This window comes from Scardinius erythrophthalmus (assembly GCF_964197995.2).
Source record: "Scardinius erythrophthalmus genome assembly, chromosome: 16".
NCBI lineage: Eukaryota > Metazoa > Chordata > Actinopteri > Cypriniformes > Leuciscidae > Scardinius > Scardinius erythrophthalmus.
In genome coordinates, this window is record NC_138236.1 from 24,591,076 (window position 1) to 24,703,421 (window position 112,346).

General features: G+C 38.3%; 4 protein-coding genes across 6 annotated transcripts; 3 read left to right on the forward strand and 1 right to left on the reverse strand.

The window, feature by feature from the left end:
• Positions 1-8,224: 8,224 nt before the first annotated feature.
• ahr1a (aryl hydrocarbon receptor 1a) lies at positions 8,225-24,672 on the reverse strand. 2 transcript variants are annotated; one of them, XM_081388167.1, is made up of 11 exons: positions 24,168-24,672; positions 23,065-23,252; positions 16,820-16,908; positions 16,607-16,696; positions 14,865-14,988; positions 13,882-14,012; positions 13,016-13,218; positions 12,670-12,779; positions 12,054-12,195; positions 9,917-11,183; positions 8,225-8,882 (listed from the first exon to the last, which is right to left on the reverse strand). In XM_081388167.1, the coding sequence occupies exons 1-11, from the start codon at positions 24,221-24,223 to the stop codon at positions 8,808-8,810; spliced, it is 2,475 nt and encodes an 824-aa protein (XP_081244293.1). In that variant the 5' UTR covers positions 24,224-24,672; the 3' UTR covers positions 8,225-8,807. The 2 variants fall into 2 exon arrangements, with proteins under 2 accessions (XP_081244293.1, XP_081244292.1); XM_081388166.1 differs by having other exon boundaries at positions 9,872-11,183.
• Positions 24,673-27,503: 2,831 nt separating this feature from the next.
• ankrd28b (ankyrin repeat domain 28b) lies at positions 27,504-50,542 on the forward strand. Its single transcript, XM_081389175.1, has 28 exons — positions 27,504-27,749; positions 35,380-35,463; positions 35,853-35,931; positions 36,094-36,164; positions 37,099-37,299; positions 37,490-37,577; positions 37,679-37,821; positions 39,420-39,632; positions 39,744-39,822; positions 39,906-40,020; positions 40,220-40,302; positions 40,401-40,464; positions 41,496-41,564; positions 41,680-41,820; positions 41,932-42,043; positions 42,122-42,148; positions 42,248-42,322; positions 42,431-42,632; positions 43,864-43,951; positions 44,043-44,160; positions 44,266-44,485; positions 45,845-45,932; positions 46,012-46,095; positions 46,312-46,457; positions 46,546-46,628; positions 46,784-46,866; positions 48,077-48,168; positions 48,968-50,542. Exons 1-28 carry the CDS (start codon positions 27,723-27,725, stop codon positions 49,249-49,251), a joined length of 3,159 nt encoding a protein of 1,052 aa, XP_081245301.1. The 5' UTR covers positions 27,504-27,722; the 3' UTR covers positions 49,252-50,542.
• Positions 50,543-65,355: 14,813 nt separating this feature from the next.
• Positions 65,356-77,386, forward strand: hacl1 (2-hydroxyacyl-CoA lyase 1). Of its 2 annotated transcripts, none has more exons than XM_081388379.1 (17): positions 65,356-65,489; positions 66,578-66,682; positions 66,787-66,827; positions 66,910-66,990; positions 67,089-67,161; positions 67,651-67,728; positions 67,981-68,075; positions 68,224-68,336; positions 68,415-68,550; positions 68,629-68,734; positions 70,029-70,112; positions 70,672-70,773; positions 70,863-71,017; positions 72,002-72,160; positions 72,307-72,414; positions 72,925-73,111; positions 75,679-77,386. In XM_081388379.1, the coding sequence occupies exons 1-17, from the start codon at positions 65,439-65,441 to the stop codon at positions 75,709-75,711; spliced, it is 1,707 nt and encodes a 568-aa protein (XP_081244505.1). In that variant the 5' UTR covers positions 65,356-65,438; the 3' UTR covers positions 75,712-77,386. The 2 variants fall into 2 exon arrangements, with proteins under 2 accessions (XP_081244505.1, XP_081244506.1); XM_081388380.1 differs by having other exon boundaries at positions 66,578-66,654; positions 75,679-77,378.
• A 6,958-nt stretch (positions 77,387-84,344) lies between these two features.
• colq (collagen-like tail subunit (single strand of homotrimer) of asymmetric acetylcholinesterase) lies at positions 84,345-99,794 on the forward strand. Its single transcript, XM_081388518.1, has 17 exons — positions 84,345-84,518; positions 85,853-85,962; positions 86,240-86,359; positions 88,352-88,396; positions 91,228-91,254; positions 93,350-93,421; positions 94,284-94,346; positions 94,452-94,478; positions 94,615-94,659; positions 94,742-94,777; positions 95,272-95,352; positions 95,442-95,538; positions 96,324-96,460; positions 96,628-96,747; positions 96,988-97,114; positions 98,230-98,332; positions 98,999-99,794. The coding sequence occupies exons 1-17, from the start codon at positions 84,428-84,430 to the stop codon at positions 99,066-99,068; spliced, it is 1,371 nt and encodes a 456-aa protein (XP_081244644.1). The 5' UTR covers positions 84,345-84,427; the 3' UTR covers positions 99,069-99,794.
• Positions 99,795-112,346: the final 12,552 nt, after the last annotated feature.

Genomic DNA, 112,346 nt, shown 5'->3' on the forward strand with positions numbered 1-112,346 from the left:
TTTCCTTCTCTCTAGGCCTCGAGTGAGTTCACGTAGTGTTTTTGCATAGCGCGTCTGTGTTGTACGTCACACGCATCACACATGACCAGCGTCGGCCAATAGTGAGCCTATGTGTGACGTACAACATCCATTGACTTTCAATGGAGGAACAGAAAGCTCTCGGACTAAATCTAAAATATCTTAAACTGTGTTCCGAAGATGAACGGAGGTCTTACGGGCTTGGAACGACATGAGGGTGAGTCATTAATGACATAATTTTCATTTTTGGGTGAACTAACCCTTTAAACCCGTTTTTACCTGAAAAAATGCAATCAGACAGAAAATGTAGGCGTCACGTCATTGATGTGAATGAGAGAGAGCTGTTTACGTGAGCGTTTGATTGTTCTATCAGCTTAAAAATTAAAGTCAGCATGAAAGAGAAGTCGCAATAGTATTTTTCCCCTATTGTGATGTAGATCCGAGTGAAATGGCTTCTCAAACAAGAAAAAATGTGACTTGGATTTGTCCATCAGCAATTGATTGGATCGCAGTCATTTGCTATTGCTGATGTCATGTGACTGACAGGTTGTCCCGCCCCCGCGCCAGGAAACACGTCATTAGAGAAGTGAAGGGATGTTGTTGAAAGATGGGAAGATATTTTGATTAAAGATTACAAGGGGATAAATTATTTAGAATAAACACGGCAATGTACCATTAAAAAAAATAATTGTTAAATTTTGAATTGTTTTGTTACTGAAAAAAACGTAAAAACAGCTAAACTGGTGTCACGCTACTAAAAATGGCGTTAAATTAGAAGAGTCACTCTATGTAGTCACTCTCCAACACTGATGATTTAAATACATAACAGATGCATGCTCTGATCATCACTGTGTCCAGGGTTTATTGCATGCAATGACCTCAAAATAACAGCTTATGGTTGAGTTATTTTCATACAGGAGCATCTTGTAAAATTATAGAGCAGTTTTTTTAGCTTGCTTCTCCATTTGCACTCTTCTCTGTTCTTCTTCAAAAACATGTTTAATGTTCTTATGGCCTTGTTTGACTGAATTAGTGCATCTACAGGTGTCGAATTAATACCTGAGTTAAATTTATTCTGGTGTGTAACCACAAGCGTTGGTCTCCAGCCAGGAGCACTGCGCTCATTCGCATGTCAACATGACTACATATTATCAATAAGCTGAGAGTTTCTCCCCTGCTACCACAGTAAATACATCATCACGTTTGTTTGCAGGTCTTGCGCATCAACAAAAATCCCTCAGGATTCATCTACACATTTCCCAATCTTCTCTCCCTACTTTTGTGTGATGATGAAGAGGTGCAGTGAGGAGTTCCTCTGTGATGGATGACGTAGTTTATTGTGCAGCAGACGAGTGTTTGCGGTATGAGGGAGAAAGCGCCGGTTTGTGCAGGTGTCCAGCTGCCATAGTAGTGTTTATCCTGGCTCGGTATTGTGTCTGGAAACAGGGGCTCTGACGGAGGTTAAACGTCCCCTGCGGCCTCAAAAACACTCTAGAACATCAGGCAAAGGAGGAGTCCAAGAACAGAGAAGCTTAGCTGTGGTCGTCTTTTAGTGTTTTCTGAGAATATGTGCAGGTCTTTTTTTTTTTTAAGGAACTCTGCTTTTAAAAATGTTTTATATCAGGTATATGCTTGTCTTTTTGAGATGAGATCGTTCTACTACGATGAAGGTGAAGTGTTACTTAGTCTTGAAAATAAAGTTCTTTATTGCCATTGATGGGTCCATGAAGAACATTTCACATCCATGGAACCTTTCCATTGCACAAAAGTTGTTCTGTTCACTGAAAGGTTCTTTTTTAGGGAATCCAGGATGGTTCTTCTATGGCATCGCTGCTAAACCACCTTTTGAAACCTTTATATTTGGAACCACTTATATTACATTGATTCAAGGCATACATTTTTATAATTAAAACCCATGATCCTGCTGTTTCTACTGCCACGCAGCTACAGGAATATTTGATTCTGATGTACATGTATAGTCAAACAGTGTGCATTTACTAAAAAAATTTATGAGTTTAGCATGTACAAGTTAATGATCATGTCAGTTAACAGGAAATGTTCTCCCCAGACAGCAACATAGTGTCGGCCCAGATCCGGGCCACATCTGGTACATGTGGATTCAACGCGTACCAGATGTGGGCCGGATCTGGGCCGACACTATGTTGCTGACTGGGTCAGAACTTATGAACAAACGTTCTTCCAGTAACGTTAACAGAATGTTTGTTCAAAGTTGTCTGGTCTTTAAAAACGTTCTCAAGACGTTAGCACGAAAACATTACTTATGCATCGTTCATGGAACGTTTTTCTTTTTCTTTTTTTCAAATCATGCATTCCCTGGGAATCAAACCCATTACATTGGCGTTGTTAGCACCATGTTCTTCTGTTTGAGCAACATGATTGCTCATGCTGCATTTCTGAATCATTTTAGTTAGTTTCGTCATTGTTACTACTTACTAGTTTAGATGTTTCGGAGAACAAATGGAACATTCCATTAATGTTCACTTCACATAACCAAAAAAGAAAAAACACATAAAAAACCTGGACGGTTTGAACGTTCAGAGAACATTCAGAAACAACGTTTTGACGTCAACAACTTGATGGGAATGTTAGTAAAACGTTCTTGGAAAACATTTTTGTTAGCTGGGATCCAATTTATTGTTAATGGAAATTACTGGAATCTTTTATTACAGTAGTTGTTCTTGCACAAAATTATGAAAATGGGCCATCTTGCCCCACTACTGAGGTATGATGACCCCCAACAAGAAACCGCCTGATGTAAACTTAGACCAACACTCATCTGAAATATTACAGAATATCTAAATTACATCTGAGATTAATTTAATTTAATTTATTTTCTCAAAGAAAGGTGTTATTAATGTAAAATGCTAAATAGAATTCTGTGTAAATATATGTTGACAAATAATACATTTGAATAATTAAATGATGACAGTTCAATAAAATAACAGAATCCCACTCAAGGAGATGTGAATAAGTGTAATTCTATGAATTATGCACAGTCCTATATTTTTAACTGAAGTGATATAAAAAATAACAGCTCAATGAATTATAATAATTATTAATAAGATAAATAATATAACAAGCCTAACTACAGGCCTTCTGTCCAAATTCTGAGGGAGGAAAGTCTAAGCATAATTTTTCACTTTTCACTGAATGAATGAATGAATAGTTATTGGGTAATCTATATGAATTTCTTTCAGATTAATTCCATGGCTTGATATTTTTGAAGTCCACAGTAGTCGATTATCGAGTTCGGGCGCATGATCGTACATACTAAACCTATGCGCGTGAACTCGACAATCGACTACAGTGGACTTCAACCGAAAACAGGATGTAAATACAGGTATGTGCGCTGGCTGAAATAACATCATTTTTATTCATATCTTTCACATCTACTGCAGTCAGATTCACCGCGTGTTGACTCTAAAGGAATCACTCACATTAGCTGTGCACTTGTAATGACACATCAAGGATGTTAAGAGGCTAAAAGCAGGTTTAAAACTTGCCCCATTGAAGTCAACAGGGTGCAAATTTTAAAAAGAGGATAACACGGAGTAGGCAACACCGATTTTTGTCATTATTCTCTGTACTGACAGCACTCCAAATTTACAAAAAAATGAGCTCAATGTTAAAATTGACCGGAGTTCTCCTTTAAGTGTGGCTTGGAAGTTCAAATAATTTTGGAGCCCCTGAATGTTGTCTGAATTGCATTGCTGTTAAGTCTGAGTTAGTGGGAAATTCATTCAGAAGTATTTATGCACCTGCTGCATTTCTCTACAATTTAAGGAAGAGGAAGACTGCCACCTACTGTTCAAATGACAATAACTGAAAAATATCCTGTACAAAAAAAAAAAAAAAAAAAACTTTTGTACGAGTCTGCAGCCATCCAGCCTGACATTAAAGACATGAATGATCAGTTATGCCTCATAACACGAAGGTCTTTCCCACTCCTACCGTGTGTCACTGATGACTGTTGGGAACGCAGTAGGACAGGGACTCTTTCATCCCCCCTGAGGGGCTGGTGGAGGATGCGATTAGCACCGATTATGTACAGATTTGTCATCGTCATAAATCCACAGCTGTCGGAGGCTTCACATTTTTACATGTCACTTCAAACGCATTCCTGTCTGTCTCCTCCTGCTTTACAGCTTCTGTCCAACTCTACTGACGGCAGCCGAAGAGGGTCACTCTTCTCCAGCACTTCTGCACCGAGATGTCACGTTTCACGTCATGCTGCCTGAATGCTTGTTAGGAGCAAATCGGAAGCCCAGTAGTCATCCGTACAAGGTGTTGTCTGACTCTGAACCCTGGATCATTTTTCATCCTGACTTTCCTTCCTCTGCTTAGTCTTCATATCCTTTCTTCTCCTCTCACCTCCTTTCTTCTATGTCAAGCATCTGGATGTGTGAGAGTGTTCATGTGTGTGTGTGTGTGTGTGTGTGTGTGTGTGTGTGTGTGTGAGAGAGAGAGAGAGAGAGAGAGAGAGAGAGAGAGAGAGAGAGAGAGAGAGAGAGAGAGAGAGAGAGAGAGAGAGAGAGAGAACCTACTTAACTATATTTTGGGGACAAATTTGTACCCAGAAGTGACCAAAATCTATAAAAAACTTTCTTTAGGGACGTCCTAATTTGTAAACTGTTATAAAAAAATACAGTAATTACAGTTTTTTGTTATTTAAAAATGCAGAAAGTTTTGTGTGATGGGTAGATTTAGAGGTATAGGGTTAGTGTAAGGAGATATACAGTTTGTACAGTATAAAAACCATTACGTCTATGGAATGTCCCCATTTAGATAGCTAAACGTGTGTGTGTGTGTGTGTGTGTGTGTGTGTGTGTGTGTGTGTGTGTGTGTGTGTGTGTGTGTGTGTGTGTGTGTGTGTGTGTGTGTGTGTGTGTGTTGCCAGCTGTTTGCTATTCCTCATGCTGACTGCCTGGGAGTCTCCCTTGACCCAATGTCCCCATCCTTTCACAGATCTGCCTTGAGCTGCACTGAGACCATATTAATTGCTTCACAGTAGATACATTTACAGGTGTTTTTATTGTGCATATATTGATTGTAAAAATGATTGTAATTTTACATTTAAAAGACTAAAAAATGCTTCAGTAAAAATCTTTAAATTGGTTAAGTTCCCTTAGCCTAAAGTAAAATATTGTTTAATAGTGAAGAAGTAAAAAACAAAACAAATCTACAATGTAAAAATGTAAACGGATATTCCCAGAATTCCCTGTGTGACACTTCACATTTGAAGGTTTTTCATGTTTCGTTATCGGGTACATTAGGGTTTTATGTTACAACCTGTAGTTAAATTAATGTTTATTGTGTTATTCTGTCATGTGCGTTATATTTTGTATGTGTGTGTTACAGGTTGTTCTGTAAATATGTTTACATTTGTTGTCACTGTATTGTTACAGTATTATTTTGGCAACCACAGCTACCAGGTTTTTTTTTTCTGTAAAAACAACAGGATTCTTTTTTTTCCACATTGCTCCATTCGGGCACACCTATTCATTATTTATTACTATTTTCCACATTTAAAGCGATAGTAAAGTTCTAAAATGAAAAAAATAAAAAAATAAAAATAACACAAGTATTAGAATTATGTACTGTATGCATGGGAATTATGTATTGGTCAATATTTTTTTTTTTTTTTTTTTTGAGCTTCTTCACCCTTTGACTATTGTCACAGCCATAAAAAAGTACATGATGCAAAATACCTGCCTGTTGTACATAGTCTAAGTGAGACCCTTTTGTTTTAGACAAAGAAATACGGTGATGATGATCACATATGTTCATTGCCACAATAAACCTCACGGGAAGTGTAAAGTTCAAAGGTCAGCAGGTCTCAGACAGGACTGGAATACAGTGGCAGAGTGGGCTTGACCTGCCCTGTGCACTCCCTTCACCCTCCCTTTGCTGACCGTCTACTAATTCAATTTGTGGGAACATTCAGCCATGGTGAAGGCAAATTCCTACTGGTGTTAGTGGGGTTTCATGGGGCTTATGGAGCCCAATCCGTTGGGATTATCCTGCTATGAGTGGGTTTGCCCCAAACGCTATGACACTATTAGCTGTAAAACTAAACATCACCCCATCTGACAAAATATATAGCCTACTCACCGGCCACTTTATTAGGTACACTTTGCTAGTACCGGGTTTGGACCCCCTTTTGCCTTAATTCTTTGTGCTGCAAACATTCCTCAGATATATAAGCATTTTATGTATAATAAGCATTTCTATGGAATATTCTGTCATATATACACACATTATATTATTACATGATATTAAACTTTATATTTACACTACAAATATACTTTAGATTTTCATTTAATATAAATATGTATCTAATGTAATACAGAAAGGCATTATAAGCATTATTATGTATAATAAGTATTTCTATGGAATATATATTCTATTATGTCAATATAAATATAATTGGTTTTAAAGGGGAAAAAAAGGTAAAACGTTTTTATTAGCATTTTAATTTTCATTAATCACCAACCAAATCACAAAGTTGCCAATACTGTTTCAAACAACAGAGGGCGGTATTACACAATTAAAGAAGAGAAAAACAACTGGAGAGGTACTCAAATACAGGAAATGTCTCAAACAGACCCAGTAATTAAATCTTAAAAATGATTAAATAATCATAATTCATGTATGGCAAAATCCCACCAGGATGCCATATTCATACTCATTCTAGTTGGTCAGATAAGCTGAAGTGATCCGATCAGCTACACACAAGCTTTGTAAAAGCTTTATTGAACTGTTCATTAGAGAAGGCCGATGAACTTTTAGTGTTCTTTCAGAACGTGTTACCCGTGTTGCTCTAAATGAGTTGAAGAAATCCATTCATTTACAAGTTCTGAGTTCAAGCTGTTATTTAATTTGATTTTGGTCCAGTGAAAAGTGGTGAGTATCTCCAGTAAATATATTTTTATATCCATTTACACTAATGAGCTAAAACATTGTGACCAGTCACAGGTAAAGGCAATATCACTGATCATCTCCTAACAAGGCCAGATATTAAGAGATGAGATGGTAAGCAAACAATCAGCTCTTGTAATTCTTGTAACGTGTTGGATGCAGGAAAAAAATGGGCAGGTATAAATATCTGAGTGACTTTGACAAAGGCCAAATTGTAATTGCAAACAAACTGTCAGAGGATCTCTGCAACGGGTTACTCCCGGTCCATTCAGCAGTGGTGAGTATTTTATCAACAGCAGTCCGAGGAGGGACACACCACAAACTGGTGACTGCGTATGGGTCTGCATAGCCTCAGACCAATCAGAGTGCCTATGATGACCCCTGTCCACTGTCTAAAGCGGACCCTTTAATGGGCACGCGAGAGTCAGAACTGGACCTTAAAGCAGAGGAAGGATGCCTGGTCCGATGAGTCCCGTCTTCTTTTGCATCACGTGGACCGCCATGTGCATGTTGGCCATTTACCTGTGGAAGTAATGGCACCAGGATGCACTGTGGGACGATGACAAGCCATTGGAGGGAGTTTAATGCTATGGCCAATGTTCTGCTGGGTTACCCTGTGTCCAGCCGTTCATCTGGGCGTAAATTTGACACGTGTCACCCTACCTAAACATTACTGCAGACCAGGTACACCCCTTCATGACAATGATGATCCCATGGTGGAAGTGGCCTCTTTCAACAGGATAATGCACCCTGCCACACTGCACACATTGATCAGGAATGGTTTGAGGAACATGATGAAGAGCTCAAGGTGTTGCCCTGGCTTCCAAATTTCCCAGATCTCAATCCAGTTGAGCATCTGTGGGATATGCTGGACCAACAAATTCGATCAGTGTTGGTGCCAGATACCACAGGACACCTTCAGGGTCCTATAGAGTCCATGCCTCGGCGGGTCGGCGATGTTTTGGCAGCACACAGAGGACCAACAGCATTTTAGGCGGGTGGACATGTTTTGGCTCAACGGTATAGATGCAAGTTGAACAAACTTAAAGGATTGCAGGACTCAACAACTTGAAAAAACTCAAAAACAGATCCACAGATATCTAACTTTACCATCACAGGAATGTTACATTTTAAAATATATTGAAAAAACAAACAGCTCTTTTAATCAATTGTAATCATATTTTACAATACTACTGTTTTATTGTATTTTTTATCAAATAAATGCAGCCTTGGTGAGCACAAGAAATCCATCTCAACCCAATTTTTTCAGAAGCACTTTAATCTAAAGAGGAAACAAGTAGCGAGCATGTAAAGAACTACAAATTAGATAGATATGTTGTCCTACTTAATGAACGTTATTACATATTTGAAAAACCAAGGCTTGTTTGGTCCACACTGTATATATATATATTTCTTTAGGGTACATTTTTCACAGGCCAATAGATTTGCAACATCTCATGAGAGACATTTAAAGAGACATTTATCAAAGCACAGTGACAGCACTGTTCATTTAACAGGGAAGCCACAGATTCTTATATCTAGCTGATCCAAACGGGCTGGTTCTTCATTCATCTTAAACTTCATGTTGAGCCACAAGACAGTTGTGCCTTTCTTTGTCCATTTTCAGCCTTTCTTTCACCCCAATTTCTGCTTCGTTCTCCTCATCCTACATTCTACTGGTGATCTTTTCTGGCTCAGGCATTATGGGTTCGTATGACCACAGCTGCCATCTCTAGACAGCCAATGATCATCACAGCTCAGAGCATGGTGACTCAGGTAGTTTTTTTTTTTTTTTTCATGATTGTAAGCTGCAAGTATCCTCCAAAAGACAGGTTTGGACGTGGTCTGTTCTAGTTCTGCCGCTGGCCGAGATGTTGTGTGAGATGTGCCGTGTTACTATAGTTTGTGTGGCCTCCATTCTGAAACTGATTAGAGAGATGATTTTAGTATGATTAATTATCTAAATGTCAATTCTAAAATCCCAAAGTTAATCTTTTCCAGTACCGATTTTACAAGCCCACAGCAAAAGAATTTCCAGTTTGAATCGAATGGGCTGCAAACAATAACATACAGCATGACCAATGTAGTCTAATTTATGAACAAATGCCTATGTTCTTTTTTAGTGAATGATGATATATATATATATATATATATTTGAGCAAAATTATACTTTTGAGCCAGTCTTTAGGTCATCTGATGGAGTTTTTTGGTTCCTTGCCACTGTTGCCTTTGGCTTGCTCAGTTGGGGATATTTGGGGAGATTTAATTTAATTAATAAATCAACAATACTATTGATCAGCATTACCAAACGTGGACGTTTTCCACTAGAAACAAACATTGATGTATTATTTTAATTTAATACTGTGAAGCTGCTTTGATACAATCTGTATTGTGAAAAGCGCTATATAAATAAACTTGACTTGACTTGACTTTATAATGAACCATTCAAAAAGACTCACAATCAGTCTAATGAAACCCTCACTAAATCTGCCAGATTGGTGACTGAATCATCAGTTATCACTATTTACGGTGATGGAATATTTTACATTTACAGTAAAGTATAATTCAGTAAAGTACGGTACTATGAACTTCAGATATGGTAATGTCCGTTTTGTTTCTGAACACACATTGTGAGTGGTAGACCAATCACAACAGACTAGGCCATCTGACGCTCTCGGAAAGGAAGGGTTACAGAGACCAAATCCTTCATCAAACCGTTTCAGACATTGTGAGAAAAAAAGGTGATGCTGCAATGTACTATGCAAAAATTAAAGTCCATTATAAAGAACCTTTTGTGCAATTGAAAGGATCCATTGATGTAAAAGTTTCCTCATGGAACAATAGATGCCAATTAAGAACCATCATTTTTAAGAGTTAAGATAGGTAAACCACACATGAGTGGTTTGGTTCTAACCTGGCCTATGTAAGCTTGTTGATCCAGGCTTGGTCGGAAACCTACTTTTTCATCCTGTCCTGAGTACCTCTTCCTCTCCATATCACCATCCAGGCCATTGAGCAGCTCCTCGATGTCCTGAGCCGTGAACTCGCTCAAGCCTGCGTCACCAGCAGTGATATAAGGTGAAGAGAGCTGCTGGGAGTAGCTGATGGACACAGTGCTTAGATGGTTTCTGTAAGGGTGTTTCAGATCCACATGAGGTGTCTCCAGGTAAACGCATCCAGGCTGCTGGAGCTCTGGCTGGAGGAGGGGAGGAACCTGCTGTGTGTCACTGGCTAGAACTTCAGTGAGGTTCCCACAAACCTGAGCATTTTTGAGTGTTTTGCACACCTGCTGATCCAGAGGTGGAAGGTGTGAGCACTGTGACTGTTGGCTCGTCATCTGAACCTGGTGTTTTTGGATTGTAATGTGTGAAAGTTTGCATTGTGAGATTCCAGTCTCTTTGTATGGTTGATACATTGAGTGTTGATGTCCTTGAGGATTGTTTTGGAAATCTGCAGCAGCCGTGTGAGGTTGTATCCGTGTGAAGTGTTGTGTCTTTGGTTCAGGATGTGCTATAGTAAAAGTCATCTGTTGTTCCTGAGGTACTAATGTGAGAGGATCACATGAATCCTCTGGGATTAACACTGGAGCTTGCTGTGAAGGTGTGAAGGTCTGAGTAGGCTTCCCAACGAGACACTTCTCCTTCACATTGTCCTGGACATCACCTACACTGTCCGTCTTCGTCCCGAGAGACTGCTGCACATAAGACAAGATGCCATCTGTGAGGTCTGCCATGTCATTTCGACCATCAAGGTCAATCCTGAGGAACAGTTCGTCTTGTTGTAGGGACTTCAGATCTTCTGGGCTGATACCTAAACTCCGCATGAAGCTCAGTATCTCACAGTTGCCATCTCCTCCAGAGCCAATGACTGGTTCTTGTTTGAACACAGGGCTTTCAGAGAGTGACATAACACTTTCTTGGCAGTTACTGGAAAAGATCTCACCAAGATCCTCATTCGCTAATGCCTGTACTGACACTGAGCGCTTATCTGCAGAACACACATATATTGACTCGTCCTGCTTCAGCATGGAGCCCAGCAGGGAGTCAGGGTCTACAGTTCCAGTGGTTCTGAGTTGGTTATTGTTGTCTTGAGCAGTGGGATCAGAAGCTGTGGTGTTACCCAGAGATCTGGGCAGGTTCATGTCATAGAGTACAGCCTCTCCTGTAGTAAAGCTGAAGGGAAGCATCATAGCACGCTTTCTTAGGTTCTCCTCACCCTCCTCGTCCCTACAGAAGACAGAATGACTCATTCTCAAGCAAGACACCTACAGAAACAATATTAAATGCTATTACCAAATAACAATATTAATACTAGATCTGAAAGAAATAAAAGTGCTTGCAACACAGCAAAAGTAAGCATAGGGTTTAAGTTTCTGTTTTGCCACTTTGCTGACTATAGATACACATCCCCCAATACAAAAGAAAAGATCTGTTGCTACTTCCATTTCATCACGACTAAAAATTAAGGGTCAAAAAAATGCATGGATGAATCGTACATAATAAGATCAATAACTAAATAATAAATAGGGTGAATTTTAATTTCATGCTGACTTTAAAGTCCCCCTGTGGTGAAATGTTGTTTATATGTTTTATTGGTGTTTTTAATATGCTTTAAGACAAAACATGTGAAGAGTCATAAGTCAGCATAAAATGCCATTGCTGAGTATTTTCTCCTAAAACTGCAGTGAACCAAAGATCGCCAAAAATCGCTGGTGTTTCTGATGTCACAAACTAACTTGTAACCAATAATGTCAATGTGTGATCATCAACGAGTGGATCTCTGAGCTGGTGTGAGTGAGTGGAGGCAGGGATAATTTGCATATTCAAAGAACCTCGTATACTAAATGAAGCTCGGGTGTAGAGCTACATTCAAGCTATTTTAAGGCATGGAGATTTTTTTCTAGGGATACAATTATTGACTACAAGGGGACTTTAAGGTATACAGTTTAATCTATAATTATTGCAACTAAGATTAAATTATCTGCGGTTACCTTTTGCCATGAATACTGCTTCATAATAAAACAACATAGGAAAACATATACAAGATATTCAATATCAAAAAGATACAACTTCACAAAGACACAAATAAAGGCATACGTGATGACTCTCTGAGAGGCAATGATGTAATCTGGTTGCCCGTTTTTGTAGACAAGTCTAGCGTTGGACTGTACCCAAATCCAGAGGTTCTGTTTAGTCAGCAGTCTGAAAACAGTCAACCCGCTTTCACCAGTCCTTATCGCTGCAGGGGAGAGAAATGATTAAATTAATTTAAATAATCAGCAACTATGTTGCTACCATTAATAATAAAAAAAGTATATGCTTTTAGCAGTCCCCTTTTAAAAGATTAATTTCAGATTTATGTATATGGTATATATAGATTTGTCATTGGTTCTTGCACGTCAAACAAACACATTTGAGCTTCTGTTTGCAATATTTGCTGTGCTCTATCTACGTATGTGCACTGATCGATGCTTATATGTGAATAAAAGCCTAAATTAAATCTGTTCATCATATAAAGTGATCGTGTCTCTTCAGAAGACTTGGATTAAACTGCTCGATTCATGAGGATTATGATGTATTTTTGTACTTTTAGGAGCAATACAATTATTTCAACAACAGTTAAATCTCCACCCTCTGACACATCAATGTTGAAACCCAGCGTGAGTGAGGTGAGTGTGTTTTCTTTATCCATTTGTGATAAAAGAAGTCTTACCCCGCATGTGGTTCTCGGCGCAATACAGCATGTCTGCTGCATGGATGAACTGATAGCCTGAGCCGCGGTAAAACAGTTCTGCCTCTGTGTAGCCCAGAACAATCTTTCCTCTGTGGAGGAGGGAAAAAAAACATGCATGGCTTTGAGAGTGAGAGATAAGAGCACCAAATTATGGGCCAATTATTGTTTACAACAAAAATAAATATTTTTTTTTTAAGTGGCACTGTGTGTAATTTTTAAAACATTCACAAATCTAAGAAGATAAAGATGCCACTACAAGTCAAATGAAACAGATAACAAAACCACAAGCTTTTTCACACTTGATAGGAGCTAATTTGGGTCTTACTTTGGGTCACATGCGGTGGGCGTGAAATCCAGTTTATGCTTGGTTTCAAACATGAAGCTCTTGGTGTGGATCTCCAGTATGTAAGGTGGCTGCAGAGGGCTGACCAGGGCAAACAGGGCGAGCTGAGGAGGGGTGGGTTTGCCATCTGCTGTCCTCTCATTCTGCCCATGCAGGAACTTCAAACGCCCCTGAAAGTTCATGGCCTATAAAAGTACAAGCCATCTATTTAACACATTCGACCATATGTAAATACATTCCACAGCATTCAGCTAATTTTCCCCAACCTCTCTTTGAAACCAATATGAAGAGATGATGCATTTTTTGAATTGTCATTTGATGCAATGGAAATAGCGACAGATCTTTTCTTCCATATTGTGATGTACATCCGGATTATCACCTTGTGAGTCTTGAAGCTGACTTCTGCTAATGAAACTGCAAACTATCTTCAGTAAAACTTTTCTTTCATTTATTATAATTCTGACTCTTGTCTTAATGAATCATTTCTGGTTCTGGGTCTTTGACTGTAAATCCCCTTACAGTACAATATGGTCTTTAAGTGATTTTAACTGCTATGTACTCAAATTTTAATTAATCATTTGATAGAATGCACTTATTGTATACATGTTTTTACATGTGCATACATGACCCTTCCTTTACACCTCAAACCTACCCAAACTACTAAACCTTTCTCCAACCTTACTCGTATACCACCTCAATAGCAGCAAAAAATACAACATGAACACAATAAGTACATAGTACCTAACAATTATTTTTTTTTAATGTAAATGCATAGTAGTTAAAGACACCTAATATAAAGTGTGACCAAAAAGCTTTTTAGTTTTTCATTTATTATCATTTCAACTTACTAGAAAGCCAGATGACTTGTCCAAGAGACATCTTAGCCGGCAAACAAAACTTCGCTCCAGAAAGGTGGAGTTCTCTGGTGGTAACTGCTCTGGCCTGTAGTACGTCTGAGGCAGTGGTGAATCATGGGAAGCTTGACAAAAGCAAAGCAAGTGCATTTAAACTTGAATAATAGAGAAAAGCATAATTAAATACAAAACTCTCTAAGATTATATAACATAGAAAATGATAATAATGCATTGGTGGCAGTGTAAGTGTTTATATAACTCGTAGGTAGTGTCATTGCTGACAGCTGGATGTGCTGTGTGTGTGTGTGTGTGTGTGTGTGTGTGCGTGCGTGCGTGCGTGCGTGCGTGCGTGCGTGCGTGCGTGCGTGCGTGTGTGTGTGTGCTGTCTGACACAGCTGTCATGTGTAGAACAATGACAGGCCTTCCAAATTGCCAGCGTTAGATCTGATGAAAATCGATCCAGCTTGGCTGAGAATAAAAAGCCCAATTTGTATCCAGAGCAAACTGGCACAGCCTTTGAACACCAGCTATAAGAGGCGGTTACACATATGAACCTGAATCCTAAGAGCATATATAACAAAAAAAGCATCATGGGAAATATTCAGATTGTCTGAAATCAAGTAAGCTGTTGGTTAAAAACATGGTCCATTACAAACTTCTTTGTTATTCTAAGAAAAAACATTTGGATACCTTGACAAATTGTTAGCCATTAATGACAATGTTTCAGACCCATTGTGAAGAAGTTAATTGAAATGTATTGCTTTTGTTGTTTTAAAATCATGTTTATTTCATGAAGATTGTAAACTAGGATGTCTGTCACAATGGAACTTTGTCAAACTTTGCAGACAAATGCAATCCCATCTTCATTGACTCTTTGTGTTGATGGAATGGGGACAGAATGTTTCAGTTGTCCAGGCACAATGCTCAGGTCTGCTCATGGTCTGTTTGGAGAGATGTTTAGTTAACTTATTTTCTACCTTGCACTAGCTGTCCGGCATCTAAAGTGCAGCTGGGGTTGAGCGCCCAGTGGAGCTGCTTCTGAAACCTAACCCGGTCTTCAGTGTGAATGAGCTCGTACACACTCTGATGGATGAGATCCGACTGCAAACAAAACACATCGGTTTTACTGCAAGTAGTTTCACAGCTGCTCATTACAGCTGGTACCAAATTTATGAAGAAATCTGAATCTAAATGCTGAAGAAAAAAAACAAATGGTAAATGTCTAAGCAATCTCAACCTCTAATGAACCTGTTTTTATCTAAATTTGTTCACAGCCTGCTTTGTCTGGCAAAACAATTCAATTCAAGTTGGTATTTGTTTACAGGTTGATTTCTGATTGCGGTGAGGAAGTGCTTTTAGAATCACATTTGTGGGAAGAAGCTGGAATTTCACACACAAAAAAATTAGAAAGCTGCTATGAGAGATTTAAAAAGACTGGCCAATTAAGAAATCTTTCCAGTAACGTCACAACAACTGAATAACTGGCTTATTTGGATAATATCAGGTCCATAATGCTTAATGTAATGAACCTTGAAATGTTTTCGAGTGAGTAGATTCACTAAATTGATGAGGGATGTGTGCAGTGGATCAAACAAAAACTTGGGTAGGTGAAATTTGAACAAACTGGACTGACAAACAAATTGACAAAATTTTTGTTTGTTCTTTTTTAGGGATGGGCATTGACACAAATTTCAAAATTCGGTTCTATTTTGATTCACAATCTTGCGATTCGATTAAATGCAATTCAATGTTATTCAATTCGAACGTGTTCTTGTTTCCTAGTTCCTTAGTTATTGTAAAATATACGTAAAACTGCTGCATTTAGATCCTTTACTCATCTCTATTTTCAACCCAACTGTGACAGATACCGATTAATTTCAAGTACACTACATGTCAATTTATCTAAAGGAAAAAAATACACTTGTTAAAATCAACAACTGATTTGAATACAAATATGGCCGTTTTTATAACTCAGTTTTCTCCAGTTTCTACTCCAATTCGGGTTTTTTTTATATAAAAATTTAAATGGTGGCTTTCCTAAACTTGTTTTTATGCAAATGTATTCATACATTGAAGAACTACAAGTTAAGTAAAAAAAGAAATATATACTGTATATAGTGCATATACTTAGCAAAATGCTCAATGTTAATTTTTTCTACCTAACTATCAAGCAAATGTCATTGAATGGCTTTTCTGAGGTAAATATATTGTTACGTGACATTGATTGCAAGCTTTTATTGACGTCTATATTCATGTTTGTGTCATTTTGTGTTTATTTCATGTTTATGCTATAACTAGTATTAAAGAGGAAGAGATGATCGGTTCACATGCCGTTTGAACTGAGGCGGCTACAGCGACCTGTCACACCACATTAAAGACCATCAAAACGGTATTAATTGTTTGAACTTTATTATAACTGACAGAATTTCATGAAAGTCAGTTATATGAAAGAAATGTCATGCTTCAGAAAGTCTGATAACTGAAGACAGCATAGAATAAAAGAATGATTTCTGGGATTTAAGGATTAATATTGGTTGATCAAAATGAGAATTGATTAAAATCGAGAAACTGATATTTTTAACCCAGCCCAATTCTTTTTTAAAGAGAAGGTGCTATAATGTAAATCCAGATAATTTCGGTCCAATTTAGCCCCTACAAATAAACCCTTTAGGCTGCAGTTTCTTCTACCCCCACAATACATATGCAAACCAATACGAACCTGATGGAACCCCAAGTAGTCCTTAATGGTGGAGGAAGCATAGAAGATCGTGCCACTGGAGGTGACCACCAACACAAAGCCATTTATAAGCTGTAAAAAACGTAGGTAGATAAAGTTATGCTGCTAATAGAATTCTAAATCAATTTTATTGTGTTTTTGTCTAGATCTATGTGCTTGAATTAAAATACTAATGTTTCCCAGCAGTGAGTTCACCTGTAGTAAACATTCTCCCTCTGAAAGCTCCTGAATTTGTGGTTTAGTGTTATTTGCTAGTTGGCTGGAGTTCTTTGAGTTCAGGGTCACTACAACAGCAAACAAGCATTAAAGCAAGAAGTTCTGCACAATAGATAAAACAGATAATACCAATTCTTCAACAAAGACATGATGAGAAAATTATGAGTAACCTTTCACAATATTTAATGTCATGTGAGGGCACTTAATCAGGCATAATCAAACAACTTCCTGCATTAGAAAGCAGTAATAATGATAGTGAGAGAGAAACATGAATAAATGTATAACAATGGCAACTTATATCACAGTTGGCATCTGAACAACCAAAAAGTGAAAGCAAATCATAATGCCCAGTGGTTTAACAATACACAGTTATGGTTGAAAAATACTAATAGTCATGAAAGGTTTGCTCACAGAGTGGTTTATGACATGCAATGGCAATGAGAGGTATCTTAACAAACAGACATTGGGTCAATAACAAACAAGAGAGCCCATGTTAAAGAAAAGAAAAAATCTAGTTTAAAAAGCATGTGCCAAGTTCTAAATTGTTCTCTACTCGTATTGGTTTCATATGATTTTGAAAAACTTTTTCAAATAAATAATAACTTTTTTTAACTTATGTTATGTACAGTATACAATCTTGAAGAATTGATGTTCCCAACAGATACATTTTCACAACAATGAATTAGTTAATTACATGACTGGGTCAGTGACACAATGCATTTTTATTGATTTATTTTAATTTGTTCAAAAAATATATTTAAAATGCAATTTATTCATACAGTGGCTTCAATACAGCTATTCTAAGATGAGCATGGTTTCCATTTCAATTAATTTAGATATTATGTATGTATGTATATAATATATACATTTTAATTGAAATTGAAACCATGCTCATCATAGAATAGCTGTTTTGAAGCCACTGTAGGAATCAATTGCATTTTAAATATATTTTTGAACAAATTAAAATAAATCAATAAAAATGCGTTGTGTCACTGACCCAGTCATGTAATTAACTAATTCATTGTTTTAAAAATGTATCTGTGGGGAACATCAATTCTTCAAGATGTTATAATGTACATAACTCCACAATACCAAAACACTGGCAAGAAGACACAACAATGTACTCTTGACTCTGCCAGGCAAACTCTTTTCTATTGAGAACAATGATCTATCTACAGTCTTCACGTACTAGATGCCATTACTTAGTCACTGTGTCAACAAACCCCTGAATTTCGGAAGTGTGTGCCAGCACTCTTCTCATGCAATGTCTGACCCTAAAGATCCCCACACACTGGTTCAAATGATCAAAACTTGGCAGGGTCTTTGATGCTACACAGCAACTCCGGTCAAAGTTTGCTGCTAGAGCCAATGACTATCAAACATTTCGTAACTCTTTTCACCTAAGTCAAAATGTCAGAACGAGTCGATTTCAGTTACTCACGCAAACCCAGACCCTCCCCTGCAATGGCCTCCAGAAAGTCTGAGTAATTACATGCAACAATCAGTGCACCTGTTTAGCTTGTTTCTCATGGAATCCCTTCAATGCTGACCACCTGACCACGCCTCTGAACTGGTCAGGATAATTGGAAGAATATAAGCTGGGAACTGAAAAACGGTATTTTTTTACATGACAGGTTCTTGCTTAACAAAACTTGGACTGTTGTCTTTATAAATCTCAAAAAAGATGTCCAACTGCATCCTTGAGAGCATAATTGTGAAAGGCTCGTCTGAAACACATGTATACACTATATGAACTGTGATATTAAAGGGGCACTATGCAGTTTCGGTTTTTGTCAAACAGTGACCCCTAGAGTCGCTGTGGAGTACTTTAACGTTACTGTCGTAAATAGTTTCTCGTTTTCTTTTCCTTGACTCTTCCGACTGTGCTTTCTTCGTTTTCTTTGTCGACTCTGCCATGATTCACGTCTGAAATGCGTGCTAGTGTCTTCCATAGTGGCTGCTTCATATGTTGTTGATGTATGTGACGTTGTGCCGTAAAGCAAGTCGGGATTCTCTCGAGATTTGGCGGGGCGCCACCTCTCAAACCTGCATTGCTGGTTTTGTCAGGGGCGTACCTCCTCCTCCATCGAAATTACTTAGAAGCAGTTATATTAAGGTACAAATCTTGCATAGTGTGCCTTTAAACTCTCTAAAAGTCTATTCTCTAGGTCAGTGTTCTTCAACCCTGCTCCTGAAGGACCCCCAACACTGCACGTTTTGTTTGTCTCCCTAATCAAACACACCTGATTCAACTCATCAGCTCATTAACCCGTGTGATAATGAGCTGATGAATTGAATCAGGTGTGTTTGATTAGGGAGACAAAGAAAACGTGCAGTGTTGTTGGGGTCCTTCAAGAGCAGGGTTGAAGAACACTGACCTAGGTGACTTTAAACAGGCTAATTATTAACACTTGAAATATATGTTTGATCAGGGCAGTAGTTCAGATATGTGTACTTTCCCTGCCAACATTTTCAATGCTAAATGTTTTCTATTTGTCAAATAATATTTAAATGTATATACTTTAAAAGTTTGGGGTCGGTAAGCTTTTTATTATTATTATTGATGAAATTAATACTTTTTAGTCCAGTCATTTTATGAAAAAAGGTTGAACAAATTGCAACAGAAGCAAACTCAACTGATTTTGTATCCTCAATATGTCCTGAGTAAGGGAAAAAAAGTCCAGAAGAATGCCATTAGGGGAAAGTTTTGACAAAGACCCAAATCTAGCCTATTCATATACGCCTATTCATTCTTTTTCTTACTTGAATAGGGTACAAATTTTAACCTTTAGATATCACCATGAAAATTAGTGAGTTGATTACTTACATCAAGACAAACAAAAAATATATTATAAGTTTTTTTAAATTGTTTGTTAACATGGACAAAAGGTGCATAATCTAATTACGTATGTGCTTATTTGCATAAATACCACAACAGATCTAAACATTGGGTATAGCCAGGTGAAAATGTCTTGTTGAATCTTGTTGACACATAACAGTAAAATACTTAACGTTAAGGTCTGAATAGAACCCATTTAGGCTACCCATGAGCATTAATACATAGAGGCGGGAGGAAGTACTTTAGAAACCCCCCTTTATTATTTTTTAAGAGATGGGGTTTGGGGCTGGGTCCGTGGGACTGTTTCTAGGGGACGAGTCTGAGGAAAGAACAGGAGAAAATGGTAAGGAGAATGCAGAAGACAAAGGGTAGGCAAACTAAAAAGTGAATCCCCAGAAACAGTCCCACAGACCCAGCCCAAATCCCCATCTCTGCAATAATAATTAATAAAGGCTGGTTTCTAAAGTACTTCTTCCTGCCTCTATACATGTATTAATGCTCATGGGTAGCCGTAATGGGTTCCATTCAGACCTTAACATTAAGTATTTTACTGTTATGTGTCAACAAGATTCAACAAGACATTTTCACCTGGCTATACCCAATGTTTAGATCTGTTGTGGTATTTATGCAAATGAGCACATACGTAATTAGATTATGCACCGTTTGTCCATGTTAACAAACAATTTCAAAAAACTTGTAATACATTTTTTGTTTGTCTTGATGTAAGTGATCAACTCACTAATTTTCATGGTGATATCTAAAGGGTAAAATTTTTACCCTGTTCACGTAAGAAAAAGAATGACTAGGCGTATGAATAGGCTATTGATACTTTGCAGTCACGTGATATCTGGCGGGCAACAAAAGCGGTTAGTGCATCCAATCGCACAACAACTATCTTGAACAAATTGCAACTATCTTGAACAAACCTCAAAACACCAACTTTTGTATATTAAAACTGGCAACGTCCTGGCAAGATCCTTGATTAGTTTAATGCTTTTTGTTGCTAAAGAATGATGTTCTTGCCCGCCAGCCAGTACAACTGACGTCACGTGCAAAGTATCAATATTTGGGTCTTTTTCAAAACTTTCCCCTAATGGGATTCTTCAGGACTTTTTTTTTTCCTTACTCAGAACATACTGAGGATTCAAAATCAGTTGAGTTTGCTTCTGTTGCAATTTGTTCAAGGTTGACCCCTATTTTGGCTTAAAATGACTGGACTATTTATTGAGCAAGGGTGCTTTATTGAACAAAAGTGACAGTATATGATATGATACTATATATAATGCAATAATTATACTATATATTATTACTAAATATTTTTTATTTTAAATAAAAATATTTTTTACATTTCTATTAATCAAAGTATCATGAAAAATGTATCATGCATGGTTTTCAGAAATTAAATAGAAAATAAATTACATTAAATAGAAAATGTTTATTTTAAATTGGAACAATATTTTACAATATTACTATTTAATTTATCATATAAATGCTGTAAGCTATAAACATTTCTTTCAAATACATTAAAACATTATCTTAGCAAGCTCAAACTTTTGAAATTAATATATATATATTCATTTAACATTTACTTTGTAAAAACAAAGTATTGTTAATAATACTATATTTAGACTTTTTACTATATTAAGACTTTGATTTGCAGTGATAGCTGGAAATTTGACAAATATAATGTAACTAAAATCTATGAATTCATATACACACTTCATTCACACAATGGCATGATCTGTTTAAAGCTTTCAAACCCATCGCAAGCTATTTTTACAATTTCAACAAAATTTTCTTATCTATGTTAATTGGCTAGATTAAATCAACAGAATTCAACAGCAATGTTCAGGGCTGTTCCCGAGCCATTGGTTCATACTTACAGTTGAGCATGCATTACATACTGCAACTATATCGCGCAATATGATCTATTTTCAAGAGCCAACATGTCACAATCTGTGCCTTGAATTTTGTGAATTCATACACACGTAAAACTTTTGGACAGCGGCAAGAAAAAAGTATCTGTCCCAATAGAAGAAAGATCCTCCAGACATTATTATAATATTTTAAAGCATAGCCTATTTCTTTTGCATATTCCTTATGCTACCCAAATATGGGTCATCCTGAGATAAAACTGCTGAGAGACCGGGATGTCCTGTGATAAGCACTCAATCAATCTGTCACAAACAAAAGGAGGAACTCCATGCACTGCTCTGTCCAACTTCCAAATCTTAATGCTGAGGGAAAAAGCCTCTTGCGTTCATCTTGCGTTCATCTTACGTCATCACAAATGGGTACAGCACATGATAGAAAACAGAACGTGGGTGAATATATTGTGGTTTAAGGATTTTAATTAATATGGTGCTGTTATGCACAGAGCACCAAGTGAACAAAAGTGAACGACACTTGCGTTTACTGTATGTGCTTCGCATGAAGGCTTGCAAATGGACTCTTTTGAGGAGAAAGCTGATTGCCAGTCATTCATTTGCCACTCTGAGCAATTACACTACACACACCCTCGCTCGTATCCAGTGTGAATCATCAAATTGTCATCTCCTAAGTGTGTTTGGTTGATGACGTTGTTATCGGACAAAACACATGCGCAGGTTACTTTACTTCCTGAACAAGTGTGTCCGAGGCAGCATCCTAAACCGCATACTCTCTCGAGTAGGTACTTATTTTAAATAAGTAGCCTAATTACTTTACGACTGCTAAAAAAAGTACATTCTATAGTATGAGTGTGTGTGTAGTATGAATGAAAATCTGGATGTACTACATTCACTACATGTAGTCCTTATCATGTGATCCACCAGCGTCAGTTACGTCGCTTCACTGTCATTCATAAATCCTCTCCCGTGGCCTCATGGGATAGTAAAGTGTCTATCGTATACACACTTTAGAATCTCGCCGGAAGAAGTAGGTCATCCGGGTACTTTTTCGAACTAAACTGCCAGTGTAAAAACGTCCTTATGCATTTTAATCATTAAGGAAGAAAAAGTGTTGCCTTTGGATGCAGTCCACAAGATACTAAACTATGACAAAATTTTATAGAAAATACATCAAAATAATAAACAAATAATCTTTCAAATTTGCATAAACTGGATGGGACTATTGCAGGGGTGTCCAGTCCTTCTCCTGGAGAATTTGGCTCTAATCCCAATTAAACACACATGAAACAAGGTAATCAAGGTCTTCAAGATTACTTGAATCTTCCAGCCAGGCATGTATTTTTGGAGAATTTGGAGCTAAACTCTGCAGGACATTGGTCCTCTGGGATCAGGATTGGACCCCCTGGGACTATTGCATCCATAAATTTAAATACAGTCAGCAATTGTACAACTAGTATACACATGTTACAACTGCAGCTTCGGTTTACATGTATTACCATTGAAGTGACTTTTGGCCCGCAGGTAGCTCACACTTAGCCTCAGTATGGTGAGTTTGTCCATCTTGGATATGACCTCTTGTGGGAAGGGGAGCTGGCTGGCCAACCTGTCTAACTCTCCATTCAGCCGGTCCCGATGTCGTTTGGATGGATTCGATTTGACGCATTCAGGAGGAGACTGCTTTTCACTACAAAAAAGAGAAAACATTCGGCTTTACTGTAACTTTCAGATTAGTATGAGAGGATAGCCAGACAATCATAATTTCATATTTTGTAAAGTTTACTCTATTAGACATAATCAATCACAACATTTTAGAGTGTATTCAGACATGGCCCACATTTTGGTAAGAAAATAGAGAAACCTGGTGAAATATGAATAGAAAATTAAGTTAAACACCTCAATGGCCATTTGTTGAAAAGAATATTTGTCGTTAATGCTTAATTCCACAACCTGGAATAGTTTCAGTTGTTTATGGGCTTTATCCCATATTTAAACATTTCCCACATTTTAACAGAACTGAAGAAAAAAAATGTGTGTGTGTGTAAATATGTGCCCTTTTTTACTGACTTGAACTTTTGGTTCAGCACAATGAACAAATCTTTTTTTCTTTTTCTTTTTTCAATAGTCAAAATAACCGAACACGTTCATATGCGCAATGTTTTTGATAATTTCTTTTAATATTCCGATTTAGGAACTCATTATAACGCAGCCAAATATAAATTGTGGAAAGCACAAATTATCACCTGATCCTGGATCGCTTATTTGCCAGGTGACACGCAATGAACGAATCGTTCATGAAATCGCTCAAGCACAAAACACGGTCGAACGCATAGCCTAAACGACGTCCAAAGTTTCGCAAACAGTCTGGATAGATTTTGGACAGAGTGAATCGATAACATCACTCAAAGTTGAGTCAAATTGAATAAATATGCAGACACCTACATAAAGAAATAGCCTACTGTAACAAAAACTATACGTAACATGAACAACTATGCAACGATAGTAAGTGTCCGCTTTAGGTGCAGATATTAAACAGGCTGACCGTGCTGTAAGCTGAGTATAGGTATAACTAAGCAACCTTAGTAAAACAATGATTTATTACCTTTTCTGGGCAGGTTTCCTCCGTTTGCGACTTGCATAAACATTACAGGAGCTCATAATTCCCACAAAAACAGATTCGTGGTTAGTCGGGTGGTGCTAGCAGGCTAAACTTAATCTGCTGTTAGCTTTCTGCCAAAATAAACAAACCTTACAAACTAACAATTACCCGGTAGTGCTCTTTAAATCTGAAGCTTTCACCTGTGTTAGTAAACAGTTAAAGCCCATGGTTGACACGAGGGTAGAATAAACACATCCCTGTCATTGCTAAGCTAAAATGACAAGCTGTCTGTCAATCTAACTAACATTAGCTAAGTTTTGTCTAACTTTCTAAAACTCAACGACTCAAACGCACCTTTTGCTCTCCAAAAATGTTTATATTCAGCTATTATATACTAACTAACATAATAGTCCAGGGCTGGCTAACTTGTAGTTAGTTTGACAGTTCTGCTGCGACCAATATTTGGTTTTGACAGTCAGATCAGCAGGGCTTCTCCCTCACACTAACCACCTGCTAACCACTTCCTATTTCTTTTCAGTCATGGACTGAACCAGTACTTTGTCCAAGTACCCCAAACCCCACAAAACTGTAGGCAACAAAATATCAGTTATTGTTAATAAATGTAATACTGTGAACTGTAAAACCATAATCAATTGATATCTTTAAGCCATGTCAAAAGCTCAGAAGCATTCTGCTATTTATTTATGTTTAGTAGTGACTGATACTAAGTTACCACACAGTTTTAGCATGGTAACAAAAACCAAATGTTTAAGCAAAATTAAAGCTGTTCAACATAGCATGCAGCCATGAGTTAATTGCACTTTTTTGACCACTTTGAATTACTTTACTGGTGAAGAAAGTTGAGATGAAACTCTGAATACTAATAAAATTGACTAGAATATGATAGAAATTATGACTAATTACATGGATGTAACAAAGGTATAACAATGTGCCTTCTTAGCAGAATTTTATATTTAAAATAAATGTTTATAGACATCACATTTTGTCTGTATTATAATTGTTTTTGATTATTGTCATTGACTATTACAATTATATAATTTGCCAAAGTTCATCTGAGGATGTAGAAAATTAAATTGCTGGCCTACGCTGAGCCTTTAAGTAGTTAATGTTTTTATTATTTTTATTATTTCTTTGTAACAAGACACACTGACTGGAATGTTTATGTTTCATCTGATGACTTATATTTGTACAAATGGTCAAATGTCACTGCATCAAATATTTGCACATCCTTTCATGTTGCTTTAACAACAGTGACTTGTTCACTAAAATGCATTAATTAGGCCTGCAGCACAGCCATGTTTTTTTTTTTTTTTTTTTTTTTTTACATTCCTCACCATTTTAATTGTGAAGAAGACAGAGAATTCCAAAGAATTCCAAGATGCTTGGTTGTTATCTAAAGGTAGCCAATAGTTCACCCAAGAATGAAAATTCTGTCATTATTTACTCAAGTTGTTCCAAACCATGAATTTCTTTCTTCTGCTGAACACAAGAGAAGATATTTTGAAGAATGTCAGTAATCAAACAGTTGATGGACCCTATTGACTTCCATAGTATGTTTTTCCTCCATACGAATGCCCATATTCTTCAAAATATCTTTTTTTGTGTTCAGCAGCAGAAAGAAATTCATGTTTGAAACAACTTGAGGGTGAGTACATGATGACGGAATTGAATTTTTTGGGTGAATTATCCCTTTAAATTCAGTGAATCTTCAATGTGAATACTTACTAATGGAAGTATAAGGGCCTAATATTCTTTGCTATGATGTAAAAAGTGGTGAAAATGTTAATGTAATATGCAAGTTATTATTATATGACTTTTTTCTTCTTTTCTTTTTTTACATAGGCTATATATTCCAAATTATTTGCTGATGCCTCTATCTACCTGACAAATATCACTGTAATGTGCATTATATAAAATATATCTTCGAATAGGCTGACTTTAACTTCTGGGCTATGACACCAAATTAGCAAATGTATCACTTAATAACACATTGGCTGATGCATTATCATTTCATATGCTACACTTATATAAAATAACGTAAGTGGCCGAAGTAAATTATGCGCATGTTCGTGTGTGACATCTTCTCCCATTTTACCTATAGACGAAAGCTGGATTCAGCCTCTTTTATGCATAATAACCCGCAGATATGGCGATAATGATGAGCATATCCGATGACTGCTGTGGATTAGACTGCTATTTTACAGAGACTAAGCAGCGAATTTTTTAACCAAGATTTGTTTCAATTTATATTTAGTTAAATTGTTTTTTAACTTGTTTATATAGCATAAAATGGTAAATCGTGTCAGTTTCTGTGACTGGTTGCAGTGCGTTGCCACTGATAGGCCTATTTTGTAAAGTACGCTAAACACCATAGCGTCATCTGGTGCACAACATTATAATAGACTGTTTGTTCTGCGTTTATTTAACGCTCATTGTCTTAAAGCCTCGTTTAATCCAAATGAATGTTTTTATTCTCATAGTTTTATAGGCCTATTTTATCGAGACAAACTGTCAGTATGATTTATGTTATTCATTTATGTATTCATCTGTCTTTATATTTGTAATCTAGCACAACTTTAGCAACTATGGTCTGATGAGCTGCTCCTTTAAGGAACAATACAAGGAACTGGTTTCATTGTTTTCTGTATATGAAAACATGTATTTCCTCTAACACAAAGTGAAGACCCAGTGGAGAAGATGGGTAGGATTTTCCAAGTTTGCTGTAATTTTATCATTGATACATATTGCATTTCGTTACATATAATATAATAATATGTGTATCCCCCCCCCCCAACACACACTTGAGTAGCTACAATTTGACAGTTTTATATTGAAATGTAGGCTACCACTTTTAAACCTACAACAGGTCCGTCCCTATACTTAAATAGTGACATTTAGTTGATCATTGGGATGAATAATGTTAGACCGAGCCTATCCTTATTGATATTGGCATAATATTATTATAACACTAATAATGGTCCATAATGTTCATGGTCATTTGGTAACTTTAAGTATTCATTTATTTACTTAAATAACTTTTATATAAAAAAGTAACCGTTATAGCCTAGGCTATATGATATGTGCAATAGCCTTATCCACCTAATACAGTCCTAATCCACCTTCTTTGTTTCTATTCATTTTTGTTCAAACGTGAATTGGAAGTCACTTTGCGATGGAGAAACACGCACTTCTCCATACCCTTTACTTCTCTGAAATACACTGTAGCAGCACAGACACATACACACACACACACACACACACGCACGCACAAGCAGCTCCCCATCTTGCTTTTAACCAATCATTGTTCTTCTTACTCTCGCTCAAGCCACTGTCTAGCCAATCGCCGTCTTCGTTCTTTGTGAGGCAGCAGTGGCGGTAATGTTATGGAGTTTTCTTCCCTGCTCATCAGTGGCACATAGGAAACCCCAGGCCTACTGGAAGCGCTAAATTTACCGACAATAAAACATCAGCATTCAAGTGGTGGTGGTAACTAATATCCGTTTAGTCCTGCATGAGAGCCAAAGAGAGCATCGAAACATGGTGGTTCTCAAAATTAGAGACCAGGTGAGTGATGTGTGAAACAGCTAGCCGAGTTAGGCTAATAAGTGCTAACACGCTAGTGAACTACTCAGAAACCTTACAGACGATTAGACTGTACAAAGTCATTTAACTAAAACCGAGAATGGGAATGAAGACGTGATACACAGTGCTATAAGCGAATAAGCAGGAAACGTAGTATTTAGGTATTTGTCATCCCGTACAGTAGGAATGTGGCTAATAGTTGCTAAGCTAAATGTCCGCGAGCCACGATATTAGTGTATCGGATCATGACTGATGAAGTGTACACTTTGTGTCTTCAATAATCTACTAAATGTAATTCATAAATCGCTCTTCGGTTTAATAGTTATCTTAAGGCTCAGTCAACAGTTGGTCTCATGAGGGTAGAGGGTTGACATCTCGTTGTACTACTGCTGGCTATGAAAATGCACAGCTATCAGAGATTATATATTGGTTTGACTATGTAGCTTTATTTATAGGGTTGATAATAAATTGAAGGTAATTTAAAGATTGATAACTTTAACGTCATTCTGCGTTGGCTTACAACTTTACAGGGTGCACGACAGGTGTATGGTCCCCTATCAATGATGTACTAATCCAGTCATGCCAAAAATAATTCAAATGTGGGGATTTAGGTTTTGCAGTTGATGTTTTACACTTAATATGTTACGTGAACTTTATTGGCTTTTTAATATGAGAGGTGACTAGCATAAGCACATTCAAGATGTTGAATATTTTGGCCGTTTTGACCTTTGTACTGATGAGACTGCCAAAGAGGCTTTATTTAATTACTGACGTCATAGATTTCACCTGTCACATTACTTTGTCATGCAGGATATCTATCTATTTTTACATTATTACGTTACACTTTTGTTGTTTTGACCATTTAGTGATTTCACATTAATGTAATTCCTGGTTTTCTTTGGAATAGGCTAACGCAATCATTATGTACTCGATGGATGCTTAGCAGTGCTCGACATTAAAGATTTTTACTACCGGCCCAATGGTTTTGATTTTCAGTTGTCGTGTCACAAAAGATTGTTACAACACCAGCATGTTGATTCCAGGGAAATTTCACAATTTTGATACCACAGCAAAAACTACTAGCCTTACGTAATGTTATAAAGTTCAAACATTAGGTACAGCAGATTCGATTTCTTTCTCCACTGTTTATGTTCACTTATAACATAGCCAACTGTTTACAAAGATACTCGCCAAGACTTGCATTTTGAATATTTTATGTGTATTTGTCTGTTCAAGACACAAAAGAGAACCCATTTTGTGTACCAAATTGAGTTCTCCTTAGCACCTGAATGGATTGAAATCGATTGAACGTTTAAATTGGCGAGACCAATTTGCACATTAGGGCTGCAACAAACGATTATTTTGATAATCGATTAATCTAACGATTATTAGAACGATTAATCGACTAATCATCGATTATTTCACCGACTAATCAGTAAGTTTGGAACGATTATTCAGCCTTTTCAATTAGTTAAAACACTGAGTTATACATATTCTAACTATAATATAAAAAAAGAAAATCACTTCAGCTTTTGAAATGGTTGTTTTAATGAACTTTGAGCCAACTAAACAGGTCATTCTCTTTAAGTTTTCAGATTTCTGTCCAACTCAAATCACACACAAATGCAAAAAGCATTGGTTAAATATTCGGTTCTCTTTCAATAGAAAAAAATTAACAGCAGCATTACAGACAAACTTAAACTGCAAACAATTATTATAAGAACACAATTTAAAAAAAATTGACAGCTGAGCTGACAGAGACATTCTCATTCACCTTTTAATTTACAGTATAAAAAAAATAACTGACATGATATTCTTCATAACATCTCTTTTTGTAAGTCTTCATGAATATGGAACAAAATACAGGCAAGTGATAAGACTGTAATAACTAACTTAATAGTTACAATAACGTTAATAAAAACAGCCCTGACACCTAAGCTCGATCAAGCTTTATTCTATGCAAAAATAATCATCACATTACTGTAATTATATTATTATTATTGTTAATATTATTGCTATTATTAGTAGTATTGCATTCTCTAAAAAGAGATTTACTGCTAGTTATTTACGTCAGCTCCAGCTGGGGAACATTCACCTCTCGCCGGGTTTTTCCTCTTTAAGTGTTTTAACATGCATGTTGTGCTCCCGTGAAAAGCAAGTTTCGCCTTGCATGTATTGCACACGACAGCATTCTTGATTTGAAGTTTTGTGAAACTTTCACACACCTTGCTAGTTCGGATTCGTTTGCACTCCGTCATAACTCGCGCTGTTTTCTTCTACCGCAATAGCATTGTAACGGCTGCATTACACTCTAGCGCTACAGCACCGTAGCGGTCAAATCGCGATATTGCAGGCCCTTACATTAGGTCACGTGGGATCAAACGACTACTCGACAACAAAGATATTTGTCGACAATTTTTTATTGTCGACGTTGTCGACAATGTCGACTAATCGTTTCAACCCTATTGCACATGAATATAATAAACTTCCAATTCCCTCGGCTGGCCATCAGACGTTTCTTATTGTTGAGCCCTGCTTCTGCACTTACAGTGTATTCCAGGTGTTCTCTGGGAGTCGAACCAATGACCTCGGCATTACTAGTTCCATGTTCTCCCTGTCGAGCTCCAGGAACAGGAGATTTCAGTATTGGGTTGTTAGTGTTTGTACATGTGCATATGTGTTTCTCTGGTTAGAGAGAGGATGTGGAGATAGCGAAGAGCTCATCTCCATGGTGATGGCATTAACTAGAGGAGCTTGTTAAAGGAGACAGAACACGATCGCAGTGCTTGAATAGAAGTTTAAAACCCTGTATGCATCCAGTAGAGCACAGGCCACATGTGACAAATAGAGCCTTGTCTCAGCTTAGAGCCACTAAAGGAGGCTTTTCAAACGAAGCTTTCTTCAAGCACAAGTGCTTTCTTGTTATGTTCTCACGACTCTCAGTGTGAGCCTGTCCTTCCACTGACAACCTGAACTGAGACTGACTAGATGAGCCAGTGAAGATCTGGGTGAACTCTACATATTGTGTTGATTTTTGTGCTACATATTGTCTTGATTGAGACGTAAATGTGTCAAACAAAGAGATCTTTCGTATATTATCTAATATGACCTCAGATTTACGAAACTTCTCAACCTGTATGTTGCTCATAAAAAGAACATGTTAATGTTCATTTAAATGCTTTTGCTGATGTTGTTATCCTCAAAAGTAGTGCATGATGTGAAACCTGATGCAAATTAACACTGATTTTTCTGCGTCTCATTTCACAACTCTCAAGAATGTGTGACTGAACACTTCCTGTAACTCTGGCATAGTGCACATACTTCCCATGAGTCACACTGCGTGCTCTGCAGGAGATGCGGAAGACACGTGCATTGTTCTAAACCCCTCTTTTTCTTTTTTTTTTGAAAGTGATGATAGAGATAAAGTATGGAATACTTATGGCCACGTACACACTGCAGCTAAATTCAGTGCTGCGGTGGGCAAGTAATGTAATCAGTTTGCGGCTTAACACCGGTAACACAGTATCGCAGGAAGCCTAATGTGCATCAGAGATGTTTCTCTCTTAATGTGCTGTGAAAGTGGTGTCTCATTCGTGTTGCCAGATCTTACTTAGAAAACAGAGAACAAGAAGAAGCCCATAAAAAAACGAAATAAACCGAAATGCTTTATGCTGAAAATAATACCAAATTAAAGCTGCAAGCAGCATTTATCAGGGTTCAAGCAGTTAAGGCATTTAAGGCCCTAAAGCACAAAAGCATCGAAAGTTATTAAGTTTTATTTAGCAAGCATGTAACCACTGACATAATAGATGGAAAAGACCATTTACAGCCAATACAGGCAATGTACCATAGGAAATACATGGTTTTAAAGCTGTTTAACATTTATAGCGCCACCTATGGTCCGATCTCCATAAAATTTTGCATGCTTGTTAATGATGTTATGTTACATATGCTCACCAATTTTTGTGAAGTTCTAAGTTTTCATTTAGGATTTATAGGCTTTTTAGTGTATTTTGTCACGCCCCTTTTCTAAATGACCCTGTTACAGCCACCCAAATGCCAAAGTTCAACTTTTTTTGATAATTATTGATCTAGAGAGTCCAGAGAATTGTCCTAGACTGGTTTGGTTCCGATCGGGCGAAAAACCAGGGACTAGTTTGCAAAAGTAGGTTTTGGACAAAATTCGACATAGCAGAAAATTTTCCCTGACTACATCCAAATCGGAGATAGCCATTTTGTCCGGCTTGAGCCACGGATTCAACGATATAAGACACTTGATCCTGGAACAAACGGTCTAAGAGTTATGAGCAATTTTGAACTTTTGGTTGCTGTAGCGCCACCTATGGGCCATTCGGGGTCATACTCTGATAGGTTGTCCCCAAATTGAGGCCTACCATCTGGCCAGGTTTCAAGTTTCTAGGCCTTACGGTTTGGCCTGCACGATCAGGGTTCTAAATTAACTTTTTTGATCACCAGACAATGTGGCTGGTAACTTTCTAAAGTTACCAGCCAATCAGAATATCCACTAGCCAAATTTTTTTTTCGGTGAAAATAAGAGAAATTATGAGTATATAATGCCACTGAATGCATTTGATTATTTTATTAGAATTGCTGGCATAAAAAACACAAAGTACAATACAACAAAAAATATACACAGAAAGTGCAAACATTTAATTTCAAGTTTGGGATCTATCTATTTATCATTTGAATCGCATGTCTTCAGAGCTCTTCTTCTTCAATACGACCTGTCTTGGCAGTTTTAATCCTTAGGCTCCCCTGATGACTTCGGGAACTCTCATGGTCCTTTACTGCCTCTACTTTAAAATTATTAGATCCTACTACGAAATTGTTTTTTTTTTTTTTTTTTTTTTTTTGCGTACATGCGGCAATTCTGACAATACATGACAACATTATTGTGATCAAACACTAGCCATTCACGACCCGTCAGCCATTTGGCATTAAATTTTCTTTTCTTAGAAAATTTCTTTTCTTTTCTTTGGCATTAAATTTTCTTTTCTCTGTCGATACCCTCCTCATCCCCTGCCTCGTTCCTCTTCTCGCCCCCAGAAGTCTGTCCCAACCACCGCCGCATTTCGTTTAATATTAACCTACTTTACTAGCCAACTCCGTTCGTCTTATTTCTTGTGTTTTCTGTGTCCGTTCGTTTCCATGGTTTCTCGCGCTGGATTCACTGCAAACTGCGCGTAGCCAATGGGCGTATGAAACTTCATCACGTAGGGCACAGTGTTCATGGGAAATGTAGGAAGTACTGCCAGGGGGATAAATGACCGAGAACAGAGCGGAACAGAGCCTTATGTATCATGCATGTAATGCCTCATGCATCACCGGCCAAACTGGCTAGTAAGTTTTTATTAACACCCGCCAAAATGAATTTTAACCTGCATTTGGCGGGTTGGCGGGTGTTAATTTAGAACCCTGTGCACGATGCGTTTTACAAATCCTTACAATTACAATAGGGTTTCAGCATTTCATGCTTGAACCCCTAAATATCATGACACACACCTGCTCACTTTAAGAACTCCATAAACTTGATCGCTCTATGAGCCAAGCATAAACAACAAGCCCAAAAACGCGTATAGCCTAATAAGTGGACATGGCTAAGTCAACGCTGCGAGAGCGTTCTCTGTGAAGCAGCCTTCACAAACACTACGCCTCCATCGACTGTGCTAGTGTGCTTTAGTGAAAATTGTTAAACGTACGTTTTTTGTCACTGTAATATTACTTTGGTCAGAATAGCAGATGCTAAACAGGTGAGGCGCTAAATACGGTGTCAATCATCGCAGTTTCATGAGCGAGTCGCGTTCCATACGTACTCAGAACGATAATTTAGGGGTCTCACTCCCGCAGTTAACGGTCCCGAAACTTTATGTTGCATATGTGGCAAAGCTGGAGCTGGAGATGGAAATGAGTCTCTGCAGAGGAGAACTGGTGTCAGCACTCAAGTTTCACTGTGTATTTTGCTCCTCCTATCACTGCCAATTTTTGGGGATTTGTTTGTTTGTTAAAGCTGGCTAAATATTTATTGATAAACACAAAATTAGCCATCGTTGTGCTTGATAAACCAGTAGCACAAGCTTCGCTGCTGGGAGGAACAGTGGTGTCCAACATCAACAGTCATGCTGATTTGGAGCAGATTTGCCTTGTCTGCACCATCTGCTCTCTCCAGTCTAGTGGAGAACCATCATATTTTGCATCCATCTTTCAATTAATGAACATTTTTGAATTATCATTTTGAGGTTTCTCGCTGGTTGGGATTCACTGCCGGTGTTTAATCCCATTTAACTAATATTATAGTCGTCCGCCACTTCCACCCAATAGGTGGATGTTTGACTGCTTAATCTTGAAAAATTAAAAATTAAGATTCTTCAAACTGTTTCATCCTTGTTAAAATGTACCACATTTCTTGGAATAAGGATCTGATCGTGGTTTTGATTAACCTTCAAGTTGATTTTGGTTCAGTTTGTGGAGGTGTGGATTTTAAATATTGTATGTGTGATGGCAGTTTTTGAAGTTATTAATGTAATTATAATTTTTAGATGCTGACTGTTTGTTATTGACACCTAATACAGCAGAGCTACTCTCAAGTCATGATTAAAAAGTAGTACAATTAATTACATTTCTTGTTTTCAATGTGTCGCTCTGGTGGTTCTGGCAGAGATGTGTCGCTGATTTTTGTCAACCAAATTTACATTTATTATTAGAGATGCAGCGATATGAAAGTTTTGCCCGATACCAATAGTTCTGTATATTTGAAAGCTGATGACTGATAAATTGGCCGATAAATCTAAATCCAAATCCAAATTTTTATATAATTTTGAGATCCTGATTACAAAAACAAAAGCGACTCATAAAATAACAACACTAATCGTAATATACAATGCCAGGTTTATTAGGCAACGAGATTAGGAGGGATTGAGGCAAGCTAGAGAAGAGGAGAAATGCAGAGGTAACGACAACATTGTTGGGTACTGCAATTCTTTGTTATAATGAAATTACAAAGTATCTACAAATTCTTCTTTCCAAACTACTTAAAATCATATTCAATCAAATAGTATACAATTTAAAAATATATATTTTAGATATTTATTATAGTGGCATAGTTAAGTCTGCATGGGGACAAGCTCCAAATTGTGAAATTCTATGAGGAAATATTAATTAGAGACAACGTTTAACGCTATTATAATCTATCCTTTAAAGCTTGAATGTTTGTCAACTAGAATGAAAGCATGTTTTCTTTAAAATCATTGTAAGGGAAAGAAAATTGACTGATTGAAGAATCAACCATTAGTGTCAATTTGCACTGCAGCTCAAAAAGACGAGGCGAGGAGGCAGAGGCTGGTTTTATTTAGAATCATTCTGGCCCTTGAGGATGCACTTACATAAGCAATACACATGCAGTCTCATGACAACATTGCTTTCGGAAGTCTTTGGGGGAGAGATGCAACCATGTTTATTCAGTTTTTGCAAACACAAACCCAGACTCTGCATTTAAGTTCACCCCTCAGGACATAAGCAAAATGTCACGATTCAGACTTGGCCATGTTTCTCACTGTCAGTTGTCTAACTTGATGCTTCTCTGTCTGTCTTTCAGCCTGCCCTGCTAAAAGCTATTTTCAATGTTGATCCAGATGAAGTACGCTCTCTCATTTTCAAAAAAGAGGATGTGAATGTACAAGTAAGATTTTAACCTGTTAAAAAATAAAAATGCATGACCAGATCAGCCCGATCTCATCCCAAGGCGTCATATACTGCCGCTCTTGACATTTCGTCTACATCGAACGCACATGGCACCCTTTAGCGTCAATATGAGACGCAGATAGATATGGGCCAGAAGGTCTAACCCTAACCTTACCCCAGACCTAAACCTACCCACAACCGAACAAAGCTCTGTGCGTGTCATATTGACGCTAAAGGGTGCCATGTGCGTTCGATGTAGACGAAATGTCAAAAGCGTCAGTATATGACGCCCTAGGATGAGAATGCGTTTACCAGATTGCTTAATTGAACCACCACGTTTTTTGAATTGACTCAACTGTGATTAAGAACTCTCTTTATTTCTTTCAGGACAATGAGAAAAGGACACCACTGCACGCAGCTGCTTACCTAGGAGATGCTGAAATTATAGAGCTCTTAATTTTATCAGGTAAATGCACCTGAAATATTCATCATGATGAAATACATTTCCTGAAGCTTCTAGTATCTTCTCCCTTTGATTCCAGGCGTCTTCAGATCAGATGTGGCTTTGATGTATTGTTATACTGTTATTCATGAATCTCTTGATGTTTCAATGTTTTTTGTGATGTAGGGGCGAGGGTGAATGCCAAAGACAACAAATGGCTGACTCCTCTTCACCGCGCAGTGGCATCCTGCAGTGAGGTACTGCAAGCACAGAGCCGTTCGACAACCTACACATGTAGACTCGTGCTTGGAGCCTGTAGAATTTGCCTAAACTCTACTTCCTGAAGAGTAGGATTGTCACAATACCAAAATATCAGTAGTGCATACCAGGGTTATTATAGTTAACTGAAACTAAAACTGTATTGAAAAACATTTTTGTTGTTTAAATAAAATAAACGCTAAGAGAAATGAAAATATTACAAAACTTATGTTATTTCAGCTTTTTTCATTTTGTTTAACTTGATGTACTGAAATAATTAAAGGTGAAGTTGAAAAAAGAAAATTATAGACATAAAAAAAAAAACGCAACAAAATTACTAAACCTTTAAAATTAAAACAGAAAATAAATATAAAAAATTTCAAAATATTAATAAAAACTATAATGGTATACTAAAATAACACTGGTTAATACCAAAATTCTGATATAAATTTTGGCATCACAGCAAAAACTGATTTTGAAACTATTCTAAACTATTTTGAAACTAACAAAAAAAAAAGTTAAATTAAAAACAATAAAAAATAGACTACATTTGATTAATTAAATAATTGAATCTAGTAATTATCAAAGTAAATGGTTATAAAATGAGAGAAATTACAATTATAAATAAATAAATAAAAACAATAGAACAAAGATATGTCCTAAACACTGCTGTAAGATATCTGAAACTACAAGCACTAAATTTTGAAGAATATACAAAACAATTAATTTTGACACACGTCCAGTCTTCGTTTTTTGCCTATAAAGCCCATTCTTTATTTTTGCTCTCGACATTTTGCAGTACAAAAATACCAGTATTTTTGACTTGAGCTCATGCGAGTAAATTGACTAATTGTTACTTGACAAAATAAGGCAAAAACAAAAAGAAAAGTAATGTTTCAGATTATTGATCTTCCTCTTCATGTAACCTTGCAGGAGGCAGTGCAGGTTTTGTTGAAGCACTCTGCTGATGTAAACGCTCGAGATAAGAACTGGCAGACCCCTCTACATGTGGCCGCTGCTAACAAAGCGGTTCGCTGCGCTGAGGCGTTGGTGCCGCTGCTTAGCAATGTTAATGTATCCGATCGGGCTGGACGAACCGCTCTGCACCACGCTGCCTTCAGTGGCCACCTGGAGGTCAGTGAAGAAGCATTTATATATGTGTGGGTTTGCTGAAATTATGGTTCAGAATTCATTAAGAGCTTGAGGTACAATTGAGAAATGAATATTTTAACAGTATATAAATTGAGGGTTTTTTTTGCACTGCAGATGTATTGTTTAATTAATGTCCTCCCTGTGTAAAGTATGCATGTTTTTCTTTTTTCAGATGGTGCGGTTACTGCTATCCAGGGGAGCTAATATAAATGCGTTTGATAAGAAGGACAGAAGGGCGATCCACTGGGCAGCATACATGGGTGAGACAGAGCTATGTTTGTTTTCCAGTCCTTTTCACAACCATATCTATAAATTCAAAACCCATTCAAATCCTCAACTATTCATTTTTTCTGTATCTCAGGTCACATGGAGGTGGTGAAACTGCTGGTGTCGCACGGCGCTGAGGTGACGTGTAAGGATAAGAAAGCTTACACACCCCTTCACGCTGCGGCGTCCAGCGGGATGATCAGTGTAGTGAAATATCTGCTGGATTTGGGAGTGGATGTGAGTGCTAACCTTTCACAAAAATCATATTGTCTTAAAATAAATGTTTACTATGGATAATATTGAATATACAGAAAATTTCAACTATTTAGTTTAATTATAGAAAAATTAAACATGCTGCAATTAAATGTAATATTTTAAAATGTATAATTTTACATATTCACTTAATTTAAATAAATATAAATAAAAAATAAACTATAAAGAATAAATCTGTCAAATAAAAGTATTTATACTTTAAATATCAGCTTTTTGATTCTGTGATCCTAGTATTTTTCACAAATAAAGAAATTATAAAAAAAAGGAAGTAAAAGGTAGTAAATACTAGAGATGTACCAATTGCAATTTTCTTCAATTTTTCTTTTGCTGATTGCAATTTTTCATTGACAGTATATGCAAACAAAAATCTACGTTTCTTCAATGCAAAATGTAATTTTTTTAAATAAAGTAAAATAAAAACAATAAGAACAAATAAACAAATTCCATATGTAAAATACATTTGCATATTCCTGCCTCCAGAGCAAGATATCAAAGAATACATCATCACACTACTGCCATTCAGTCAGTGACTTAAATTAATTTCTGCAAATCAGTTCTTTTTCAGTGTCTTTTTTTTATTATTTTGAAAGTGCGCAATTTTATTTTACATTGGTCCAGTCAAAAGTGGCAGGTAGTTTGATTGACAAGAACATAATAAAATGCACAATGGGATTTGCCAAAATGCATGAAAATGCACAGGCATTTGTAGTCTTGGGACAGGGTGATTTGGTCCAAGTATGTTTCAGGGGGCATTATGCAAATGTTTTCATGCAGAGACCCACTTTAAAAGAAAGTAGCCTACTGTGCATTTGAAAAAAAGCATGTATAGCTAATTGGGTTACACCACAATGCTTAAATTGGTTGCACACCTGTGTTCAGGTTCATTCAGTAGCACATTCTATTAGACACGTTTGTAATTAAATTCTTCTGAAAGCCTGCGCAATTTCAAGTAGGGCTGTTAAGAGGCATCTGCGTAATCGTTGCAATGATTTGTCAATGCGTCTCACTTTGTTAAAAACAAGACTCCTTTACTCACAGAGACAGAGAAATGATTTGCACCCACGGCAGCTTCAGTGGATCTTCAGATGCAGCTCAAGCATACTCTACACTTGGTTACGAAACATTTCGAATATATAGTCATTTCAAAATAGCTGATAGATGAACTCATGCCTTGATTGGTGTTATGGACTTGGGCATCTTTAGTTAGGATACAGTTTTGACTTCATCTATTCATTCATACAGATACGTATTCAAGAAGCTACTTTAATCTGCTGAATGAACAAAATATTTCAAGTATTACAAACAGTGACTGAATGCAGCCATCATAGACAGTCATCGTCATTTGTATTACTGATAGATGTCTTCATTCTTGGCACTTTCTTATGAGAATTTTTGAATAAAACATTGAAAATTGAATGTCAGTTTACAAGTTACGGTTATTATTTTAATCGATTAATCAGAATTTTTTTTATGTATTTATTAACAGTAAAAATAATCGACAGATCACAGCCCTAGTGTGAATGTTGTGTACCTGATCATTTAAACTGTGGACATGCTTGCAGATGAATGAGCCAAACGCATATGGGAACACTCCGCTGCATGTGGCATGCTACAACGGTCAGGATGTGGTGGTGAACGAGCTGATCGAGTGTGGCGCGAATGTGAACCAGGTTAATGAGAAGGGCTTCGCACCACTGCACTTCACCGCAGCCTCGCGGCACGGAGCGCTCTGCCTTGAGCTGCTTGTTGGCAATGGAGCCGATGTCAATATCAAGGTAGAGCCTCTATTAGGGCTTCACATGTATGACAAAAAATTGATTAGATTAATAGAGCTGCAGAAAAAGCAGGTTTGACTGGTTATTTATCATTGTTTTCTCTTTGTATAGAGTAAGGACGGTAAGACCCCTCTACATATGACCGCAATCCACGGGAGGTTCTCAAGATCTCAGGCGATTATTCAGAATGGTGAGTCTTCATTTTTCTGTTTTCCATTATTGAAACCTGCAGTATCTGACTGCGTCCAATTTGTCTGTTTCGTTTATGTGTAGGTGCTGAGATAGACTGTGAAGATAAGAACGGGAACACTCCTCTGCACATCGCAGCTCGATACGGACACGAGCTTCTCATCAACACACTGATCACTAATGGAGCTGATACAGCCAAGTATGAATTCCCCATGCACTTGTTAATTACTGAACATAACAGCTTTGTTACATTTGTGCACTAACTGTTGACATAGATGTAGGCAGAAATTCATTATATCTTCTTTGGAAATCCCAAGAATGTTGTAATTGATCCCACATGCATACACAGTGAGATGCTCCTGGCTTTCTGATTGTAACATTGGCTCTTTTTGGTTTAGGAGGGGAGTTCATGGCATGTTTCCACTGCATTTGGCTGCTCTCAGCGGCTTCTCTGACTGCTGCCGTAAGCTGCTGTCATCTGGTAAGACGCTTTCTGTGCATGGATTACAATATTTGTTGTTTTTTAATAGTCTGCTCTTTTCAATATAAAGATGAACTGAATGGGTCTCTGTCTTCCAGGCTTTGATATAGACACCCCCGATGACTTTGGAAGGACCTGTTTACATGCTGCTGCTGCTGGCGGGTGAGTTTCTTTTTGATTTTATGGCCAACTACATTATGCAGTGTTTTTCTTGGTCCAAATCTTTTTATTTAGAATTTATTCAGAAAAAGTAAAAAATGTATATATATTTATTGATTTCTGAATTAAATGTAGTAATTTTTTTAAGGTAAGGGTGATCCGATCAGGGGTTTTGGGGCCGATTACCAAAATAAATAATACTACATGATAAATAAAATGCTTCAAATAAACCCACTGGTGTAGTTAGCTATTGTTAACAAGAATGTATTTCAGTATATAAAAAAATTATGACATGAGAAAGTATCATTAATTGAACCCTAACCCACCGATCAAATTATATAAAGCTTTTATCGGCCGATAACGATCTGCCCGATCAACCCAAGCATCCTTATTTTCTTAAGGCGTAAATATCAGGGGTATACAAATATCCTGATATCATAAGTAAAATAAACTAAAACACTTTAAAAGAATTCAAATTTTGAAAAGAAACTTAGTTTGGCATAATTTTTTTTATTAGTTACTTAGAAAAAAATATTTATAATACAAAGTAAGTTTAACAAAATTGCTTCGTAGTTTATTAATATTTTAAAAACTTTGTCATGTGGTGCAACCAACATGGAGAAAAACTTAAATCATAAAATTATATCATAAAGAGACTGTGTGCCAAGGTCAATAAGTTTCCTAAAATACCAGATAATTCGACCTTTTTATGGTAAAGCAAGGTTAGTTCAGGTTGTAAAATGCCATGTGGTGTGACTACCCCAAAAAAGTAATGGTATTTATAAAGTATATTAATAAATAAAACATTTTAAAAATATAAATAAAATACATGAATGATGGCTACACCACACATCATTACATTTAAAGTCATTAAATTGAAACTTTCTTGACATTTTAAACTGGACTAAATATTTCTTATTGTGATCACTTTTTGTTGTTGTGATTTAACCAACCTAGTGTAACCCATTTAATGTTTCATTCACGCAGTTTGAGCATGTATTACAGTATTTAATGAAACATGTTTTCCACTGCAGGAACCTTGAGTGTCTGAATCTTCTCCTCAACACGGGGGCAGATTTCAATAGGAAGGACAGTTTTGGAAGGTGTGTTTGCCTGTACACTACCAGTGTCATCCATTATGCTAATGGGTTTTTTTTTATATATATATATATATATATTTTTTGATTATGGGGCTTGAGAAAATATTCTCTTCTTTAGGACACCTTTGCACTACGCAGCTGCAAACTGCAACTACCAGTGCCTGTTTGCTTTGGTGGGTTCAGGAGCCAATGTCAATGAGCTGGACAAGAGGGGCTGCACCCCCCTCCACTACGCCGCTGCTTCTGATGCAGATGGAAAGTGAGTTACCATATGCACTGTGGTTGAGTTGGATGGGTAATTTCAAAGCTAATGAATTTACCAGTGCCTCTCATTCAATAGAATTGATCTCTCATTCACCTCTCATTCTAGGTGCCTGGAATATTTGCTGAGGAATGATGCTAACCCAGGGATCCGAGACAATCAGGGCTACAATGCAGTGCATTACGCCTCTGCTTATGGACACCGCCTGTGTCTGGAGCTGGTGAGACGACTTAAAATCACATGATAGGTCTATGCTTTTAATATTTTCAGCTTACTGTATTTCTGTCCTCTTTATTAGATTGCTAGTGAAACTCCTTTGGATGTGGTAAGTACTATGACACTCAACATTTAAGATCAACACCTTTAAGATCATCACTGCTCTTGAGTGATCAGACCTAATTAAATCTGTTGTCTTGTCTTGAAGTTAATGGAAACCTCAGGGACAGACATCCTAAATGACTCTGATGTACGTGCTCCTGTGAGCCCACTCCACCTGGCTGTGAGTACAACCTCCATCTGTTTGTTCAACAAATGTTGGGAAACATTTAAATTTTCTTGCCTCCTTGGCTGGGGTTCGTCTCAGATTATATGTAATGGTTGTCCTCAGGCATATCATGGACATCACCAGGCTCTTGAGGTATTGGTTCAGTCTCTGCTGGACCTGGATGTGAGAACAGCACAAGGGCACACGCCGCTGGACCTGGCTGCCTTCAAAGGCCATGTTGAATGTGTGGATGTGCTCATCAACCAGGGGGCTTCCATCCTGGTGAAAGACTACACGCTCAAACGCACCCCCATCCACGCCGCTGGTATGTTGTACAAAGACTAATTAGCATGATGTTCATTTATCCCCATAATTTGTGACTGTTTCAGAGTCCTGCACGGGTTCGGGTACCCGACAGGTGACGCAAATTTTGCTGAAACGGGTGAAAAATATTCAACTGTGTCGGATACGGGTGCGGGTCGGACAAGGGGGAAACACGGGTCTAAACACGGGTTTAAAACAGTCACGTGCAAACATAAAAATAAATGCATATGTTTAGGAACACATCTACAAAAAAATGCCTGTATTTCAAGTTGATAAAATAATTTAAAATCCATATCAGTTTATTTGTGCTTGTGCCCTCCCAGGAGTCTCTAGGCCTACTTTCACTTTTTTTTTTTTTTAAATCACAACCGCGCGTGCGATCTGCCTGCAGTTTTCGAGATGGATCCTGAGGAGTTGAAGAAAAGAATAGCTAGTGGTGTTTAAGTTGTTGACAATGCATCATCAAAAATCAAGTCCAGTGTGTGGGAGAAATTTGGAGTTATCTCAGATGAAAACAATATTGTGAAAGGCTTTGCTGCATGCAAAACCTGCCTTAAAGTTTTTGTGTTGGATAGCCGCAAATGTGGAACTTCATTGCTGAGGAAGCACGCAGATAACTGTGGTAACAAGCCAAGCAGTTCTATCGAACAGGATTTTTCAAAGGGGACAGAACTGAAGGTGCCTTGTAGAGAAGGAAACTATAACCAGGCTGTCTGTGAACTTTGTATGCAATGATATTAGACCCTTTGAGGCAGTACACAGTGAGGGATTTTTTGCATTAGCACAAGGGTTGATAGATGTTGGTGCTCGGGCTGGTCGTGTGGATGCTAAACAACTACTGCCTGACCCTACGATGGTTTCTCGTGGAGTTAACAAATATGCAGAGGAGATTTGCCAAAAACTAATCCCAGAACTTAAAATGATTACATATATGCTGAAATAATTTCAATTGTATTTTATTGCTTTTATATATTTTTTTACTATAAAATTACATTTACTCAATCACTAAAAATATTTGGAAAAAGAAAATGTTCAAATCCATTGACAAAGCTGTTTATAGATTCTTGACACAAGGCAGAGCTAACACTTGTTGTTAATCAGACACAAGGTCGATGTTGTCTGCAGATTTATCGATCTATCACTAACCTCAGAGGGATTTAAACTGTTGCTGTATATGTATGGACATAAACACTCATGACACGTGTATTTGTGCCTATTCTCTTGCCTTGCAGCCACAAATGGTCACTCTGAATGTCTCCGTTTGCTCATCGGAAATGCCGACCTGCAGAGTGCAGTGGACATCCAGGATGGGATTGGCCAGTAAGTACATGACACAAAAAACACTAATTTTCATGTTCTTCTTGTAGAAGTCAATGGAAATGACAGATATATTCATATACGTGATTCTCAGGACTCCTCTGATGCTGTCAGTTCTGGGCGGACACACAGACTGTGTTTACTCCCTTATTAATAAAGGAGCCAATGTTGATGCCAAAGACAAGTGGGGCCGCACTGCTCTGCACAGAGGGGTAAATCGCAACTCATTGCACTAGAAGTATTTCTACTGGCACTGGCTCTCACCTCTGCTAGTGCTTCCTGTCGTGGCTCATGGATGTGTGTGTTGTTCCAACCAGGCGGTGACGGGCCATGAGGAGTGTGTGGAGGCTCTGCTGCAGCACAGTGCCAGTTTCATGGTACGGGACTGTAGGGGGCGCTCTCCAGTGCACCTTGCGGCCGCCTGTGGCCATGTTGGGGTTCTGGGGGGCCTTCTGCATGCTGCCCAGTCAGTAGAGACCATTCCTGTCATCACTGACCACCAGGGCTACACGCCCCTTCACTGGGCCTGTTACAACGGTGAATAAACGCACTTGCCAGTCACAGATGGATACACCATACCTGTCTAAAGGCCTGCTCACACCAAGTCTGATGAAACTTAATGCAGGGTTCCCACAGTCAAGGAAATATCAGGGAATTTAAAAATGGGAATTTCCATCTGTTTGGAGGCTCAGGAAGCTGAATCCTCTTTTGAGCTACATTCAGATTTCAGGTTGTTAGCTATTTTTAGAGACTTTCATACATGGATAAGCATAATTATTGAAATCTCATTTTAAGGAAAACAACCTGGCATACAAAGGAAATCCTCTTTAGCAATCTCTATATATAATAATAATAATAATAAGTTCTAAAATATTATGTAGTAATCATAATCTTATAGGACAGGTCATGGAAAACCATTGGTCTAAATGTGTGGGAACCCTGTAAATGGCACTATGGCATCTATTTCTGTTTCTTTTTCTGCAAAATGTTTAAATCTGAATGAAAGCATGAAATGGTCTGAAACATACAGATTTCACTTGCATTAATCTGAAACAACCCATATTTTATATAGGGGAGTGAAGACAAATCTCAATAGTCTGATTTGTTGTGACTAGACCCCTAAAAGTTCTGTCTGTCATTATTCCTATTTGGACGGGACTAGATTTCTAAATGACATTTGAGTTACAATTCTTATCCCTCGACGCTTGTGATTTCCTTTACCGATTCGGACGGGACTGACATCTCCATGTTTATTACAGCGGTGGGAGTGTGTGTTTTCTAGATGGGGGTGTTACAGAAGGTCATGTGATGTGCGTGCATCACGTATGACACGTCTTTTAATTTATTATTTGTTCATATAATTTTAATTTATTATAAAAACCCTATTTAAGTCAACTTCGAGTTTTTAGCAGCGGCTGTTTATAACAAACTTGCTTAAGTGAGCAGAGAAATCTAGACAAGTATCTTACTCTTACCTGACACTGATATTAAAATGGGCAGTCTTCGCAGTTTCCACGATTTGGCTCTATTTATTGATAGTATGTGTTATTTTTTTCCTTCTGATACCATCCATATTTGAAATAAAAGCATGCCAAAGATTGGTGCAGAAATGGTAGCTCAGCAATCACAGACATTCACATTCCGACAGGATTAGATTTCTCAGAGGACCGTTGAGTTTGAGTAGGTAATTTTCCCTGGAATTGTGTGAGGAAAAACAATGACTTGGCAGATTGGGACGGGATTAAAATCACAAAGTACGTCTGTGAAACATGAATTTTTCTAACGTCCTCCTGGAAAACTTGTCCTGTCCAAATAGGGCTATTGAGGGATTTTTTTGATCAGGAGTCAGGAAGCTTGTTAGATAAACTGTTGTTACATCAGATTCTCTCTCTGCAGGTCATGACACTTGTGTTGAAGTGTTGCTGGAGCAGGAGTTATTTCATAAGACTGAAGGGAACACTTTTAGCCCCCTTCACTGCGCTGTGTAAGTGGATTTGGGTTGGTTTGGTGTGTGTGTGTAAGAAGGGCAAGAGTATTGAAGCTCTTTTTTTTATGACCTTCAGTATAAATGACAATGAAGGAGCAGCTGAGATGTTGATAGACACACTTAGTCCTGCCATCGTCAATTCAACTGATTCCAAAAACAGGTACCACTCATACTTCTCTTTATTCATTCTTAAATCAGATAAATATGGCCTATGCCATATAATTTTGTTAATTTGAATGAAGCTGAAATAAAATGGAAATATTAGATTACAATTTTTTTTATGGTAAATGATGATAAATAATGTAAATTTCTCATTATTTACCATCTTTTGTTGTGGTTGAGGTCCGGGCTGTAATTGTTGTTGTCTCTGTAACAGGACTCCTCTTCACGCTGCAGCATTCACAGATCACGTGGAGTGTCTGCAGCTCCTGCTGGGCCATAACGCACAGGTGAACTGTGTGGATGCTGGAGGCAAAACCCCACTCATGATGGCTGCTGAGAACGGCCAGACCAATGCAGTCGGTAGGAGTTTGACACTCGAATCTCATGTTTTTTTGTTTACAGTTAACTGAGTTTGTGTTTGGTTTTGATGTCTGTCTGTGTTTGGCAGAGGTGTTAGTGAGCAGTGCAAAAGCAGATCTCACGCTACAGGATGCCAACAAAAACACTGCTCTCCATCTGGCCTGCAGTAAGGTAAGAAACTCTCTGTTCTGTTATGTCTTCATTTCTGTAGGAGTTGTTTTTTGCATTCTGCATTGAGCTCAAGCAATGGGACATTGCATCTAGTATAGATTTGGTGATTCTCTCCTATCTGTTACTCACTATTGATTTTCATTTGCTCTCTATAGGGTCATGAAACCAGTGCCTTGTTGATCTTGGAGAAGATCACTGACAGAAACCTCATCAACTCCACCAACGCAGCTTTACAAACGTATGGTTAACACGTAGAAATGATGCACCGATGCACCGAAATATATTAACAGGGGATGGGTTTTTTCCGTATTTATAAATACCTTAAAAGTATGACCCACGTGAATTGCTTAAATCCAAGAAAAAGTTGTTGGTGTAGGAGGGGGTGGGGAGGTGGCTGGTTACTGTATGATGCCTGAAATCGCGAAATGGCCTTAAACGATTACTAAAACTGCTAAATGTTACTTTTTCTAATAATTTTATTTCATGCATGGATTTCTTCTCACAGCGCTGCACGAGCTTGTGGCGCCATCTGTGGGACACTATTAGCATGTTAAGCCAGGGTTCAAACTGCCAAATGCGAGTAAAAATTGCGTTAAAGTTGAAAAATTGATGCATCTCTTGATGTGCATACATTTTTGGTTCAAGATCTTGAATAGCCTTTATGCCAAGCTGCACTACTTCCTGAACTTCAGCCAGCTCATTTGTTTCCTGTCTGCCATTATTGGACAAACTGATTAATCCAGGTGTGCCTGACCTCAGTAACAATAATCAGACACACCTGGATTAATCAGTTTGTCCAATAATGGCAGACAGGAAACAAAGGAGCTGGCTGAAGTTCAGGAAGTAGTGCAGCTGGGCATAAGGCCTATTGACAATGCAAGAGTCCAGCACTCTGTAAAGTCTCCTCCAGCACATCCCAAAGACTCTCAGTGAATTAGAGGTCTGGACTGCCTATTCATGTGTGAAAAGGTTTCTTCATGCTCCCGCCCAATCATTCTTTCACAATTTGAGACATTGTCATTCTGGAATATGGCCATGATGTGTCTTCCTATATGGTTGTTTAAGAAATGAAAAGCTACACACTCCATCAATTAGGGTTAGAGGAATCATATATGCCAAACATATAACATGCTAGAAACATGATAATCACACCAATAATGATTAAGTATTTGCCTATTTAAATCCATTATTATTAATTATTATTATTATTATTATTTTTTCTTTTTTGGCTGGGGATTGTATATTGTATTATAATGTAATTTATTATTATTATGATTATCATAAATACTGAATTTGTTTTATTCAGTACAATACAGTACAATTGTATGTATTATTGCGATACTAAGATGATTCTTTAATAATTAAAAAAAATTCAGAATAGTAATTGCCGTTAGCTGATCACATGCCTGATTAAAGAATAAGCCTAATATTAAGTTCTCATTTTCCAGGCCCCTGCATGTTGCTGCCAGGAATGGCTTGACTGTGGTTGTCCAAGAACTACTAGCTAAGGGTGCTAGTGTGCTAGCTGTGGATGAAAATGGTAATTTATAACCTTATCCTAATCATGACTAGAGTTGTTAATGTGTGTTTAAAATAAATATTATGTTTAGAGTGCAAATGTTGGTGATCCTTTTACGTATATACATTGGAATCAGTACGTTTTTATTTATTTTAATACTTTTATTCAGAAAGGATGCATTAAATTGATCAGAAGTGACAAATATTTTGCATCAGATCAGCATATTAGAATGAGTTGTGAATATCATGTGACGCTGAAGACTGAAGTAATGATGCTGAAAATTCATGTGCTTTGCCATCACAGGAATAAATTATATTTTAAAACATTAAAACGTTTATTGTAAATTGTAATATTTGGCAGTATTACTGTTTTTATAGCATTTTTGTAAAAGCAGCCTTGTTGATCATAAGAAAATTTTCAAAAACATAAAATAATCTTACTGACCCTAAACGCGGTACTGTGTGTATATGTTTTTATATATTTCTTTGTATATGTACATTTCATAACCTTTTTTCCCCCCTTTTGTTAGTAAACAATAGAATTTTGGAAATCATGGAAATTAAAAAATCAAGAAATTATGGAATTTTGGTTGCAGGGTTTACAGATAAATAAAAAACATTGATCTCCTAATATTATTTTTATAATATAATATTTTTAGCATTTCATTCTTTATCTGTATGTTATATTGGAAAATAATTGTTTTATCATTAGTATCAGTCCAAATTTCTCCATTTTCGCATCCCTAATTTTCACATGGCAGTTTTGTTTACCATAATAGCATAATACCATTCTGAAGGCTCTTCTCTCATTTCTCTGAAAGGTTACACTCCCGCCCTGGCTTGTGCTCCTAACAAAGACGTGGCAGATTGCCTGGCGCTAATCCTGGCCACCATGATGCCAGTGTCTCCCGGCGGAGGTGCGGTGCCCAGCCTCACGTTCAGTGCCATCAATCACTACACCAGCCCCACTAAAAGCGTCACGTTCGACAGTCTGCCCATGCTCCGCTCCGAACACAGCTCCTATTGCAGTTTCAACAGCATCGGCCGCCACGACGGCTTCTACAAGGACGACGAGCTAAACGACTCTGACTCAGAGACTTACTGAGGTTGAGGAAAGGAGAGGCTCACATCTTGTCTTAATTTACCCAGCGGCCGGCCACTCCGCAGAGCCTTAACTCTCTACACACACACACACACACACACACACACACACACACACACACACACACACACAAGTACACGTGTATATGAGGCGCAGCAGGCTGGCGCTCCCAGCCCCTTTATCCATCAGCTCAACCTCTGCCAGCACATCTTGCCCTACACAAAAGTAATGGATAAGTGGGCGGACCTCCCGACATGGCAATAACGAGACAAGAATCAGCGGCCTGGGACCAATATTTGCACGGGCAGTTTGACACTGTCATAGTGCATCTGGGATTCGAGATTCGGCTCTTTTCAGATCGTGAGGGAAGATTTGAATCAATCCCTTACAAAAGACTGGAATATTTGTGATGCTTTCAACAGTTTCAAGTCAGTGTGCACTTCTGAATCGATCATTTACAACTTGGGTAAAGAAATGATTTATTTTTTAAAATACGATTTTAATACGTGTCAATTTCTCTGTCCCTCTGAGGGGAAAAAAATAATAATCGCAGAGTTTCAATAGTTTCAAAACCGCAAGGGCAAAATCAAGGACATCGACAGCATTGTAATGCTTCTGGCCACAAGCATGAGTGATGTTAAAAAGCTAGCTGTCTCCATCTTCAGTTTTAGGATAAATTATTCTTTTTATCTATGGTATTTATTTTTACTTTCCATATTTCATCATCATTTTGTGCCTTCATAAATTACTGTATGGAGGGAAGGGGCAGCTTGTGAGAACAAATCTACGATGCACAAGAAGTTCAACACTACGTCTGTGAAAAGCACTGAAAATGAAGAGGCAAACGGCTCCCAGCATGCTTTGCTCCAGGATGAGGAACACTGTGTAAACCAATGGTAGAACAGCATTTGATCTCTTTGTATGTTGATATATGAATATAAATATATATATTATATTTTTTCTGGCTCTTATTAACATGATGTTTTGGGCATGTATGCTCGCTTTGATTTAGCAAATGAAACCACTCGATCCTTCTTTGATGGCCTGTCAGAAAACCTGTGTTTGTCTCTTTTCAAGCTTTGATTTTGGAATGATTGAAACTGGAAATCTGTTTAAAACAGCTTCCCGGCTGAGAGGGGGCCAGCAGGTATCTGTTAGCTTTCCTGTCCTTTTTTTTTGTGGAAAAAGGAGAGTGATTGGTGCAGTCGATGGCCACCGCTGTCCCTCTACTCAGAACAAGAGATTCCTGTATATTTTATGGTTGTTTAAATAAATAAATGAGTTCAGTAATTTGAATATTTTTTCTTGTCAAACATTTAAAGAGGACCTATTATGTTTTTTTTACGTTATCAGTTATTGTGTAATGTTGTGTGACCATGAAAAAGGACTGCAAAGTTAGATGTCCACTCCAAAGTGTTATTCTTTGTTGTTCTCTATTACCCCTTTTCCACCAAGGCAGTGCTGGTGCTGGTTCGGAGCCGGTGCCTACCCGCGAACCAGTTCTTTGTGTTTCGACAGCCAAAGAACCGGTTCTCGGCCAGGAAAATTGTTTCCAAAGCGGCACCAACTCTTTGCTGGACTAGAACCGTTTTTTTACCACATCATGCTTACGTCGGGGGCTGGGAGCGGGGATATTGTCGAACTTCTTCTCGAACGTAACCTCCGTCTATAGTAAACCAGACGAGCAGCACAAATGTGTCCTAAACGTCGTCTTCTGACCCCAATATAGGATCGCAAAGCCAGGAGAAACATTTGCAGAAAGACGATGTAATTGTTATGCTTGAAGTTGGTGCAAGCGTTTCTGGGAAAGCTAAGACGTATGGCAACGTACACAGTGACGTAATGACATCGTTTGCTGGGCTCTCTAGTCAGTGGAAAAACAAACAAGTTCGCAAGTTGAACCAACTTTGAACCAGCACCAGTTCCGAACCAGTTCTTTTTTGGTGGAAAAGGGGTATATATCAGTCCGGCTCAGCACTGTTTCTCATCTCCCTGAAACGCCTCAATTGTAGTCTTGAGTTTCCTTCTGGGAATATTCGCATCACAATATTTCTTGTTTAAGCAAAAAAGGGGTGGAGGCCTGGTTAAAACTTGCATTAATAGTGTGTTGTTGTAGCCATGTGAAACTCACGGTTATGGTAAGGATGTGACATTTCCGAAACGCGCTCAAAGAGGCTGACCAATCGGATTACATTGCGCTTTTCATGAGGGACTTCATAGAGACAGGATCGAAAAATGGTTACAGACTGGTAGAAGTTGATAAAATAATGTATTTTTTGAACATTCATGCATGAAAACCTATTCTAGTAGACCCCAAAAACAAAACTGTAAAAGGACATAATATGGCCTCTAAGAAAACCATGTACAGGTCATAGAGAATTATTTGAATTAGAGGGAATTGTTTGAATTATGACAATTTTTTTACAAAATTACCTTTCAATGTGTTATTCAATTATCTGTCATTTCAAAGGGTTCATGAAGGGTCAACACGTGCTGCTTTTGACTTTCCTGTCTGGACAAGGTGCAGTAGAGTTCAGACAGTTTATCTCAATCAATCAGCCACAAGTTCCCACAACATTATAACCACTGACAAGTGAAGCAAATAATATTGATTCTATCGTTACAAAGGCACCTGTCAAGGGGTGGGATATTTTAGGCTCCCTGAAGAGAAGCAGCTTGGAGGCTTCTGCTGCAGCAGCACCCGTCTCAGAGGCTATGGGGTCTTTAGCTTTTGCCTCTTAAGCCGGGGACAAACTTAACGACTGTACATGCCCAATCGCGCCGAATCGTGCATTCTGTCTGTGTTCTTTAGATCATCGTTCATCATAAATTCCAAAATCAATATGCGTATGTCAACCATGCCCACCAGTTTTCCTGAGAATGGAGGGGAGTCCTTATCTCCTGAACTCTCAGATGACCTCACCGTCGCCCTCGCTGCAGGGCGGTGGTGGGCAGTAATGGAGGTTTCACGCCCCATCTCTTAAGGAGCCTGAGTATGGGGACCTCACCTCAGGGTTGTGGTGGGAAACAGTGGAGGCAGAGGAACTTCATGCCTGACATCCCTGGTCTTCAGTGATGCATCTGAGAAGGCTCAGTCCCTGCACTCAGGCTTCTCAGATGCAACACTGAAGACCACAAAGCAGTGGAGGCAGAAGAAGAAACAGGGAGCACCCATGTCTTCTGGGTCTACACAGGGAGCACCTTTGCATACCAGTTCTAAGAAGGGGAACCTCACCTCATCCTTCATCTTGAGTGATGCATCTTAGAAGGCCCTGTATTCAGACGCAACACTGAAGACTATGGAGCAGTGGAGGCAGAAAAAAGGTCACCACAGGGAGCATCTGTGCCCAAGTTTCTACAGAGAGCACCTATGTTTTCTAGGTCCTTTGAAATCCTTTTATACTGTATTTCAAAACGACAGAAAGACATGTCTTTTGATTTAGTCTAAGAAGCACTTAGACCAACATGATTATGTTTGTTTCTTCAACAGGTCAATGTAGGTGCCACATGTATGTTCTGTTTTAATTTGGTTTTCATTGTGTTTTGTTTCTAGTTAGCTTTACAGTTTGTTCTATTAGTTCAGCCACCATAGCCACTGATTAGGTTCCTCAGTTCAGGTGTGCCTTGTTAGTTAGCTCCTTAGTTTGTGTATGGAAGAAGCAGTCGAACAACAGGAGAGAACATCAGTCTGTGAGTGTTTACCTTTCCCAGTAGATTTTAGCGCGGTTCTTTGTTGCTAGGAAACTTTGTTTTATTTACTGTGTTTTACTCTGGTAAAACGCGTTCCCGCGTGGCATTTGTTTGTGTGTCGTGACTTTTGAGTTTCGCTTGGCTAAACAGTAGGGCGTGGCCAAAGCCAGTTAAAGTATTTATTCTACCCATCTGCTAGTACTTGTTAGAAGAAGCAGTCGAACAACAGGAGAGAACATCAGTCTGTGAGTGTTTACGTTACTTTTTCCCAGTAGATTTTCGCGCGGTTCTTTGTTGCTAGGAAACTGTTTGATTTACTGTGTTTTACTCTGGTAAAAAATGGTTACTCTGGACTCACATTGCACATCTGCGCACGCATGTAGGCTACTTTCTTTCTCGCGCGTGCCGGTCACCACAACACAGAAAGCAGGCAAAGCACACGGCGGCACGCAAACTATATATAGCCTATTTATTTTTTCTTACAAACCCGAACCCGACCCGAACCCGAGGCTGTTCATAAAACATTAACCCGAACCCGACCCGAAACCCGCACATTTTTCGGGACCCGTCGGGCTCGGGTCGGGTAGCAGACCTCTAAATTATTACTAACATACGTAAATCAAATATCACACGTCGGAGGCAGTTCAATCTGTAGAACAGTGAAAGCAACGCAACCCACTCATCACTAACAGTCCGTCATCATATGTCATTACAATGTGTGCAGCTGAATAACTAGCTGCTGTTGTCACTGACAACTTCAACACCTCGCTGCCCCAGTCTGCTGTTTCCAGGAAAGATAAAAGCTCCATTGCTTAGGGAGAATGAGGACACTGACAACATCAACCACAGCTGCTGCTATAATTTGGACAGTGCCATCATTCAAGACACCAATTATTACCTAGACTACAATCTGTTCTCACCTCTATGGTCTACATAGCCCAAAGCTCCAAAGCCCGTTCACACCAAGAACGATAACTCTAAGGATAACTATATTAGTGTCCACACCAAATTGTTCTGTAAGTGATTCCAGTGATATCGTTTCTCTGTGTTGTTATCGTTATAGATTCAGGTTGTAGCTAGGGGCTGGTTGTGGACACCATTGACCTAAGCTTGGCCACCCCGCTCACAATCGCTGTTTCTATTTTTTTCTTGACAAGAATTGAGTTTATTTAAACATAGAACCGTCTGTTTATGAGTACAACAAATGAGAGACTTTTTAGACACACACTCTAACTTCGCCTCAGTGCCAGGCGCGAGTCAAACGACCGCGGAAATGGTTCAGGTGCCGAGGGAGCTTGAGTAGATCAACAGTGAACGGCGAAAAGTAGATATACAAGATTGTGAAAGAGTTATTACAACATGATTAAATAAGTTAAACATTAAATTTTTTAGTTGCAAGTTTTTGAAACAGACCTGAAAGTCTAACTCAATGAAGAGTTTATTGATTATATAAAATTAAATGAAGGTTGACTAATGAAGGTTGATGGCTTTTTATATTTTTCTAAAAACAGTTTACTCAAGTGCCTTGAATTGTTGACTAATCTTTGAACTATGTAGTCATCTGGATGTCTCATCCATGAGGATGCAATAATGGAGAGCAAGCTATTGGGAGTTTTGAGAACCAGAACCATCTGGCTGAGCAAGTTGAACTTTAGCTATAGTGTAAACTTCTTTTCTAATAATATGCCTGGAGATGAGGAATAACACAAAAACTGTCTCAATTACAATTAGGTTGTAGGCACTAAAACATTCAGTTCTTTATAGTCAAACTCATTTTGATATAGAAATAATGAAGTTCTTTAAAGTCAAACTCATTTTGATATAGAAATAATGAGGTTTCTGTGCCACCCAAGACTGATTGTATATTTTTAGAACTATCTTTATTGTTATAGTTATCGTTCTATTGTGCTATCGTTCTTGGTGTAATTATCTGGTGTAATAATATGCCTGTAGATGAGGAATAACACAAAAACTGTCTCAATTACAATTAAGTTGTAGGCACTAAAACATTCAGTTCTTTAAAGTCAAACTCATTTTGATATAGAAATAATGAAGATTTCTGTGCCACCCAAGACTGATTGTATATTTTTAGAACTATCTTTATTGTTATAGTTATCGTTCTTGGTGTAATTATCTGGTGTTATCTGTCCTGTAACATGTATTTGGAACTGTCAATCTGATAATAACATATATTTATTCTGCTAATTACATTTACAATCAACACTTGTTTTATTGCATCATCATGTAAGTACAGTATGATCATCATGTATGAGAGAACATCAGTCTGTGAGTGTTTACTTTTCCCAGTAGATTTTAGCGCGGTTCTTTGTTGCTAGGAAACTTTTTTTTCTTTACTGTGTTTTACTCTGGTAAAATGCGCGCCCACGTGGCATTTGTTTGTGTCCGCTTGGCTAAATAGTAGGGCGTGGCTAAAGCCAGTTAAAGTATTTATTCTACCCATCTGCTAGTAATTGTTAGAAGAAGCAGTCGAACAACAGGAGAGAACATCAGTCTGCGAATGTCTTTACTGTGTTTTACTCTGGTAAAACACGTGCCCACGTGGCATTTGTTTGTGTGTTGTGACTTTTGAGTTTCCCATGGCTAAATAGTAGGGCGTGGCCTGCTGTATTCAATAACGAGGTATTAGGCGCGTATAAAATAGGTTAGTGCACCGCAGCAGCCCTTGTGTGAAGACCAAAGAGTGTAAAGACCAATGACTCTACCTGTGTGACTCCACCGAGCAAGGACACTGACAAAGCACTTGAGTATCAATTTCTTGTTGTTTATTTAAGGGTGTACTCACACTAGCCAGTTTGAACCGTGCCCGAGTGCGTTTGACCACCAAAGCGCGGTTCGTTTGACTAGTGTGAGTGCTCCGAACCGTGCCCGGGCGCGGCTCGATTAGCCGGCCCTGGCCCGCTTGGAAGAGGTGGGCCAGAGCACGGTTCAGTTGGACTCGGGCACGGTTCGCATGCAGTGTGAGCGCTAACCGTGCTGGAGCACGGAACAGGACGCGTGACGTCGGGAACTGTAGTCCGTAATCAAAGCTGCAAAGTCCTTGCTGCACTTCAGCTGGTACCTTGCAAACCTCCTCATACGAGCAGCACGATTACGTGAAAATTTTCGTGCCACAAAGGCGATAGATCTGTTTAACAACAGGCTGTGAGAGGGCTGTGGACCAAACGACTCAAAATTATCCACAAAATAAACAGAGCAATGGACTCCATTGTGTTCAGTGAGAGCGCCGCTCTTCCTGTTAATCCTAAAACCGTTGCACCATAATGACGTAAGCGTGCTCCGGCACGAATGCTGAAACCCCTATGTGAGTGCAGGCCAGAGGGGGAGTGGGGAGGGGGGACAATCGTACTCGGGCCCGGTTCATGGCAACCGTGCCTAGTGTGAGTACACCCTAATTCTCTTGTTGTTTCCTTTCTCTTCTACACAACTTTTCATATGATCTTTCTGTTTGAGAGCTCTCTTACACTGTGTTTTCAAATCCCTATTATTACTAACATAAGTAAATCAAATATCACACGTCGGAGGCAGTACAATCCTAACAACCTGCGTACCTTTCCGGTGTCTTATAGTACTATAGTCTCTTTTCCTATTGGTCTCTGGAATTGCCAGTCCCCTGTAAACAAAGCTGATTTCATTACATCTATTTCTAGTCATTCGGGTCTCAGCCTACTGGCCCTGACTGTGACCTGGATCAGACCAGAGGACACTGCCACACCGGCTGCCCTCTCCACTAGCTTCACTTTCTCACCCCCCCCCCCCCCCCCCCCCCGCCCGACTGAGGTGGAGGTACTGGTCTGCTCATCTCAAACGATTGGAAATTTGATCATTTACCACCTCTGTGTGACAACAGCTCATTTGAATCACATTCAATTACCATCACTAGCCCTATTAAAATCCATTTTGTAGTTGTATATCATCCCCCAGGTAAGCTTGGCAGCTTCTTGGAGGAGCTTGATGTGCTACTCTCATCCTTCCCTGAGGATGGTACTCCTCTTATAGTTCTTAGAGACTTCAACAACCACCTAGAAAAACCTCAGGCTGCTGATTTCCACACTCTGCTTGCCTCATTCGACCTCAAACGAGTATCTACGGCTACTCACAAATCAGGTAACAAATTGGATCTTATTTACACGCGCTACTGCTCCACTGACCATACACTGGTCACTCCACTGCACACCTGAGATCACTTCCTCCTCACTCTCAACCTCAACCTGCCCCAGAACACAACACGCACTCCTCCACAAGTCACCTTTTGGTGAAACCTCTGCCCCCGGTTATCTGATGCTCTCCGTGAACATCGTTCTAAACTCAGGGGTGCAGAGAGGAAGTGGCGCAAATCGAAAGATCCTACTGACCTTGGTCTTTATCAATCCCTCCTCTCTTCCTTCTCTGCTAATATCTCTACTGCTAAAATGACTTACTATCACAACAAAATTAACAATTCCTCTGACTCTTGCATGCTTTTCAAAACCTTCTCCTCTTCTCAACCTTCCTCCTCCTTCATCAACCCTCCTCCTCCTTCATCAACCCTAACAGCTGACGATTTTGCCACATTCTTCATAAATAAAACAACCATCAGCGGACAATTTACCAATCCACAAACTGACACACACATTTTACCAGCTAACACACACATTCTACCCTCCTTCTCTCTACTTTCAGAGGCAGAAGTCTCCAAACTCCTCCTTTCCAATCGCCCTACCACCTGTCTGCTTGATCCTATTCCCACTAACCTACTTCAAGCCATTTCATCCTCAGTTGTACCCACTCGCACATCATAAACACCTCTCTTCACACTGGTACCTTTCCCACAGCATTTAAGCAGGCTCAGGTAACCCCACTGCTTAAGAAACCCACTCTAAATCCAGCACATATGGAAAATTACAGACCGATATCTCTTCCATTCGTCGTGAAAACACTTGAACAAGTTGTTTTCAACCAGATCTCTTCCTTCCTTACACAGAACAACCTCTTGGAAAACAATCAGTCTGGTTTCAAAAGCGGACACTCAACTGAGACTGCCCTGCTCTCAGTAATTGAAGCTCTGAGACTGGCAAGAGCAGCTTCCAAATCCTCAGTTCTCATCCTGCTGGATCTGTCGGCTGCCTTTGACACAGTTAACCACCAGATCCTCCTGTCAATCCTAAAGATGAAGGGCATCTCGGGAACAGCACTCCAATGGTTCAAGTCTTATCTCTCAGGTAGGTCCTATAGGGTGTCGTGAAGGGGTTTGGTGTCTAAGACCCAATATCTAGCTACTGGAATGCCTCAGAGCTCAATGCTTGGACTACTTCTCTTCTCCATCTACATGACATCACTAGGATCTGTGATTCAGAAACATGTTTTTTTCCTATCACTGCTACACTGATGACACACCACTCTACCTCTCATTCCAGCCTGACGATCCGACAGTATCTGATCGTATCTCAGCCTGCCTGACAGACATTTCTGGCTGAAGGACCACCACCTTCAACCTTATGAAGACAGAGCTACTTGTGGTCCCGTCCAACCCAACACTTCATCACAACTTCACCATTCAGCTAGGCTCGTCATCCATAACTCCATCAAGGTCAGCCAGGAACCTTGGAGTTGTAATTGATGATCAATTGAACTTCAGAGACCACATTGCTAGAACTGCCCAGTCATGTAGATTTGCCTTGTACAACATTAGGAGGATCAGGCCCTTCCTATCAGAGCATGCTACACAACTCCTTGTCCAAGCGCTCGTTCTATCCAGACTGGACTATTGTAATGCTCTCCTGGCTGGTCTTCCAGCTTGCACTGTCAAATCTCTGCAACTGATCCAGAATGCTGCAGCCAGAGTGGTCTTTAACGAGCCGAAGAGAGCACATGTCACTCCTCTCCTCACAAAATTGCACTGGTTGCCAGTTGCCGCTCACATCAAATTCAAGTCACTGACGTTTGCCTACAGAACAACCACTGGCTCTGCTCCCTTTTACTTATTAAGTGAAGTAAACTCATTACTTCAGAATTGTGTACCATCCAGAAACTTGCGCTCTGCAAGCGAACAACATCTTGTGGTCCCATCTCAAAGAGGCACAAAATGTCTTTCTCGGACCTTTACCATGACTGTTCCCTGCTGGTGGAATGATCTGCCTAACTCAACCAGAGCTGCTGAGTCCGTAGCCACTTTCATGAAACGGCTGAAGACGCATCTTTTTCGACAGCACTTGATCCAGTTATGCTAACACTTTCTCTTCTCTTCTATTCTATTTTTTTAAAATGTAAAAAATTAACATGTACTGCATTAGATTAAACTGAGAAGGGTCATAGCACTTCCATTTTGTTGTCCTACGGTTAGTTTAACTGCTTCTATTGTTTTCATTTGTAAGTCGCTTTGGATAAAAGCGTCTGCTAAATGAATAAATGTGAATGTAAATGTGTATAAGCCCTCAGTTTGAGTTAGTCAGTTTGAGTTTTTGTCCTGTATTGTCTTTATTTAGTAGAGTGTGTTTTAATTCTTCTGTTATCTCCTGCAATTTGATTAAAGCCTTTGTATCAGCACTTCCTTGTGTGTAGTGTGACTAGAACACACCACAACTTAAGTTTCAGCAAAGTGATTGAATTGGACATTTTACAACTATTTTACATGGATTCTTCCTCAGTAAATTCTGTTGTCACAAAACAAGGATTTTTTTTAATCTTTTTTTTTTATTTGAAATAAACCTTTAATGTTAATAAAAACTAAGTTGGTTGTGTGGCACTTATGAACACTTTAGTGTAATAACAGTAATATCAGAGTTATTACATGGTCTGGACTGAAATGACAAGGTACTGGGGCCGCTTGCACCACCTGTGCGTATGTTACAACTTATAGTTCTGATGTAAATGGAAAGTTACAACTTACACACTATATACTAAATATTTTTGCATTCGACAATTAAACTTATATGAAACATTACTTTACGTAAACTAAATATTTACAGAAGCCTCCGATCAGGAGTAACAGTTGGAATAAAATAGTAGACTGAATGAACTGTATCAATAATTTACCTGACAGACCCTTCACTAAGCCACGCCCGAAAACCGCCAAAGGGCAAATCGTGGCTTAGCAACCGTAACTAGGTGCGTGAGGTCTGCCAAGCTTCGAGCGAGGGAAACATGCCGAAGCGTTGTGCAATACCCGGTATCCTAAAAGTTTGGACGGGTGGGTGGAATTTTTTCCCTTCCCGAAACCTAAAACCCAAGGGGAGAAATGCAGGGCGTGGATCTAGCAGCGTGGGAGACCCCATTCACAACTAAATGTCGACAGGATTAACAAAAACACCTACGTTTGCTCCACGACGTGTGAGCAGTGGCCTGGCGCGCTAAAAATATAAGCGGACATATTATGGACATCTAAACATATTATGCAACTATGCATTACTTTACGGAGAGCTTATGACCTACTAGCTACGTTCTGCCTTAAACAGACAGTATGGGATTTTTCGCCACTAGGGGTCGCTAACCTATTTACAATAACAAAGGCGTAGATTGATGACGCAACATTTGCTAAGAATTATGGATCTTGTCGTCAACGTCAAGCCGACCGATCTAATAATGTTTATGGATGACAGAATACATTGATGCTTTTATCATGACTGATATGAAGCAGTTCGGGATTGCTAAGAGACAGCTATCAGCTCCACACGCGACGCGAGTCCCGCGGATATAAAAGGAATATGCACATTTCATTCCTAACTAGCCTACACGCAGAATTACTACTCACAGGTCAGTTTATTAGACAAATTAAACTTGTGAGGTAACGCAGCGCTGTTTCACTTGGTCTAACATTACACTAGCACACTAAACTGCATTTGAGTGTGTTGAAATGTATGTGTTAGTTTGTCTGTATGAGACTAGCAATAAGCTAGATCAACATTAGAATAACATACAGATCATATTCTGACATTTTATCATTGTTGAACTATAAAACATTGATTAGTTTTATGTAAATGTGCTCACCTGTTTAATAAAGTACATGTAGAGCGGTCGAAGTCTCGGACGTGGAGCTCTCGTTTATATACTGTCTATGGGAGCTCTTGGCATCTCAAAAACACCGCGCTGATATTGATTCTCCTTTTTTATCCAAAGTCTGCTTGCCATGGTCCATAATGTTTGAACGAAACAACAACAACAGCGTGCAAATAGACATTGCGAACTACACATTTGTCCACGTCTGTCGCTTTGGTTACTATCAGACTGCTCTGGTTGCTATGGCAGCACGAGGAAACCAGGGACAACGCGGATATGACGCCATTGACGGCGACAAAACGGAATTAAAGAAACGGGACGTGTCTTCGAATTAATGTTGGAAACAGTCGGGATAATGTAAGTACTCAACTAAAAAAAATATATAATATAGATATAGTGATTTTTGCTATTTTTAAAGCAAAAAAGTTACATATTGTGCCTTTAAGAACAAATGGTAGCGTTACAGTCGAATAGTTTGTTACAAACTAGCGAATAGTTAGTTTTTATTTGCAATGCTGTTGTGGGCGCCACTATATATGATTAATTACAAAACGGATAGTTCCAGTCTTTGATTCTGATTGGTTGAGCCGCGTTCTCAACAAACATACACCGTGACTGACCGCATTACATTAGTATTACTGCGCAACTGCCGTTTGTGATTCTTTGTTGCTGCATGTGTTGCTTAGTAACCTCTTTGGAACTACATTGCTTGGCGGAGGAACAAATGTGTTATTACGTTATATTTTTTGTTGCTGGTGTTAATTTTATTAATAAAATAAATATTAAAATGAATATTTTTATGGAGTAACTGTTTTATAAAAGCAAAAAAAAAAAAAAGCCCTTGAAGCCGTTGTTTTACAGTGGATTTAGAACAGCTAAGGGGTTTTTAGCAACGCCCCTAACAACGCCCCTTAGCTGTTCTAAATCCACTGTAAAACAACGGCTTTGCAGGGCTTATTGCTGAATTTTACTATAGAATATTTTATAATATATTATATGAGAAAACATTTTAATGAAACAACCCAACACCACAAGTGACCAAGTGTCCTTTGAGTTAATGCTCCTACTGCTTCAAAGGGTTCTTGAAAGGTCAATACAATCACTAACATGTCAGCTAACTCTAATTAGAGTATTAGCAGACTGTAGACTGTCAGGTTCGGGTTCGGGTTAGTAGAATAAATTGACATGTAGTTGCAAAGGTACTTATAGTAAGTAGAATGTCTAAAGTGGACCACTGAAATAAAGTGTTACCAAAGGTCTTTTGTACAGACCTTGACCAAGATTGAAACTCCCCCAACAATAATGAAAAAAAAAATGAGCTCTAGAAATATTTGGACAAAACTTACACCACTACAAGTGACAATCTTGTGTAATTTTAATATCAGAAAAAGTGATAAATATTGTCCAGGAAAGATAAAGACCCATAGAGAAGCAGAATAGCACATATCGTTTATCCAGGAAACAGCAGCAGAATTTTAGTTTTATTTTTTGTAAAAGAACTAGACGTTACTCAGGCGCTGTTTTATAATCATTCTCAGTGGAATATAAAACTCAAAAATTGCTTCCAGAAGTGAAGTCTTCCTTTGAGCCTTCACACTACTGGTTGTTAGCGTAAAATAATAATTGGTTGTCAACATTCGTCCTCAACCATATTCATTAAAATATTTCCCATTCGATTTCATTCATATGTCCGGTAGTCTTTTACATTCGTCATGCCCCTTTAAAGGTTAAACCCATAAATACCATAATTATAAGAGGCTATTCTGAGTTGTATGTCTCTAAGGGAGCCATGATGACGCTATAAGGTAAGTTAATTATATCAATTATGGCACTCAAGGTCCATCCAGATATTCTTTGAGTAAAAAAGAAATGCCAATTTGCCAGAAGGTGCGAATTGTTCATGTATGGCTGTGTATAAAAGCAAGGTCAGTGCGCTTTTGAGCAACAGAGGCAAGCTAACAGCAAACTGCATTCACGGGCACTGCAAACATGTGAGTCCTTTTGGTTAGATGTTGAAGATGTGGTTTCATGCTGGGATTGAATGTCTCTGTCTGTTGTGTTTTGCGTCTAGGTTGAAAGTGTTGGCTCTGATGACACTGCTGATGATCTCTGTGGAGTCGGACCTCTCACATGAAGAGTGGAAGTCTCTGAGCAACCCACAGACCAGGACCCTGGTGAGTCAAACTGCTCTGTTCTTCACTCAAAGACTCTTGCTGCAAATGTGGGAGTTATATGTGAATTTTTTATATAGGAATATTTTTCATGTGCTTAAAAGGTGGTTGAAGTCTTAGAAACGTTTTGTGATAAAAATTCAAACTTGGCACAAAAGTTAAAAATGACGTTTTTCAACCAGAATTCATGCTACACTCCGGTTGCGTTTACTCAAAACAATTTTGATTTTATTTGTATTTTTATTGCAAAGGGATACAGTGCTATGCATAAGTTTAGACACCCATACTAAAGTTGACTAAAAAGAGGGGGAAAAAAAATCATCTTTTGGAAACTGAACTCAATGCCTTAATTTAATTTTCAACCTTTAAGGACAACAATTTTCTTTGTGAATGAATAATGTATCGTAAATAAATAAATGTTCTTCCTTAAAATACAGGGTGCATAAGTTTGGACACCCCTATGTTAAATTCCCATAGAGGCAGGCAGAATTTTTTTTTAGGATACTATGCATCCTGATAAAGTTCCCTTGGCCTTTGGAATTAAAATAGCCCCACATCATCACATAGCCTTCACCATACCTAGAGATTGGCATGAGGTACTTTCCATAAGATCATCTCTCAATGCAAATCAAACTAGCTATTAGGCTAACTGAAATAAAACCATGCCAATCTCTAGGTATGGTGAAGGCTATGTGATGATGTGGGGCTATTTTAATTCCAAAGGCCAAGGGAACTTTATCAGGATGCATAGTATCCTTAAAAAAAAAAAAAAAAAATCTGCCTGTCTCTATGGGAATTTAACACAGGGGTGTCCAAACTTATGCACCCTGTATTTTAAAGAAGGACATTTATTTATTTACGATACATTATTCATTCACAAAGAAAATTGTTGTCCTTAAAGGTTGGATTTTTTCCTAATTTTTTAATTAAGGCATTAAGTTCAGTTTCCAAAAGATGATTTTTTATTCCTCTTTTTAGTCAACTTTAGTATGGGTGTCTAAACTTATGCATAGCACTGTACAATTCACATCTGTTCACATTTGTCACTTTTACAGCTTTACCGGTTTACAAAAATTGACTAAATTTTAAAGAACCCTTTATGCCATAGGAGAAATGTCTTAAATTATTAAATAATACTTTCATGTTTAAACGGATATAACTCTTTAAGGTTATATACATACAACCTTTTTTCTAAGAGTGTCCTTATGGACATATCTGTATAATATGTGTAGGCCTATTATTATTTATTTGTATTATTATTACAGTCAGACCTCTCTTTTTTTAGCTTAATTTATTCTTGTAAAAATATTTAAATGACATTTACTGCATTTTAAATTCATGTTCTCGTAATATGTTGTCAGTTTTTCCGGATCCTGCAGTCGTATCTTGAAGGCAGAGAGAGCGAAGCTCAAGCGATGGGCAGGAAAACGGATGTGAAGGTCAACAAAAACAGCAATACGGAAAAAACTGGTTACGACAAGTACAGCCTCTTTCTTCACAATGACATTTATGATGTTTAGCCTGAAGATTTCATTTTTAGTTTCTCAATGTCTATCATGCAAATCATTTGGTCTAATAGTTAGAGAATTGTTCAAGTCATGATGTTTTGTACAGTAAAATTTGAACTCTTGCTTAACCAATCTTCGCTACGTTTCATTTCTCATACATAAATGATCAATTAAATATTTTTCATGTTATAAATGTTTTAAAAAGTTACAAACTAGTTGATAAAAGCAAAGCATGTCATATATTGTGTTTATAATAAAGACTTCATGATCATTCCTCTGTAAGTTTAAATCGTCCTGGTTTATTTTATTTGGTTACAAAATTAGTATGAGAATGGAAACAGTGGAATGAAAATAGCAACTGTGGAATATGAGATTTTCAACATAATTATATCATTTTATAAATTAATTTGAATAAATATTGAGGATTACTGTGAATATTGAAAGATGTGAGTTTTAATTACATGTAATGAACACAATCTAGAAGGTTTCTAATACTCTCAGGAATGATTTTCAGTTGAAATTTCATATTGATGTGTAAAATTTGAAAGAAGGCTAAATGAGTTACCATTTAACCAAATTTAACTATGTTGTTGCTTCTTAAAACACACACACACACACACACACACACACACACACACACACACAAGGAGACCAGCCTTTGTCACAAATGTGAGAGTGACACGTCCGGGTTATCCAGTAGGTGGAGACATGCACTTTCATTTTATTGCAACTACACAGCACAAACCACAGAAGAAGAGCAGCAGGACAGAAGAGCAGTTTGATATCTGTAACGTTATATGAGTGAAATGAGTCTGTTGTGAAGTTGATTATGGATGAAGTTACTGGAGCTCAGCTGATCGCTGAGGCGCTCAAATCTCAGGTCTGTGTTGTGTTGCCGGGTGTGTTTTCTCTAAGTTTCTCCTGTATATTTAAATGAAATAATCTAAGTAGGCTATCTAATCAAAACCTTTGTCAAAACCTAGTCATTAACGTGTATTTTACTTGCAGAGTTGTTGTTTTTCCATTGCAACATTCGTGCAAAGAATCGCCTGCTGTACTATTGAACTTGGACAGTGTGTCAAAGGTTCCGCGCATGCGCAATAGAGCTGTCAATAAACGTGTGATCAAAACACTAAATAGGGCATGGAGATGAAATTGTGTGTATTTCACATTATGGTCAAAAAAATTATTAGATAAAAAAAGAAAGAAAGAACAATAAAGAAATCTCTAACAACTTGACTAAATATGTCGCCTGAATCAGGGGCTTCAAACTTTTAGATGTCACAGACCCAAAATAAGATTATCTAAAAAAATAAAAGGCAGATATATATTTTCATGTATAGAACGCCCCATTAATACTGTGAAAAATTAATTAAATATTAAAACAATTGAATAAAAAAATATAATGAGATGTGTTAGATGTATCATTTATTCTTTTAAATCCGTTTTATTTATTTACTTATTTAGTTAAATAATTTCATTTTAATCAGATTTATTACTATTTTTTCTTTAATTTTAATCAATTACTTTTGTTAATTATTTTTATTAATTATTTCTATATATATTAATCAAATGTATATGCTTATTATGTATTTATTTAAATCAAATTTTATTTATTTTAATATTTGATATTTTAATCAAGGTAGGTTAGTTAGTTGTTTGTTTGTTCATAATATTTTAATCAAGGTAGGTTAGTTAGTTGTTTGTTTGTTCATAATATTTTAATCAAGGTAGGTTAGTTGTTTGTTTGTTCATATAATCTTATTTTTATTATTTATTTTTTATTTTATTTTAAAATGTACACTGTTGTTCTCTAAACTTTTCCACAGTGAAAACCTCTGGCCTAAATGTACTGCTTCTTTTATTGTGGCTTGGATTACTAGAAATACTTTTAATATTACAACGAGTATTTAACATATTAGTATGTCTATTAGGTATGTCTTTTCTTATATTTAACTCCATCTGCAGAATGTGGAGTACATGTTTGGCATCGTTGGCGTGCCCATCATCGAGGTGGCCATGGCCGCCCAAACAGCGGGCATCAAGTACGTGGGCATGCGCAATGAACAAGCAGTAAGACAGTCTCTCTTTCCACTGTCATTTCAAATGTGTCCTGCTTTCATTACAATGAAGACCATCTGGGTGTGTGTTTCCATGTATCTTCTCTCACCTAACAGGCCTGCTATGCTGCGTCTGCTATCGGGTATTTGACAGGATGGTATGAATATGTCAGGTCTTTTTTTTTTTTTTACTTGTTTTTTCTCATGCTGTTTTGCTGAAATATCATTTCCTTTCCTTAGGCCAGCTGTGTGCCTGGTGGTGTCTGGACCTGGGCTGATTCATGCTCTCGGAGGAATGGCCAATGCTAACACGAACTGCTGGTAGCGAACTCCCACACTGCTGAATTCACTTAAAATGAAAGGGAATTGACCTCAAATGGGCCATTTTTTTACTTTTCTTCTCTTGTTTGAAATCACAGGCCTGTCATTGTCATCGGCGGCTCATCTGATAGGAACCAAGAAACCACAGGAGCATTTCAGGAGTTCCCTCAAGTAGGGTCGATAGGAAATGTTTGGCTTTAGTACAAAATAGCCTCTGTATCTCTGGTATCAGTTTTACTGATTTGATACATTAAGCAACAAATAAACAGCATTTGGTGACTGATAAATGAAACGTTCAATCAGTAGATTCAAATATTTAGTGATTCATCTCATATATATATATATATGAAGAGTTCAGATGCAAAAGCCTCTAAGTGCCATCTGAAATTTTCTTCTAGAATGATCATTTTTATCAAGCTCATATATTTAAGTTCAGTAATTTCACTTAAATGACAATTAATAGGTCATTTTCATTGCCATTTAAGTGAAATTACTGAACTTAAATATACAAGCTTGATAAAAATGATCATTCTAGAAGAAAATTTCAGATGGCACTTAGAGGCTTTTGCATCTGAACTCTTCATGTGCTTAACATATCATTTGTATTTATTTTCTTGTGTCTCTTTAACCTGTGATATTCTTTTTCTTGTTTCTCATCAGGTTGAAGCTTGTCGTCTGTATAGCAAGTTTTCTGCTCGACCAAGCAGCCTTGAGATGATACCAGCTGTAGTTGAAAAAGTAAATTGTGTTTTAAGACCCCATGAAATCAAAAATTCAAGTTTTGTTGCTTGTTGTCCATGCCTGTCAGCTTTGAGGCCATCTATATGATATAACAAAAAAGTTTATATACATTTTAGCAGATATACATTTTTGAAATTTGCGTTTTTAGCACTGCCCTATGTTTGTCAAACATTTAATTGGTTCCTGAAATTAAATGCTCCTAATGTAGGCGAAATATACAATTTACAATGTTCTGTTTGTGTTGTTTAGGCTGTAAGGAGCAGCATTTATGGCCGCCCAGGAGCTTGTTACATAGACATAGCTGGAGACATGGTGAACGCCAAAATAGACCGGACCAGTGTCAGGTGAGCTTTATGCAGACTTGAAGATTAATCATAGCAATGGGGACTAACTAGTTTATGATGTGATGATCACTTATTGATGTTTTTTCTTTTGCATCTTGAAATATGCACAATTGCATTGCTTGTATGCACGTTCTTCATTTTTCCTTAGGTTTGTTTCCTGTTGTCCTGCTCCTCCTGTGAGTCAGGCTGACAGCAGGGAGATCACACAGGCTGTCAGGCTCCTCAAAGCGGCTCAGAGGCCTCTGATCATCGTGGGCAAAGGTGAACAGAATAGAACTGAATGACCCAGGTGTTTGAGCATCTTCAAGGCATGCAGTGTTGAGCTGTGATCTGGCGCAGGTGCGGCGTATGCCAGGGCGGAGAAGGAGATCAGGGAGCTGGTGGAGGTCACTGGAATCCCCTTCCTTCCCACACCTATGGGGAAAGGAGTACTGCCGGATGACCACTCCAACTGTGTTGCTGCAGCCAGATCCAGGTATGTGTGTGAATGATCTTTACAAAATCTCTTTTTAATGGAACCGACTGATGTGATGCCCATCTCTCTCTGTTCTAGAGCTCTATTGCAGGCTGATGTTGTAGTGTTGCTGGGTGCCAGACTCAACTGGATCCTGCACTTTGGTTTTCCACCAAGATTCAGTCCTCATGTGAAGATCATTCAGGTTAGTTGCAGCCTGGAGACTCAGTAAGTTGCTGCAACATCGGCGTAAAGACTTTAAAGTCCACCTGCAGTGCAGTCAATAATTGTATCCCTTAAAACTTGCCTTTGATAATCAAAATGACATATTTAAATGTTTTTTTTTTCCTGTGAAAATAATTTTGTCATGCCTTAAAGGGTTAGTTCACCCAAAAATGAAAATTATGTCATTAATCACTCACCCTCATGTCGTTCTAAACCCGTAAGACATTCGTTTATCTTGACAATCTACGTAACTACCACTTTCAAGCCCTCAGAAAGGTGGTAAAGACATTATTAAATTAATCCATGTGACTCCAGTGGTTTAACCTCAGTTTTATGAAGCGATGCGAGTACTGTTTACTAAAAAAATACATAATTTACCACTTTTATTAATACCACCAATATTAATCTAAAACAACATGCATACGTTGTGGTGCTCTCGTTTGTTGGAGATTCATATTTTGTGAATAAAGTGGTAAATTATGGGTTTTTTTTAGCAAACAGTACTCGCATCGCTTCATGAAATTGAGCCTAAACCACTGGAGTCACATGGATTACTTTAATGATGTCTTTACTACCTTTCTGGGGCTTGGAAGTGGTAGTTGTGTAGGCTGTCAATGGAGGGACAGAAAGCTGTCAGATTTTATTAAAAAGATCTTAATATGTGTTCCGAAGATGAACGAATGTCTCACAGGTTTGGAACGACTTGATGGTGAGTAATTAATGACAGAATTTAAATTTTTGGCTGAACAATCCCTTTAAAATAGCTTGAATGTAACTCTACAGCCTTGCTTCATTGTATATAAGCGGAACTCCCTGATCCATTCTGCCAACTGTAGTAAACGCTACACAATAGCAAGTGGAAATATTGGTTTAATTCAGCCATGTTTGAACCAGAAACTGATTCATGAGAACAAATTATACAGGGTCGTCTACAAGGCGATGTATCAGAATGGTAATGAATTTTATGTACCGCTCTCTACAACGTCGGACACATAACGGTAATTTATATGATTAGCCTTTGGCTTGACTACATTATAAAACAGCTAATAATGTGTTGCTAATGTTACACAAACCACGTTCCCGTTCGCTATTTAGAGTCAGGCAGTTGCCATCTGCATTTTTAGAAACCAGCATCTTTAGAAACGCTTCGAACATCTTAAAGCATATTAAAAACACCACATATAAATATATAAACAACATTAAAAACTTAATTTGCACAACAGGGAGTCTTTAAAATGACTAAATGATCTTCAGTTTATTGTGAATTTGTTTAGGTGGATCTATGTGCGGAGGAGTTGAGTAATAATGTGAGAGCTGCATCTGCTCTGCTTGGAGACATACGGGCTGTGGTCAGCCAGGTAAACCACAGTATCACCTGAGTTATCTTACATAAATGCAATGCTTTTTGGTTTTGCACCCTTATCTGCATCATGACAATCTACACTCTCAGAAAAAAAGGTACAAAAGCTGTCACTGAGGTGGTACCCTTTCAAAAGGTACTCCTTTGTACCATATTAGTATCTCAAAGATATATATTAGAACCTTTTTTAAATGGCTATTTTTTTTCTAAAAGTATATGTTCTATAGATTCCCAATATCCCTATGAAATACAGTATGTTTTGTAGCATTTATTTCCTTTTAGTTCGACTTATAATGTTACACAAATGTTTTTAGCAAAAATGCATCATTTAATTTATTTTCTCAATTAAAATGGCAGTTTTTCTATACCTGTTTTTATTGGCTTACGTCTTTGCCTGTGAAATGAGGAATCAGAATTTGGAATCAGTGTTGATAGGTATAAATGGATGGCTACATGTTAATTTGCTCATTTTGCAGTTTAATAGGGTGGAAAACTTATGGAAAATCATGTTAACCATGAAATGGCCCCTTAAATCTTGTTTTCTACTTGGTTTAAAGCTGTTGGAGACTGTAAGGTCAGAGTCCTGGAGATTTCCTTCTGATTCACAATGGTGGGCAACACTGAGGGACAAAATGACTGCCAATGCTCAGATATCAAAGGTGAGCTTGTGTGAGCTTGCTTTCTGTAAACATGTCAACTGTGAATTTAGCATTTTTAGAATTAGATGAACCATTGTTGTGTCCCACAGACCCTTGCTCTCCAGTCCACTCTGCCCATGAACTACTACACAGCGTTCCACCACATTTCTGAGCTCCTGCCCAAAGACTGCATCATAGTGAGCGAGGGAGCGAACACGATGGACATCGGCCGTACCATGCTGCTCAATTACCTCCCGCGACACAGGTGACAAAAGATCATATTCTCCCTTTTTTATCCCTAGATCAGTATTCACTGTTTAGCTGTCCAGATCCAGACCTGGAATTGGTTCAGCTTGAACCGTGAATCATTCTTTATGAATTAAAATGTCAACATTCTTAAACAGGGGACAGAAAAAATGATGTGCTCTGATTGTCATGACCATGGCAAATTTTAAGCTAGCTCTGATGTGACATTTCAAATAGGAAATGGTTTGTGTGTGATGAGAGAAATAGAGGACGACATTCAGATTTTTTTCTGCTGTGAGAAAGTTGAGATCACAAGAAAGCTACCTTTTATGTTGAGGTTAAAAGAAAACCACTTTTGTTATTTTTTTAGATTACTTATTACGTGAAAACTTGTGTTATGTGTACATCATGAGAAAATAACTTTTGTTATGTTTAGATCACAAAAAAACAACATTTGTTATGTTTACGTTAAGACATTTTTTTTTTTAGATAATGAGAACATTTGTTGATTAGATCACAAAAACAACTAAAGTTTAGATAACTAACATAAGAAAACAACTTTTGTTATTTTAGATCACAAAAACAGAATTTGTTATGTTTAGATCATGAGAACCGGATTTGTTTGCATCATAACAAACAACTTTTGTTGTTTAAATCATGAGAAAAACACTGCTTTGATCCCACACACACATAAAACGTTTGCTATATTTAGATAATGAGAAAATTTGTTGTTTATATAAAAAAAGATATATTTTGATCGTAAAAAACATCTTTTATTATGTTTTGATCATGAGACAACAACTTTTGTGATGTTTAGATCACAGGAATAACAAAATTTTCATTTCAGCTGTATGACATATTGACTCCTATAAGTTAGGCTTATTTGCTTTGGCCTTTTACTGGGAAGGAAATTTAAAGAATGTACCGTAGTGTTGGTAGCTCTATTAAATGTTGAGTTCTACTGTAATGTTGTCCAGAGCAGTAATCTAAATGTCTTGTACAGGTTAGATGCAGGCACGTTTGGCACTATGGGGGTGGGTCCAGGCTTTGCCATTGCCGCAGCAGTTTTGGAGCAGACGCAGAAGAGCGCTCAGAGAGTGGTGTGTGTAGAGGGAGACAGCGCTTTCGGTTTCTCTGGCATGGAGGTGGAGACCATGTGCAGGTGAATTACACATCATGATGCATCAGTCTAATCATTATTTATCTTAGACATAGAGCTCCACCTTCAGGACGTTTGTGCGGTGTGCATACTTTTTATAATGGTTCTATTTGCTCTGCCTCATTATAACTACTTTTAATTCTGAATAGGTATAAGCTACCCATCATCATCATAGTAATAAACAACAATGGCATCTACAGTGGAGTGGATCCAGAAACATGGAAAGAGATGGAAAAGATGGGAGACATGACCACCATGTGAGTATTGAGCCTAAGGGAAGTTCTGGGTTCTAAAGCAGAGGTGCCTGAAACTGAAATCCATGGACCGAAAGTAAATATTTTATTATATCATATAAATTTACAGTATCTACACTTTAGCGCAGTGCAAAAGAAAAAAATTGTTAAAACAAACTACAAATTAGAAATGAAGATAATGCTTCAATGGCTTGTTTTGTTTCTCATTTTTGACAATAGACGGTAATGTAAGTTTTGCGACTTTACTGTATATCTTGCCAATTCAGACTTTATGACTCTATATTTGACAATTCTGAGAAAAAAGGCAGAACTGTGAGATATAAACTCACAATTGCTAGAAAAAAAGTCTGAATTGTAAGATGCCTGTAAATTGTACAAATAAATATAGTCAATAAGTTAATTGTTAAAAAGGAATTTAATTTAGTGTAACAGATAGGCGTCAGTAGGCTTAATTTCTATTGAAGTCAGCTGGTATCAAACGCTGACTATAATACTGACCTGTGTGTGTCTTAGTGCTCCTCCAGTGACCCTGCTACCAGAGGCACGGTACGAGCAGGTGATGACTGCGTTTAGGGGTCGGGGGTATCTGGTTCGAACGGTGGAAGAACTCCGCAGTGCACTACAGGAGAGTCTGAAAAACACAGAGATGCCCAGCCTCATCAACGTACTTATAGACCCGGCCTCAGACCGCAAACAACAGGTACTGCACACACACACACACACACACACACACACACACACACACACACACACACACACACACGCAGTCTTACATTTTAGTTAAATCAGTTGGAATATCATTAAGAAAAGAGGAACCTCTGCTGCAACCTGTATTAATGGCTGTGCCCATAGTACGGGATTGTTGTGATTTGTGTCAAATTCAGAACAGATACTTCTAAAGACACCCTCCTCAGTTTACAATCATTAATTGAGTATTGTGAAACAAATAAAAAAGGAGTCAAATATTTCCTGATTGAAAGGGGAGCGTGCAAGCCGCACTGAATGTGAATGTGCAATTCTTCAGAGTCTGATCACCTTATTTTATTACAGAACTGCAAGAATACAATACAAACATGTCACATTACAGAGCATTAGAATTAGACAAAGCTTCAAATATTAATTACGACTAAAGTCTATTTTGGGAGGATTGAAGGTTTGGGGAAAATTTGTATTAAACGATATACAAGGCAATTATCAATAATTAGATCAATTTGATGTTGTTTAAGAGAGAGCGAGATTAAGCATAAATTACCCGAGTCTGTGCGTGTCTCAACAGTGTTCGGCAGTAGCATCTCTACTATTAGAGAAACTAAGTTTATCTGCTTCAAAAACAGCGCCGTTATTACCTTGCTACTGAGAAATGTCATGTAGCTTTTAAGTTGCTATCTACTTTAGCCGTGCGTTTCCCTGAAAATAATTGCACAGCTTAGAACATTTGTCAACCAATCAGTTTCAAGCATTTAACAGCCCCATAGTATAACAATAAAACACAACTCAGTTGTATATTCTTACACAGGAAAAACACAGAATCTTAGTTATTGGCAATTGAGTAGCGTGGTGTTGTTGGACCTTTGAAGTACAGCATGCCAGTTAAGCATGCCATGACAAGGCCTGTGTAACCTTAAATTTCAACACTAAGGCCCCGATCACACCTAACGTTACGCGTTTTTTGCAGTGAGAGGCGCTTTTTTTCAATTGTTTTCCTATGGCAGGGAGTGTTCTGTGCGCTGTATGCGCCCCAGGCGCCTCGCAATTTACGCATAGACAGTATAAGAAATGGACACAGAGACCCCATTGGATTCAACGGGGAAAAGTGAAGTCAATTAGAAGCACTCACTTCCTGATGGCTGAGCGTACTCCGCAGACTCAAACTGAGCTTGACGACGTAGATGTAACGTGAGCAACCCGTCTGTCTTCTAGTAGCTGTGCCAAGAGAAATCTGAATCATTCCCTTCCGAAACTTGCAGAGACGGAGAGCGTGAGTATGAGCTGTCCATGAGCTAGGAAGTATTCTGATTAATTACTTTGTCATTTTGCCTCCACGTCCCCCCGATTGCCCGCGAGCTTCTCCTCCTGTCTATACGGTAATTTCTCTACTGTGCGACAGAGAGTCGCGTAGTTATGACGCAATCGTTTGCCTAGTTTTACAAAAACTGCTTCTACGGGGCCATAACGTAAGATACAAGGTAATGGAGCCTTTTATACATTTTCGTGTTTCTTTAGAAATAAATAATGGACAAATGGCGTCTTTAAACGCCTCAGACGTGAAGTTATTCGCCGTCAAAGTGACGCCAAAATGAATGGGAGTCAATGGATTGCTAACAGCAGGTGATGGTCTGCTAATCAATGGCGGCCACCAGGGAAGCTTTAGTTTTTTCTGAAAGATTACCCCCTTGCATTTACCGCCTGCTGCGCCTCGCGTGCGTTTTTGCAGTTGAAAAAAAAAGCAACTCCGAGCGGAAAAAGCGCCCAATGTCATCGCGTTTTTTTTCCACTGTCCAATCGAATGAATGGAGAGGCGGGCCTTCCCCGCTGTAAAGCTACAGTAGCTTTGAACGTCCGGAGAGAGTGCGAAGGTGGAGGGTAAACTTGTGGTACTCTCGCGGGTTACCAGGACCTTAACGACTTCACGAACCAACTACCACAATGTTAACGGAAAGTAAATAAAGTTAGTAAAAGCCTGCTTTGACATTTACATGACTGACAGGACAGCTGTTTCGGTGGTTGCCTCATAAAAAACGCAGCGCACTGCTCTTGCTGTGTGATCGGGGAAGTGCTGTGTGCCTCGCGTTTTCAAACCTGAAGGTGTGATCGGGGCCTTACACACTCCATATATATATATATATATATATATATATATATATACATATATATATATATATATATATATATATATATATATATATATATATATATATATATATATATATATACCTCTCCCTCTCTCATATACACACACCGTAAACATATCTGACCTTGAAAGTTATGAGGCCCCATTATTGAAAGTTGTGACCCTCTTTGTTGTGCTGGTTGTATCCTGGCAACCACACGCAGACGTATTGAAGGATTGAGTGTCATAGCGAGCTGGAACACTGAAACTCTTTCACACCAACACTCAAAAGGGCTTCCCCAACGATGAATGGAAACTTTCTAGTGTTACAGAAGCATTTAGAAGTAAACAGGGTCGACTTCAATGGAGTTTATTCATGTGTAAACCTTTGTTGTCTTTAATGTTTATATCATAATGAGACTGTGTTTACCTCCTAGGAGTTTCCCTGGCTGACACGGTCAAATCTTTAAAAGCTGACAGAGGTATCGGATGTCGGATCACACTGCATCTTACACTACATTTTGGTCAATTTATTGATTTACTGTAGGTGGCACCGTTTCCTATAAAAAGAAGCAAATGTATAATTTTAAATAATCTTAGTCTCTTCTGACTGAAATGAATTTCCATAGAATCCAGTGCTTTCTTTAAATACTTAAAAGACATAGTTCACACAAAAATGAAAAATTCTGTAATAATTTACCTCATGTCGTTCCAAATCTGATTGATTTTATGTTTCTTGTAGAACCCTAAATTAGATTTTTGAAGATTTTCCAGCAGCTCTTTCTATACAACCCAAGAAATGAGTTCCATCGTTCTGAAGTAGTTTTTAAATGTCTGAAATAAGGTCTGTGGTTAAAACAAGCTCAAGATATTTTCACATTATATTCTACAACATATACCTCACTCGTGCTCTCACTCTATACTCATGCTCTTGTAAACTATATTTTAACTCTACAACTTTCCACCTTGTAGATTTTAAATAGCTTTGTGTTTGGTGATGGTGAAGTTGAAGTCATGTGGCTGTGGTGTAGTCCATTTAAAACCTAAATTTAGCTTTTTATTGCTGCTGATTGTATTTAGTCTTCAAAATGTTGATGTGCGAAACGTAAGAATCATAAACTTTTGTTGTTCACAAAGCATATTGTCTGCAATAATCCAAAAGCCAATGAAAAAATCCTATTGACTTATTGTTGAGGGATGCTACATTCCAGGTTGGCATACAAAAAATACGTCATCCCTTCAGCACTTTATAGTGACCGTGTCTGTGAAACTCGTATGTGATTCATATGATTTGTGTAAGTCTTCTAAAGTTATTCTACAGCTTTATGTGAGGAATAAGCTGACTTTTAAGTCATTATTCACATATAATATTCATGTCTTGCATCTAGCCCGCATTGTTTTATTCCTTTTCATAGCTATAAAAGAGCAGTGGGAAGATTCTTCAAAATATATATATTTTTTGTTCCACAGAGGAAAGAAAGTCTTACAAATTTGCAATGACATGAGGGTGAGTAAATGATGACAGAATTTTTAGGTGAACTTTTAATTTTGAAGAAAAAAGGCTAAATAACAATGTCAAAGAACAAATTAAGGGACATTTTGCTAGTTAATACTATCTGTTTGATAATGTTATTTGACTTTTTCAGTTAATTATTTTAATTCCCACTGTATATTTTGAGTATTTTAACCTCTGATCTCAGGTCAGTGTTGTGTGCACTGCTCCTGAGGGCTTCCGTTCAAGCTCATCTCAGTATCTGTGTAATTGAGGTCTTCCTGTCCTCGTCTTGTGCTCTTTCATAAGGTATCATTAATGTGGTGCTTTATCACAGAGTGAGAGAGCTTCTCTTCCTTGGCCTTGGCAGATCACGCCATTTTCACAATTCCACATTGTGGAAATGTTCCCAACAGTTTTACAGCAACAATTTTCACAGCCAAATGTGTAAAGGTGAGAATGCTCACATTATAAAAGCCTTATAATTGTGTTAATTATTGTGCATTAACAAAAATGGCCTTATGTACATTGTTATTGTATAAAAAATATAGTGATTTAAAAATATTTTTCTAATAAGAAACAGTGAATGTACTGTAATTTGATGTTCTTTGAAAGATTTTGTTGTAAAATTAAAATGCGATTCATAAGAAGCCATCTCTGCCTGTCTTTCTCTCCATCTCCCTGCCTGTCTGTCTCCTTGGTTCTGCACTTTGTCTGATTGCAGGCGTTTACAGACTGCATGTCCCATCAGGCTTTTAAACGGCCCTCTTCATAATTGCTCTGTCATTAATTCTGAGGGAAAGTAAAGGCGCCAATAAATTGTGAGCAGTGGTGGTCGATAAGTCCTGAAGAGAGAGAGAAAAAAAAAAAAAAGGACACCGAGAGGGAGGGCGAGGTAAACGAGGGGGTCTGGAAAACATCTGTGATATTCCACTACACACTGTAAAAAAAAACTGTAAATTTACAGGAAACGGTCTGTATTTTTTAACAGAATTTTGTCGTTTTGTCATTATACAGTGAATACCTGTTATTTTACAGATATTTGTTGTAATTTAAAGGTCCACTATTAAATTTACAGGTAATTGCTTTTATTTTGGTTTTACATTAATTTTACGTTTTTTAAAGGAAATTCTCTGTAATTTAATAGGGTTATGTGTAATTTTACATAAAAAATTAAGTAATATTTTACAGATTATTTCTGTGGAATTAGAAAACAAAGAAAATAAGGTATAACTGCAGAAATCAGCAGTCACTAAACATGTTTTCCTTAAAGATTATTAAGCATGTGGGGGTTAAAGTGAGTTTTAAGATTTGTACACACATTAGGCAAGCCTATTTAATTATTTATAGTCTTTTAATTTTGTCTTGCAAATAGATGTTCATTTTGATCATCATTTGTAGGCTATTTGCCCGAAAATTTCATTTAGGCTTATATTTTATGTCTTTTATGAATCGTTTTTCCAAATCTGCGTGGCTTTGTGTGCGTTTGTATGTGTGTGTGTGTGTGTGTGCCCGCGCGCGCGCGCGCAGATTCAAATTATCCGCCATTACGGTTCGTTGCTGCTAGTCCCGCCCACAACAGTTAGCTACAGATCTGTCTCTGTCGTCGATCTGTGTCAAGGGCAAGCGGGAGATTTGAAGTTTCAGTCTACGCTCGTGAGTGAAGTACCGGTGGATTGTGATCACAGTGGTTCAAAGCTATAATCGTATTCGACAGAAGCAGCCAGCCGTGAGCAGGAGCGCTGAACACATATTAGTTGTTTGTAGTCTGTCAGTCAGTCCAGAAATAATGCGCCCTTTTTCAGTGAGCCTGGTTCGTCGTCACAGCGGACCTCATCCCGACCGATCAACGGCTGAGGTAAGAGTCCCATACTACATGTGTGTACGATGTTTTATATTACATTTGTGTTAAGTGGTTAGACAATTTCCATGCTAACGTTAGCATTCTTAAATGATGTTCAGTTATAACTGGGTCAGGGCAAAACACTGAAAATGCAGCATGCGTTTTTTAATTATCGATCTGTGTTAAGAAAGATCAGTTGAACCCAACCCACATCTCTACTTGTTAACTTAAAGACCTAAAACAATCTTTAGTTGAATTGTTATTCATATTAAAGTCCATAATTGTGTATAAAATCTTCGTTGATAGTCAGTAACATTAAACCAATAAATGGCGGGATATTTTGAAACACTGTCTGGAAGCTGAAAACTTTTCTCTTAAAAAACATACTTTATTTTATTATAATAAAATTGTAGTAAACACGTTTTTAGCTTATTTTTTTACCATTCTAATAGCCACACACAGCAAAAACTCCAGTGTTAAATTAACACTCCTGGGAGTGTATGAGTCCACACTCAAAAGTGTAAAGTGTTAAAATATGAGTGTTAAATTAACACTCAAGAGTGTTAAAGTTAATGAGATAATTAAGTGATTAATTTAGTGATGATTGAGCATTATTGAAGACACCTGATGTTAACAAGCAGAATCACTGAAGGAGGAAATCACTAATTGTAAGTTACCATTAAGGTGATGGGTGTTTGCTTTAGTTGGGCTCTTGACACTTATATGTTTACTTTAAATTTTGCTTGTCTGCTGTTATTGATTTATAACAGTCAGATGAACAAAGAGACAATGTGATCTGATGGTGTTGGTTATGTTTTGACATAATCATGTTGTGATCTGTAAAACAAAACTTATTGAGATGGCTTAACTTGTTAGTTACAGCAGCTCTGTGATTCTACAGCACATGATTTTCAGTATTTTTCATATAATCCAAAAATATTTCATAACCATTGTTCTGATCAAAAGACTTTCAAATGAATTTATTTAGAAACACAGACATCAATAATCAGCCTGTGAATCTCAACAATGGTGACAATAATAAAGCATGTTGCAGTCGCTGCCACCAATCACAACTCATTAATGGCTCCCATCATGCATTGCGGTATGAATAAATTATGATCTGAATTGTCTGTGTAATTTACTTTTCCTAATTGAATATTCTGCTCGTCACCATTGTTGAGATGCATAGACTGAATCTTGACGTCTGTGTGTACCTAAAAGAAAGATTTTTTATTTTTTATTTTAAAACAACTTTTAAGAAATCCTTTGTATTATATCTAAAATTCTGGATATTTATGCAGATTCACAGTTATGCTGTAATCAACAACATAAATCTAAGTCAGAAATAAGGATCTTAATGAGTTCAGTGATCAAGTTCAAATGATGATTGTCATAATATAACCAACACCATCAGATCACTTTTTCTCTTTGTTCATCGGGCAGTTATAAAATACAACAGCCAAACAAAATCTAAAGTAAATGTATAAGGGTCAAGAGCCCGACTAAAGCAAACACCCATCACCATAACGGTGGCTTACAATTTGTGATTTTCTCCTTCAGTGATTCTGCTTGTTAACATCAGGTGTCTTCAATAATGATCAATCATTACTAAATTAATCACTTAATTAGCTCATTAACTTTAACACTCTTGAGTGTTAATTTAACACTCATATTTTAACACTTTACACTCTTGAGTGTGGACTCATATACACTCCCAGGAGTGTTAATTTAACACTGGAGTTTTTGCTGTGCAGTTTTACTAAAAATAGGCCTACCGTGTTTCTTTTGTTTATTTCGTAATAGTTAACATGACTAACTTTATTAAGACCGTTAAGAAATCGAAATACTGTAACTTAACGTACTTGTTGATGATACAGGAATACTAGAATATGAATACAACATGATGAACCCCTAGGACCTAGGTGTGCAGCTTGGTCACAGTAAATCATATTCATTTAACATTACTTTCTATAAATGTAACTTAGCTAAAATCACATGGCAGCTCAAAATATTACTGTTAGCCTTTCCAGCTCAGCTTCAAGATCATAGTCATTTGAGTTTTTGCATTGTCCCAATGGAACATATTCTGACATGTGTAAATCTAATACTGAGTTTTAAAATAACTTGTGTGTGTGTGTGTGTGTGTGTGTGTGTGTGTGTGTGTGTGTGTGTGTGTGTGTGTGTGTGTGTGTGTGTGATTTCAGGTCACGTGGAAAGCAGATGATCATGGCAAACAAGGTATGGGAAGAATTCATTAAAACATAAAAATCATAACGGTTCTGATTCCATATGTTCATAACAGTCTTCTGATTCCATATGATTGCACTAAAAGTATGCACAAGGTTTGGATTTGCTACAGCAAGATTACGATTGTGTTAGATTCCACCCATCTTTCTTTCTTTTTTTAAATTTTTTAACTACCCACTAAGCAAAATGATGTCCGAAAGACTTCTTTTCAATGTCTTTGTTACAAAAATCAGACGTTGAAATGCCGTCCACTGAGGAGCCAGAATGAAAGTTATGACGTCTTTTTTTGACGTGTTCTGCACGTCCTATATAGACGTTCATCGAACCTTCGTACAAGGTTAAAACTAGTTCAGATGTGGCCATTGTGGACATATTTCAACATCATTTATGGTCTCATTTAGACATAATTACTTTGACTATTGCTGTCTTATGATCTTACTGAGAATTAACAGAGGTTTAGATGTTGATATTCGTTTAATTTGAAGTGTCACCATTGTGGCGATCCGTGTTTGCTTTAGTTGGGCTCTTGGTCCCCGTTCCTTTTATTTGAGCTTTTCTTTGGCTGCTGTAACAGTGTGTTTGTGTAACACAATTGTTGTGGCAGAGAAAGCCTAGAAAAAGTATGAGGTGTTATCAGTTCAATGTTGATGATGACATAATTATCACAAAATGGGCCTTTAATATTGTGTTTAAAGTTTTGTGTTTATATTTGCCATTAATAACCAACAACCTTTTGGAACTGCATTATTGGTGAAGGTGTATTTATTTGAAGGTGTATAAAAAGCATGTGCACATTATGTTTTGAGCAAGAGTATCATACAGTCACACACAGACATCAAGACTTTGGATATGAATCACAACAACGGTGACAACCAAAAAAAGCTTGGGAATTAAGGATGAGTTTTGTACTATGAAAGCTACCCATCATGCATTGCAGCATGAAGCTTTTTTTTAAATTGTCACCATTGTTGGAAATCATATGCACAATCTTGATGTCTGTGTGTGACTGTATGATACTCTTGCTCAAAACATCATGTGCACATGCTTTTTATACACCTTCAAATAAGTGATCATTTTAATGTTTTTGGCACCAATAATGCAGTTCCACAAGGTTGTTGGTTATTAATGGCAAATATAAACACAAAACTTTAAACACAATATTAAAGGCCCATTTTTGTGATAATTATGTCATCATCAACATTGAACTGATAACACCTCAAACTTTTTCTAGGCTTTCTCTGCCACAACAATTGCGTTACACAAACACACTGTTACAGCAGCCAAAGAAAAGTTAAAGTAAAAGGAACGGGGACCAAGAGCCCAACTAAAGCAAACACGGATCGCCACAATGGTGACACTTCAAATTAAACGAATATCAACATCTAAACCTCTGTTAATTCTCACTAAGATCATCTGACAGCAATAATCAAAGTAATTATGTCTAAATGAGACCATAAATGATGTTGAAATATGTCCACAATGGCCACATTTTAACTAGTTTTAACCTTGTACGAAGGTTCGATGAACGTCTATATCGGACGTGCAGAACACGTCAAAAAAAGACGTCATAACTTTCATTCTGGCTCCTCAGTGGACGGCATTTCAACGTCTGATTTTTGTAACAAAGACATTGAAAGGAAGTCTTTCGGACATCATTTTGCTTAGTGGGGCTCTGTCATTTAGAAACATGACTTTTCCTATCACTACTATCTTAATGACACATATCTTTTAATCCAGCTAGATGATCTGACGGTTGCTGCTCGCATCTCAGCCTACCTGATGGAAAATTCTTGCTGGATGAATGACCTTCACCTTTAAATCAGCCTTGCCAAGACAGAACTGCTTATGGTTCAGCTTTCAGCCAAAACATACTTGCTGTGATCCTGCTGATTTGCCTTATCATTAGGAGGATCAGACCCTTCCTATCGGAGCTACACAACTCTCTTGTTATATCCAGACTGGGCTATTGTAATGCTCTCCTGGCAGCTCTTCCAGTGTCAGTCAAACCTCTGCAACTGATCCAGATGCTGCAGCAAGAGTTGTCTTTAAAGGTAGCCCTATGCCTAAACTCACTGCTTCAGATCTACGTGTCCTCCAGAAGCTTCACAGTGCTCTGCAAGTGAACGGCGCCTTGTGCCATCATCCCAAAGAGACACAAAATCACTTTCACTGACATTTACCTGGACTGTTTCCTGGTGGTGGAATGACCGGCGCAACTCAACACATTTTCAAGAAACTGCTAAAGATCCATCTTTTTCATAAACACTTCACCCAATAATACTAAATCTTTGTAAAAAAAAAAAAAAAAAAACACCTTTCTATGTGTACTGTGCTAGACTAACTGGGACTTGTCACTGCACTTGTTGCTTTTTATTATCTTTAATTATTATCTTAATTGGTTAGTCACTTTGGATAAAATGTAATTGTAAATGTTAAAATAAGTTATACTGTAAAGGTATACGGTAATTGCTTTTTATTGTGGATATTTTTACATGTTCTAAATTATATACTAAGCTTCTATTTCCAATCAATCACTTATCTTGATGTTTAGTGTTTGTTCAATTACTAATACTGTAAATATGCAGGTAATTTGTACTCATACATTTAGTTAATTTAAAAGAAATTGACTGTACATTTGCTATTATTAAGAACTTAATTAGAGATGTGAAATTGGATCTGTACAAATAAAAAATAAAACTGTAAATTTACAAACATTTGTATTTGAATATATGTACTTGTGTGCATTTTTTATACATAATTTCATTGTTATTTTACACATAAAAACTATATTAAAAGAAAATTACTGTAGATAGACAGCATTATTATATAAAATAATTTTATAAAACCTTAAATTTACAGTATTTAATTGTTTTAAAGGTGTATATGACTTTCTAAAACATTAAAAATCCCAATAATTACATAAGATTTAATGTAATATTAAAGATATAATCTGTTATTTAATTATGGAAAATTACTGTATTTTAACGAGATTGTTTTTTGCCGTTATTTTACGGTAATTTTCTGGCGCCCCAGCTGCCGGAATAATACCGTTTTTTTACAGATTTTTTTTTTACAGTGCAGAGCATGCAGGCTAATTCTGTCATTTTATGCATGTGTGTGTATCACATGCCAGTGGCAGCCCGTCTCAGATTTAAGTTCTCATTTCGAACATTATAGATGCTCAAGCCTCAAACCAAACCCAGCAGGTTTGACTTTCTATCGTTCTATAAAAACTGAGATCATCTATAAATGAATGCCGGTAGTTAAACTTTACCACTTGCATGACACCTTGTCACTTCAATGTCATTTCTATCCATACTGTTTTGTTTTCTCTGTCCATTTGAGGCAGGGGAAACAAAGGCAGTGCTGGCAGTAGTAACAGGCTAATATTGGCTACAGAGGGCAGCTGACCGGCTGCCTCCTGTATATTTAGCTCAGGGCCAATACATGGGAGAGGTGTAACAGACATTGGCTGGCATTCACTTCTCCTAAAGGCGTGGATCTAGAGTGTGTGAGAGAGAGAGTGGCAGGGAGAGAGAGGAGTAGTGCGGGACTGCCTCAGATCACTCCTCGGTGCTATTGGAGGTAGACGGCAGCCGACAGCATGATTCTGCTCTCGCTTGGACTATATTTTCAACTCTTCTGCTATGTGTCGTCATTCTCTTACGTGGAGAACATATTCCCTCTCCCTACAGGTAAGACATCACTCTCTTTTGCACATGTTTGGTAGGTGCTGATATTAGGGGTTTTCTCTTACAGAGGGAAGTTTGTTTGCACAATATGCAGCATAAGCTTGTTTGACTAACTTGGTATTTTCATGAATCATGCAAATTGAATAAATGCATTTGCAGAATATTCATAACTTGACTTGGGTTGCACTGCAAGTTATGAGATGTTGCCCTGATTTTGCAATCAATTTCCCCACAGGCATCAATGAATTATCTCTGGTTATTATCTCTAATGGCAAAATGGCAGTGTTTCAGTTTTGTCGGCCAATACTGCAGTGAAAAGTTTAATTAGGCAAGTGCTTGTTTTTTTTTGCAAAGTTAACAGATTTTTTTGTACTTTATATTTTAATGTACTGTGATACATGTATATATGGTCACTTTTTTTTGTCCTGCACAACAATAACATATATATAAATATTAATATTTATATATATATATATATATATATATATATATATATATATATATATATATATATATATATATATATATATATATATATATATATATATATATATAAAGTATTTCGACACTAAAGTCACACTTAATGTATGAATATCATTGCATTTTATACAACATATCAAAGCAAGTACCATTTATTTTAAATAAAGACAGATTATACATAACCCCAAATATTCAAAACACAAATTAGGTTGATAAAACAATACATATACTGTTCAATATGACAAGAAAAAGTAATTTTCAGATGTAAGTAGATTCTAGTAAATGCAGTGAACTGCATTTATTTAGTACACATCTTTTTCGTCAGCACCTGACCAATTAATACTAGCACTTACCTTTTCTATTCTATACTATTATATTTGTTTTGTTTAAAAAAATAATAATAATTATAATAACCTTGCTATGTGTACTGTGCTAGACTAACTGAGATTTGTTACAGCACTTGTATACTGTTTCCCTCTTGTTGGTCTGATTGCTTCTATTGTTCTCCTCATTTGTAAGTTGCTTTGGATAAAATTGTCTGCTAATTGATTAAATGTAACTGTGTGAACTTGAGGTGAACTGACTTTGTCAAATCACCTTGACGCCAGTTGAAGAAGTCATCATAAATGCCTTATTTCTTAGAAAATCTCTAGCGTCATGTGTTTGCAGATAAATCTTTAAATATCCAGTAGTTTCAGGAATGAATGGCCTTTCGTTACTCTCTTATCCACATGATAACTATCATAGCTGTCACGTGTGTCAGTCTCTTTTTTCCAAAACAGTGGTGTGAAACACTGTTCCCCTGGCCCACGTGTCTGTTGACATGTTCCTCATGAACCTCATTTCCCCGCATCTAGATCTCCAGTTGCTGGAAACCAGAAAGAAATTCAACCCCTGCTGTTTACTGAGTCCACCTCCGCCCCCTCTCTTCCCTCCACCCCCTTCACTGTGGCGGCCGGGGTCTCTGGTGAGTCCTGACACATGACTGCTGATCCAGCACCTGAATTTGATGTAGGTTCCCAGTCAAGGGTTACATCAAGGGTTCAGAGTGTGAATAAATACATTAAGTTTGTCCCCATGACAACAACAGCTGTGTCTACATCACTTTGATAAATAAATGCAAATAAAAGTCAAAAGAGGTTTGTGATTACCACTGAGGCTGCAAAGAGTGTAACTATTTTTTTTAACATTTTCTCATTTCCATCATATTTCTCAGATGTTATTTTACGTGACTTGTCTTATAGACGGAGACTGGTGTTACACCAAAAAAGGGGAACTCAGAAGAGAAGCACAGTCCCACAACCCACACATGTTCCCCAGGGCCTCCAGGACCTCCAGGACCAGCAGGATCTCCTGGCCCTCAGGTATGTGCTTCAAATGTGATATAATGTTGAGGACGAAACCATAGGCCTAAACTACACAGATAACTATGAAATAAGCCATTTTAAGACACATTCAAATACAGTACATTTTCTGTCACAAAAACTGGCAAGTTTTTAAAATAAAACGTGACTGTAATCAACTCAAATCAGCAAAAATCTGTTGTTGTTTGAAGGCTAGTTTGATTTTTACACTGTTTGAATGGCAAACACTGTGTACAAGAGCTAGAGGGTATATGAGGGTATACAAAAGGAAAAATCTTGTTTAGATTCCTAAAATGCTCTTTGTTTTGGTTCTCTTTATTCTCTTTTATCAATCAGTAACCATGACAACAAATATTGAATGAGAACTTCAAACTTACTGTGCGTTCACACCGGACGCGAATAGCGTGTCAAATTCGCGCATGCCGCGTCTAGTTATACGCTTGACCACTTTGTGTTAATTCGTAAATGGTAAAAACAAAAGTTTGAAGCGAATTATTTACACACTGTTTTTAACTAAAAATGAAAAAAGTTTATGCATTTTGGCTGTTCATTTACACGTCAATGTCAGACTTTTGAAAAGGGGTTTCAAAACGATACCGTTATCATCTCTGTGTAAAGTACAAAAAAAAAAATGTCTAAAGCACATGTGTATTACGTGTTCAGTCTATGCATGCGCATTTGGTGCGAGTGTCCTGTAAAAGAATGTATATGTGCGCAGGCGCGTAGTCTAGGCTTTGTCTTTTTAAATAGGCATAGTCTATTTAAAAAGTGACAAAGTGACATTGCCAACTACTGGCCTGGCAGCATAATACAGCGTTTTGAGTCGTTTTTACGGACCCGTTTGAACGGGAATTGTTGTAACAATGTCGTCATTTGTACCAAAAAAAAAACTTTCCGTTTTTAGTACATTGTTGTCGTGTAAACATACCCTAAAACACACTGAAACTAAATAAAACCCTTACAGATACTCAGGACAGTTGTATCAGCGTGACATTTGTTTCTTTATGAATTTTTATTCAAAAATGTAAAACTTGCTCATCATAGAAAAATTGTATTCGAGTCAATGTATTTTTTATGTATTTCTGAATAAATTAATAGATCTGAATAAAACAAGTAATAAAAACTCAGTGAGTGTTTTAGCGCAATTTTCTGACGTCATGGGATCACAACACTAAGAGATAGTAAATCTTTTTTTTTTTTTGTGCGTTCCCGAGATTAGACCTTCCTTAACATAATGCCGAAAACCCGAAGTCTCTAGGTGGTCTGGTTGAGGAGGAGATAGAAGTGCAAGATTGGTGCGCACAGACAGAACAGAAATCATGAGTTAACAATCGCAATTTTGTCCGTTGGAAAATTGCGCTAAAAATTAGCATCATGTCATTGACACATACGCTATGTTTACCAGTACAGACTCTGTCAAACTCAAATGTTAAGTATTTATTCATAAGTAATAACAGCAGTCACAGGCAAGTTTGTTGAGGGTTGCGTAGTTGGTGTAGGTGCTTCAAGGAAGCTGAGTATTGGGTTGTCACAATGGTCAGTTCCAGCTCTGTAATTAGCCTTCATAACCCTCTCAGCAAGTGAGACCCGTGTGAGTTCCCCAGACGTCTTTCTGTAGTGACACGGATGTGACCAGTTTGGCCCCCCACGACACAGCAGGCCATTAACGCTCCACATTTAGAGCAGATGGAAATAGACCTTTTTCCATTGCCAGTCTCTGCTCCATCGTGCCATTCTTAGAAACAACCCCAAGAGAGACACACAGACACTCGAAGCCCCAAGAGAGAGTTCACCCCTTCCCTGCAAGTTCACTCTGAAAACAGTTTGATCCCTGTCATAGGTTTTCAATTATGTGGTTAATATTATTGTGATTGTCAGCCAGGAAGACTTGGTCAAAATAACTGTTATAGATACTTTGGCTTTAGACTATGATATTACCTGAAATTGCACAAGGTTTTCTATAAGGTTTTGCAATGTCTTTGTTATGATCAGGGTCCTGCTGGACTGCCAGGACCAAAGGGACCAAAGGGAGATAAGGTACGCCTCATACTTATGCAAATATACATACCTAAGTGATCCAGTGATCAGCATATGCATATTATGAATTTATTATAGTAATTATAATAACTGGCCAATAACTAGGTACTGACCCTGAACCTACCCCAAAACCTAACCTATATTACTTATATTACCTGATGTTACTTATATTACACATACTGTAATTTCTTCTTTTTCTTTTTCTTTTTTTTCTTCTTCTTCCACTTTAAAAAATATGTTCTGGGTTCTAACAAAGTCCTTTTAGGCAAGTCGTGCCACTCGGCCGCCATCTTGGCAACGCCTCCGGGCAGCTATTTCGGACTAACAAGACCAGGCTCCTATCTAAATGAATGGGCAGAGAGTCAGAACTGCACTTTCACTGGTCACCGGGACATAAAAACTGCATGTATAGAAACAGCAGTAAAATATGATAAAAATCGCTGAAAAAGTTTAATGACTTTGCCCCAAAATAAGGTTTAAAACGCCTTTTCCCCCACAGGTTATACTTTTACTACGCATGCGCAAGGATTCACGTTCACGACACCAACTTCATTCACGTCTCCAACTTCATTCACGTCTCTATCCAGAATGCCGGTGTTGTGCCAAGCAATTAAACAATTATATGTATTTAAATGTCTGAAACCTAAAATAAACATTATGTGGTTAAACACACTGAACAGTTGTGATATAGCCTATGACAAGCGCTGAGCGCGTCCGTCTTTGGCTCAGCGCCAGCCACAGCGCGAAAGCACAGGTTGAATATGGCAGTTATGTCACGTCACTGTACATTCGCTCCTTAGTGGTCAGCTGCTGACTGTTAAAAGCAGATGATTGGCTTTCCAGCGGGAGGGGCGGGACATGTGCATACAACCGCCATCTTTGCCGTTACGGGTTTTCCTTATATATTTGTATTGAGGATTGAGGAAGTGGCATGTCTCATATAAATTGTCTCTGGTTCTAATCACAGCATCTGTGACATTCTGTTAATTACTATGAACAATAATTTATCTTAGTTTCTAAAAACTAACAAAAATCACACATATAGGATTAGATGCATGACTAGAGTTTAAAAACTGGATAACTTTGCACAGACAATGTTTGTAAGCAAATTCTCTCACAGTATTTGTATGTGTCTTTTATACCATTAACATTATGCCTTGCCCCATAGACTTCTATTGTAAGTACATTACTATGAACACAATTTTTGCTTGTTTTTCAAACTGAGGGATGGGTTAGAATAATTGGTAACAATTTATTTTACAATGTCCTTGTTACACATGTTACATGTAGTTCTTATAGTAATTAATATAAATTGTGAATAACATGCAACCAATCAAAACCACATCCTAATTCTAACCCTAAAGTAAGTACATGTAGCTAATTATTATTACTCAATACTTAAATGTATAATTAAACTGTAACACAGACATCTTAAAATAAAGTGTAACTGAATAATTTTCTGTGGTAATTATCATCATGCCAAAGATGCTGTAAATGGCAACCTTGTGGATTCCTTTAATTCACATGGCAATCCCTGCCATGTGTTTAAAAGGATAGTTAATTCTTATGTAACTCATTCTCATGTTACTCCAAACCTTAAACCAAACCTATTACCTTCTTCTGTGGAACACTTTAGAAGATATTTTGAAAAATGTCTCAGTGTTTTCTGTACATGAATGTTAATGTAGTCCAGTGTTGTTTTGGACCCCAATGACTTGCATTGTATGGGCAAAAACAGATTCTTTACCCTAATAATTCACCCAAAAATAAAAATTCTGTCATTAATTACTCACTCTCATGTCATTCCAAACATTACGAAACCTCGTTCATCTTCAGAACACAAATGAAGATCTTTTTAATGAAATCTGAGAGCTTTCTGTCCCTCCATTGACAGCTACGCAACTACCACTTTGACACTTCAAAAAGTTCATAAAGAGATCGTAAAACTAATCCATGTGAATCGAGCTTTATATGATGAACAGATTGAATTTAGGCTTTTATTCACATTTAAACATTCATCAACCCGCACATCAGTTATGGTAAATGGAAGCTTGAGCATGTTCGCTTGTAGCGAGAGAACCAATGAGGTTCATTCTCGTGTTACGCAGCGCGTTTGAGCTTCCTCACGAACCAATGAGGTTCATTCTTTTGTTACGCAGCACGTTTGAGATTCCTCACGAACCAATGAGGTTCATTCTTTTGTTACGCAGCACGTTTGAGATTCCTCACGAACCAATGAGGTTCGTTCTCGTGTTACGCAGCACATTTGAGCTTCCTCACGAACCAATGAGGTTCATTCTCGAGTTATGCAGCACGTTTGAGATTCCTCACGAACCAATGAGGTTAATTCGCGTGTTACGCAGCACGTTTGAGCTTCCTCACGAACCAATGAGGTTCATTCTCGTGTTATGCAGCACATTTGAACTTCTGCGGGAACCAATGAGGTTCATTCACGTGTTATGCAGCACATTTGAGCTTCTGCGGGAACCAATGAGGTTCATTTGCTTGTTACGCAGCTTATTTAAGCTTTTGTAAGAGGTTTGTTCTTGCTCTGTCAACGGAGGGACAGAAAGTTCTCAGATTTCAAAAATATCTTTATTTGTTAAACGAAGATGAATGAAAGTGAACCATCCCTTTTAAATATCTACTTTTGTGTTCCACAGAAGATATATAGGTTTACAGTTGCTGAATAAATGATGACAAATTTTCATTTTTGGATGAACTATTCCTTTAAGTCAATGACACTATCAGGACAAGACTGTATATATTGTGCAAAACACTGATGGACTGACTCTGTTCTTATTTCCTCCTCCCTTCCTCTGTGTTGCCAGGGTGAAATTGGAAGACCTGGACAAAAGGTGAGACTTAATGTCCTCTACTTTCCAATAAGTGGATTTGCCAAAAGAACAATGAATGAGAGATGCACACACATACACTTTCACAACTGCAGCTGGGTGGAATTCAAAGCAAGCGCAACCTTGACACAGATACGCAGGTCACATGTTTCCACATGATCTTCTGTATGTATAAGCAGCGGAGTGCTTAAAACATCAGGGGACGCTTATGGTCACCCTCATTAGGTTCAATCCACAATGGAACATCCCCATGGCTCCTATCCCACAATGTGATTTGTGGCTTGTGTGGTTTCCTGGAAGGCATTTGGGACCAGAGTCAGTAATACCTACTGCGGTTAAACCGAGAAGCCACTAAACCACTGCGCAGGGATCTGGGTGTGCTGGTGCATTGTTTTACTCCAGGCAGGCACTGAGAGTAGAGTGCTACTGCTGTAGGAAGCTTTGCAGCATTGCATAGTAATTTCGCTTAGTGCTGGGGCAGCCCAATAAATCATTCGCTCTCCCACAATCCCAGGCTCCTGCCCTTAGCACATAATTTAATTAAAGCCAGGAGACTGATGGGGATTGGTTTAGTTTGCTCTCTCTCTCTCTCTCTCTCTCTCTCTCTCTCTCTCTCTCTCTCTCTCTCTCTCTCTCTCTCTCTCTCTCTCTCTCTCTCTCTCTCTCTCTCTCTCTCTCTCTCTCTCTCTCTCTCTCTCTCTCTCTCTCTCTCTCTCTCTCTCTCCTGATGGCTGTTTTGTCCCTCAGAGCACACTCAGAACACACGTTGTCCTCACCTTGTCCTTATTGCTCTGTGTTTGAGGAGACAATCATCTTTAGGTGTTAAAAGGAACATAAGTCATAACACCTAGATAATACTCAATAGAATCGTAAATATTCCACTACATTTGTGTTCTTTGCATTTGGACATATGCCTGCCTCAATTACATTTCTGATTTACTGTATCAGTGCTGTTATCGTTAACGACTGTTTTTGTCGAAGACCAGCTGTTACATCCAGATCGGATTCAGAATGGTGATCAAAACATAGATGGAGTAGATCGAGTCCATCAACTCTCCTAATGCTTTGCACAGTCCTATAGCTCGTTCTGGTTTCGACATTTCATTCAGTAACATTTATCAGTTTTGATTTATATGCTGTTTATTATTGATGATCGCGTTATTTTACGTATGCATCTGCTTACATATGATATCGCTTGTTTCTGCTTCCTCTTCACATGTCTTTTGATCAGAAGATGTGTAATAGCGCCCCCTACCGTATAACAGTGAAAATACGTGAAGATGTTGGGGAAAGAGTTAATAAAGTCTATTTAAACTCAAATTTGTATACCTTACACATGGCATGAAATGGAATTTGTGCTAGTCTTTTCTTCCCTATTGGAATGTATATCCGAGTGAAACAGTTTCATAAACAAGAAATGTAGGGCGGGACTTGATTTTGTCCATCAGGAATTGATTGGATGGTTGTGGTTTGCTGTTACTGTGATGTCATGTGAGTGACAGCTTGTCCCACCCTCGTGCTGAGAGAAACAAGAAAGAGGGAGGGGAGGTTACTTTGATTAAAGTTTACAAGGGCACAGGGCACATAAAATAATGATGGGCACGGATAAATCATTTATAATAAATACTGCAATGTTCCATATAAAAACAAGAACTGTCAGTTTTGACATCATGTTGCTTTACAAAACAAAAAGCTCTCATCCTGCTTTCTGATTGGTCAATACAGCATTTCATCAGTGCTAAAATCCACAATATAAGTTCTGTTGTATCAGGACCATGTTATCAAGCAGAAAGATGCTACTTAATGAATTTACTTAATAAAATTAAGTTTTAATGAAAATCTGTCCTAATCAATTTTGTTATGCGGTAACTGTGCCGAGGCACTGAATTAGATGGCCTCCCATCCAAAACCTGTGAACTAAAGATATGTCAGCCAAAACAATGTCAGCAAACCTGATCATGCAAAATTATTGAAGTAGGGAGAGCGTTTTTTAAGCCAAGACAACTTTCCCAGGACATCCATTTCAGTGAAATCTGAATGTCGCTGAAGTTAAATGTTTAACTTTGTGTGCTAGATTCATAGCTTGTATGTGTTACAGGGGCGCACTGGCCCTCCTGGTCTCCCAGGGCGACAGGGACCAAGCGGATGGCAAGGACCAACTGGGCCTAAAGTGAGTAATTCATTCCATCCTCATGTGAACACGATTCCTGATGATTCTCTTTACAGAAGGCAGGAACTAACTTGAAGTAGATACACATTTGTCAGGATGAAAAAGCAAATATTCTGTATCTCAAAATATTGTAGAATCTAAAACATGTATATTTACCTACATACTGTAAATCTGCAATATTTTTTTTTTTCATAAAACTGTTTTATGTTTAACATAGCCTACTGTAAATTAACATTCAAAGATTTGGGGTCAGTAACATTCTTTTATGTAAAAAAAAAAAAAAAAAGTATCTTATGCTCACCAAGGCTGCATTTATTTGATCATAAATACAGTTAAAAACAGTAATATTGTGAAATATTATTACAATTTAAAATAACAAATTTTTTAAATATATTTTAAAATGTAATTTTAAATTGTAATAATATTTCACAATATTACTGTTTTTAACTTTATTTATGATCAAATAAATGCAGCCTTGGTGAGCATAAGATACTTTTTTTAAAAACATAAAAGAATGTTACTGAACTCAAATCTTTGAATGTTAATTTACAGAAGGCTTCCTGTTTCCTGTTTCTAGCTTTGTAGTTCTTTTGGTTCCCCTTGTTTCTCTATCATAATTTGCACCTGTGTCTTGTTATATAGTTCGCCTGTCTGTGTTTTTAAACCCCAGTGTTTCTTGTATTGTATTTGTCGATGATGTCCTCAGTTCTACTCCTGTGATTCCTGGTTTCTGCTCCTTGTGCTTGGATTATTGTTTAACTAAATGTGTTTAGAATCCTACTGTTCGAGTTTTGCCAGTGTGACCGAACGCTTGAGGCACATTTGCAGTGAATGCTACAGTGACTCCTATGTGTTTTAACAGGGGGAGAAAGGTGACCCTGGGCTGATGGGCATGCCAGGGGCAAAAGGACCAATTGGACCCAAGGTCTGGACACAACGTCCCGAATTATTATTGCTATAGTCATAATGCCTTGTCATATGGACACAGAATAATGTGCTCTGTGTGTTAATGTTAATTTCTTTCATGCAGGGCTTCCCTGGACATAAGGGAGAAAAAGTGAGTTACGTCTCTGAACCCACTATAATTCATCATTCAATTAATTCTTTAACTTTTTTCCCTGTTGTTCATCAAATGGCCCTTTTTATCTTGTGAATGATTTAATGTCACTGGGGTTTTGATGTTGTCCTGCTAGGGTTCACATGGTTTCAGAGGTGAAATTGGCTTAAAGGGTGACAAGGTAAGTTACCAGAGATACAAGTTTGAATCAGTCTAAACCATAATTCATTTTTGTACAAAGACTGCATCTTTCTCTGTTTCAGGGATCAATTGGTCTTCCTGGAATGCTTGGGCAAAAGGTGCTGAAAATATTACTACATTTTTAGCCTTTCATAATATTACAGGATTATGCTAGATGAGGTTATACTGGTTAACTGTATATGCTGTATTATATAATATATTTTATAAGTTATGGTACAGTTAGTACTATTTATAATAATGCAGTGGTCTATTTTTATTGGTAACAATAGGTTCCATTAGTTAACATTAGTTAATGCATTAACTAACATTAACAACAACGAGCAATTCAGTTGTTACAGTATTTATTTATCTTTGTTAACGTTAATTAATAAAAATACAATTTATTACTTTTAATAAGTATCATTACTTTAGTAAATGTTGAAATTAAGATTAACTAAAATTATTTCATGCAAAAAGTACTTTTCATTGTTAGTTCATGTTAATTAATGTAGTTAAATAAAGTTAACAAATGGAACCTTATTGTAAAGTGGTTTTTTTGGGTGAACTAACCCTTTAATATAGTATTTTATATAATTTAAAAATTCTTTCTCAGGGTGAAATGGGCCCAAAAGGAGAACCTGGAAGCTCAGGGAACAGGGGACCCACCGGCCGCCCAGGAAAAAGGGGAAAGCAGGTGATCCATCCTTAAACACATAATAGCAACATGATAACAAAGCTTAAGCATTGGAAATAACTGGCCATTATCATGGATTTCTGATGCAGGGCTCAAAAGGTGACAGGGGTGCAATTGGACCCATGGGACCTGCAGGCCCTCAGGGGGTCTCTGGTCACCCTGGCCCTCCTGGTTTGCCCGCCTCAGGTATTATATTTACATTCAAGTATCAGATCTCAAATCTCTTTTGGTCTCTGAGGAAGGAAACTTTCCTTGGGAAATTACATGGGAATTTTAGAACAAAAGTTTTTTTTACATTATCGTTCAAAAATGTTGGTATTTTTTGTAATGGTGCAATGTTTTTGAAGGGTGCATTTTATTTGATCAAAAACATATATAAATGTAATTTGTTCCTATGATGGCAAAGCTGCATTTTGAAAATAGTTCTGTTTAATGTTGTGGAAACCGTGATAGTTTTTTTTTTTTTTCAGTATTCTTTGATGAATAGAAAGTTCAGAACCACAGCATTTATTTTATATATTTTTACTTAAAGTCTTTACTGTCACTTTTGATCAATTAAATATTAGTTGTTAGTTTGGGGGTTTCACATGGTGATATTGCAGCGTTAGCTATTGCCATGTGCAGATGGTGAAGCACATGATCTTAAATCACCTCAGGAAATCCCACCACTGGTCTATTTAGCTTCAGAAGCAACCTGATCTCCGGCTGAAACAGAAGCCCCAAAGGTGACTGAAGCCATGACATCATGTCCTCAACTGATGGCCGGAGCGGCCAAGCTTTGCGCAGAATCACAAACATTATGTCATCACTTTATTCACAGCACAGCTGCTGTCTTGTTTTGGTTTCTGTGCTTATTAACTCAATTGCTTACTCTTCGTGATAGATGAGGGCCAGGTTTAGTAGCACTTAAAATCACTCCATTACTTTTGCATCACATGGAGGGACATTTATGTTGTTTACCTCTCCTGCAGGACTGTACATGGTAGGACAGAAAGGAGAGAAGGGACAGTCTGGCAGCCCCGGCCACTGCGGATGCAATAGCCCCTCGAGTGTCAACCCCTCCTTTGACCAGCACTTGCACCGGGGCATCTATCCCAGAGTGCCAGCGGTAAGCCACCAATGCAGGCACGGTTTACAAACTTAAGCCTGAATATTAACAGATATCTGTGCGCCACACTGGATCAATTGTTTTTTGTATGATGTTCAATCTAGGACCATCATTTTTTTTCCCAGTCCAACGTTCAGACATTTAATGATATTTAATGTCTGTTGCAGATATTTGTGGTGAATAACGAACAGGAGCTGAACCGCCTTCAGACCGACAACGCTTTGGCGTTCCGTAAAGATCAGAGGTCGCTTTACTTCAAAGACACTGATGGCTGGATGCCAATTCAGGTGCCAGTCGATAAACAAAATCCAAGTTATAAATGGGTAGTTGGCCTATTGACACTGAGAAAAGAGATGATCCTGTAATGTATATTGTGTTTTTTGACCTTGGATGCATGTAAACCTATTGTTGGAGACCTTCAAAACAAAATAAGTTACCTTTAAAATAGCATAATAGGGGCACTATAATAGTTTTACACACTTAGTGATTTTAGTCTCCAAGGTCTGTAAAGGACTCTTTCATTCCAGTTAACGCCGTTCCAGTCGATGGAGCGGGATCCCGACCAGGACGGCTTCTGTGGAGACCGCATTGTGCAAGTGGAGAACGGAGAGGAGTGTGATGATGGAAATAAGGTGGTCACAGATGGCTGTGTCAGTAAGTATCTGGTTGAAACAGCGGAGTTCCAACTGACAGCTTATTCTCAACAACATGCTGTAATGCTGTTTAACTTGAGAGTGAGTTCTAAAATGGGAACGCAAGAATAATCGGGTCCTGTATAGCAAGCCGAGAATAACACCTTCATTTAGTAGTCACCCAAACAAATGCTCTCCTAATTCATTACACGGCGCTCTGGAATACTACATTCTGATTGGTCGATCACTGCATTCTGCGGTCAAATATTTTAGTACAATGACCTCTAAACTGCACAACTGGCTGTTGTCCCAGGCATTCGATTTCATACACAGCTGTGCTACCACTCTTATCGCTCTGTGGTCTCATTTAATAAAATAATCTACCTCAAATCAATATTTGATTTTCATTTATTCTATTTATTTTGTGTGCCGTGTAAAACGATGGATAATGTACGGTTGGTATGTCTGTGTTTATAACAGACAGATTGTACATTTATCTCTCACTGTAAAAAATACGTAGTTAACGTAGTTAAAAGACAAATTACTTGAAAACTTAACTTAGTTCCCATACACTAAATGGTGAAAAACTGTAGTTTCCCATGTAGTTTTACAGTAAAATACTGTTAAATATATAATTTTTGACGTAAAAAAGAACAAATAATCTTATAATTTACAGTGAAAAAATATAAATTGACATTTCTAGAAATGTTTTTCATTGAAATCATTCTTTTTGTCATCAGATTTCTGTTACATTATATTTTGTTAAATTAATATGTATTGCATTATTTTTGTGTCATTTGTGTTACCATGATGGTGTTTCGTATTTGTGTGAATGACACTGTGCATCTTCCATATACTAGTATTTCCCTCAGTTTGTGGAAAAGCTAATTGTGATGAACACACATCGTGTGTTGTTATGATTGGTTAAAATGGTAGTTTTTAAAGGTAAGAAACAGATTTAGTCATTTGGTCTACATTATTTCAGTTAAAGAAATGTTGTTGTTGTTGTTTTTACTGTAAATTGAATATCAGTCTGTAAATATTTTTACAGTAAAGTTCTGCTGCTGTTTTTTTTTTTTTTTTTTTTTTTTTTTTTTACAGTGTATGTTTCTCATTCTTTCTTTCCCTCTTTCCCAGAGTGCAAATTTGCATATTGTGGGGATGGATATCGCTATGAAGAGGCAGAGGAGTGTGACGGAAAGGATTTCGGCTTTCACACATGCAGATCCTTTTTGCCTGGGTAAGACATTTCAAGCCAATAAAAGAGTTCAAAAAGGCTAAAATCCCATTCAACATGTTAGGACGAACAAAAAATATTTAATTATAGTTGATTTTATTGGTCACTTCGAAGGTCAGCAGCAAAAACATTGATTAATAAAGTGATATTAAATACATAAAGTATATTTGTGTTTCTTTAACATATTTAATTATTACAGGTTTGCGGTTTTATTCATTTTGAGGAATACTGAATCTGTTTTTGTGCAAGTGAGATGAGTCAATGAATGTTCACATTTAGTCTAGAACTAGAGGAGAGGTGTCAGTCAATAAATGGGAAACAGTAACTTTCGTTACTTATTTTAAAAAGTAACTCAGATATTTTGTTGTAAATTTAAAAAAAAGCAATGTGTTACTTTACTAGTTACTTGGAAAAAGTAATCTGATTACGTTACTCATATTACTTGTAAGGTAATGGTTAGTACATAGTAGTTAAAGACAATTTATTGAATATTATTATATTCTTTTTTTTTACTGAATATTATACTCGATCACAATGTTATATTAAAGTAGTGTTTTAAAAAAACCTTCAAAAATAATATAAGGAACACCCCATGGTCCTTGGAAAAAGTAGACTATAATAGTTGACAAAATGTCCAAACAATATTAATGTCCATCTTTCTGTCCACAGATCTTATGGAAATCTCAAATGCACAGCTGACTGTTTCATTGACTCAACAAACTGCAAGTATTTCACATGAGGACACAAGAAAGCAGTGTCTCAATTCAGCTGGCGAGATCCGTATAAACAACGACACTGAACACAGTAGATTCAGCAGATAAACTGAGAGTAGAAATCATTGAGGGAATTATCACAAACACTTTAGCTGAACTCTTTCTTGACATGATGCTCTGAGGCCACGTAGCTCACTCGGGAAAGGAAAGCTTGGCAAAGCCATGGTTCTGCTCGCACTCTTAAGAACTCTAACAGGACTTCAGACACCAATATCCGTTCATTCAGCCTCTGCTGCCTGCTGCCCGGCCCTGGCTCGACATTGGCCAGTGTGGTTGGCAAGAGGAATCAAGCGAGTTGGGTGTCCTTGGAAATGGGTAAAAGACTCCTCAATACCTCAAAGTACTGTAGTACTGTTTCAGAGGAAAGCCATTTTCTCCTGGTCCACCCCACCTTCCCTTACACAGGGTGCTCTGTATGTGGAATGCAATGTGACATTGTTACTATAGTATTTTGCATGAGGCTGAGATTGCAGTAACGTGTCAGCAGAGATCATTACCATGGCATGTAACTGAGAAAAAGCTCATATCTTTAATTGTAATATTATGTAGGCTTAGACCAAACTGGTGCTTGGCCCTGGAAGAATCCTAATAATTTAACTATCTTAACACTGATGTACATTAGGATCAGTACAGCTTTGCATACTGGGTCCAAAATTAACCTGTTGCCATACAGCTCAACAGCGGGTATATTGAAAAAAAATTAGGAAATTTAAGATTCCAGACAAAAAAAAAAAACTTTGGCTCCCAAAAATTATATTTAGCTAAAAGCCAAATTACTTTTTAATTGACCAATGTCAGAATGGCTGTAAAGATGGTGGTTCAGAAGTGCTTCAGTCCATTGCATGCATCCGACTTTCGCTTTCAGCTTCGATTTACTTCGAACATAACCAAAAAATGATTCACGGTTCAGTGAGGGAGTCACTTGTAAACCCAGTAACATCTCTGAACGATTCACTGACTTGGTCTTCGAGCAAATTCAAGGCTGGGTCATAAATTCTTTTGAATTTTTGGTCCATATTGAATTATGGGAGAATTTCAAAATGTGTTTTTGTGCCCTTGAAGGGCACTGTGGGAACTTTACTATAAGGTCTCATTTGTTAACATTAGTTAACATGAACACATTTTGAGCAGTATATCTTTACAGAATTTGTTCTCGAATCGGACATCACCAATCACGCTGTTTAAGAAACACTGTCTCGCACTCTTTACGAAATGATATCTGACAAAATCACACATTGAATCATATCAACTTTAAGTTATTGTTGAAAAAAGGTACGTTTTTGTTGCATTTGCGACCATTTTACTCACCCTAATGTGAAACATTACGTCTCACGACCCAAATGGCCAGTAAATCCATTTACTTACTCTCCAAAATCACATTTTACTCCCGTTTGGCGCACGGCAGGTGTTATTTTTGGACCCTGGCCATAGAAGTGTTTTCACTGACAATTTAATCTAAAAAAAGGCTGTATGAATGTACTTCAGCCAGTAACCACAATAATACTACAATACTACTGATTGACGATACTTTATTACAGATGTTTAAGGTCCGAATACCCTCCTTTCCAGGCTCTCAGTATGTCTTGCTGGGTCACACTTAGTCTAACATTTCCATCATATCTCAGGAAACCACTTAAAGATATCCAGAACCTTTCCACCTCCATGTGTGGAGTAAGGTGCACATATTCCACAGTTTAGCCTAGTTCCACGCTGTTGTCTTGTGCTTCAAGAGCTTGCAGTCTTGAAGTAAAGCAAATACGGTTTATTTAGTAGGGTTATGAGTCTAAAGATCTTAAATTAGGGTGGAAAAACCAACCCAATCTCATGAGAAAAAGTAACTATTTTATGATCTGGCGATTTATTTTGAATAAATTCGTACTAAAATATACCCTTTTTAGAAAAAGTAAGCATGTAACCCCACATTCAAACCATAATGTCAATGGAGCATAAGCAGCTCCTACGAAAATGTACGAATGGTACATACAAATTCATACGAATTAGCTACCGATTTGCCAAAATGTAAAATAGTTCTGAATTGCCATGAGATTATGTTGGGAAAACCATACAGTTAGTGAAGGCTCTACAGCTGTTATTGAACATTTTGTACTGTCTGCTATTGCAGGAGTAGCTGCTATTCAGGCTAAAGACTGTTGGATTAAGGCTGGACTGTTTATGTCGTTCCAAAGGCTTTAAATTGATTCATATCCAGTGCCAAAGTCCAGTCTGAATATACCTCAGCATATACGGTGTGCTTTAGCCTTTGTGATTACAGGACCTGAGGTGTAGCATACAGCACTTACTTACTGTTATATTCAGTGAAACTTTGCTTAAGTACCTTTGAGTTACATGACTTTTTTTTATCAATTGTAATCCAGTTTTCCATAAGCTATATGATGCATTTGCTACAGGAACCTCTTTGCTTACATTTCTGGGGTGATATTCCTGACTTTCATGTAAAATATTATGGATATAATATGGAAATAAGTGTCTTGAATGTGTTATTCTGGTGCAACTGCATGTTCGTCGTATACTCTTGTTAAAAAGAGCAAGATTGCCACATTTCGATACATTGATGGCCTATAACAGGGAGGCGTTTTTGGAGTTGAAGTGCATTAAGCTTATAACTGACTGTTATCCTCATACTGTGTTTGTACAAACTGAGAAAAGATGTTATCATATATTGCACAACAAACATACAAAAGAGACTGAATGTTTTGTCCTAGTGTAATTTGAAAGATGTTCTCAATATTAAAACATGTTTGATACTGTCCTGTAATCATGTTAAAATAAAGCTTGAAAAGCTAACTTATCACTGACCTTTATATTGGATCCATTCATTTTCTTCTCTTAAAAATTAGTTTTGAGAGGAAAGAAATACTAGTGCTCATTGTCAATACAAATGTGAACATGGAATCAAAATGAACCCTATTTACTTTCTTATATTCCTGATAGTGTTCACAATGTTCACAGTACTTCATATTATTTCATCAAAATGTAACTTGCTGGCTGTAATACACTGCAGGAGATTTGCCAAGATTTTTGTCATTTTCAGTCTGTTCAAGTTGACACCATTTGCCATGAGTCAGAGCCAATCCGCCGATTTTGGGCAATCAGAGTTGATCGATTTCACAGGAAATCGCGTATGATGGGCACAGACTTTGATTTCTTAGCTTCAGACTATGATTCCATCTAGCTAGAGGACATAAAGTATATCTGATATTTTTAGCTGATTTTAGAACACATAGGTGAATTCAAGTTGATTGCGCCACTTTTCCCAGTCATCTCAATGGCAAAAAGGGTCCCGATTAAACTGGATTCAGGTATACACTACACGACTTTTAAAACCCTGAAAAGATTTTGTAACACTCACACACTTACAATATACACTAAACAAGTTGGTCCGAACACAACCCACACAGGAAATTGCACCTCGTTGTTAGGAGTCATGTGACAAATGAAAACATGAGTTCCAAAATCAGCTCAAAATATCAAATGTTTGTTATTCTCTGACTGGATGGATTCATATTCTAAAGCAAAAAAAAATATATATATATAATAATAATAATCTATGTGCATATCACACAATACATGATTTTCCAACCTGACCACATAGGAAAACTTAACTATGTTCGAGGTGGCGATTTTGTTGTATGAAATTGAATGAATTATACAAAAATATTTGTGGGGGCTCAAATGGGGTATTATTTAGCTATAGCTGCCAAGGACTTTCCATTACAGCTGAGTGGAAACTTTCTGATAATCCTATAGTCTGGAGTTTAAAATGTCTTGCTGAAATCCTTAAAGTCCAACTGAAATCAAAATTGACCCTATTTACTTTGTTAGCGCATATTACTAGTCTTGTGGTGAACAATTAATCCGTGCAAGTTAAAACACAGAAAAAAATTGTTTGCCGTCGTAATCTTTAATCAAAGTCTGAAAAGTTACTTCCGGTCTGGAATGGCGTCCCTTCTCTGATGACGTAGGTTTGAGGACTTGGGTTGGGAAACGCTTAACCACTCCCCTCAAATCGTTAGTCTGCTATGAGCGAGAGATGGAGAGGAGGAGCGCTAGAGTAAAACCCTGCCCTCTGTTCAATATTCCGTTTCACTGGGAAATACGTCACAACACTGGAGAAAAGTCGTTTGCAACTTCCGGTTCACGCGGACTTTAACATACCTGTCACTGGGGCGTAAGCAGATCATACGGAAATGTACGAATGAGATTGTACAAATTCACACGGCCAATAATTCGCCAAATGTAAAATAGTAACGCATTGTGTTGACTTTCTGTGAAATTTGTCAACTTTCGGCAATTTGCTGTCTTTTACTGACTTACCGCTGACTCGCCAAGACTGTAAACTGGGACAAAAGTCTTTTAATGTATTCCACCCTTTAGATTTTAGACACAATATTGCCAGTTACAATTACAGTTGCTATTTTTGCTCCGCCAAAGAAAATTGTTTCAAACAAAGCTGACTGATTGATTCATAAAGATGAACCTGCACAAACACAGTGTGTCTTGCTCTTTTTCTTTGGTTCATTTTTTGGTTCATGTCATATGAAGGTTGATGTCTGTAAAACTTTTATGTTGCCATGCCTTCAGAGAATGTCGAACTTCTCTCATTGCTGTATATTTGATGAGTTGTAGCTGACGAAGCTTTGTGCTAGATCACAGCCAGACACAGTTAGATCAGCATTTCTGTGCTGAGTCTCTGGTTCTGCTGCTCACAGACTGTATATGTGGGCGTTTGGCCCGACAGTGATTGACAGTGTATTGATCATGGAGAAGACGGAAGGTGACAGAGAAAGATAAAAGGGATGCTGTCGACAGTTTTCAGGAAAGAAACTCTTTGTGCTGCCTGGAGAACAGACCATGGAGCCTGCAAAAGTCGTGTGCTGTGGATTTGGACTGGAATTTTTTAATTATGTGTGTGTGTTTATGTTTTTAAAGGTTGGCAGGAACCTTGAGCTTGGCACTGAGATTTTTGAAGATGGTTGTCGTTCAGTAACCATATTATAGAGCCATATCTTTACCCACTAATTTCATTACAGTAATTTGCCTGCAGATGAGCTAGGCAATATCTTACATATGCATTGCATAACAGAATCTGATTTTGAACTTTGTTGGGAACATGCCAGTATGAGACTATGAAGAGGAGGCCACATAGAACAGGGTGTGAGGTGAGACCCTGTTGCATTTGTGGGGGCTCAAATGGGGTATTATTTAGCTATAGCTGCCCAGGACTTTCCATTACAGCTGAGTGGAAACTTTCTGATAATCCTATAGTCTGGAGTTTAAAATGTCTTGTTGAAATCCTAAACTGTGTCTAAAATCGCCCCCTATTAAGTGCACTATTTGAAGGTACAGCCATTGTAGTGATCCGAAACCAGGGGTGTTTCTAACCAAAAGTGTCCTCATATTTTGATACTTTTTTTGTGTATGTAATGTAACTTGAATTTGCAAGGCTTCCCGCGTCATTCACTTCCAATGATTGTACCCGTGCAAAATCTCTGTTATGCTGCTTGATATTGCAAACTGGTACTTATTATATTATTTTAATTCATTATCATCTATCTATAAATTACAGAAACGTCTGTTTGTCTGTCTGTGTATCTGTTATTCGCATATCTCTCGAACCGTTAGTCCGATAGATTTCACACTTGACAGGTGTCTTGCTACGGGCATGAGTAAGTGCAGTGCCAAGATTGACGTAGTTTGGATTAGAAATGCAAAATATATCGTTAAATATATCTTTTTAAAAGAAGCACACATTGGCAAGTGCTCCGACTGGGGACTCCGTCGTTCTACTGGGGGACTTCAACGCCCACGTGGGCAGCGACAGTGACAGCTGGAGGGGCGTGATTGGGAGGAACGCCCCCCCCCCCCCCCCGATCTGAACCCGAGCGGTGTTCTGTTATTGGACTTCTGTGCTAGTTACAGCTTGTCCATAACGAATACCATGTTCAAGCATAAGGGTGTCCATCAGTGCATGTGGAAGCTGGACAGACTCGGCAGGCCCAAACGTACTGTGAGGGTCTGCTGGGAACGTTTGTCTGAGTCCCCTGTCAGAGAGATCTTCAACTCCCACCTCCGGCGGAGCTTTGACCGGATCCCGTGGGAGTCTGGAGATATTGAGTCCGAATGGACCATGTTCTTCACCTACATTGTTGACGCGACCGCTCGGAGCTATGGCCGTAAGGTCTCTGCTGCCTGTCAAGGTGGCAATCCCCGAACACGGTGGTGGACACCGGAAGTAAGTGATGCCTTCAAGCTGAAGGAGGAGTCCTATCAGGCCTGGCTGGCTTGTGGGACTCCTGAGGCAGCTGACGGGTACCGGCAGGCCAAGCGGACTGCAGCCCGGGTGGTTGTGGAGGCAAAATAATCGGGCCTGGGAGGAGTTCGGTGAGGCCATGGAGAGGGACTACCGGTTGGCCTCAAAGAGATTCTGGCAAACCGTCCGGCACCTCAGGAGGGGGAAGCAGTGCCCTACCAACACTGCTTACAGTGGGGGTGGGCAGCTGTTGACCTCAATTAGGGATGTCGATTCAATTTCAAAGTCAATTTATTATAATTCTGACTCTTGTCTTAAATTGACTGCACCTCTAACTCCTGGTCTTAATTAATCATATCTTGTCCTTGGGTCTTCAACTGTAAATTCGCTAACAGCACATAGGTCTCTCAAGTAGTGAGTTTAGGTAAAATGGTGCAGAGCCAGTGGATGTTATGTAGGCAAATCAGTGCCTTGAATTTTATGAGTGTCTGTTGTCAACCAGTGCAAATTGATGAAGAGAGGTGTGATGTGTGCTCTCTTCGGCATGTTAAAGACCACTCTTGTTGCTGCATTCTGGATCAGTTACAGAGGTTTGACAGAACATGCTAGAATGCCTGCCAAGAGAGCATTACAATAGTCCAGTCTGTATAGAACAAGAGTTTGGACTTCGTAATGTTGTACAAGGCAAATCTGCAGGACTGGGCAGTTCTAGAAATGTGGTATGTGAAGTTTAAATGATCATCAATCAAAGCTCCAAAGTTCCTTGCTGTCATGGAAGGAGTTATGGTTGACAAAGCTAGCTGAATGGAGAAGTTGTGATGAAGTGTTGGGTTGGCCGAGACCACAAACAGTACTGTCTTTGCAAGGTTGAGTTACAGGTGCATGGTGGTCCCTCATCCAGGCAGAAATGTACTGAATGTCTGTCAGGCAGGCTGAGATGCGAGCAGCTACCATTGGATCATCTGTCTGGAATAAGGTGAAGTGCTCATTCCAGCCACTTCATTTTGAAGTGCTTTCAACTTCATAAAGTGCATGAGGGAAGTTTATTTGGACAGAACTTTGAACGTATGTTCTAATAACGTTATGGAGTCCATAATATTGAGAGAAACTTGCCAGAACATTTCTTAAATTTCTGATAATGTTCCCTGTTAGCTCGGTAGACTCATGCACTGTAAGAATTGTGCCGAATTAATTCATGCATTTTGCAAGAAGATGGCTTCCACAGCACTCAAGGTCTGCGTTTTATACCCTTCCCTCGCTAACTTTCCTGTGTCTCGTTCACTCGGATGTATGTCATTGCTTACGTTGCATGAGTGCCCACTACTGGCAGAACCCTTGCAATGTGTTTAAACGGAATGTACTAAGCTCTTGGTAGCTAACAAGTATTATGTAGTTAAATGTCAAATTAACTCCAATATTATATACTAGAGTTGTGTGGTGATGTCACAATCATGGGGAATTGTGGTCTATGAACCTGCCTGAAGTGTACATGTTGAGTAGACTCGCTCCCTCTGTCAAAATCGAGGGGTCACGGGTCTGTCCAAATAAACTTCCCTCGTCCACTTGAGGAAGTTGAAAGCACTTTAAAATGGTGGCTGGGATTCCCCTGAGGGGAAGTGCTTAGAGAAGATTGCGAGGGTATGTCTAAAAGTGGAGTTGAACGCAGCACTGCACACTCAGTGTTCGAATTTGCTCACTCACTTTTCATTCAGTGGACTAGATTTGTGGAGTAATATAGGGAAATACTGAATGAGGGTATAGGGGATATTTTGGATACAGCCCAGTAATCAGACTGTGATTAAATAGGAAAAAAGGCAGCTGCCATATTGTATGATGATGGATTATACTAATGCAGGTTTAGTGGTGTCACGTATCGGGTGCTGGTGTAGGACGGAGGAAGAGGGCCTCACAGGCAGGAAACAGAGAGGACCCAGCTGTCACCCGAGGCCCAGTGAAAATCCCTGACCTACGGTAGGGAATGGCAAGCATGCAAGGTGCAAGAGAATAGCACGGATGAACAACAAACACATATGAAATAGAAATAAATGGACAGAAATTGTCCAGGAACAATTTACAATAATTCTTAAATCTTAGATTAGATGAGTTTTCATCAATATAAAAATCTAATTCTGAAAATAGTAAACTAAATTGTATGTACAGATGAGGGCTATAAACGTTATAGAGTGCAGTGATGGCATATTTTTGTAGGCCAGTTCTGGAAGCATCACCTTGGTTCCCTCAACAAAAACACAATAGGATTTTTCCACTGGCTTTTGAATTATTGCAGAAAATAAGCTCTGTGACCCAAGTTTATGATTCTTACATACTTGCTGTCAAGCCACTGGCCCAAGAAATTAAAGTATGCTTTTTTCCCAGTCAAAATAATGCAGCTAGTGCTGCAGAACATCACCGAGGAGAAGTACACTCTTGCTGATGGCGCCGAAATGGCCCAACCAGTCGTGGTTTCCGGAGCTGGTGGATCTGTCGGTAACTTCTCCATGGCCGATCCCATTGAGGAGGGACCTCCTGTCTCAGGCAATTGGCAAAGGGCACCATTTGGCACCCAAGACCAGAGCAATGGGACCTGCATGTATGGTGGGTCAGTGCGGAGTTAAACTATCCACCGTTGCTGGCTGATTCGCAACGATTGCTAAACACGATAGCGGAGGCAAGAGCCCCTTCAACAAGATGCCTTTACACCTTTAAGTTGGAAGGTGTTCGCAAACTGGTGTGCGGGCAGAGATGAGGACCCTCTTAACTGTGACGTGACCGTAATTCTGGCTTTCTTACAGGAGCGGCTGGATGCTGGCAGCTCGCCCTCTACGCTGAAGGTTTATGTGTCCGCTATTGTTGCTTCTCATAACACTTTAGATGGTCGCTCAGTAGGTAAAAACTCCCTAATAACGAGTTTTCTTCAGGTGATTGAATCCTCCTCGCCCACATTTAATGCCAGTATGGGACTTATCATTAGTGCTCAGTGCGCTGCCAAGCCCACTCTTAGAGCCAGCTGAGACAAGCGACTTGAGAGTACTCTTGTTCAAAATGGCACTGCTGCTCGCATTTACATGTAGGAAGCAAGTTGGGGATTTGCAAACTCTCTCTGTCAACATTGCTTGTATGCAGTTTGGACCAAACTATTGTATAGTGAGGCTTACGCCTAGACATGGTTATACACCTAAAGTGCTTTCAACTCCGTTCAGAGCCCAGGTTATAATGCTTCAAGCAGATTCACATGTCTGAGCAGCTGTGTGTCTGCTTCGGAGGAGCTAAGAAAAGCCATCCAGTGTCAGAACAGAGACTGTAGCACTGGATAATGAAAGCTATTCGCCTGGCTTAAGCGTGTTTCATCTCAATCGTATAGGTTGATGTGCCGTGCTATTGCTTGCATTAATTTCAGTGGTATTCAGGGGCTCCAGCTGTGGCTGTCTGCCCTGTTATTGTGCTTGTGAACGTGGCTTGTCCCGCAGATTTATGCTGGATGCTGTGAATATATGTGTAACTCGCTCGTAAGTGCTGGTTTAATGCTGTATGCACCTGTTGCTTTATTATTATTATCACTCTCTGCACTTCATAAGTCCTGCATTGTTCGACTGTGTGTATGACGGTGTTGAAGGCATCGGCGCCGTCTTGGCCCTCTGCCAGCTAGATGTACATATTAAACCTTTCTCCCTCTATCACACATGCACAAGTACACGTAAAATCCATCCTTCTATTCTTGGCCCTTATTATTGAGTCTAGTGATCATCCTTGTTGTAGTGAGAGCTCGATGTGTGGGTGTTTCAACTAGGTCCAGTACCCAACCTAAGTGAGGTGGGGTGCTAGAGCATGGTGGGAATTTTATACTTTCCCCAAAGCGTAAGCTATTACGCAATGTCGAGAGACTGATTCAAAAGAGAAAGTCTCAGGTTACTCAACATAACCATGGTTCCCTGAGAGGAAGGAACATGACATTACGTGGATCGCCATGTAAAACCTCCATGAGGAGTATTCACTCAGTCGAAAGATTCTGAGATAATTTGCACTCAAACACCACTGGCTATTGCACTGCACGTGAAATAGCGCGATTCAATCAGGCTTAAGCAATTTGGGAGTTTTCCCAAAGCGTAAGCTATTTCGCAATGTCTTGTTCTCTCCTCTCAGAGAACCATGGTTACGTTGAGTATTACGTTTTGCATTCCACTGTGCTGCGCCACCACCGCTGTATTGTCCATTCGAATGAGAACATGATAGTCTCTTCCTTCCGTCTGACCACTCTGCCCATACTGATTTCCTGCTCATACATGCTCATGTTGAGTCAGGGCATTAAGATATGCGCGTGTTACTACAATATGCGCTGTCCCTGATTTCTATGCTTTCTGCGGGACGCGGCTCTTTACCAAAACTGCAGTGGCCTTATATGCAGCAGACCCAGATGGCAAACGGAGGCTGCAGTAGCCATCAGACCCAGTAACCTCTGAAACGTTTTCAGAAAAATGGCTCTCCCCTGCACAAAAGAGGTCAGAACATTGAGAAAAGTCTGAACTCTCTCTCTGCTGAAAAAAACGCACGATCATCGAACATGAGTCTAAAATCCTAAGAATGTGATGGACTGACAGGGCTGGAGCATGCTCTTCTGCATGTTCACCGGCAGGCCTAAGCATGTTAAATGGGCTAGAAGTTTGTGTCTGTGGTCCTCTAGCACACTCTGAGACTGGGTGATGATGAACCAGTCATCAAGTTCAGAATCCACATCCCATTGAGTCTCAGGGGGGGAAGAGCTGCATTCATATGTTTCTTGAATGTGCGAGGGGCCAAAGCTAGTCCGAAAGGCAGAACTTTGAACTGATAAGCGACATCGGTCTGCTTGGGGAAAAAGTGAGTCATCATTTTTGACTGTTTTTGCGCCAACTTGTCTGGAAAACGACCCTACGGCCTTGAGGGTTTACTGGGGCGTCGAGCAGCGGTGTTTTGTCTGAGTCACACATTTCTGCGAGCGTGTGCCACAAATGCCGCTGCAGCACTACCAGGCTGGCCATGCTGCGCCCGACTCCTTGGGTGACCTTTTTCGCTGAACACAGGGCGAGATCCGCTGCCGTGCGCAGTTTGCGAAATGAGTCGGGCCTTCTGCATCCAGGACTTCAGGAGTCTAGTCTGAAACACCTGCAGGACCGCCATTGTATGAAGGGCGGATGCTAGATGTCCAGCCAAAACATATACCTTCTCTGCGATGTGGGCTGTAGTCCTACATGGCTTAGAAGGCAGCGAAGTTGACTTCCATCAGTGGGATGGACACAGGTGAGCTGCGATGGCATCTTCAACAGGAGACAACTGGGCATAACCACATTTGTCTACCCCCTCCACCACAGAGAGGAGGTGAGTTCCTTGGGCATGGGCTTGAGCTGAATGAGGGGGGGTGTCATGACTTGAATTTCGGCGCGGGTATTGCGCATAATTTTAATCATTCCTGCACTTTAGCATGTAGATTGTATGAGTAAATTAATCCACACAGACTATACAATCAGATCAGTCATTTTAAAACTTTCTGCGAGACGCAATTTCACAAAGAGCGTGAAGAAGCCTTGTTAATACTTTCGCTTGGCTCCGCAGCGGGAGTCTCCACTGCCTGCGCGCGCACCTCCCCAAACGGACGAGGCATTTATACTCGACCCGCTCACAAACAGCTCGCGAGTAACTAAAGTTATTTTTCGCGGATTATATCACTTTAACAAACAAAAACATGAAAAATGATGTCAAACATTTCGGTCTTGTTGAGTATCCTCTAAACACAGTCAGTTATGTCTTCAGCATAAAACGCATGATGGGACAGTATAATAAAATCAGGATCCGTGCACTAGCTAAAGGGACTTTATTCAGTTTCTAGTATTTCTAGACCTATTCAAAAAGTTTTCTCTTTATTGGTAAGCTATCTTTATTCTATTATACTTATTTTGCGCTACTTTTTACAAAAATTGTTTTTACTTTTCATATCGTGATACGTATCGTATCGTGGCTTTAGTATCGTGATGTGTATCGTATCGTGACATTGTTGGTGATACACAGCCCTAATTTGAACACCTGTCTATCAGCTAGAATTCTGACCCTCAAAGACCTGTTAGTCTGCCTTTAAAATGTCCACCTCCACTCCATTTATTATCCTAAATTAGATGCACCTGTTTGAGGTCGTTAGCTGCATAAAGACACCTGTCCACCCCATACAATCAGTAAGAATCCAACTACTAACATGGCCAAGACCAAAGAGCTGTCCAAAGAAACTAGAGACAAAATTGTACACCTCCACAAGGCTGGAAAGGGCTACGGGGGAAATTGCCAAGCAGCTTGGTGAAAAAAGGTCCACTGTTGGAGCAATCAGTAGAAAATGGAAGAAGCTAAACATGACTGTCAATCTCCCTCGGACTGGGGCTCCATGCAAGATCTCACCTCGTGGGGTCTCAATGATCCTAAGAAAGGTGAGAAATCAGCCCAGAACTACACGGGAGGAGCTGGTCAATGACCTGAAAAGAGCTGGGACCACATTTTGGGGAACAACCTCCTTCCCTCAGTTAGAGCATTGAAGATGGGTCGAGGCTGGGTCTTCCAACATCACTATGACCCGAAGCACACAGCCAGGATAACCAAGAAGTGGCTCTGTAAGAAGCATATCAAGGTTCTGGCGTGGCCTAGCCAGTCTCCAGACCTAAACCCAATAGAGAATCTTTGGAGGGAGCTCAAACTCCGTGTTTCTCAGCGACAGCCCAGAAACCTGACTGATCTAGAGAAGATCTGTGTGGAGGAGTGGGCCAAAATCCCTCCTTCAGTGTGTGCAAACCTGGTGAAAAACTACAGGAAACGCTTGACCTCTGTAATTGCAAACAAAGGCTACTGTACCAAATATTTACACTGATTTTCTCAGGTTTTCAAATACTTATTTGCAGCTGTATCATACAAATAGTAAAAAAATCATACATTGTGATTTCTGGATTTTTTTTTTTTAGAT

Coding starts and splice junctions, on each gene's coding strand:
- ahr1a (XM_081388166.1), bottom strand. CDS start 24,223: ATGAGCTCCTGTAATGTTTATGCAAGTCGCAAACGGAGGAAACCTGCC. Junction 16,697..16,819: donor AGGGAGAATGTTTACTACAG/GTGAACTCACTG, acceptor CGTTTTTTACAG/CTTATAAATGGCTTTGTGTT. Junction 11,184..12,053: donor GCCTCTCAGAGAGTCATCAC/GTATGCCTTTAT, acceptor TGTCTTCTGTAG/GGACGAGGAGGGTGAGGAGA.
- ankrd28b (XM_081389175.1), top strand. CDS start 27,723: ATGGTGGTTCTCAAAATTAGAGACCAG. Junction 27,750..35,379: donor TTCTCAAAATTAGAGACCAG/GTGAGTGATGTG, acceptor TCTGTCTTTCAG/CCTGCCCTGCTAAAAGCTAT. Junction 46,458..46,545: donor CGGCCAGACCAATGCAGTCG/GTAGGAGTTTGA, acceptor TGTGTTTGGCAG/AGGTGTTAGTGAGCAGTGCA.
- hacl1 (XM_081388379.1), top strand. CDS start 65,439: ATGGATGAAGTTACTGGAGCTCAGCTGATCGCTGAGGCGCTCAAATCT. Junction 65,490..66,577: donor CTGAGGCGCTCAAATCTCAG/GTCTGTGTTGTG, acceptor CTCCATCTGCAG/AATGTGGAGTACATGTTTGG. Junction 70,113..70,671: donor TACGGGCTGTGGTCAGCCAG/GTAAACCACAGT, acceptor CTTGGTTTAAAG/CTGTTGGAGACTGTAAGGTC.
- colq (XM_081388518.1), top strand. CDS start 84,428: ATGATTCTGCTCTCGCTTGGACTATATTTTCAACTCTTCTGCTATGTG. Junction 94,660..94,741: donor TTGGCTTAAAGGGTGACAAG/GTAAGTTACCAG, acceptor TCTCTGTTTCAG/GGATCAATTGGTCTTCCTGG. Junction 95,539..96,323: donor TCCTGGTTTGCCCGCCTCAG/GTATTATATTTA, acceptor CCTCTCCTGCAG/GACTGTACATGGTAGGACAG.